The sequence below is a fragment of the Ranitomeya imitator genome, chromosome 1 (genome assembly GCF_032444005.1).
Source record: "Ranitomeya imitator isolate aRanImi1 chromosome 1, aRanImi1.pri, whole genome shotgun sequence".
NCBI classification, from domain to species: Eukaryota; Metazoa; Chordata; class Amphibia; order Anura; family Dendrobatidae; genus Ranitomeya; species Ranitomeya imitator.
Window position 1 is genome coordinate 910,832,770 of NC_091282.1, and position 127,429 is coordinate 910,960,198.

A 127,429-nucleotide genomic window follows, 5' to 3' on the forward strand; every position below is an offset into this window, starting at 1 on the left:
CAAAGTATTTATCAAGTAGCTCCACAAGCCGATGAATGATCTCCAACGTCAGCAGCTCATGATCTTGATCTTCTATGGCACAGCAGAAGTACAGGCTGGCATAACTCTTGTAAACAAGCTTTAAATCCTTCCAGTCCACAAAGCTGCTGGTCTTAGGACTCTGGGTAAGAATTATGTGCATCAACTCCTGCGTTATCTTGCGTTTCACTTTCTCGGTCAGGGTTATATACCACTTCTGCAGTCTCAACTTCCCTTGCCGACTGAACAGAAGGAGGAATCAAATCATTTCTGTTCCGGCAAAAAAGGAAGACAAAGGTGACCTAAAAGAATTGGAGCACTCACCCAATCCTTCTTGATGTATTTCTTTTATTCCATTGTATAGGATAACATCAAAAGCATCTTAACGTGCGATGTGCAGGTGGCAGGTGAGTTTTGCAGGTGAAAAAGCCTGACCGACTACAGCTGTTTTGCACCTTCTTATCGCTTTTACGGGTCCAGTAGAAGCGCTAAGAATGGACTCGTAGAAGAGCTAAGAAGGCTCAAAATTACTGTGAATTGAAGCACCCACTCGATCCTTGCTACAGCTTATTTTGTTCTTGTGAACCATTTATACATAATCTATATGAATGCACCACCCTGAAGCGATCCAAAGGAGGTATATAAGGTGTTGGTTAGAAAAATACTGCTAAGCTGTAGCAATTGGTGACTAGTTCTTGTGTCCAAACTCATCATTGTTCTCCCAACCACACCTCAGTGTTCTCCCCACCACCCCATCATAGTTCTCCCCCACCACCCTTATCATTGTTCTTCCCCATCACATCTCAGTGTCCTCTCCCCCACCAGCCCTCAGTGTCCTTTTTCCAGTGTTTTCATAAAAAAAAAACACACACACCACCACTCACTTCTCTGAGCGTTCCACCGCAGCATCGTCGTTGCTTGCAACTTTCTCTCACGGTGGTCCAACCAGTTATTAGGCGTACAGTTATCATACTGTACGGAGGCATCATTTCCACCTCTGTACAGTATGACATTGATTCCAAAATGTACAGTTGTGTGAAACAGTGTTTGCCCCTTTCTGATTTCCTATTCTGTTGCATGTTTGCCCACATAAATGTTTCAGATCAACAAACAGATTTAAATGTTAGACAAAGATAACACAGATAAACACAAAATGCAGTTTTTAAATGAAGGTCCTTATTATTAAGGGAAAAATAAATCCAAACCTACAAGGCCCTGTGCGAAAAAGTGATTGCCCCCCTAAACCTAATAACTGGTTGGGCAACCCTTAGCAGCAACAACTGCAATTTGTGATAACTGGCAATGAGTCTTTTACAATGCTCTGGAGGAATTTTGGGCCATTCATCTTTGCAGAATTGTTGTAATTCAGCCACATTGCAGGGTTTCCGAGCATGAACCACCTTTTTAAGGTCATGCCACAGCATCTCAATCGGTTTAAGGTCTGCACTTTGTCTAGGCCACTCCAAAGTCTTAATTTTGCTTTTCTTAAGTCATTCAGAGGTGGACTTGCTGGTATGTTTTGGATCATTGTCCTGCTGTGTAACCCAAGTGAACATCAGCTTGAAGTCACGAACAGATGGCTGGACATTCTCCTTCAATATTGTTGTTATATAGCAGAATTCATGGTTCCATTTCCCACAGCAAGTCTTCCAATTCATGAAGCAGCAAAACAGCCAAAGACCATCACAGTACCACCACCATATTTTACTGTTGGTATAATGTTCCTTTTCTGAAATGCTGTGTTACTTTTATGCCAAGATGTAATGGGACATACACCATCCAAAAAGTTCAACTTTTGTCTCATCAGTCCACACTTTTTCACACAGGCGCTGTAGGTTTGGATTTCTTTTTCCCTTAATAAGAAAGACCTTTGTTTAAAAACTGCATTTTGTGTTTACTTGTGTTATCTTTGTCTAATATGTAAATTAGTCTGGTGATCTGAAACATTTAAGTGTGACAAACATGCAAAAGAATAGGAAATCAGGAAGGGGCAAACACTTTTTCACACAATTGTATTACACCCAATAGTTAATTGGAAATGGATTTATAAATATGGTTTGCTGGCAGTACTCTTAGCTATGTGCACACGTTCAGGATTTCTTGCAGAAAATTCCTGAGAAAAACTGGACATTTTCTGCAAGAAATCCGCAAGAGAACCGCATGCGTTTTTGCTGCGATTTTGACGCATTTTGCCACGGTTTTGCCGCGTTTTTCCCCAGACACTTCCCAATGCATTTTGTAGTGGGAAATCCGTAAAAAAACCCGCAAAATTAATGAACATGCTGCGGTTCTTACCGCATTGCATTTTTTTCACGGAAAAAAACGCATCATGTGCACAAAACATGCGGAATTCATTCTAAATGATGGGATGCTTATTGTATGCGTTTTTTTTACGGTTTTATAGCGTTTTTATCGGGAAAAACCGTGAAAAAACCGCAACGTGTGCACACAGCCTAAGACACACACTTAAAGGGAACCTGTCAGCAGGATTGAGCACAGTAATCAACAGACAGTGTCAGGTCGGCGCCGTTATACTGAATAAATAATAGCTTGGTTTATGAAATCCATCTTGTGGTTGTTTCTTAATCTTTATTTTCAGTTTTTAGTTACTGAGATTCTCGTGCCCTAAGGCGGGGCTGGTGCATGTGGTGCTCTGATTAGGTATTCATAATGCAGACTGCTGACAGGTCACTGATCCCTCACTGACCTGTCCCCTAATTTACATAATGAATATACTAAAGTGTGTATTTAAAAAAAAAAACATGTCACTTCATCAAAATGGCGGAGCCTGCGCACTATCAATTGTCAGTTAGTACCTATTATATTGCTGTGCTGAAAAGAAAAAAAAATATATCAATGTAATTCTATATATATTATGTTATACCCATGTACAACAGCAAATGCACTCCATGTCTGTTCACCACTAATACCCTTGGTATGTATTAAGAGGCCTCTGCAGGCGAAGCCTACGCTCCATTCCAATGGGACATTTCAGAGAACTGATCTCTGGAATGACGAGGGCTCCAGTAGTCGGACCCCCATTAATCAGCACAATACCACATACTCTGTAGATACTTTTCACTGTCATGAATATCTATTAATATCTATTAAAGAGGAACTGTCACTTGCCATGAAAATGTATTATTTTATGTATTGTTTATCCACTGTTCTTAAAGGGAACCTTTCACCTGACTTTGGCGGGACCGGTTGTTTTCAGGTGTTTGATTCACCCTTTCCTTACCCACTGGCTGCATGCTGGCCGAAATATTGGATTGAAGTTCATTCTCTGTCCTCCGTAGTACACGCCTGCGCAAGGCAAGATTGACAGGTTCCCTTTAAATTCTTTGTTCCCACACCTAACTCTCCATTCCTGGGATATGCCCCCCTCTTCCTTGTATGTATATCTGTCTTGTTAGCCAAAAAGGGGTCATCCTCACAAATATGCCCACACAGAAGAGTTGAGTACCATACCCCCTTGGGTATCAAGCTTAGATTTAAATACAGGGAACAGGGGGCTGTACCTTAGGGAAAGGAGAGGCACATGAACAAAACAAACAGCAGATTTGGGGGAACAGCAGCATTTAAACCAGATAAAAAATGACATAATTATAGTAAATGACAGGTCCTCTTTAAAAGTGATCAGTCACCAAATTTCCACGTATCAACTGCATTAGGTCGGTTTCACACGTCAGTGGCTCCGGTACGTGAGGTGACAGTTTCCTCACGTACCGGAGACACTGACTCACGTAGACACATTGAAATCAATGTGTCTCTGCACATGTCAGCGTGTTTTCACGGACAATGTGTCCGTGTGCAAAACACGGAGACATGTCAGTGTTCGTGGGAGCACACGGATTACACGGACTCATTAAAGTCAATGGGTCCGTGTAAAACACGTACCGCACACGGACGCTATCCGTGTGCAGTCCGTGTGCCGTGCAGGAGACAGCGCTACAGTAAGCGCTGTCCCCCCCACGTGGTGCTGAAGCCGCCATTCATATCTTCTCTCCAGCAGCGTTTGCTGGAAAGAAGATATGAAAAATCCTTTTTTTTTTTTTCGTGCTTAAAATAAAGATCTCTGTCCCACCCCCTCCCACCCCTTGTGCGCCTGCCCGCTGTTAATAAAATACTCACCCGGCTCCCTCGCAGCGTCCTGTCCTCGCCGCACCTTCTCCTGTATGAGCGGTCACGTGGGGCCGCCGATTACAGTCATGAATATGCGGCTCCACCTCCCATAGGGGTGAAGCCGCATATTCATTAGTGTAATGGGCGGCCCCACGTGACCGCTCATACAGGAGAAGGTGCGGCGAGGACAGGATGCTGCGAGGGTAGCCGGGTGAGTATTTTATTAACAGCGGGCGGGCATACAGGGGGTGGGAGGGGGTGGGGACAGGGATCTTTATTTTAAACACGGGAAAAGAAAAAAAAAGGATTTTTCATATCTTCTTTCCAGCAAACGCTGCTGGAGAGAAGATATGAATGGCGGCTTCAGCACCAGATGCAGGGGACAGCATCCCCTCCCCCACCACTGATTGGCAGCGTTCTGTGTTCACTATGCATAGGCAGTAAGCTGCCATTCAGTGTCGGGGGTGGGGTTGGACTACATGACAGTACATCTACTAGTTCTCTAGTGATAATCTCCTGATGATAAAGCAGTGATTTTATCATCAAAACTACAGAAAGCAGCCCAGTAAGTGACACATCGCTGGAATCAGGATCTCTGTCTCTACATCATGCTGCTCTCAGATTAGTTGGCAAAAATCTGGTGACAGATTCTCCTTAATGGCATTTTTGTTATACCATATCGGATGGTATAATCGAACTATATAGAAAGAATGTACATAGAAATATTCCACGATGTGCACTAAGAGCTGGCATGGCTAATATGATGGCAAACCATCACAAACCGATGGTGGTACAGAATGGTCCATGATTGTTTCTGGACTGACTAAAAACTTTAAAGATGGCGGCGATCCACATATAACTCTGCATTGACATTTTAGAACATCACTGTATCGTAGAGCAGCTGAAGGAAGCTCTGGCATCTGCAGCAATGGGAGCCTGCTGTCAGACACTGACAAACTTCCCTTAGTTAGATTAACGCCATCACTGGTTTCCTGAGCACTGCACACACTATGCTAATGTGGCACCCCTAGGGGTATTTGCCACAAAAACAGTTACTGACACTGGATACAAATACTAAAATAGCAAGACTGCACTACCATCTCCGGCCAGAAGGGGGAGCTCCAGAGACTCCCCTTAATCCATTCTGATCTGAGAGAAGAAATGGCAGTTGGGCTAAGGAGCTGAAAGTGAGAGGTCATACAGCTGAATTTCTAACAGCCCTATGACGGTTTCCAGGCCCAAATCACCGGCCTGAGGAGAAGAGGGACAGAGAAAAGGGACATTGTGAGAACCGGGTAGCATTAATCACTACCCAGAACAGGCGCAAAGACGGATACCGGATCCGTGGCTGTATTCATTATATATAATACAGCAACCGGAAAAACGTGAGGTGATATCAGCTTCACTAGGGCCAGACGCAGCAACAGACACAGAGTTCAGCGGTACTCCCGGAGGGGGTAAGCCGATAAAAGGACTCGGGTTGCCCGTCGAACCAGGACCCGGAGGGGACAGATTGGGCCGGCAGCCAGTTCACATACAGCAGCAGGGCCACACAGAAATTGCGCACAATAAGAGGTGAAGACCCCGGCAGGGTCAAAGTAACTCAGAGTTCCCATACAGACTCCGGTGACAGGACTGGTTGTAAATCCTTTTATGTTAAAGTAAACTGGTTAAACGTTTCAGTGCCTCAGTCTTTCATTTGGACAATAGCCATCTATCCAGGATCGGGATCATCGCCGCTGGGAGAACCTGCTGCTGATCAAGTAAGTGCCTGTCCCCTCACGATACCCCTTACACTGTGCATTGCCTGAGGCCACAGCACCGGGTCAAGCCACCCGTGACATCCCCCTCAAGAGACAGACCCCATTGGTCCGGTGCTGGGTATCCCGGTCTCCTGGGCGTCACAATTGGCGTCACGAACAGGATCTAGCCAGCCCGTATACCGGGTATTGTGTGCCGTGATTGGAGCCTGTGAAACTGTGAAAACTTGGATGAAAAATCTTGAAAATTGACTTTATTAAAGAAAAATCCATTCCCCATTGAAAACTATTGAAAGTGACTTTTCCCCATTGGTTATAATGGAGTAAAGATGGCCGCCATCCCCTGAGGTAATCACCTCCTAACCGTTAGGCACGAGACTGTTAATTGAGCTACGCCATCACCTGAGCCCCAGTCTAACTGAAAAACTTCAGAATCCACCATTACAGAGCGCGCGGCCGGCAGGAGCAGCAGGGGGCGTGTCATTGTGGGCGGCACCAAGCTGAGCGCTCTGACATCAGAGCAAGGGGAAAATCGATCCTGCTGCACAGCGGAACGAATCTACACTATCCCGACGGAAGCGGAGGACCGGAAGGGTCCGGATTAACTAAGGGGGCACAGTATGTCGCAGCACGGAGACGCCGCAGCACCCGGCAACGCTAATGCAGCTGAAAGACAGAGTGTCGATAGAGAATCCGGTAGCACAGCGGTGCAAGGAGTGGCGCCCATCATGCCGGTGCTGATGCCATATACCCCGGGTGGCCCATGGCTTCCAATGTATGAAGGTGAGCCTAATACCCTTGACGATTTCAGAGAAAAGATGCTGGCCCATTTTGACATGTTCCCCGTGGGTGAAGTTCAGCGTGTTAGTCTCCTGATGATGCAGTTAAGTGGCCATGCTAAGCGAGAAGTCACAGCATGGGCAGCTGATCTAAAAGGCACTGTTGAACGCATATTTGCTGGATTAAAAGCTACATTTGAAACCACTGCTGGCAGCAAAGCTAAAGTACGATTCTTTAATTGCAAACAAAAAGTTAATGAGGGCGTGAGAGACTTTGCCTTAAACCTGCAGGAAGCCCTTAAATCACTTACACTGGCTGAACCCATTTTTAACACCGGAGCGGACAAACTGCTAAGAGATCAATTTATTGAGGGACTCTACACCCCTTCTCACCGGGGGCATGTGAGCATGCTTGTTTTTAAGAACCCTGAATTGACATTTGCCCAATTAAAGGAGAGCGTTATACGTCTCCAGCTGGCAGAGGCACCTCGGGATCAGGAGCCTGCGCAACTCATGGCAGAGGCTCCTCAACAACATGGAGTGCCAGTGACATCAGCTATGTCCGGGGCCATTGCTAAGCCCCTGGGGCCCAGTACTAATGAGGCTTTTCAACAAAAGCTTGACTCTTTAACTGATGTTGTTGCTTCAATGGCTAAAACCATGCAGGAGATGAGAGGACCCAAGATGGAGTTGTCAAACTGTAGAGAAGGTGTTCCATGGATGAGACCCCGGAGATACCCGACATGGAGAGGACGACCCCGCGACCGCTACCAACCGGATGGACAGCCCATTTGCCGCCGTTGCCAGCAGCCAGGCCACTTTGCACGAGATTGTGATTTAAACGGGAATCCCCTGGGAATGCGGGCCGCTTCGCAGGAATGAACTTTCAAGGCCCAACACCCTGGCACGACAGGTACATCGGAGGACGACCCATTATCCCTATCGTGCTGGACGGAATGCCCCTCAACGCTTTGCTGGACACAGGTTCCCAGATTTCATCTATACCGTATATCCTTTATAAGAGGTACTGGGCTGATGCAGATATTGATAAAGGGCCCTCTGATGTTGAACTAGATATATGGGCCAGTAATGGTAAGTTGGTACCGAAACTAGGATTCAGGGAGATGACCATAAAGATTGGTAAAGTAGAATTGAAGAAACATGGTATAATTGTTGTTGATGTTGACCGGCGGAACTGTGAACCAACTGTATTGATAGGAATGAATGTGTTAGAGAACTGCTTTTCCGAAGTCATTTCTGTCTTACAGCAAATTGCTGAAACTGCCCAATCCTGCCAGCAGAGAGTTCTCCGGAGAGAAATAAAAGTATTGATGTTAAGGCAACAGGTAGAAGTTGCAGGTGGAGAAATCGGCAGCGTGAGGGTAAGTGATCCAACGTCTATTGTAATCCCACCAAAAACAGAAATGCTGGTATGGTGTAGAGCAGCCATTGGTACTAAGGGACGAGATTATCAAGCCTTAATAGAACCAGTGTACACCGACAGCAGGCCCACTATACTCACAGCACGAGGGATAGTCGAGGTACACCGGGGACGAGTGCCGGTACGACTTTTGAACTGTGGAGAGGAAGAGGTCACTTTGCCAAGGTATGCTACAATGGCAAAGCTATATACTGTTGACAACAATGCCATCACAACCATTGAGCCCTTAGAACCAACCTGTCAGGTGGAAGGCAATGGCTCAGACGGAGAATTGGAGGATTGGTGCCAACAGCTACACGTGGGCATAAATTCAACACCTACCCATCAAAAACAAGGGGTGTATAGGCTAGTGACGGAATATGAACAAGTCTTCAGTAAACACCCATTGGACTTCGGACGGATAGAAGGGGTAGAACACACAATCCCCACCGGTGACCATCCCCCAATAAAAGAAAGATATAGACCCATACCGCCCGCTCACTATCAGTGTGCAAAAGATATGCTGAGGGAGATGAAACAGGCCGGGGTAATAAGAGACAGCTGTAGCCCCTGGGCGGCCCCTCTAGTGATTGTCAAAAAAAAGGACGGAACCATGAGAATGTGCGTAGACTACCGGAAGATTAATAACATCACCCATAAAGACGCCTACCCCTTGCCTAGGATAGAAGAGTCCTTAACTGCTTTGAAATCTGCTAATTATTTTTCCACCTTAGACTTAACAAGCGGGTATTGGCAAGTCCCTGTGGCTGAGAGAGATAAGGAAAAGACGGCATTCACCACACCAATGGGTCTATGTGAATTTAATCGCATGCCGTTCGGACTCTGCAACGCATCCGGTACCTTCCAGCGGCTGATGGAATGCTGCCTCGGACACAAGAACTTCGAGACCGTCCTCCTGTACCTAGATGATGTGATCGTCTACTCAAAGACTTACGAACAACACTTAATAGACCTGGCAGAAGTGTTCGAAGCCTTATCCAGGTATGGCATGAAAGTCAAGCCATCCAAATGTCACCTTCTCAAGCCAAAGGTACAGTACCTGGGGCACATCGTGAGTTCGGAGGGAGTAGCACCAGATCCCGAGAAAATAAGCGCCATAAGGGATTGGCCAAGACCTACCAGCGCAAAAGAAGTGAGACAATTCCTGGGATTGGTGGGTTACTATCGCAGATTTATAAAAGGATTTACCAAGTTGGCAGCACCCTTGCAAGACACCTTGGTAGGGCAGAGGAAGAAACCTTCAAACCGAAACCCTCCTTTTCAGTGGAACGACGAAAGGGAAGACTCCTTTGAACAACTAAAGAAGGCACTAACCGGAGAAGAGGTTCTGGCATACCCAGATTACCATCAACCTTTCATCCTCTACACCGATGCCAGTAATGTGGGACTAGGAGCGGTGCTGTCACAAAAGCAAGAAGGTCGGGAGAAAGTCATCGCCTTTGCAAGTAGAAAGCTCCGGCCTACTGAAAGAAATCCAGAAAATTATAGCTCCTTCAAATTGGAACTACTGGCAGTAGTTTGGGCTGTGACTGAACGTTTCAAACACTATCTGGCCACTGCAGAATTTATTGTCTATACTGACAACAATCCGTTGACCCACCTGGACACAGCCAAATTAGGTGCGTTAGAACAGCGATGGATAGACCGGTTATCTAATTACAACTTCAAGATCAAGTATCGAGCAGGTCGCAAAAATGGAAATGCCGATGCCCTATCCCGGATGCCACACTTGAGAGATGTAGAAGAAGAAACGGGGGAGCTTGAAGAAATTGAACTACCAGCCTTCCATCATCCCAAGTCAAAACATCATCAGTCAAGTACCTATCAGAAACAACAAGAGGTGAATTTTAATCCGTTAGCACACCATAGATGGGCTGACACCCAAGACAGCAATCCGGCTGTGAAGTTGGTGAAGGAACTGTTAGCTGAGCAAAGTGCATATCCCGATGAGGATGCCCCAGAAGAGACGCATCAACTCTGGAAAGAGAGAGGCAAAATGTTCCTGTATCAAGGGAAGCTCTGTAGAAGGTACACCAATCCGAAAACACATGAATTGGTTTGGCAGATTATCGTGCCTAAACAAGATGTCAAGATGGTCCTCGAAGCTTACCATAATGGTGCTGGTCACTTTGGTTGGAAAAAGTTAGAAGTACTTCTAAGAGAAAGATTTTATTGGGTCGGGATGAGAAAATCAATCGAACAGTGGTGCAGAAATTGTGGCCCGTGCAACCTCAGAAGAAACGATCAAAAGAACCAAAGAGCACCACTGCAGCCCATAATCACCAAACAACCACTTGAACTTGTAGCCATAGACCACGTGAAGTTGACACCAAGCCGGTCCGGCTATGTCTATGCCTTGACCATCGTGGACCATTATTCACGCTTCTTGGTAGTAGTACCCGTAAAAGATCTGACAGCAAAAACAGCAGCCAAAGCGTTCCAAACATACTTTTGTAGACCCCATGGATATCCGGAACAGGTTCTCACCGACCAAGGTACAGCCTTTGAATCAGAGATCTTCAGAGAATTCTGTAATATGTATGGTTGCAAAAAGATCCGGACGACGGCCTATCATCCACAAACAAACGGCTTATGCGAGAAGATGAACCATATTGTAATAGAACTACTAAAGACTTTACCTGAGACAGAAAGGAATCAATGGCCAGAGAAATTGCCTGACTTGGTGGATCTGTATAATCATGTCCCGGTGAGCTCCACCAATTGCACCCCAGCTTACCTTATGCGTGCAAGACCCGGCCAATTACCAATCGATCTAGAAATGGGAATTCTGAAACCAGACGCAGAAGTCCAAGACTCCAATTGGGATATCATACGGCAAAAGCAGTATCGCCAAGTGCAAGAGTGTGGAAAGAAGCCTTCAGCAAACTAGAGAAAGACAAGAGCGAACTTTCAACCAGAATGCTCTAGCGACCCCATTAAGACCGGGTGACCAAGTGCTCAAGAGAAATCGTCGAACCAATAAACTAGACAATCAGTGGGAAACCGTACCCTACACAATTTTACCAACAAGAATGGATAATCCTAAAATGTGTCTCATTAGCAAAAACGGGGGCTTAACATCTGTACTAGTGTCAAGAGACAATCTTAAATTATGTCCAGAAGCATTGAAAGAGCCAGAAGTTGTCCAGCCAGAACCAGAAGTTATTCAACCCATACAGGTTCAACTAGTAAAGGAAAAAGAAGAGGAAATGTATCACACCTGTATAGGAGACTTTCCCAGAACCCTACTAACATACCATGGTGCAGTAGTGGTTCCCATGGTGGCCTTTTACCCAACACCAGAAGTCCCAAGACAGGAAGAGGCTGACCCCGTACTACAGGAGATTCCAGGCCAGGAAGAACAGATTCCTGATCAGAGTGATCCCATTCACGGTGGACTTGCCAACTCCATAGTCGTGGAATTATCTTTAGCAGAGTGGGCAGATACTACATCCGCAGTAGACAGTAGTACACCACATGAAGAGATACCGTTATTACGTAGATCACAGCGTAGTACCCAGGGCCAATTACCGGCCAGGTATGCAGATTACCAACTATAAAGCTCATAATGTGAATTGTATATATGTTATGCCATATATAGTTAAACAGAAAATGTAGTATAGTCATTGTTATCATTCTGCAACGTTTAAGCCCAGTACCTACAGAGACTTGTCTGTATGAACTTATTGCATATTCTTGAACTTTTTATCAGCCCGGAGGCACTAAATCAAAGCTCCGGAAAGACTGCTTTTTGAACTTTGCTTTTTGCTCTTTTTGAACTTTCTTTAGACTTTATATTGGTAACTCCGTTGGAAAAATGGAACTAAATTCTTGGACACAAAGTGCAGTGCCTTTCCTAGTACCTTCAAGGATAGAACTGTATTAATGGACGCTATTTGGAGTGACTTTTTACAGAACTCTATTTTTGTTTCCTTGAGTGGTTTTTGTAACTTTTCATTTTTAAGACTCTGTACATATTAATTGTTATTTCAAAATGTTATCGTCCCACAGTCCCGGAGTACTGTTCTTAACTAAGGGGGAATGTGGCACCCCTAGGGGTATTTGCCACAAAAACAGTTACTGACACTGGATACAAATACTAAAATAGCAAGACTGCACTACCACCTCCGGCCAGAAGGGGGAGCTCCAGAGACTCCCCTTAATCCATTCTGGTCTGAGAGAAGAAATGGCAGTTGGGCTAAGGAGCTGATAATGAGAGGTCATACAGCTGAATTTCTAACAGCCCTATGACGGTTTCCAGGCCCAAATCACCCGCCTGAGGAGAAGAGGGACAGAGAAAAGGGACATTGTGAGAACCGGGTAACATTAATCACTACCCAGAACAGGCGCAAAGACGGATACCGGATCCGTGGCTGTATTCATTATATATAATACAGCAACCGGAAAAACGTGAGGTGATATCAGCTTCACTAGGGCCGGACGCAGCAACAGACACAGAGTTCAGCGGTACTCCCGGAGGGGGTAAGCCGATAAAAGGACTCGGGTTGCCCGTCGAACCAGGACCCGGAGGGGACAGATTGGGCCGGCAGCCAGTTCACATACAGCAGCAGGGCCACACAGAAATTGCGCACAATAAGAGGCGAAGACCCCGGCAGGGTCAAAGTAACTCAGAGTTCCCATACAGACTCCGGTGACAGGACTGGTTGTAAATCCTTTTATGTTAAAGTAAACTGGTTAAACGTTTCAGTGCCTCAGTCTTTCATTTGGACAATAGCCATCTATCCAGGATCGGGATCGTCACCGCTGGGAGAACCTGCTGCTGATCAAGTAAGTGCCTGTCCCCTCACGATACCCCTTACACTGTGCATTGCCTGAGGCCACAGCACCGGGTCAAGCCACCTGTGACATCCCCCTCAAGAGACATACCCTATTGGTCCGGTGCTGGGTATCCCGGTCTCCTGGGCGTCACACTGAACAAACCCTGTGTAAACAGTATAGAAAGGGTTAACAGCAGTTCATGATCTGGTCCAACAAATCATGCGATCATCCCATACTAGGAAGGTGCAGCCAGAGGCGGAATTTCCCCTGGAACTGGTGCTAGTATGCAGTTACAGGGGAAATCAGCAATAATAACAACGTATTGGAATGCGGAAATGTCCTGGAAAAGGTTTTCATTATATAAGAGGAAATGTGAGAAATAAATAAATAAAAAAAAGAGAGAAAAAAAGCAAAATATAAAAAAGGTAGCTGCCGCCAGTGTAATTCACTAGTCCAAGCCCCCTCGAAATAGTTGCTACAAAAATAGAAAAATTTGAAAAATGAACTCTTCTTTCCTATTCACTTCCCAAGGATACTAGCAAAAGGGGCAAAAACTGACAAAGGATTTGAACATTCGAAAGAAAAAAAATAGAACTCCTTATATATTTAACTCTATTTTATACCCAAAATTCTGCGCTTCTTTAAAATGTAACTTTACAGCTCTCGGAATTCAGTTTCCTTACATAAACTTACCCTCCCAGTTGACAGAGATGCATTGAACCAAAAAAAACAAATCCAGGGGAAGCTTAACAGCATAGTGGGCTTCATGAATAACAGTGTGCCGCAAGCGCCCTCTGCTGGGAGCAGAAATAATTACAAAAGGTGGACAAAAACCTCCAAAAGGATATTTGAAGATAAATGACTTGGTGAGGGGTCTTATTTTGTCTTCTCAATGACGCCTGCTATCCACACTATACACCGCTTGACAGTTTTCTATGTACATGCGCAAGACCAGTCTCACATTAGATAATACCATGTGTGAAAATGTATGCTGGAGCCCTCAACCCACCACTAACAAAGCCTTATAGTATACAAAGAACTCCTGCATTGTAGGAAAAACCTGCCGACAGAGTCTTTTTAATCTATTGAACGGAGAACAGCATGATGTAGTGGCAGAGACCTTGATTCCAATGATTTATCAATTACTAGGCTGTGGAATAATTTCTACATTTCTGGGTTTTTTTTAAGTCAAGATGGGGTGCAGAGTGCACTTTAATGAAAAAAAATGAAGTATTTTGAATTTACCAAATGGCTGCAATGAAACAAAGAGTGAAAAATTTAAAGGGGTCTGAATACTTTCCGTACCCACTGTACATCTGTCATTATCACCGAGTAGTATACATTTGTGGTTATTGTTACCTTCTCGAGGAGGAAGATTAAATAATAAATGGAAGATCACGGCATCTCCGCTACGAGACAAAAAAAAAAATAAAAAAACAATACTTTGGAGGCAATCATTCTGTCCACACATGAGGACATAGAAAGAGGTGTTATTATTAAGTCTGGGTTATTTCCTTGGCACCTTGTAACAATTTCAAGTATTTTACAGCTCTGAAGGATCTCCATTTGCTCTCCTGTAAATTGATTTTTAACAAATGACACTCGAGACCAGGGATAAATCAGGATCCCCATGGAGTTGCAGAACAGGAGGCAATCCGTGTTCTGGAGGAATTGGAGAATGAATCTAATCTGGAATTTACAGGTATTTCTCCCCAGATCCTTGGATGGTTTTGCTACATAGATGATGCTCTTTTTATTTGGCAGGGTTCCGTTAATGATTTACAGACCTTCATGGCCATGTTGAAAGACAGTGACTCCAACATTAGATTGATGTACACCTATCACCATCAAGAGATTTCATTTCTTGCTGTGAAGTTGAAGGTGCAAACTAATGGCTCAATTCATACTGACATACACAGGAAAGAGACATCGGTTAAACCACTGCTTCACGACTCATCGGCACATGTAGGTTTGATATCAGAGCTGTTCCTCTTGGGCAGTTTCTTCATCTTAGGAGGATCTGCACATCAGATGAATCCTTTGAAAAACAATCTGTGGACCTCGGGAGAGATTTTTGGGGTATAGCAAGAGGAGTATTAGGAAAGGAGCAAAAAATACCTCGACGGGTTTGCTACTTACGTTTAACCCCTTTCAGATCCCCTGCTTTGATGCGGGCTCCGCGGTGAGCCCGCATCAAAGCCGGGATATGTCAGCTGTTTTGAACAGCTGACATGTGCCCGTAATAGGCGCGGGCAGAATCGCGATCTGCCCGCGCCTATTAACTAGTTAAATGCCGCTGTCAAACGCAGACAGCGGTATTTAATTACCACATCCGGCCGGGCGGCCGGAAATGACGTCATCGCCGACCCCCGTCACATGATCGGAGGTCGGCGATGCTTCTCCATTGTAACCATAGAGGTCCTTAAGACCTCTATGGTTACTGATCGCCGGTAGCTGTGAGCGCCACCCTGTGGTCGGCGCTCACAGCACACCTGATTTTCTGCTACATAGCAGCGAACAGCAGATCGCTGCTATGTAGCAGAGCCGATCGTGCTGTTCCTGCTTCTAGCCTCCCATGGAAGCTATTGAAGCATGGCAAAAGTAAAAAAAAAAAGTGAAAAAAATAAAAAAAAAATCTAAAAGTTTAAATCACCCCCCTTTCGCACAAATAAAAATAAATCAATAAAAAAAAATCAAATCTACACATATTTGGTATCGCCGCGGTCAGAATCGCCCGATCTATCAATTAAAAAAAAGCATTAACCTGATTGCTAAACGGCGTAGCGAGAAAAAATTCGAAACGCCAGAATTACGTTTTTTTGGTTGCCGCAACATTGCATTAAAATGCAATAACGGGCGATCAAAAGAACGTATCTGCACCGAAATGCTATCATTAAAAACGTCATCTCGGCACGCAAAATATAAGCCCTCAACCGACCCCAGATCATGAAAAATGGAGACGCTACGCCTACGAGTATCGGAAAATGGCGCATTTTGTTTTTTTTTTTTTTTAGCAAAGTTTGGAATTTTTTTTCACCACTTAGGTAAAAAATAACCTATACATGTTTGGTGTCTATGAACTCATAATGACCTGGAGAATCATAATGGCAGGTCAGTTTTAGCATCTATTGAACCTAACAAAAAAGCCAAACAAATAACAAGTGTGGGATTGCACTTTTTTTGCAATTTGACCGCACTTGGAATTTATTTTTTTCCCATTTTCTAGTACACGACATGCTAAAACCAATGATGTCGTTCAAAAGTACAACTCGTCCCGCAAAAAATAAGCCATCACATGGCCAAATTGACGGAAAAATAAAAAAAGTTATGGCTCTGGGAAGGAGGGGAGTGAAAAATGAACACGGAAAAACGAAAAATCCCAAGGTAATGAAGGGGTTAATAAGAAAAAATATGATGGCGATACACTTTATTTCGACATACAACCACCAGTGGGACACAATGTGAAAGATCCTTACAAGACATTGGTTGGTGCTCAGGACTGAGCCCACACTACTAAATTGTCTCTCTAAATCACCATTAATAATGGCTAGGAAGAGTAAAAATATTAAGGACCTTCTTGTTAACAGCCACTACATGGCGAAATCGCCAAATCTTTTTCTGGTTGGTAGACAAAAACAGGGTTATTACACTTGTGTTGACTGCCTAGCCTGCAAAAATCTGGAACGAGCCATAACATTTACATCATCGAATGGCAGTGGAAATTTTAAAATCAATGACTAGATCACATGTAATACAACTCATGTGGTATATTATGCAAAATGCAGTTGCAATTTCATCTATATTGGCCTCACATCTCGCAAACTACGCGTTAGAACGCGTGAACAAGACATTTCAGGGCATTCCATAATTGCAATCGAATGAACTGAAGGTCTGGGATATTAACAGGGTAAAGACTGGCATAAGAGGTGGTGACAGTAAAAACTTAGCTAAAAAAAAAATGTAGGTGGATATCAGTCTTGGCCACAATGATACCATATGGTCTGAATGAACAGTTGTGCTTTGTATCGTATCTGTAATAAATTAAAGTATATTTCTCTGGATTTGGCTTTTAATTTGTGTGTTTTGTATCATTGCTATTTTTTAGTGCTGTTTTTTTAATTTGCCTTCATTCCTCACCTCCCATTAATGAGAAGCCATTTTCCAAACATGAGTGATCATATGTGAACAGGACTTCTTCATATACATGGATTTCCCATGCTCTTTAAATAGGACCGCCAGGATATTTTTTTGTGATGTGGTGCCTTTTTGTTTAATAGATCATAGGAAACCATATATATCTCATGATATTTACATATCAGTATTTATTTATCACTTAGTAGTATACATTTGTGGTTATTATTACCTTGTTGACACAACTCTGATTTGTCACGACTCAGCTGTCGGGTGACCCGGGACTAAGGGCTCCTTCCCTGTCCCTAACACTAGGGGTTCCCTAGCTCGCCCTATTCTCCGGGATACTTCTGAAGGTGAAGATTCCGGGGCCTCCATCCTTGCCTTATCTCCTGAATCAAACCTCTGTCTGTTCACTTCCCCCACCCAGGTAAGAGAGGAGCTGCTGTGAACCGCAGTACACCAACCCGACTAACAAGGCAACATGAACAAAGGTTACTGACAATACCAGGCATACAAATATTCTCTCACATATAACAGAGGAATGCAGCGGGGAGTGGAGGATGGGGAAAACCCAAAGCATGAGGAGGGAAGGGAGATATCACACTTACAAACCCACGCAACAGTCACAGATAACTCCTCCAAGCTCCTCATATAATCACTAAAACACCTCTCCTCCAAGCCATGCAGCATAAGCCAGGACTGATGATGTATTTCAATCAGGACGAAGATAATAAAGGGGATAGGCGTGGCTATCCGAGCTCATCTGAGAGCTCAGACTCCCAGAGCTCCCAACATGGCTGCTTAACCCATGTTTTGCCAAAAAATATTAACACCATTTAAAAAGAAGTTGAAGTGCTTCTTTTCAGCACAGGAGTAGGCGCAATCAGACTATGGTCTTCTGGCTCCTCTCAGTGTTTTTGAAAAATACGACTTAATTTAGCAGGAGACTCACCCTGTGACACCACAGCCCCCAATCCCACCTCAGACGTGTCATGCTGGAAGATAAAATGCTGAGAAACGTCAGGCTGTATGAGGATTGGCGCAGATGAGAAACACCTCTTCAAAGTATTGAATGCCTCCCTGGCCGGGCTGGACCACTTGGAAAAGTCCATCCCCTTCCTAGTCATATCCAGAGGTTTGGCTACTACCGAAAAGTTTTTGGTGAACTTATGGTAGTAGTTGGAGGAACCTAAAGACCTTTGAAACGCCTTCAAATCCTCAGGACGATCCCAATACAATACTGCCCAGACTTTGACCGGATCCATGTGAAAACTGGTGAATGACAACACATATCCTAGGAAAGGGATCTCCTCAACAAAGAACATACATGTCTCCAGTTTGACAATTGTCTCTGAGTATATTTAAAGGGAACCTTTCACCCCCAGGGCGTTTTAAGTAAAAGAGCCACCTTCAGCAGCACTAAGGCTGCGTTCTGTGAAGGTGGCTCTTAAGCTTAGTATCCCTAGGAATACTGAAATAATCACTTTTATAAATTGCCCACCATACCTCTATTGTGTCCCGGAGGTATGTCTTCTCCCCCCGGTGTCAACCGCCTCCGAGACGCCAGTAATCTCCCTTTTACGTCTGTGCGCCGCCTCCTGTGTTCCTGTTACATGCCCGGCGCCTGCGCTCTGCCAACATTTCTCAGGCATGCGCCGTGTGCGCTGCCCGTAAACTTACATCAAGTGAGTATAATCTAACCTCTTTTTCTCATCTTTCAGGATACATTGGGGGGCTTATCTACAGCATTACAGAATGTTGTAGCTAAGCTCCTGATGCCGGTGGGCTTAGCTCATCTTCGATTTTGGGGGTGACAGGTTCCCTTTAAACGAAAAAAAAATGTTCACCCCCCCCCCCCCCATATTCAAAATAAAAAAAAAAAAAAATACACATTTTTGGTATCGCTGAGTTCAGAATTGCCCGGTCTATCAATATATAAAAATAATTAATCCAATTGGTAAACGGTGTAACGAGAAAAAAAGCCAGAATTACATTTTTTTGGTCGCCAACAACATTTCATTAAAATCCAATAATGGCTGATCAAAAGATCTTATCTACCCTAAAATGGTATCAATGAAAACGCCAGCTCGGCACGCAAAAATTAAGCCCCCACCCAACTCCAAATCACGAAAAATGGAGACGCATTTTTTTTCACCAATTAAAATTAAAAAAAAAACTACACGTTTGGTATCTACGAACTTGTTCTAACCTGGAGAATCATAATGGCATGTCAGTTTTTGTATTTGGTGGACATGGTAAAAAAAAAACCCAAAACAATTGTGTAATTGCACTTTTTTTGTAATTTCACCGCACTTGAAATTTTTTTTCCCATTTTCCGGTACATAACATGGTAAAATCAATGGTGTTGTTGAAAAGTACAGCTCATCCCACAAAAAAGCGAGCACTCATATGCCCATATTGACACAAAAATAAAAAAGATATGGCTCTGAGAAGGGGAGCAAAACACAGAAACTCAAAAAGGGAAATGGCCTGGGGGTGAAGGGGTTAATGTGTGTATTGATCCTGGGATTTCCATAATTTCACAACTTTTCTTTCTTGGTGTTGAAATTTCAATGTTGAGAAATGTAAAAACTACTTAGAAAAATATTTTTGGACTTTAACAACTTCAATAATTTACTATTTTACCAAGACCATGTAAGAGAGAGTATACTCCTGAGAATATGAAGGTAGGAAAAAAAAAACCTGTTTCAAATACTGATGGCTTTTGTTAGAAATAAAAGATATAATGGAGTAAAGATGGCCATGCGTCTAAACCGCTGATTTCAGTAGGACTGGCAGACCAAATAATTGTATGCTGATGTCCAGACTCTCCTGATGGCAAAAGTGAGGGAAAACAAGCTGTGGTCATGGTGGAAAAAACATACATGAGTTAAGAACAGAGATATTTGACAAAGGCTTATGTCCAGGGCTGCCACTAGAAATTTCGGGGCCCCATACTGGCAAAATTTTCGGGGCCCCCTTGAGACTCCGCCCAGGCTCCACCCCAGCCCCGCCTCCACGCTCCACCCCTCGAACTGTCCACAGTCCCACTGCTCTCTCTTGGAAAAACTCCACTTCTCACCTATCACACATTAACAGTTCCCATCACCAGATCACACATATAGCCAGCAGCTTTTGTTTTGGCCAAAAGATTTTTTAAGCCGCCACCATAACACGGTAGACACTTTTGGCCGGGCCCTACTCTACTGTAACCTATTAAATATTTGGTAAAATATGCAATACAATTTAGGTATATTTTTATTTATTTTTCAATGTTTAAAATGACCAATAATATAACATACCACCACAAAGTGACCGAATACTACAATTCTGATCAGTAATTAAAAAAAAAAAGCACCATACTATCACCATAAGTGCCATTATACACAGGAGATCTGTACATAGTATGCAGTGTCTGGGTACAGATAATACAGTGATCACTAGTGAAATTATACACAGGAGCTCTGTATATAGTATACAGTGTATAGTGTCAGTGTATAGGTAACACACTGACTCACCAGTGACGTCTCTAGGTGAAGTCCTTCATCTTTCATCCAGCACAGACCGCCATCACTTCATCCAGCCAGGACTTGTCTATGCAGGACATAACACAGTTATCTCGAGCTCTGCTTGTAGAATACATTACTTAATTTTTCACAACTTCTACATTACACCACATGAAGAAAAAGAGGTAACATAGTATCGCTCTATACAGTAACAGGACCGCCCCCTCATTTAAAACAGTATACTCAAAAAATAAAATAAATACATCACTGCAGTAATAATATCCCTAAATTAGCCCCTATGGTATAATATTCCCCATCCTGGCCACCGTGTGTCTCATTCCTGGCGTCAGCCATATGTTCTCCCATCCTGCCCTCATGAGTATCCATTCTGTTATGACCTGGTGGTAAGGACAATAATGGACCTGGTGGTTAAGAGCACACGGAATGACCTGATAGTTACAAATAATATAGGACGAGCTCTGAGACGTGGGAACTCTGCTGACCGCAATCCCTAATCCTATCACACACACTAGAAATAGCCGTGGATTGCTCCTAACGCTCCCTATGCAACTCGTCACAGCCTAAGGAACTAGCTAGCCCTGAAGATAGAAAAATAAAGCCTACCTTGCCTCAGAGAAATTCCCCAAAGGAAAAGGCAGCCCCCCACATATAATGACTGTGAGTAAAGATGAAAATACAAACACAGAGCTGAAATAGATTTAGCAAAGTGAGGCCCGACTTACTGAACAGACTGAGGATAGGAAAGGTAACTTTGCGGTCAGCACAAAAAACTACAAAAAGACCACGCAGAGGGCGCAAAAGACCCTCCGCACCGACTCACGGTGCGGAGGCGCTCCCTCTGCGTCCCAGAGCTTACAGCAAGCAAGACAAAAATCAAAATAGCAAGCTGGACAGAAAAATAGCAAACAAAGAAAAACAAGCAGGAACTTAGCTTCTGCTGGGAAGACAGGTCACAAGAACGATCCAGGAGAGAACTAGACCAATACTGGAACATTGACAGGTGGCATGGAGCAATGATCTAAGTGGAGTCAAATAGAGCAGCCAGCTAACGAATTAACCTCGTCACCTGTGGAAGGAAACTCAGAAGCCGCAGCCCCACTCACAACCAACAGAGAAAGCCCATGGACAGAACCAGCCGAAGTACCATTCATGACCACAGGAGGGAGCTTGACAACAGAATTCACAACACCATTCTGCCCCATATGATCTCCCCATCCTGCCCCATATGATCGCCCCATGTGATCTCTCCATCCGGCCCCATCTGTCTCCATCATATCCATCCTGCCCCATGATCCTGCACGATCTGTCTCCAATTCTGCCCCCAGTGTCTCCAATCATGCCCCATGTCTCCATTCTGCCCCCTATGTCTACAACTATGCCCCTGTGTCTGCAATTCTGCCACTTGTCTCCAATTATGCCCCCTGTGTCTCCATTCTGCCCCATCTGTCTCCAATCCTCCCCATCTGTCTCCAGTCATGCCCCCATGTCTTTCATCCTGCCCCGTGTCTCCAATCATGCCCCGTATCTCCATTCTGCCCCATGTCTCACAGTCTGCCCCTGTGTCCAGCATTCTGCCCCTGTCACTGTGTCCAGCATTCTGCCCCACTGTGTCCAGCATTTCTGCCCCTGTGTGTCCAGCATTTCTGCCCCACTGTGTCCAGCATTCTGGCCCACTGTGTCCAGCATTTCTGCCCCTGTGTGTCCAGCATTTCTGCCCCATTGTGTCCAGCATTCTGGCCCACTGTGTCCATCATTCTGCCCCACTGTGATCAGCATTCTGCCCCTGTGTGTCCAGCATTCTGCCCCACTGTGTCCAGCATTTCTGCCCCACTGTGTCCAGCATTCTGGCCCACTGTGTCCAGCATTCTGGCCCACTGTGTCCAGCATTTCTGCCCCACTGTGTCCAGCATTTCTGCCCGTGTGTCCAGCATTTCTGCCCCACTGTGTCCAGCATTTCTGCCCCCCTGGGTCCAGCTTTCTGCCCCGCCTGTGTCCAGCTTTCTGCCCCCCCCCCCGTGCCCAGCTTTCTGCCCCCCCCTGAGCCCCCCGTGTCCAGCTTTACTGCCCTGGGCCCCCCGTGTCCAGCTTTACTGCCCTGGGCCCCCCCCGTGTCCAGCTTTCTGCCACCCCCCCGTGTCCAGCTTTCTGCCCCCCCCCCGTGTCCAGCTTTCTGCCTTCCCCCGTGTCCAGCTTTCTGCCCCCCGTGTCCAGCTTTCTGCCCCCCCGTGTCCAGCTTTCTGCCCCCCCATGTCCAGCTTTACTGCCCTGGGCCTCCCCTGTGTCCAGCTTTACTGCCCTGGGCCCCCCCCCGTGTCCAGCTTTACTGCCCTGGGCCCCCCCTGTGTCCAGCTTTACTGCCCTGGGCCCCCCCTGTGTCCAGCTTTACTGCCCTGGGCCCCCCCTGTGTCCAGCTTTACTGCCCTGGGCCCCCCCTGTGTCCAGCTTTACTGCCCGGGCGGGCCCGCACGTCAATAGCGTTAAAAAGCTGTAGCGCCGGCCGCCGCTAAGGGCCTGGTTCAGCCTGCGGCTGCCGGTAGGGGCCCGGTGAGCAGGTAAGAGGGGGCCCGATGCGGGCCCCCTCTGCTCACCGGGCCCCATACGCCAGTCACGGCTGTAAAGCCCTGATGGCGGCCCTGCTTATGTCCACCCAATGAGACAAGTGTGCATGTGTTGGCCATGGAGGGCGAATATCACTTTTTGCAGCTACCTCTACTTTTCTTGTACAAAATTTATGCCCACTGAGTCAAAATAATATTTGTGACACCAGTCACTGATGTTAGTGAAGGTTTTACTCACGATCAGTTATCTAATTCATCACAAAGCTGATTAATAGTTTTGAGGTCAGGGCTTCCAATGATAGTGACATATCAATGCTGCAGTATGATCTCTACTATTACTGTTTGCATATTGGAGATTGCTAAATATTAATCCCAAAGCCATACAATGTGTTTTGGTAAAATCAATATTTAAGACATATCCACATACTTTTGGCCATTAACTGACTGGCCATCACATGACTGCAACATGAAAAGAAAAAAAATGCAGTAGTTGTCTAAAATTGTAGCTAAACATAAGATTGTTGCATACATTAGAAAAGATAGATGGTGTGAAGAATATGGGAGAAATAATTTCATATCAATCTTTTTTATCCTATCTAGCGTGGGATTATAAAACTCCCTTCAGCATGCAGCTGTGTGAGAACTAGCTCAGCAGGGGAGGGGAGGGGGCGGGGGCGGGGTGAGGTGTCAAGCCTCAAAGGCTACGAGTGACAGATCTCACAGCTTTAGTCAGCTCAGAGCTGCTTGCAATATAAGCTGTACATTGTGCATATTTCTGAAGACCCCAGAGCATCATCAAGGGGTTCAACCACCACAGGGAGGGGAGATGCGTAGAATGGTTAATAGGTGCCTGATAGCCAAGATGTGTTTAGTCTCAACACGTAGCAGGGGCCCAGCCTGATCCGACGGCACCAAAACCGCCTCTCTTGGACCGACTATTAAGGAATTATGACCCATCTTAGGTTTTGGAGTTTTTAGCTGCTAGACACAAGGGGAAGATGTTTAGGTTCAGCCCAGAGGGCAGTAGGGGAGCGGCCCAAAGGGGATAAAGGCTAGTGTAAGACCATGTGGGCAATCTCTTTGGTAAGTTTGCTTTTCACTTCGAAAGTGTGGGCCGCGTCAAGTAACATGCTAAGGGATAAAGGAGACAGCTGGCAGCCCATGCCCACCACCAGGACCATATAACAGGTGATGTCCTTCCTGGGCACCGCCGGGTACTATAGGACGTTCGTCCCCCACCATAGTAGCCTGGACCCCACAAGAAGCTGCCCTCTGCAGTCGATTGGACAAATGACTGTGAGACGGCCTTTCGGGTGCTGAAGACCGCCCTTTCCAGCTTCCCGGTACTACAAGCAGCTGACTTTACATCCCCGTTTATAGTACAGATCGATGCCAGTGACTTTGGCCTCAGTGCTGTGCTCAGCCAGGTTAACTCTACGGGCAAAGAACATCCCGTTTTGTACCAGAGCCGGAAGCTCCTGCTGAGGGAGGTGGCCTATTCCATGATGGAGAAAGTTTTAGTTACAGTCATGGTCAAAAGTATTGACACCCCTGCAATTCTGTCAGATAATACTCATTTTCTTCCTGAAAATGATTGCAAACACAAATTATTTGGTCTAGCATATATCTGAGTCGTGACTGGTTTTCCACTCTGAAGCTGAGTGGATATGAGACTAGCAGAAAAACCTTTCTCTTTTAACAGTGTCCTTTCAAGTTCAACGCCGTCAAGTGGAGGCCAGTTATCTGAGGATGGAATATCAGCCCTTGGGAAAGGAAGTTCAGATTTCCAGTAGGACCCACGGACCAGACACTGACATCCTTCTCAGACACTAGAACCAAGGCCTCTTGGGCCAGAAAAGGGCAATTAACATGATCGCATTGTATTCCCTGATTTTTCTTGCAACCAGGGGAATATGTGAACTTGGAGGGAAGGAGGGGATTCCCAGGGAATCAGGAGGGTATCTACCGCTAAGGGATCTTCCCTTGGGTTCAGGGAACAGAACTCCCTCATCTTTCAATTTAGTTTTGTAGCAAAAAGATCTACTACCAGGAGGCCTCACAAACAATCTGTGTGAAAATATCTCGATCCAACACCCATTCCCCTTGTCTCAGAGGATTGCGGCTTAGGAAGTCTGCTTTGGTATTTTCCTTCCCACTTATATGTAGAGCTGTCAGGAGAGAAGATGCTTGTCCACTATTAGAAACAGATAATCTGTCACTCTCATAAATGTTTTTGACCGAGTACCCCCCTTGGGGTTTATGTAAGCCGAAGCTACACAATTGTCCGAGAGGATCTTGACATTCTGACGCATGGGATACAAGGAACTCAGTTACAGCCCGCTATACAGCCAGTAACACCTTTACATTGGAAGAAAGGGTTTTCTCACTTTCAGTCCAGATTCGCTGGACCACCTCCCTACCTTGATGGACTGGCATCGGTAGTGACTGAGTGATATTAATTACCCAGGACAGGTTTAATAACTATCGATCACTGAAGGGGCTGTACTGACCAAGGAGACGTCATCTATCCCTCTAAGTGACCCCTAAGAGAAAACACATTATATAACACATCCCACTGCTGAACCCTGGAATGGAATTGTGTCCCTAAAACCGCTAGGAAGCATGATGTTGAAGTACCCAGCTAGAGCTGCAATGCCCCAAGAGACATGATGGGGACTCATAGCTTCTTTCACCTGGTACTGGATCTTCTCTATCTTAGGAACTGAGAAGTGACATTCCTGAATCTCCGAATACAGTATGATCACAAGAAACTGCCAAGTTTTTAAGGGCACTAATATGAATTTTTCTACATTTAACTAACAGCCCAGATTCCTTAGGGTGGTCACTACTTCCACTCGGTGTTTATTACATTGGTGGACCGACTTCTTTACGTCTCCCACTTTTTTGAGGATCTTGTCCAGAGCGGGGCCAAAGAGATACTCTCACACATGGGATGGAACATAGTCTCGTTCTGGTCTGGATATCTCCAGGCCAAAACTTCAGCCACAAATCCCTATGGGTAGCATTAGAAAGGGCAACCAACCTTGTCGCCAACCTTACAGAATCCGCTGAGGCATCATAAGAATGTTGAACAAGACATCTTTTCTTGTCACCCTTTCAGCTGGGATTCCAGCTGCTCCAGACAGATTATCAATGATCTGGCCGTGCATGTTGCTGCTACTGCGGTCTGACTGACTTCTCCCAAGTACCCTTGAGAAAGCGGTGTGCTTTTCTATCCAGGAGGTGACTCAGTGCCCCCATATACTGTAGTAAATGGGCAGAGAGGCTCTCCTGGAAGCTTTAGTTACCACATCCAATCTTGGGGCTTTGCCCCAAAAAGACAAAGAAGGTTCTTCAAAGGGGTATTTTCTTTTAAAAGGGGGGAGACAGGGCCGGCTCCAGGTTTTTGAGGGCCCCGGGCGAGTCTCAGTGGGCCCCCCCTTTAACAAATACCATGATTCATGATCGCATATAAACACAGCCATGTAGTATATAGCACAGCCACGTAGCATATAACACAGCCACGTAGAATATAGCACAGCCCACGTATCGTATAACAGCCCATATAGTATATAGCACAGCCACATAGTATATAGCACAGCCCAAGTAGCATATAACAGCCCAAGTAGTATATAGAACAGCCATTTAGTATATAGAGACACTTGCCACATATAGTGCTGCACAAACGTTATGGCCCCATAGATGCTCCATACAGACACTTGCCCCATATAGTGCTGCACAAACGTTATTGCCCCATAAGATGCTCCATACAGACACCCCATATAGTGCTGCACAAACATTATGGCCCCATACAGACACTTGCCCTATATAGTGCTGCACAAACGTTATGGCCCCATATAGACACTTGCCCCATATAATGCTGCACAAACGTTATGGCCCCATATAGACACTTGACCCATATAGTGCTGCACAAACGTTATGGCCCCATATAGACACTTGCCCCATATAATGCTGCACAAACGTTATGGCCCCATACAGACACTTGCCCCATATAGTGCTGCACAAACGTTATGGCCCCATATAGACACTTGCCCCATATAGTGCTGCACAAACGTTATGGCCCCATATAGACACTTGCCCCATATAATGCTGCACAAATGTTATGGCCCCATATAGACACTTGACCCATATAGTGCTGCACAAACGTTATGGCCCCATAAGATGCTCCATACAGTCACTTGCCCTATTTGCTGTTGCTGCGATAAAAAAAAAAAATCACATACTCACCTCTCCGTCGCTCAGGCCCCGGCACTTTCAATATTCACCTGTCCTCGTTCCAGCCGCCGCTCCATCTTCTTCAGTCTCTTCTGCACTGACGCCAGGCAGAGGGCGCGCACTAACCACGTCACCGCGCCCTCTGACCTCAGCGTCACTGCAGAAGACGCTGAAGACTGAGGCAGAGTGGCGGCTGGAACGAGGAGCAGGTGAGTATCGCGCAGCGCTCCCCTCCCTGTTATACTCACCTGCTCCTGGAGTGGTGGAGTCCCTGCTTCCCGGCACGGCAGCTTCTTCCTGTATTGAGCGGTCACTGTTACCGCTCATTACAGTAATGAATATGCGGCTCCACCGTTATGGGAGGTGGAGCCGCATATTCATTACTGTAATGAGCATTACCATGTGACCGCTCAGTACAGGAAGAAGCTGGGGAGCCAGGGACCTGCAGGGACCGCGCCAGCCGCCAGGAGTAGGTAGGTGAGTATAATTAGACAGCCCCCAGCCGCTCCCCCTCCCGGTGGTCCTAGGCACTGGCAGCTGCCTGCCTGCCCCTAACGCCAGCCCTGAATGGGCCCCCCTGTCTCACCAGGGCCCCGGCACTTGCCCGGGTACGCCGGGTGCTGACGCCGGCCCTGGGGGGAGACTTTCCTTTCTGGTCTCTTCCACTCTTTCTGCACCAGGCCCTGGATTTTCTCATTTAACGGAAATACCTCCATGTCCTCTGATCTAGGGCACGTGATCTCATATCCTGCACTGACCTCTCAGGCCTAGCATTCACAATGCCCATGGAAGATTGGACCTCTTTCACCAGTCCATTGACTTCATTTAATGGTAAACAATGACACCCTGAGCCACTATCCAAGGATGAGGCTGACAATGAGAAACCAGGTGAGTTAAGGTACCGTCACATTAAGCGACGCTGCAGCGATCCAAACAACGATCCTGATCGCTGCAGCGTCGCTGTTTGGTCGCTGGAGAGCTGTCACACAGACAGCTCTCCGGCGACCAACGATGCCGGTCCCCTGGTAACCAGAGTAAACATCGGGTTACTAAGCGCAGGGCCGTGCTTAGTAACCCGATGTTTACCCTGGTTACCAGCGTAAACGTAAAAAAAAAAAAAAAACACTACATACTTACCTTCCGCTGTCTGTCCTCCGGCGCTGTGCTTCTCTGCACTGACTGTGAGCGCCGGCCAGCCGTAAAGCAGAGCGGTGACGTCACCGCTGTGCTCACAGAGCAAGAAGAAATTAATGGGCCGACTAAATAGAGCTGCTGGCCCAAGCACTGCAATCCCCAGGAATCTGCCCAGGGGCCAGATAAAAAGTCAGAGCGTCTGAGGTTCACCACTCCTGATCTAAACTGTTAAAGATGTGATTAAACATAGATATTGTTGCTGATAGAAGCAGGTTCCAAATGTATAACACAGCATGCACCCATGTACCAGGTGTAAAGCATACTTATACCGTACATCCTAAGTTGGGAGGGGATTAATTTCTAATAAGTACTAAGCAAATGGGTGAAAAACATTATGCTGCAACGGCCCTCAATTCTCACCATGAAGGGACCATGTGATAGTTAAGAGTATAGAGGAGTGAATTTCTACGGGTCCCTGCTTATTCAGCAAGCTATAGCGCTACCGAATAAGCTGCGTCCGGCTTCCTGGATCGCTCTGGCTCATCAGCTGTTCGGTTCTGCAGCTGCATGTGTCAAAGGCACAACACATGCATGGAGAGCTCAACTTACAATAATCAGTGGGCTGACATCCGTGAGTTGCTTGTCCAAAATTGGAGCATTCTCACGAGTGATAAAAGAACAATCCCCTTTGTCTCTCACTCCCCCTGTTTGGTGGCTAGGAGAGCCAAGAATCTGAAAGACAATCTCTGCCATAGCCATTATCAACGGCCAGTGACCAGATTAAATCGTGGCAACATGATCTTTGGCTCTTATCCATGCGGCAACTGTAATATATGTCAACATATGATTGCTCAAGATGGATACTCTATTTCCACTTTGTCGTTCCAGATTCGGCCTAAGGAATTCTTTAACTGCAGATCGCGTAACCTAGTATACGCCATTTTTTGTGACTGCCCTAAAATCTATGTCAGCCAGACGACACAGGAAATAAGGAGAAGGATGCACCAACATCTATCAAACATCTCTATGGCCCGTAAAGATCGTGACAAGAATAAGACTCTAACATCAGTAGCCACCCATTTCTTGGATCAACATCAAGGAAAATTTTCCAGATTTAAAGTGATGGGTCTAGAATCCGTGAAAATGAACATCAGGGGTGGCGATATTCATAGTTGTCTGCTCAGATGTGAAACGAAGTGGACATACAACCTTCAAAGCCTTTCACCCAAAGGCCTCAATGAGGAACTACTCTTTGCAGGATATTACAAACAATTATAGATCATCTTACGTTTATGGGTTATTGATACGAGAACTGTGTGGACTTGTCTCTTGGAGAGCATACTTTTTAGTATATGTATATATAAGAATATAAAAAACTGTTTCTTCATGGATACCTTGTATGACCAGCCAAACCTCTTTATTCCCAATTGGAACAATTTGGTTTCCTCTTGCGGCCCTAGTGGTGTGTACATTTGACATATGACGGTATTTTAGTCTGTGAGAATTCAATAATGTACAATATTAAATGGGTACTCAGTTGACTCAGGCCCATTTCTGATAGAGTTCTTCCTTTTGGATATTCTGCCTCTGGCGATAACACTGGTTTTAGATGTGACTATAGTCGCATATATCTATCATTATTATGTATTATTCAAGTCATCTACACTGGTGGTTCTCTTGATGGCTCTATAATAATTAGTATTCGGAATAAGAAATATAATTGTTTCAGACTTGTACATATACTTTTTTTTTTTTTCTGGGGGCCAGTATGGAATGTTTCCAACTGTGTTCATGGGTATAACCCAACAGGTATTGTCATATCTATTCTTGGAGATGCCATAATTGAACCGTACATATATTTGTACGCATTAATTGCTCCTCTGTGACATTGTTGCATTTGTGTAATAACCTCTTTGGGATGGTGTGCTAACATGTTTGCGGTTCCTTCAATTGGATATACATGTTAAATAGGTGCTTAGATTACTGTGGTTGCGTTCAAGCATTCCTTGATGATGTCTGCGATATGGGGGCAATGTGCTTTATTTGTAGCATTTTTTTTATTTTGATTTGTATAATCATTTGACTTGTGCAAGTATTCGACTAATATAGGGGAAGACATACTCTCATAATCATATAATTGGTCGGGGGTTGCGCTTAAGTTTGCTATCACTTCAATTAATTTCTTTGTTATACCTACCTGTCCAGATCCTAACTCTATCTTACACATGGCAGTCTTTTGGGTACATACTGCCTGTTAAAGCATTTGTTATTCCCTGTTGCCATAGCGCCTGTGTAGTATGCTACTTTATCGGCGCTTGCGCATCTATCCTAACATTACCTTCCATTGTGCTTTTGTGGGCGTGATCATTTTATGCCATTCTATTAGGCCATCATTATTTCCGGCCGAGTGTCACTTGCGCATGCGCCGTTCAAGTTTAATCGTCCATCTTGCTACACCCGGTTAGATGCTTGTACACCCTAGCGTACTTCCGGTGCGGCGATTACTCCTCGCTTACGTTCTCACAGCTGCTTGGGATTTCACATCTCGGGTATAGTATATGAGCTTGATCATTGAGTCTAAGTCTTCACTCCATTATTTACCCCTGAAGAAGCCACTGCAGTGGCGACACGCGTTGGGTCCATGACCCCCCTAGGACCTTTGATTTGGTTTGCACTTCTCTGGGCATGATCGATGAGACTCATTGATGCAATTAATTTTGCTAAAACGCAGGTTTGGTTGGTGCATGTTGTCAATCCATACTGTCACATGTTGCGTATATCCTTTTTATTATGGGCATGCGGCTTCATTATTGGAGCCACATGGTCAGATGTCCGGTATTAATCCATGATATTGTTTTCCTCATGTGCAGTGTGGTTGAACATATGTGCTCTCCCCATTCTGCCTGATTAGTTTATAAATGCCAACCACTTCTCTTGAATAACAGATTTATCTGTGCTGGGAATATACATTTACCGTATATTTTTCAATTCAGGCAGTGGGGTTTTTCATGTTCTTTCACTAGTGCAAACACATTAGTTGCAGTCTGCTGTGCTTATAAATTGGCCTACACAATTGTTGGGTATTTGTCATTTTTATATACTGTTTGGCTGGTCATACATCCTATTGTGCGACAGACTTTTCTGTGCCAGGTATATCAAGTAGTATTTAGGCAGTGGTGCCCTGTCTTTTCATGCAAGTTTGCACTATTTTCTGATTGATGTCTTGATATCCTATTAACATTTGTCTATACTTATTGTAAAAGTTCAGTTCCTAATTTGTTCAGTTCCTAGGGGGAGTCACTTGTTCATGGGGTTGTTTTTTCACTGTTCTTATGTAAATTTTGCTGTGTGTGTTGTTTCCTAGACTCTAAAAAATTATTTAAATAATTGTATATTGTGTATTCAGGGTGCTCCCCACCATTTGGTATGTTTTTCTCTTTTTTTTTTTTGCATTTGTGACTGTGACACAGCCGCGACACATGCAGCTGCGGCACCGAACAGCTGATCAGCCGGAGCAATGCAGGAAGCCGGGTTCCCAATGCAGGTTAATCGGTAAGCGCTATAGCTTGCCGAATAAACAGGGACCCAAAAAGATCTGTGGTTTCTTTACAATGTACCCATGATCAGCAACAAACCCAGCTATCAGCTGTAGCATGAATTACTTGAAAGTCTCCATTGAGAGTAATGTTATGGCATATCTGATACACAAAAAGTGAGTACTCGTTTAATGACACTAGGAATATACAGGAGGGCATCATAAAAACTAAACAGGTTGAAGGAAGAAAATATCATGGTTAATATTGCTCTTTTTTTGCTACTTTTTTGTCTTTATTTTGTGTTCCTTTAAATATTTTATGTCTCCTTAGTAGAAACTCCATTGACAAAAAATCAGAAGGTAGAGAACGAGACATTAAGAGTACAGAGCAGCAGAGGACCATGTTACCTGAATAAATATTTATTATAAAATAAAGCTTTACACTAAACATAATTGCAGTAAGAAACACCATAAATTAGCCATTTCATCCTGCTATAAGGGTGACTGCATCTGTACTTTACCCCTAACATAACATATCCGGAGTTGAATTTAGGCCATGTTCACACAGGACAGATTTAATTTAGTTTTTTCTATTTTTTCCCTCATAAAAATCAAGATTGTATTTAAATAAGACTTTCAATTATATTTATTTACACTTCAAACAGAAGCTATCATCAGCAAATTACCTATTGGTTAAATCAGGATTTTGTTTTACATGTATTTTAAAACATTCTTGAAAATTTTTATTTCCACATTTTGTATTAAAAAATAAATTCGAAATCTTGCAATTTTCACAATTACCAATGGGGCTTTTTAAACTCATGCTTCCTGTCCTTTCAGTCAGGGTATGTGCACACGTCAGGATTTCTGGCAGAAATGTTCCTGACAAAAATCTGACATTTCTGCCAGAAATCCGCATGCGTTTTGTTCTCTTTTTTTTTTTTTTGCGGTTTTGATGCGTTTTTTCCAAATGCATAGAATAGCGGGAAAAACTCAGAAAATCCGCAAAATTAATTAACATGCTGCTTTTTTTTTTACCGCAATGCTTTTTTTGCGGGAAAAAAACGCATCATGTGCACAAAAATTGCAGAATGCATTCTAAATGATAGGATGCATATGTAGGCGTTTTCTAATGCGTTTTTATCGCGAAAAAACCTGAACGTGTGCACATACCCTAAAGGTACCTTCACACAACGATATCGTTAAGGATAACGTTGCAACGTTACGCTTTTTGTGACGTAGCAACGATCCCGCTAACGATCTCGTTATGTGTGACAGCGACCAACAATCAGGCCCCTGCTGGGAGATCGTTGGTCGCTGGGGAATGATCAGGACCTTTTTTATTGGTCGCTGATCACCCTCTGCCATCGCTGGATCGGCGTGTGTGACGACGATCCAGCGATGTGTTCACTTGTAACAAGGGTAAATATCGGGTTACTAAGCGCAGGGCCGCGCTTAGTAACCCGATATTTACCCTGGTTACCATTGTAAAAGTAAAAAACAAAACAGTACATACTCACATTCCGATGTCTGTCACATCCCCCAGCGTCCACAGGGTTAAAACTGCTTTCTGCAGGAGCGCTGCTAATGCACGCGCTCCGGCCGAGAGCTTCCCTGCACTGACTGTCAGTGCCGGCCGTAAAGCAGTGCACAGCGGTGACGTCACCGCTGTTACTGCTGGCGCTGACAGTCAGTGCAGGGAAGCTCTCGGCCGGAGCGCTTGCATTAGCAGCGCTCCTGCCGAAAGCAGTTTTAACCCTGTGGACGCCGGGGGAAGTGACAGACATCAGAATGTGAGTATGTACTGTTTTTTTTTTTTTTACTTTTACAATGGTAACCAGGGTAAATATTGGGTTACTAAGTGTGGCCCTGCACTTAGTAACCCGATGTTTACCCTGGTTACCTGGGGACTTCGGCATCGTTGAAGACAGTTTCAACGATGCCGAAGTCTTTCCCCTGATCGTTGGTCGCTAGAGAGAGCTGTCCATGTGACAGCTCCCCAGCGACCGCACAACGACTTACCAACGATCACGGCCAGGTCGTATCGCTGGTCGTGATCGTTGGTAAATCGTTTAGTGTAACGGTACCTTAAGAGTGCTCAGCGGGTTCCTTATCAAAGGAAGGATTACAGGTTACACAATACACAGCTGATAACACAGAATCCATCAATCAGAAGAGGTGAAGTCACAGCTGACTGCTCCCACTTTATTCACAATGACATTTGCACAGGCTCATTATATACTCTAATAATGCAAAAGATAGGATTGGGATCTGACTATTGTGTCCATGTTCATGTGTTGTTTCCTGAAACAATAAGAAAAAAATTGCAACATTTCTATTTTTCATACACACTTTGCAATATGTTTAAAAAAACACGCCAAAAATATATTGAACACAAAAGTCTGATTTAGACAATAGATCATATTCTGATAAAAGCTTCTCTTTAACCCTGCTGTTGTCAAAAACGACCGACCTTGAACTTCAATATTCTTTAAAATATTCAAGATGCGGCTCTGAAACCCGTGGCCGACCGACCCATCCTCATTTAAGTCAATCAACCACAAGTTTCAGAACCGCATCTTGAACACCCCAAAAAATACCAAAGTTCAAAATAGGTCTCCCCAGACCGAAGACAACATCAGGGTTAAAATCCACTCCCAATGCCGCACCACATACACGTTAGATCGTCAGGACGATCTTATATGTACCGGGGCCTCCTGACTCTCCCCAACTTGTCTGGAGACATAGCGTGCAGTAAAGTGGAACTTAAATTACCCTATCCTTTTGTTTAGTGGGGAGATAAACAGCTCCTAGACAATTATGGCAGCAGCCTTCTCAAAGAAAAAATAAGAGTTTGGCTGAGTATTCCCATAAAAGGGGCACGTATTTTAGGGACAGATAGCTGTTGACCAAACTACCATTTGGCTGACAACTATATAATGCATATGGTCAGCTCTAGCTTTGGTAAGGAAAACGTGACCTGTATGAAAAAAGCCTAATCGTGTGCATAGTGAATTAAGACGCACTTTTAAACCAGATAAAACTGTGCAGCCCTTCCTCTCTTTATGATAGGAAGCTGTAGTACGATCATGCTAATTGTAGTTCTGTTGCATTTGTTAAAGTCTTGCTCCATATTTTGCCTTTCTGCTTTTGAATACTGTATATCCTGTAAACAATATTTTGCTAAGCTGACATTTTTCTATCTCAACTATGGTAAAGAACAAAAAAAGCCCAAGAATCAAGTGAGTACCGTATTTTTCGGACTACAAGACGCACTTTTCCCCCCCAAAAAAGGGGGGAAAATGGGGGGTACGTCTAATAGTTGCAATGCAGGCTTACCGTGGTGGCAGAGGTGCGGTGGCAGAGGTGTGGCGGCAGAGGAGGCGCAGTAAGCGGGGTCCCTTTCTTCGGTGAGGTGATGCAGCAGCCCGGTAAGCAGCAGAGCCGGGTGAATCCTGTTGTTATCGGTGGTGGTGGCCATTTTCCTGAGGCCGCACGTGCGCAGATGGAGCGCTCTGCTTCCCGGGGCTTCAGGAAAATGGCCGCCGCGATCTCCATCTGCGCACGCGCGGCCTCCCGCGGCCATTTTCCTAAAGCCCCGGGAAGCAGAGCGCTTCATCTGCACACGCGCGGCCTCAGGAATATGGCCGCCCCCACCGATAACAACAGGATTCACCCGGCTCTGCTGCTTACCGGGCTGCTGCATCACCTCACCGGAGAAAGGGACCCCGCTTACTGCGCCTCCTCTGCCGCCACACCTCTGCTGCCGCACCTCTGCCACCGCAGGATTCAACCGGCTCTGCTGCTTACCGGGCTGCTGCATCACCATACCGGGGAAAGGGACCCCTCTCACACCATACCTCTCACTGCGCCTCCTCATCCCAGCACCTCCTCATCCCAGCACCTCCCCACCTCTGCCGACACCATGCCTCCTGTGACCCTGCTCTGCCACCGCCAGCCCTCAGGTAAGATACTGTAAATTCGGACAATAAGACGGACCCCCATCTTATAAAAAATCTTTTTTTCTGCAATTTTCACCCCAAATTTGGGGTGCGCCTTATGGTCCGGTGCGTCTTATAGTCCGAAAAATACGGTACATCTGTATCCAAAATTTGACAATTTTTAAAATTTGACATTTTTGACAATAATGTAGGAGGTTCCAATTTTATCGTCATCATTATAATAAATATGCTGTATCTTTCATTCATTCTATTTGAGCTATTTTTACTTTCTTGGTCTGATGAAAACACAAACATGCAGGCCTCCACTGACTACTCAGTTCTTGTCTGTGCTAGAGGCTTCCCTTCTTGTGTGGTGTTGTACGATTTACAACCATCGCATTTCATCCCTAAAATATGGAAGGGTACAGTTGATCTTCCACTGCAGTCATTGCAGAGAATCTGAGAGAAAATAAAATTACAATTTACAACATTAATAACAAATAGAAGTTAAGAATAGGAAAGAAGGCTAGGAAATTTCATATCGATCTATCTGGATTGTAATGAAGGAGTCAGAACCCTAAATTAGGCTTATAAAAATGGAGCAGCAGATATAAAACATTTTGTGGTTCTCCATTTAATTTCTCTCTCCTCTGATGTGATCGCCCATCAGAGGAGAGAGAAATAGGGTCCACCGATTATCCCCCCCGGTACCTCTGGTGTCCAGGCATCCCCCATGAAGTCCCCCGAGCGTCTTTTTCCGGGAGAAAATGGGGGGCGCATGTGGAGTGCGCCCGCCGTGATCTGCAGACCAGCACCCGGCAACAATAGGAAATTTTTCCTATTGTTTCATTTTGATCACTGTGATAGGGTCTATCACAGTGATAAAAAAAAAAAAACAGTAAATAAAACCCTCCTTTATCACTCCCTTAGTTAGGGAAAAACAATAAAATAAAAAATATATATATATTTATTTCCATTTTTCAATTAGGGTTAGAGTTGGGTTAAAGTGATTTGGGCTAAAGTTAGGGCTAGGGTTGGGATTACGGTTAGGGATATGTTGGGTTTAGGGCTGGAGTTAGAATTGGGGGTTTCCACTGTTTAGGTACATCAAGGGGTCTCCAAACGCGACTTGGCGCCACAATTGATTTCAGCCAATTTTGCGTAAAAAAAAAAAAATCAAACGGTGCTCCCTCCCTTCTGAGCCCTGTCATGTACCCAGTGGTTTAACCCCACACATGGGGTATCAGTATACTCAGGACAAATTGGACAACAACTTTGGGGGTCTAATTTCTCCTGTTACCCTTAGTAAAATAAAAATTTGGGGGCGAAAAGATCATTTTTGTGGAAAAAATGATTTTTTATTTTCACGGCCCTATGCTATAAACTTCTGTGAAGCACTTGGGGGTTTAAATTGCTCACCATACATCTACATAAGTTCCTTGGGGGAGTCTAGTTTCCAAAATGGGGTCACTTGTGGGGGGGTTTCCGCTGTTTAGGCACATCAGGGGATTTCCAAAAGCGACATGGCGTTCAATCTCAATTCCAGCCAATTCTGCGTTGAAAAAGTCAAACGGAGCTCCTTCCCTTCCAAGCTCCGCCGTGCGCCCAAACAGTGGTTTACCCCCACGTATGGTGTACCGGCGTATTCAGAAGAAATTAAATAACTTTTGTGGTTCAATTTCTCTTTTTACACTTGTGAAAAGAAAAAAAAAGGTTCTGAAGTAAAATGTTGTGAAAAAAAGTTAAATGTTAATTTCGTCCTTCCACATTGCTTCAGTTCCTGTGAAGCACAAAGGATTAATAAACTTCTTGAATGTTGCCCCTTCTATGAATAGAATAAATGGCGCTATAAAAATGTGTAATAATAATAATGTGGTTTTGAGCACATTGATGGGTGCAGTTTTAGACTGGTGTCAATTTTGAGTATTTTCTGTCATATACACCCCTCAAAGTGACTTCATATGTGATGTAGCCCCTAACAAAAAATGGTTTTGTAAATTTTGTTGTAAAAATGAGAAATCGCTGGTCAAATCTTAACTGTTATAACGTCCTAATAAAAAAGAATTTTGTTTCCAAAATTGTGCTTATGTAGACATGTGGGAAATTTAATTTATTAAGTATTTTGTGTGACATATCTCTCTGATTTAAAGGCATAAAAATTCAAAGTTTGAAAATAGAAAAATTTTCGCTTTTTTCATAAATAAACACAAGTCATATCGAAGAAATTTTACCGCTTACATGAAGTACAATATATCACGAAAAAAAAAAAAAAACTCAGAATCAGTGGGATCTGTTGAAGCATCCCAGAGTTATAACCTCAAAGTGACAGTGGTCAGAATTGTAAAAATTGGCTTGGTCATTAAGCAGCAACTTGGCTCTGTCACTAAGGGGTTAAGGTTTTTGGATTTATTTATCAGTAGTACAGCATATCCACTTCTCCATTATTTAGCCTGATTTCTACATAGATCCTATTACAGTGATCAAAACAAAATAGTAAATCAACCTTCCCCCCCCCCCTGTCATTCCCTTAGTTACAAATAATAAAATAAATTAAAAATGTATATTTTTCTATTCTTTGCAGTTAGGGGGTTAGAGTTGGGGTTAGAGCTAGGGCGAGGGTTAGGGTTGGGGCTAGGGTTGTGGTGTTAGGGTTAGGGTCGTGTTGGGGTTAGGGTTATGATTACGGTTAGGGTTGGGATTAGGGGAGTGTTTGAGTTAGAATTGGGGGGCTACACTGTTTAGGTTTGAAGGGTTCAACTAAGATCAAAACTAAAGGGCTTCATTTGGTGCTTGCGACTCCATCTTGTTGTTAAAGAGATAAATTCTGTTAATTTGGTAAAAGTTCATAGTTGTTGTGGGGCCACATTGTTCCAGCCTGGACAAGATATGAGACTGAGGGTGTACTGTTCTGCGAGACCTTGACGCACGAGCTGTTATGTTTTTTCCTATGCCACGTAGACACGGCCATATATGTAGTTTCCGTTTTTTCTGTATTCTTATAGGTAAAGTGTTGCAAGTGTTTTTAAACTATTGGTTGAAGTATAACTTGCTAAGATTATGAAAAGTGTAACACAAACTAATTATCAGTTGTCGGCAACACCCTGTGGATCAATTTGGAAATCACCGAGTCAACCACGAAGGGTCACTTCAGATTCTCCCCCAACAGCTTGGTGCCCAACGTGGGGGCCCCAAACAGGTACGCTTCTGCCCCCCGCAGGACAACAAGACAAAGAACCCTCAGACCGGAGACAGGCACTGGAAATTGGGACTAATCATCCCCCACGACAACCACGGTAAGTTGGCAGTTATAAGGTTCAGACTGACCGTTTGGTGTGGTTTTCCTGTGTTTGTTGCTGCAAAGAGGATTTGAGGTTATCCCTGATGGTGGGGTGATTCTTGGGTGGAGTCATATAGAGGTGTAGTTCCGTTGGGGGCACAGTGTTCAAACCGTACCTCATAAGGGACGGACACCCCGGATTGACCAGTGATTGTAATTCTCTTTCTAGTCAAAATATCCTGAAATCCTGATCACTGTTAGAATCAGGCGCGGTGATCGAAGATTGGGTAGGATAAGTAACTCAGGAATATATAGATATATTTACAGGGGTTGGACAAAATTATACTAACACCTAACCTTTTGGCATCATAATCTTCGAACTTGTGATAAACATGCAAACCGTGACATATGGTAATGTTTTGTAGTTGATTATTTGTGTTATGTGATATGTGTATGTAAATTAACTGTTTGTTTTGCATAATTGTAAGAACATTGATGAGCACCTGATACCAATGGCAGACCTCTTGGATTTTCAAAGAGGCCAAATTGTTGGTGCTCGTATGGCAGGCGCTAGTTTAACAGAAAGTGCCCGAATGCTTGGCGTGTCAAGAGGTACTGTCTCCAAAGTAATGACTGCGTTTGAAAGAGAAGGAAAAACGTCCCCAGCAAAGCACAGATCTGGCCGAAAGTCAAAGTTGACAGAGACCCCGTCGGACTCTAAAGCAAATTGTGAGAGAGGATCGCAAGACCACGGCTCTGAAAATCACTGCTGAGCTCAGTGAACACCTACAGAACCCAGTTTCCACGAAAATTGTTCATCGGGAGCTGCACAAATCTGGATTCCACGGAAGAGCTGCAATTAAAAAAAACGCTGTTCTCAATGACAAATGTTTCCAAGCGTTTAGAGTGGTGTAGAAACCTCAAGAATTTGTCCCTCAAGGAGTGGAAACATGTAATATAATCAGACGAATCATTGTTTACCCTATTTCCGACCTCCGGCTGAGTGTACGTTTGGAGACAGCCGAAAGAAGCATTCCATCCAGACTGCCTTCTCCCAACCGTAAAACATGATGGAGGTTCTGTGATGATCTGGGGTGCTATTTCGTGGAGATCTGCCAGGCCAATGATATCCCTTCATGGAAGAATTAACAGCCGAGATTATTTAGGCATTTTGGGCGACCAAGTGCATCCAATGGTTCAAGCACTGTTCCCGAAGGGGAACGTCATCTTTCAGGATGATAATGCACCAAATCAGACAACTAGAATCGTTAAAGCATGGCACGAGGAACATTCAAATGAAGTTGAGCATCGCATCTGACCTCCACAATCCCCAGACCTCAACATTATTGAGCATTTATGGTCGATTTCAGAGATTCAAGTTAGATGTCGATTTCCGCCGCCATCGTCGCTCAAAGAACTGGGGCGTGTTTTAACTGCTGAATGGGCAAAAATTCCTTTGGAAACAATTCCCACCTTGTATGAATCCATACCTCGGAGAATCGAGGCTGTAATCGCCTCAAAAGGTGGACCTACACCATATTCTACCCTCTCCTAGTGTTTCATCACCCATCCCCTGCAGACTGTGAGCCCTCATGGGCAGGGTCCTCCCTCCTTATGTACCTGTGTGCCTTGTTATCTGCTCATGTTTAATGTATTTGTCTATATTTGCCTCGTGTTCACATGTAAAGCGCCATGGAATAAATGGCGCTATAAAAATGTATAATAATAATATTAAACTAACTTTTGTTGATGTTTCCAGGTGTTTCCATTATTTTGTCCAACCCCTGTACATACATATATATTTATATACTAGATGGTGGCCAGATTCTAACGCATCGGGTATTCTAGAATATGCATGTCCACGTAGTATATTGCCCAGCCACGTAGGATATTGCCCAGCCACGTAGGATATTGCCCAGCCACGTAGGATATTGCCCAGCCTCGTAGTATATTGCACAGCGACGGAGTATACAGCACAGAGCCACATAGTATACAGACTTAAAATAAAAAATAAACCTATACTCACCCTCCGAAAGCCCGTAGAAGTCCTGGCCCTGTGTGCGGTGCACGCACCAGCTTCCGGTCCCAGGGTTGATATCGGCGCAGGACCTGTGAGGACGTCGCGGTCACATGACCATGACGTCATGGCAGATCCTTCTCGCATACGATCCTTGCCACCGGAACCTGCCTTTCCCGCTCCTCACGATGCTCCGGTGACCGCTCCATGCAACTGGCAGGTTCCAGTGGCAATGATGGTATGCAACAAGGACCTGCCATGACGTCACGGTCATGTGACCGCGACGTCATCACACCGTGGGACCGGAAGCTGCCGCGCGGTGACAGAACTACAACGGGCCCTCGGATCGGAAGGTGAGTATGTTTATTTTTTATTTTTTAACCTGTGACATACGTGGCTGGGCTATATACTACGTGGCTGGGCCATATACTACGTGGACATGCATATTCTAGAACACCCGATGCGTTAAAATCGGGCCACCATCGTGTGTGTGTGTGTGTGTGTGTGTATGTGTGTGTGTGTGTATTTATATATATACATTTAAAGATTTTTCTGAATTTTCATGACTATGAAAATTGTAAATTCACATTGAAGGCATCGAAACTATGAATTAACACATGTGGAATTATATACTTAACAAAAAACAACTGAAAATATGTCATACTAGATAGTGGCCCGATTCTAACGCATCGGGTATTCTAGAATATGTATGTATGTATAAAACTTGGCACTCAATTTTTGAGAAGAAAAGCTTCTTAGTTTATTGATGCATCCAGACAAACAAAACCGCTAAACGTTTTCGGTCCACACCGGACCTTCGTCAGAGCGTTTCTTAGACATTGACTGGATGTCGCTCTCCTCTGCTCTGAACTACTAGTGCTCAGGATCCAGCGCCGTTACTCCCTCCAGGCTTTGTGCCTCTCCTCTGGCGCTTCACCTTCCTTTGTGATCCTGCAGCAGACTGCAGCTCCTATATCCCGTGCTCTGGCTGACGCTCATTCAGGCTCATTAGCTTCCTCATCCAGTCAATGTCTAAGAAACGCTCTGACGAAGGTCCGGTGTGGACCGAAAACGTTTAGCGGTTTTGTTTGTCTGGATGCATCAATAAACTAAGAAGCTTTTCTTCTCAAAAATTGAGTGCCAAGTTTCATTCATCTTTAATATACGGGGTGGACACCCTACTTGAGCACCGCCAACCCTCATATCTACTGAGTGCCGTGTTTCCTTACCGTATGTATGTATGTACATAGCAGCCACATAGTATATAGCACAGGCTACGTAGTATATAGGAGTACTACGTGGCCTGTGGTATATACCATGTGGCTGCTATATACATACATATTGCAGAATATCCGATGCGTTAATATAGGCCATGCAGTAAATAACACAGCCCACGGAGTATATAACACAGGCCACATAGTATATAGCAGCCATGCAGTATATAGCAGCCACGAAGTATATAGCAGCCACGAAGTATATAACACAGCCCACATAGTATGCAACACAGGCCACATAGTATATAGCAGCCACGAGGTATATAGCAGCCACGAAGTATATAGCAGCCACGAAGTATATAACACAGCCCACATAGTATGCAACACTGGCCACGTAATATATAGCACAGCCCACATAGTATCTAACAGTGGCCACGCAGTATAGAACACAGCCACGTAGTATATAACACTGCCCACGTAGTATATAGCAGCCATGTAGTATATAACGCAGCCCACGCAGTATAGAACACAGCCCACATAGTATTTAACACTGGCCACGTAGTATATAGCAGCCACGCGGTATCTAACACAGCCCACGTAGTATTTAGCAGTGTGGGCACCATATCCCTGTTAAAAAAAATAATTAAAATAAAAAATAGTTATATACTCACCCGGTGGGATCCAGCAAACCTCTCGCGATGCGCGCACGGCTGCCGCCATCTTGCAGTCCCAGGATGCATTGCGAAATTACCCAGATCACTTAGCGGTCTCGCGAGACCGCGAAGTCTTCTGGGTAATTTCGCAATGTATCTCTGGGACCAGAAGCTGGCGGCAGGCGCGAGCGCATCGTCGTACTATGGAAGGTGAGAATAGCAGGTTTTTTTTTGTTTTTTTTTTTAATTATTTTTAACATTAGATCTTTTTACTAATGATGCTGCACAGGCAGCATCAATAGTAAAAACTTGGTCACACAGGGTTAATAGCGGCGGTAACGGAGTGAGTAACCCACGGCATAACGCGGTCCGTTACCGCCGGCATTAACCCTGTGTGAACGGTGACTGGAGGGGAGTATGGAGCGGGCGCCGGGCACAGACTGCGGGGAGTATGGAGCGGGCGCCGGGCACAGACTGCGGGGAGTATGGAGCGGGCGCCGGGCACAGACTGCGGGGAGTATGGAGCGGGCGCCGGGCACAGACTGCGGGGAGTATGGAGCGGGCGCCGGGCACAGACTGCGGGGAGTATGGAGCGGGCGCCGGGCACAGACTGCGGGGAGTATGGAGCGGGCGCCGGGCACAGACTGCGGGGAGTATGGAGCGGGCGCCGGGCACAGACTGCGGGGAGTATGGAGCGGGCGCCGGGCACAGACTGCGGGGAGTATGGAGCGGGCGCCGGGCACAGACTGCGGGGAGTATGGAGCGGGCGCCGGGCACAGACTGCGGGGAGTATGGAGCGGGCGCCGGGCACAGACTGCGGGGAGTATGGAGCGGGCGCCGGGCACAGACTGCGGGGAGTATGGAGCGGGCGCCGGGCACAGACTGCGGGGAGTATGGAGCGGGCGCCGGGCACAGACTGCGGGGAGTATGGAGCGGGCGCCGGGCACAGACTGCGGGGAGTATGGAGCGGGCGCCGGGCACAGACTGCGGGGAGTATGGAGCGGGCGCCGGGCACAGACTGCGGGGAGTATGGAGCGGGCGCCGGGCACAGACTGCGGGGAGTATGGAGCGGGCGCCGGGCACAGACTGCGGGGAGTATGGAGCGGGCGCCGGGCACAGACTGCGGGGAGTATGGAGCGGGCGCCGGGCACAGACTGCGGGGAGTATGGAGCGGGCGCCGGGCACAGACTGCGGGGAGTATGGAGCGGGCGCCGGGCACAGACTGCGGGGAGTATGGAGCGGGCGCCGGGCACAGACTGCGGGGAGTATGGAGCGGGCGCCGGGCACAGACTGCGGGGAGTATGGAGCGGGCGCCGGGCACAGACTGCGGGGAGTATGGAGCGGGCGCCGGGCACAGACTGCGGGGAGTATGGAGCGGGCGCCGGGCACAGACTGCGGGGAGTATGGAGCGGGCGCCGGGCACAGACTGCGGGGAGTATGGAGCGGGCGCCGGGCACAGACTGCGGGGAGTATGGAGCGGGCGCCGGGCACAGACTGCGGGGAGTATGGAGCGGGCGCCGGGCACAGACTGCGGGGAGTATGGAGCGGGCGCCGGGCACAGACTGCGGGGAGTATGGAGCGGGCGCCGGGCACAGACTGCGGGGAGTATGGAGCGGGCGCCGGGCACAGACTGCGGGGAGTATGGAGCGGGCGCCGGGCACAGACTGCGGGGAGTATGGAGCGGGCGCCGGGCACAGACTGCGGGGAGTATGGAGAGGGCGCCGGGCACAGACTGCGGGGAGTATGGAGCGGGCGCCGGGCACAGACTGCGGGGAGTATGGAGCGGGCGCCGGGCACAGACTGCGGGGAGTATGGAGCGGGCGCCGGGCACAGACTGCGGGGAGTATGGAGCGGGCGCCGGGCACAGACTGCGGGGAGTATGGAGCGGGCGCCGGGCACAGACTGCGGGGAGTATGGAGCGGGCGCCGGGCACAGACTGCGGGGAGTATGGAGCGGGCGCCGGGCACAGACTGCGGGGAGTATGGAGCGGGCATTTTTCCGCCTGACTGTACCCGTCGCTGATTGGTCGTGGCTGTTCAGCCGCGACCATTCGGCGACTTTGATTTCCATGACAGACAGAGGCCGCGACCAATGAATATCCGTGACAGAAGGACAGGCAGACAAAGACGGAAGTGACCTTTAGACAATTATATAGTAGATTCTAGGTTCTTCAAAGTAGCCACCTTTTGCTTTGATTACTGCTTTGCACACTCTTGGCATTCTCTTGATGAGTTTCAAGAGGTAGTCACCGGGAATGGTTTTCACTTCACAAGTGTGCCCTGACAGGTTTAATAAGTGGGATTTCTTGCCTTGTAAATGGGGTTGGGACCATCAGTTGTGTTGTGCAGAAGTCTGGTGGATACACAGCTGATAGCTTTTTTCTTGCCAGTCTATTCAGTAGGACTAAGTAAAGAAAAACGAGTGCCCATCATTACTTTAAGAAATGAAGGTCAGTCAGTCCGAAAAATTGGGAAAACTTTGAAAGTGTCCTCAAGTCCAGTTGCAAAAGCCATCAAGCGTTACAAAGAAACTGGCACACACACGAGGACCGCCCCAGGAAAGGAAGACCAAGAGTCACCTCTGCTTCTGAGGATAAGTTTATTCGAGTCACCAGCCTCAGAAATCACAGGATAACAGCAGCTTATTTTAGAAACCAGGTCAATGCCACACAGAGTTCTAGCAGCAGACACCTCTCTACAACAACTTTTAAGAGGAGACTTTGCGCAGCAGGCCTTCATGCTGCTAGGAAACCACTGCTAAGGACAGGCAGCAAGCAGAAGAGACTTGTTTGGGCTAGAGAACACAAGGAATGGACATTAGACCTGTGGAAATCTGATCTTTGGTCTGATGAGGCCAAATTTGAGTTCTTTGGTTCCAACCACCGTGTCTTTGTGCAACGCAGAAAAGGTGAAGAGATGGACTCTACATGCCTGGTTCCCACCGTGAAGCATGGAGGAGGAGGTGTGATGGTGTGGGGGTGCTTTGCTGGTGACGCTGTTGGGGATTTATTAAAAATTGAAGGCATACTGAACCAGCATGGCTTACCACAGCATCTTGCAGCGGCATGCTATTCCATCCGGTTTGCGTTTAGTTGGACCATCATTTATCTTTCAACAGGACAATGACCCCAAAGAGACCTCCAGGCTGTGTAAGGGCCATCTGACCAAGAAGGAGAGTAATTGGGTGCTACGCCAGATGACCTGGCCTCCACAGTAACCAGACCTGATCCCAATCGAGATGGTTTGGGTGAACTGGACCGCAGAGTGAAGGCATAAGGGCAAACAAGTGCAAAAGCATCTCTGGGAACTCCAAGATTGTTGGAAGACCATTTCCAGTGACTACCTCTTGAAGCTCATCAAGAGAATGCCAAGAGTGTGCAAAGCAGTCATCAAAGCAAAAAGGTGGCTGCTTTGAAGAACCTAGAATTTAAGACAATTTCAGATGTTTCACAGTCTTTTTATTAAGTATTTAATTCCACATGTGCTAATTCATAGTTTTGATGCCTTCAGTGTGAATGTACAATATATATATATATATATATATATATATATATATATATATATATATATATATATATATAAAATCTATCTATCTATCTATCTATATATATATCTATATCTATATCCATCCATCCAGAGATGTCCGGAGGGATTGTGAAAGGTTAAACTAAGATCAAAACTAAAGGGCTTCATTTGGTGCTTGTGACTCCATCTTGTTGTGTACAAGATAAATTCTGTTACTTAATTAGGTAAAAGTTCATAGTTATTGTGGGGCCACATTGTTCCAGCCTGGACAAGATATGAGACTGAGGGTGTATTGTTCTGCGAGACCTTGACGCATGAGCGGTTATGTTTTTTTCCTATGCCACGTAGACACGGCCATATATGTAGTTTCCGGTTTTTCTGTATTCTTATAGGTCAAGTGTTGCAAGTGTGTTTTTATACTATTGGTTGAAGTATAACTTGCTAAGATTATAAAAAGTGCGACACAAACCGGATTAGGGATTTGCTTTTGATCCTCCCAAACAGAGACATGTCTCTGTCTGGTCATTCTCAGTTGCTGTCAACACCCTGTGGATCAATTTGGAAATCACTGAGTCAACCGGGAAGGGTCACTTCAGATCCTCCCCCAACATAGGCACATCAGTAGGGGTCTCCAAATGCGACATGGAGCCCGCAATTGATTCCAGCCAATTTTGAAATCAAAAAGTCAAATGGTGCTCCCTTCCTTCTGAGCCCTGCATGCTCCCAAACAGTGGCTTTTCCACACATACAGGGTATCGGCATACTCAGGAGAAATTGCACAACAAATTTTGTGGTCCATTTCTTCCCGATACCCTTGTGAAAATGTTTGGGTCGAACGTAAATTTTTTGTGAGAAAAGTCAAGTGTTCATTTTTTCCTTCCACATTGCTTTAGTTCTCGTGAAGCACCTGAAGGGTTAATAAACTTCTTGAATGTGGTTTTGAGCACCTTGAGGAGTGCAGTTTTTACAATAGTGTCACTTTTGGGTATTTTCTGTAATATTGACCCCCCAAACGCACTTCAAGTGCGAGGTGGTCCCTAAAAAATGGTTTTGTCAATTTTGTTGGAAAAATTAAAAATGGCTGGTGAACTTTTAACCCTTATAACGTCCTAACAAAAAAAAAAATTATGTTTCCAAAATTGTGCTGATGTAAAGTAGACATGTGGGAAATGTTATTTAACTATTTTGTGTGACACGACTCCTTGATTTAAGGGCACAAAAATCATCATTTTAAAAATTGCAAAATTTTAGCTAACTTTCTATTTTTTTCAAAAATAAACGCAAGTCATATCGAATAAATTTTACTAACATGAAGTACAATAGGTCACCAAAAAATAATCTTAGAATCCGTGGGATCCATTCACTCGTTCCACAGCTATAACCTCAAAGTGACAGAGGTCAGAATTGTAAAAATTGTCCTGGTTACTAAAGGCCCCTTTCACACATCAGTTTTTTGCCGTCAGTCACAATCTGTTAGCTCGACGGAAACGTCGCAGATTGTGGAAAACTGATGCGACGGATTAGTTTTTTCGACGGATCCGACTAGAGGATGAGGCTAATTGGATCCAAAATAAATCGGAGCATGCTGAGTTAAAAAAACAAAACGGAATCTGTAGCCGGATCTGCCACTGTCCATTTTTTCGACGTACACAAAAAATCGTGCCCATTGTCTCCGCCTGCCGGACAAACAATTTTCGACGGATCTGGCGAACAACGGATGAAACGTGAGGCCATCCGTTGTTAATAATAGTAATCTTTATTTATATAGCGGCAACATATTCCACAGCGCTTTACAGTTTAACAAACACAACAGTCATAAGTAACAACGTTAACAATACAATAATTAAAGCGAAATAAGACGACTAATACAAGTCTGAGAATAAAACGATCCGGCGGCATCAGTCGCCGGATTTGTTTTTTCCAAAATTCGACAGATTGCGACTGAGAGCAAAAAACTGATGTGTGAAAGGGATCTAAGGGGTTAAACTACATGCAGAAGACCGTATTTCTGGTCAGGGTGAGGTCCATGTGCACAACGGACAAATAAAATCATAGTATGCACATGTCTTGTCCGTTTCGCATCATTAATGTGGTGTAAACAGGAGATTTGCTGCCAAGAACAATATTATATGTGCACAAAACGATTGTGTTAACAATCGTTCTGTGCGCATGGAAGTGTGATTTGCCTGTCTAAACAGACTATTAAACGCCCACCCATCTCAGCCTGCATGTAGCCACACAATGTACGACTAGTCTAAACGATCATTAGTGCTTGGAAGATTCTTAAATGTAATTGAATTTAACTAGCATGTATTAAGTGAATCTGTTCATTCACTCACATCAACATTCATATTCTGATATTCAGGAGGCATTGGTGTTTGGGCAACTTCTTCATCAAGTTGGTTCCAGGTCCTAGACATATCAAGGGCAGAACGCATGCATAGTGGACATCTGTATCCCCTGTAATGAAAGGGGGTGAAGCTTTATTAGTTTTACAGCCAAAAATATTTTTGATAGAAAAATATTACACGGTTCTCTTCATTTTTATAAATGGCATAATTTCCTTTTGCAAAAATTCTTATCTAATAGTATGTGAGGGGAACATAAAAACACTAATCTTCTATACTAGCAGCATTATAAAAAATAATCCTACAAAAACTGCTCATAACCAGATATGGGTGAACCTGGACAGAAATGTTTGGCGCTTGTACCGGACAATCATTGTTCGGGCCTGAACGCTGAACACAGACTTTCTGCTGAAATCTGATGCAGTGTTCAGGGGAAGTCCGTGGTGGCAAGGAGAGACAGAGATAAATAGAGATAAAGAGAGACAGAGACACAAAAAGAGAGACAAAAAGAGACAAAAAAATAAAAAGAGACAAAAAAAGAGAAAGACAAAAAGAGAGAAAGATAAAAAAAGAGACAAAAAGAGAGACAGACAAACAAAGAGACAAACAGAGAAAAGCAAATGAATCGATTATTCAGTGGGGATAGTGTGGAGGTTTGGGTACTGTTCTGGTAACAGAGTCAAACTTTTTTTAAAAGTTTGGATCAGGTACCAGAACCCGAACTTCAAGCAGTCCGCCTATCCCTACTCATAACCGTTAGATTCCTCTTCGTAGATCCGGATTTCTGCAGCACACTAGTATACCTAGCGACCATCCATTGTCAGAGATGGATCAGTCATGATGGATTTTCCAGCCAATCGTCTCCTGCATTAGAGAGGTCATTTAGCTCCTTCTCCTCCCTCCATAGTCATAGCATGCCTGTTTAGTGTATTATTTGGGGCGATGTAATGTGTATAGCTGTTTTCACCCCACCTTTGCAATGGCCACCTTCAGCACACAACAGCACTGCATATAAAGGAGAATTATTATAATGCAGAACATAAAGCAATGCAAATGTAGGACATTGCTGTGAATGATTGCACTCAGTGACATACGGTATGTCGATTAGAAAGAGTGCACATTACTATGCATAAAGGATCTGAAAACAGTACTCCTAATGCAGCATCCTGATGTGTTCTGTTCTTAAGAAATTCAATTCTGCAGACCAGTCAAGCCAAACGAAGGTCAGTCCCATATGAAAAGCAAGGTCAACAGAAATTAGTATCAAATCAGATTAGAAAAACGGTTTCATCGCTTTGGTATGCAGAAAAGGCCAGATTTAAAACCCAGACGTAAATGGCAGGCAGATACTGTTCAGCGTACAATGCTATGATTCAGTTTCAGACATTCTGCCAGGATGCACAAATGGCATTTAAGGCAATGAGCGCTGTAATATACTTACTGTTTTAGCATGTCTTCATAACATGTACTGGAGGGACACAACAAAACAATAGCAAATTAGATTCTGCAGGACCTAATCATAATCACCCAAATGCACAGAATCCAGGAAGATTACATTAGGATAAACCTACTTCTGGAATGAGATACACATAACAAAAAGTCAAAACAATCGCTTTTCCCTTTCTTTCAACCACAAGTGCAAATCAGGTTTATTAGGAAAAATGTACAACAGTTCTGCTGTTTGCAAGAAACCAAACAAGAACAATTTGCAATAATTCAACACAAATAATACAACAGGGTTTTTTTTTTAATCAAAATTTAACACAAATGCCACTTTTACTGACCAGAGTAATTATTCAACCCCTTCCTAAGTGTTTTTAACACTTAAGAGAACTTTTGGCTTTCATGACCAGCTGCAAACATGATGCCTAGTCAAGCACCAGTTTCTGGCAGCATTCCTGAGGAATATTAGCCCATTCCTCATGGGTATTTGACCTCCAGTTCACTAAAATTCTTGTGTTTGTGTACTTCAACCCCCTTCTTCATATCCTAATGATTTTCTATGGGTTTCCAGTAAAGAGAAGGCCACACCAAAATCTTCCAGGAATTCTTCTGAAACTAAGATTTGGTGGACTGAGGTATGTTTGGGATAATTGTCTTGTTGGAAGGTCCAATGATGCTCAAGCTTCAGCTTCCTCACAAAAGACATTGTTTTTTTCTGGGATTTCCTGATACTTGATTGAATTCATCTTGCCCCCACATGCTGCAAGCTTTCAGTGCCAGTGGAAGAAAAAAAGCCTACAGCATCACGGAGCCACCACCATATTTCACTATAGGCAGGGTGCCCTTCTCAGTGTATGCTTCAGTCTTCTTCCTCCAGACATACTGCTGATCCATGGACCTAAAAAGTGCCAGCTTTCTTTTACTGGTTCACAAAACAGAATCAGGAAACATCTGTGGCTCATATAGACATGATTTTGAGCATACAGTCATGGCCAAAAGTATTGAAACCCCTGCAATTCTGTCAGATAATACTCATTTTCCTAATGAAAATGATTGCAAACACAAATTATTTGGTATTATCTTCATTTAATTTGTCTTAAATGAAAAAAAGACAAAAAGAATTGTCCTAAAGCCAAATTGGATATAATTCCACACCAAACATAAAAATGGGGGGTGGACAAAAGTATTGACACTATTCAAAAAATCATGTGATGCTTCTCTAATTTGTGTAATTAACAGCACCTGTAACTTACCTGTGGCACCTAACAGGTGTTGGCAATAACTAAATCACACTTGCAGCCAGTTGACATGACTCAACCTCTGTCCTGTGTCTTTGTGTGTACCACATTGAGCATGGAGAAAAGAAAGAAGACCAAAGAACTGTATGAGGACTTGAGAAACCAAATTGTGAGGAAGCATGAGCAATCTCAAGGCTACAAGTCCATCTCCAAAGACCTGAATGTTCCTGTGTCTACCGTGCGCAGTGTCATCAAGAAGTTTAAAGCCCATGGCACTGTGGCTATCCTCCCTAGATGTGGACGGAAAAGAAAAATTGACAAGAGATTTCAACGCAAGATTGTGCGGATGTTGGATAAAGAACCTCGACTAACATCCAAACAAGTTCAAGCTGCCCTACAGTCCGAGGGTACAACAGTGTCAACCCGTATTATCCGTCGGCGTCTGAATGAAAAGGGACTGTATGGTAGGAGACCCAGGAATACCCCACTTCTTACCCCGAGACATAAAAAGCCAGGCTGGAGTTTGCCAAAACTTACCTAAAAAAGCCTAAAACGTTTTGGAAGAATGTTCTCTGGTCAGATGAGACAAAAGTAGAGCTTTTTGGGCAAAGGCATCAACATAGAGTTTACAGGAGAAAAAAAAGAGGCATTCAAAGAAAAGAACACGGTCCCTACAGTCAAACATGCCGGAGGTTCCCTGATGTTTTGGGGTTGCTTTGCTGCCTCTGGCACTGGACTGCTTGACCGTGTGCATGGCATTATGAAGTCTGAAGACTACCAACAAATTTTGCAGCCTAATGTAAGGCCCAGTGTGAGAATGCTGGGTCTCCCTCAGAGGTCATGGGTCTTCCAGCAGGACAATAACCCAAAACACACTTCAACAAGCACTAGAAAATGGTTAGAGAGAAAGCACTGGAGACTTCTAAGGTGGACAGCAATGAGTCCAGACCTGAATCCCATAGAACACCTGTGGAGAGATCTAAAAATGGCAGTTTGGAGAAGGCACCCTTCAAATATCAGGGACCTGGAGCAGTTTGCCAAAGAAGAATGGTCTAAAATTGCAGCAGAGCATTGCAAGAAACTCATTGATGGTTACCAGAAGCGGTTTTGGCTAAAGGTTGTGCAACCAAGTATTAGGCTGAGGGTGCCAATACTTTTGTCTGGCCCATTTTTAGAGTTTTGTGTGAAATGATCAATGTTTTGCTTTTTGCTTCATTCTCTTTTGTGTTTTTTCATTTAAAACAAATTAAATGAAGATAATACCAAAGAATTTGTGTTTGCAATCATTTTCAGAAAGAAACTGAGTATTATCTGACAGAATTGCAGGGGTGTCAATACTTTTGACCATGACTGTATTGCAACTGATCTCTGGGTAAGTAAAACGGAGTTTGGGCAAGGAGACCTTTAGTGTTTAGTATGCTCCTAAATGCTGTACGTTTTCTTTAGTCTTTCAAGGGTTTTTTTTTTGCCCACCTGCCTCCCTAGTAATCTAGTGACAGCCGGTGATATCTTAAATGTTCGGGTTGTATAGCCAGTGTTCCTTTTAACTTGAGAACTACATTTCCAACTGTATCTCTAGGAATAAATGCTGAAGGGGCTCTACTAAGTATTAAAGATTCTTGTCATGAAGGAGATAAATAATTATGAGACTCAGCAGTTCTTAAAAGTGGCAATTTGTGCTGAATTTGTAGTGACCACGTGTTACATTAGTTGAGTTGAGCTATTTAAATTGTTCTTTTTTCATTTGTTTACTACAAATCAACAAAAAGTTTGTAAATTTTACCAATAAACATAATTTGCAATGGGAGTTGAATAATTGTAATTGCAACTGTATACATCTCATTTATGCACTTCATACACATATAAATGTGACAATTGCAAAGGAATTGTATAAGCATGTATATGAGATAGTTCGGGAAATTAGGCTGCCGTCACACTAGCAGTATTTGGTCAGTATTTTACATCAGTATTTGTAGCCAAAACCAGGAGTGGAACAATTAGAGGAAAAGTATAATAGAAACATATGCACCACTTCTGTATTTATCACCCACTCCTGGTTTTGGCTGAGAAATACTGATGTAAAATACTGATCAAATACTGATAGTGTGATGGCAACCTTAGATTGTTATCTCTACTAAGGAATATATTGGTGCTAAAAATAATAAGATAATAAAAGAAACCACAACAATATTATCTATGGGTTGTGTTTGCATTGCTGCTCAGCCTATTTAACCTTTCTGCACACAGCACTGTAATAAGGTACCATTAGGGTTAAGTTCCTACACAATGCTGTACTATTACGCTATAGACATCACGGGCGAGGGTAAGCGTAATTAGCAGTGACTAGAGAATATTCACTCTGGAGAGGATTGAAAAAGCAGTAACAAATGAACAGACTGTCTATTTTTAATGCATCATCCCTTGATTTCTATGATAAATATTGATGCACTCTGGCAATTGTTCAATCCCATAGAAACAATGACTTGACAGCTGATATGTCAAACTCAAATAGCCTGAATCATGTACATTCTCACCTGTGCAAGAGATGCCCGCAAGGGAGAACACGAGCGCCAACTCTGGAGGTATGTATATCCTGTAGAGAAAGGCATCACACAGAGGGTAATATTTTATGTGCAGCACTCACAGATACAAGACAGTCTACTCTGGCACATTCTGATGCTACGTGTACTCCACAACAGAGTCCAGGCATGTAAGAATATATCATCCGTTGCATTTTCAATATTCCATAATTTATTGCAAAATAAATAGTATGGAGGCTTGTTCAGATGTCACAGCATTGATGCTGCACGGAAAACCTTGGCAATTTACAGTATAAGCCACGTAGATGTGGTCTTTAAACACCATTCACAGATAATGGAAAAAGATCAGCATGAACGTTAGGGCATGAAATGGCTTTTAAAATGTGCAGAATGGACATTATATTGAGGAAATATGTTTTACAGGCTTTGCCACTCATCTGGATTGTCAGGTTAAGTTTCTTAAGGAAAATCAATCACTAGGTTTTTCCTAACCAACCCACCATACCTTTAATTGGCAGCTTAAGGCTAGTTTCACACTAGCTTTTGAGTAGCTGCGGACTTCCTCTGTGAAGCCCCGCCCTCGGCCACACCTCCACCGCTAGCTCTGCCTACTTCTGCATGCAGCCTGTGTACCTATCTTTAACATTAGGTACACAGGTTGTGCGGCTGTATGCGGATGCTTCCGCATGCGTCGTTTTGTCGATGCGGAGAAAAAAAGAAATTGCAACCAGCTGCATCCTACGCTGGTCGCCGTATCGTCAAAATGACGCATGCAGAAGCATCCGCATACAGCTGCACGACCTGCGTACCTAATGTTAAAGATAGGTACGCAGGCCGCATGCACAAGTAGGCAGAGCTAGCGGCGGAGGTGCGGCCGAGGGCAGGGCTTCACAGAGGAAGTAAGCAGCCCTCCGCAGCTCCTCAAAACGCTAATGTGATACCAACCTTACATATACACTGTACATAGGTCAAGGTTATACAGATCTCATGAATATTCCAGGCTACATAGCAGCAAGTTTACTAGGCCTCTACTGCTAATCTCCTGATTTTATCAAAAGTACAGCAAGCAGTCCAGTAAAGGTACCGTTACACTAAACGACTTACCAACGATCACGACCAGCGATACGACCTGGCCGTGATCGTTGGTAAGTCGTTGTGTGGTCGCTGGGGAGCTGTCACACAGACAGCTCTCTCCAGCGACCAACGATCCAGGGAAAGACTTCGGCATCGTTGAAACTGTCTTCAGCGATGCCGAAGTCCCCGGGTAACCATCGGGTTACTAAGTGCAGGGCCACTTACCATAGTCCCAAATAAAGACAGACAGACAGACGGAAGTACCCCTTAGACAATTATGTATATGGACTAGAAGGTGGCACGATTCTCGGGTATTCTAGAATATGCATGTCCACATAGTATATTGCCCAACCCACGTAGTACATTGCCCAGCCACGTAGTATATTGCCCAGCCACGTAGTATATTGCCCAGCCACGTAGTATATTGCCCAGCCACGTAGTATATTGCCCAGCCACGTAGTATATTGCCCAGCCACGTAGTATATTGCCCAGCCACGTAGTATATTGGCCAGTTACGTAGTATATTGCCCAGTCACGTAGTATATTGCGCAGCCAAGTAGTATATTGCCCAGTTACGTATTATATTTCCCAGCCACGTAGTATATTGCCCAGTTACGTAGTATGCAGTGACGCTGCTACCATGAGGCGATTTGAGCTCTTTGGCTCAGGCGGCAGAAGAGAGGGGGCGGCAGATTCTGTAGTATTATACTTACCTACTCCCGGCGTGGTCCCTGCTTCTTCCAGCGCTGCAGATTCTTCCTGCACTGAGAGGTCACATGGTACCGCTCATTACAGAAATGAATATGCGGCTCCACCTCCCATAGGGGTGAAGCCGCATATTAATTTCTGTAATGAGCTGTAACTGTGACCGCTCAATACAGGAAGAAGATGCAGCAGTGGAAGAAGGAGGGACGCAGCGCCAGCAGTAGGTGAGTATACGGGGAGGGGGAGCGCTGCGCGATATTTACCTTTCCTCGCTCCAGTGTGGCTCCGTCTTCAGCGTCCTCTGGCAGTGACGCTCAGGTCAGAGGGCGCGGTGACGTAGTCAGTGCGCGCCCTCTGCTGAAAGTCAGTGCTGAAGACGGAGCCGCACGAGGAGCAGGTAAATATTTCCAGTGTCGGGGTCCTGAGCGAAGAGAGGTAAGTATGTGATTTATTTTTTAGCGCAGCAAAAGCAAATGGGGCAAGTGACTATACAGAGCATCTTATGGGGCCATAACACTTGTGCAGCATTATATGGGGCAAGTGACTATACGGAGCATCTTATGGGGTCATAACACTTGTGCAGCACTATAAGGGGCAAGTGGCTGTGCGAAGCATCTTATGGGGCCATAACACTTGTGCAGCACTATAAGGGGCAAGTGGCTGTGCGGAGCATCTTATGGGGCCATAACACTTTTGCAGCACTATAAGGGGCAAGTGGCTGTGCGGAGCATCTTATGGGGCCATAACACTTGTGCAGCACTATAAGGGGCAAGTGGCTGTGCGGAGCATCTTATGGGGCCATAACACTTTTGCAGCACTATAAGGGGCAAGTGGCTGTGCGGAGCATCTTATGGGGCCATAACACTTGTGCAGCACTATAAGGGGCAAGTGACTGTATGGAGCATCTTATGGGGCCATAACACTTGTGCAGCACTATATTGGGCAAATATCTCTATGGAGCATCTTAAGGGGCCCTTATTACCCTTTATGCAGGATTATATGGGGCATAGTTTAATATGGAGCATCAAATGGGGCCCATCAAACTTTATGAAGCATTATATGAGGCTCCTGATTCAATATGGATATTCAAAAACACTTAACCTACTGATGTCTCAATTAATTTTACTTTTATTGGTATCTATTTTTACTTTTGGGGGGTCGGCTTATACTACTCGGGTCGGCTTATACTACTCGGGTCGGCTTATACTCGAGTATATACGGTAACTGGATTTGCGCTGCTAGGTTTTTTTTTTTTTTATATAACTCCGGGGTCAAGTGCCTGCCCCCCTCCTCCCTCCCTCCTTCCCATCCCCCCTCCAGCAGGGACTGTGTGTGTGTATGGAGGGGGGGGGGGGGGGGTCGTGCCATTTTTCCTTTCGCCTCAGGCAGCAGAGAGGCTAGGTTCACCCCTGGATGCAAGTTCTTTACAAAACAAATTGACTGCACTCCAGACCAACAATAACCTAGAAAAGCAGTTGCAAGAAGCAACATCAACACCACCTACCTTCACACGCCGCAACAAAGAGACACAATTCCAGTCATCACATTAGGGTCGAGTTAATTGTTTATCAAATATAAAAGAGCAATTTTCAAGTTGATAATTTTATATAATGATATAAAACTCCAAATGGCCCTTGTCGGGGAAAAAAGGTTCCCCATCCCCGCTGTAGGACCTGGAAGGCAGTTATCCAAAGTGCAGATAGACAAACGAACATCTAAGGTATAAAGTGGCATATGTAAAGTTTTCTTTTAAAAGGAATGCACCATCAGAAAATTATCTGCTGATTAAGTCGGCTTTTTGGGTTGCATGTGTTTTTCTTTTAAAATGTTGGCAATTTTCTTCTCATATCATGATCTGTATTAAAAAAATATAATTTTGCAATTTTCATCACAGAAGACTTTTCCGAAGTCTGAATATCATCGCAGGTAAGATTAAAATAACAGGTAACACATCTATGGACAGCTGATAACACATGAGCCACCATCACAGTAGGTGAGGTCACAGTTTCCTCTCACTTCACAATTACATTGCCAATTAGATGCTTCAACAACAAAGATAGGGTCTGAGTCCTTTTATTTTTGCTGATGTACAGTATATGTGGATTTTCTGAAACAGGAGGCATGAGACTAAAATTTCCTCAGTGGCCACTGTGAAATTTGCAAGATTTCAATTTTTAATAAAGTGATATTGAAATAAAGAATAGAAATTTTATTTTTAAAATATAAGTAACTAGAAAACCTGATTTTAAAAAGAGCTAAATTGCTGATGACACATTCTTTTTAAGCAATCTGCAGTTTGCACAATGCAATCCTTGCATCCTATATCACCAGTTATTAGTCCCATGTCACTAAACCTAAATAGTGTATTTGTTCTACAAAAAGTTTGCAAGATAATTAAACAATGAGTGAGATTTTATAGCTCCGTAATGATTTCAGCGAAAACAAGGGAGTTTTCTAGCAGAATTAACTATAGCAATTGTTACCATCCACCTCTCGTGTCTCCCCTTTTCCTCATAGTTTGTAAGCTTACGAGCAGGGCCCTCACTCCTCCTGGTATCTGTTTTGAACTGTATTTCTGTTATGCTGTAATGTCTATTGTATGTACAAGTCCCCTCTATAATTTGTAAAGCGCTGCGGAATATGTTGGCGCTATATAAATAAAAATTATTATTATTATTATTATTATATTATTCCTTCGATTTCCTGTATGTATTAACACCCTCTTTGATCTCACAATCTGTCAAACAACTAACAAACTTATACAGATCTTCTGATGCAGTCTGACAGTACTATAGTATATGTCTCAAGATGCTGTATACAGCTGCTAACTGGCGGAGAAGATCATGTCATATACTATGTATCCTACCCCCCAGGAAGTTGTTGAGAGGGGTTCCTTGACCGTACTCACTTCCACATCTGGTGGTGAGTATCGCCAATGCTGCTGCTAGAGCATGTGCACAATCAGCACGTATTGCACAACTGTCCTTTCAATTACAAGGGGTCACCCGTTTTGATGTGGTGATGCATCAAAATCAGTGCTCCTCCACTTCCTGGTACACCACTGCCCTGGATAAAGCAAGGGAGGCAAAACTCTTGCTTGGGTCAGAATAGAGGTGTGCAGCATGGAAACGTGTGTGTTATATGATATTACAAACTATTTTTACCCTTGTCAGTGTAGTAACAGCCTTTGTGTATATTACTAAACATATATATGTACTTTACTATGTGATAGTTGGGAAGAGAGAGTAATAAAGCGGTTGACATTGGAAGAGCTCCAGTTATCAAACTACAAGGATCAGCAAGCTGATTGATTACAGCATGCAATTTACTGCTTTCTGTATTTAAGTAGCAAAACAAAGTTTTAAAGATGCACTATTACAGCACTTTTTTTTTTTGCTTTAACCCCTTAGTGACAGGGCCATTGTTTTTTTATCTGACCAGTGTCACTTTATGGCTATGTGCACACGTTGAGGAATGGGGTGCATTATTTTCTGCACAAAATCCGCATCTCCTGGCAGAAACCGCAGGTGCAGATTTGCCGTGGTTTTTGCCACTGCAGATTTCTATAATGGAAGGGTGCAGAAACGCTGCAGATCCGCGCACAAGGAGTGACATGCACAACTTTTAAATCCGCAGCGTTTCCGCACGGATTTTGTCCGCACCATCTGCACAGCTTTTTTTTCCCATTGATTTACATTGTACTGCAAATCACAGTGCGGATCTGCAGCGGATCCGCACTAAATCCGGATCGTGTGCACACAGCCTATGTGGTAATAACTCTGGTATGCTTCAACAAATCTCTCAGAATCAGTGGGATCCATTGAAGCGTTCCAGAGTTATGATATCATAAATTGATACTGTTCAGAATTGTAAAAATTTGCCTGGTCAGGAAGGTGAAAACAGGCTTGGGTCGAAGGGGTTAATGGAGAAGCAGTGACTACTAGTGATGCAAACAGGCTTTAGAGAGGAATATATACACCAATAAGACTATTTATTGAAGAGCGAGCACATATCTCCAGGGCATCCAGCTCACATAGCATACCCACTCATTCATTCACTTATAAATCCAGACAGTAAAGTAACTGTTATAAACAGGATAATACTTATGTCTACATACAGTGGAGCAGGAATTAGCATTGGTTTATGATGTAAACTCAAGAGCCTCATACTTATTGGATCCATTTGCCTTTCCAGACGATTTCTAATACACTGGCTTATCTTTGCGTCTCTCAATTGTGTGCCCCAAAGCAGTGCTAGAAAAAGACGTAAAAATGTGCAATAGCAATTCCCAAAAAATACTCATTGAGAAACAGATAAAACCGTGCTGGGTTTACTATAGTGTACTACATTACTAACTTTACCATTACTCACCTCTAAACATATAGGGCAGTCTTGCCTTGACACATTTTCTATGCACTAAGGCAAAAGAGAAAAAGAAATTAAACAAAATATTGTAAGTAACACAATATGACTATACGCTGGGAGTCAGTGCAGGTATAAAACAGACCGGGCTACCACTTTGTATTAATCACAATGCAGTCAGCAGGAATGAAAGGAACACTTTTCATGGAAATAAATGAGAAGCAGGTAAAATACACACAATTATCTCTAAGATTTTATACAGGATTCACCAAACTGAAAAAAAAAAAAAAAAAAAAAAGAGGTCCACGTCCTTTAGATCATTTTCACTAGGCGCACATGCCAGGCCTAATAGGTGGGCAATGCTTATCTAGAGCACTTTGCTTGCCTGGAAAGCATAACTCGCAGCAAATTTCTCTAAAACAGACACCAAAAAGAATGACAACTAATGTAACTTAGCAGGGTGGTGAGGGACATAAATTGGTTACTTGCTGTAACTAGTAAAGAACAGGGGGCTATAGTGAAGCTTTCCTGTATAATTTCCTACATACTCAACTCAGTATAGGAATACCAAATTATTAGTGAATTTTTAAGAAAAAAAGTATATAAATATGTTGGTTTTGCTCAGCTGCTGGATAGCGCCCCCCTGTGTGCTGGCACTCTTTAATGTAACATAGTAACATAGTTTTTAAGGATGAAGGAAGACTAAGTCCATCTAGTTCAACCCATAGCCTCACCTAAAATGCCCTAACATGTTGATCCAGAGGAAGGCAAAAAAAAAAACAATGTGGCAAAGAGTAAGGGTATGTGCACACGATGCGGATTTTGGTGCGGATCCGCAGCAGTTTCCCATGAGTTTACAGTTCAATGTAAACCTGTGGGAAACCAAAAACGCTGTGCACATGCTGCGGAAAAAAAACGCGCGGAAATGCAGCGGTTTACATTCCGCAGCATGTCACTTATTTCTGCGGATAAGCGGTTTTACAACTGCCCCTTTGGAAAACCGCAGTTGTAAAACCGCAGAAAAACCGCGGTAAATCCGTAATAAATCTGCAGCAAAAACGCAGTGGCCAAGAATACGTGTGCACATAGCCTAAGGCTTCTTTCACACTTCCGTCGGCTGGCGGCCGTCAGAATGCGTCATTGCGACGTATTGACAGATGTAAAAAAAATAGTGGAAAACTGATGTAACGCATCCAGTTTTTTTTTACGGAAGCGTTAGATGTGTTGAATTAGGCACTGCCTGAATTTGGGTCCTCCCTCCTTATGTACTCGTGTGCCTTGTTATCTGCTCATGTTTAATGTATTTGTCTATATTTGCCCCGTATTCACATGTAAAGCGCCATGGAATAAATGGCGCTATAAAAATGTATAATAATAATAATAATAATAATAATTTGAATGGAGGGAGAGGGAGAGAGAGAGAGAAAGAAAACATTCCCCTGACTAGACAATCCTTCCAGGCATGCTCAGAAGAGAAAAACGGGATATGTCGCTGGATTCCTGCTTTTCACAGCCAGCGACGGATCCATAGGCTTCCATTACAGCCGCCGACGGGCAGCGCCATCGCTGAGCGACTATCCGACGTGCAGAAAAAACGTTCCTCTGAACATTTTCTCCACCCGACGGACAGTTATTTTCCGACGGATCCAGTGCACGAAGGATGAAACGGATGGCCATCCGTCACAATCCATCACTAATACAAGTCTAAGGGAAAAAACAGGATCCTGCGGAAAAATTTGCAGGATCCTGTTTTTTCAAAAAAATCAACGGATTATGACAGGAGCTAAAACACGGAAGTGTGAAAGAGGCCTAAGCTCCACATTGGGGGAAAAAATTTCCTTCCCGACTCCACATACGGCAGACTAGCTCCCTGGATCAACGCCCTACCAAGGAATCTAGTATATATAACCTGTAAATTATACTTTTCAAGAAAGGCATCAAAGTCACTTAAATTTTAGTAATAAATCACTCATTACAACATCATACAGCTAAGAGTTCCATAGTCTCACTTTTCACAGTAAAAAATCCACGTCTGTTATTATGGTTAAAGGCGGGAGATGATTAGGGCATGCACGAGCATTTTGGTAGAGTGTGGGTTGAGGAAAGGACGGATTCTGGAAATATTTTTGAGCTGAAGGTGACAGGAGGTGGCGAGAGCTTGGATGTGCGGTTTGAAGGACAGGGCAGAGTAAAGGGTTACTCCGAGGCAGCGGATTTTGGGGACAGGGGAAAGTGTGATTTTATTTATTTTGATAGATAGATCAGGTAGGGAAGATATGATTTTTTATTTTTATGGCTCTGCATTATAAACTTCTGTGAAGCACTTGGTGGGTCAAAGTGCTCACCACACATCTAGATAAATTCCTTAGGGGTCTACTTTCCAAAATGGTGTCACTTGTGGGGGGTTTCAATGTTTAGGCACATCAGGGGTTCTCCAAATGCAACATGGTGTCCCATCTCAATTCCAGTCAATTTTGCATTGAAAAGTCAAACGGCGCTCCTTCGCTTCCAAGCTCTGCCATGCGCCCAAACAGTAGTTTACTCCCACATATGGGGTATTGGCGTACTCAGGACAAATTGTACAACAACTTTTGGGGTCCATTTTATCCTGTTACCCTTGGTAAAATAAAACAAATTGGAGCGGAAGTAAATTTTTTGTGAAAAAAAGTTAAATGTTCATTTTTATTTAAACATTCCAAAATTCCTATGAAACACCTGAAGGGTTAATAAACTTCTTGAATGTGGTTTTGAGCACCTTGAGGGGTGCAGTTTTTAGAATGGTGTCACACTTGGGTATTTTCTATCATATAGACCTCTCAAAATGACTTCAAATGAGATGTGGTCCCTAAAAAAAAAAATGGTGTTGTAAAAATGAGAAATTGCTGGTCAATTTTTAACCCTTATAACTCCCTAACAAAAAAAAATTTTGTTTCCAAAATTTATGAGGTTATAACTCTGGAACGCTTCAACGGATCCTGGTGATTCTGACATTGTTTTCTCGTGACATATTGTACTTCATGATAGTGGTAAAATTTCTTTGATATTACCTGCGTTTATTTGTGGAAAAAAAACAGAAATTTGGCGAAAATTTTGAAAATTTCGCAATAAGTAACATTTCCCACATGTCTACTTTACATCAGCACAATTTTGGAACCAAAATTTTTTTTTGTTAGGGAGTTATAAGGGTTAAAAGTTGACCAGCAATTTCTCATTTTTACAACACCATTTTATTTTAGGGACCACATCTCATTTGAAGTCATTTTGAGGGGTCTATATGATAGAAAATACCCAAGTGTGACACCATTCTAAAAACTGCACCCCTCAAGGTTCTCAAAACCACATTCAAGAAGTTTATTAACCCTTCAGGTGCTTCACAGGAATTTTTGGAATGTTTAACCCCTTCATGACCCAGCCTATTTTGACCTTAAAGACCTTGCCGTTTTTTGCAATTCTGACCAGTGTCCCTTCATGAGGTAATAACTCAGGAACGCTTCAATGGATCCTAGCGGTTCTGAGATTGTTTTTTCGTGACATATTGGGCTTCATGTTAGTGGTAAATTTAGGTCAATAAATTCTGTGTTTATTTGTGATAAAAACGGAAATTTGGCGAAAATTTTGAAAATTTCGCAATTTTCACATTTTGAATTTTTATTCTGTTAAACCAGAGAGTTATGTGACACAAAATAGTTAATAAATAACATTTCCCACACGTCTACTTTACATCAGCACAATTTTGGAAACAAAATTTTTTTTTGCTAGGAAGTTATAAGGGTTAAAATTTGACCAGCGATTTGTCATTTTTACAACGAAATTTACAAAACCATTTTTTTTAGGGACCACCTCACATTTGAAGTCAGTTTGAGGGGTCTATATGGCTGAAAATACCCAAAAGTGACACCATTCTAAAAACTGCACCCCTCAAGGTGCACAAAACCACATTCAAGAAGTTTATTAACCCTTCAGGTGCTTCACAGCAGCAGAAGCAACATGGAAGGAAAAAATGAACATTTAACTTTTTAGTCACAAAAATGATTTTTCAGCAACAATTTTTTTATTTTCCCAATGGTAAAAGGAGAAACTGAACCACGTACGTTGTTGTCCAATTTGTCCTGAGTACGCTGATACCTCATATGTGGGGGTAAACCACTGTTTGGGCGCACGGCAGGGCTTGGAAGGGAAGGAGCGCCATTTGACTTTTTGAATGAAAAATTGGCTGCACTCTTTAGCGGACACCATGTCACATTTGGAGAGCCCCCGTGTGCCTAAAAATTGGAGCTCCCCCACAAGTGACCCCATTTTGGAAACTAGACGCCCCAAGGAACTTATCTAGATGCATAGTGAGCCCTTTAAACCCCCAGGTGCTTCACAAATTGATCCGTAAAAATGAAAAAGTACTTTTTTTTCACAAAAAAATTCTTTTAGCCTCAATTTTTTCATTTTCACATGGACAACAGGATAAAATGGATCCTAAAATTTGTTTGGCAATTTCTCCTGAGTACACCGATACTTCACATGTGGGGGTAAACCACTGTTTGGGCACATGGTAAGGCTCGGAAGGGAAGGAGCGCCATTTGACTTTTTGAATGAAAAATTATCTCCATCGATAGCGGACACCATGTCGCGTTTGGAGAGACCCTGTGTGCTTAAACATTGGAGCTCCCCCACAAGTGACCCCATTTTGGAAACTGGACCCCCCAAGGAACTTATCTAGATGCCTAGTGAGCACTTTAAACCCTCAGGTGCTTCACAAATTGATCCGTAAAAATGAAAAAGTACTTTTTTTTCACAAAAAATTTATTTTCGCCTCAATTTTTTCATTTTCACATGGGCAATAGGATAAAATGGATCCTAAAATTTGTTGAGCAATTTCTCCCGAGTACGCCGATACCTCATATGTGGAGGTAAACCACTGTTTGGGCACACGGCAGGGCTCGGAAGGGAAGGCGCGCCTTTTAACTTTTTGAATGGAAAATTAGCTCCAATTGTTAGCGGACACCATGTCGCATTTGGAGAGCCCCTGTGTGCCTATGCAATGGAGCTCCCCCACAAGTGACCCCATTTTGGAAACTAGACCCCCCAAGGAACTTATCTAGATGCATACTGAGCACTTTAAACCCCCAGGTGCTTCACAGAAGTTTATAATGCAGAGCCATGAAAATAAAAAATAATTTTTCTTTTCTCAAAAATGATTTTTTAGCCTGGAATTTCCTATTTTGCCAATGGTAATAGGAGAAATTGGACCACAAATGTTGTTGTCCAGTTTGTCCTGAGTATGCAGATACCCCATATGTGGGGGTAAACCACTGTTTGGGCGCACGGCAGGGCTCAGAAGGGAAGGCACGCCATTTGGCTTTTTAAATGGAAAATTATCTCCAATCATTAGCGGACACCATGTCGCGTTTGGAGAGCCCCTGTGTGCCTAAACATTGGAGATCCCCCACAAATTACCCCATTTTGGAAACTAGACCCCGAAAGGAACTTATCTAGATGTGAGGTGAGCACTTTGAACCCCCAAGTGCTTCACAGAAGTTCATAACACAGAGCAGTGAAAATAATAAATACGTTTTCTTTCCTCAAAAATAATTTTTTAGCCCAGAATTTTTTATTTTCCCAAGGGTTACAGGAGAAATTGGACCACAAAAGTTGTTGTCCAGTTTCTCCTGAGTACGCTGATACCCCATGTTTGGGGGTAAACCACTGTTTGAGCACACGTGGGGGCTCAGAAGGGAAGTAGTGACTTTTGAAATGCAGACTTTGATGGAATGGTCTGCGGGCGTCACATTGCGTTTGCAGAGCCCCTGGTGTGCCTAAACAGTAGAAACCCCCCACAAGTGACCCCATTTTGGAAACTAGACCCCCAAAGGAACTTATCTAGATGTGTGGTGAGCACTTTCAACCCCCAAGTGCTTTACAGAAGTTTATAACGCAGAGCCGTGAAAATAATAAATACGTTTTCTTTCCTCAAAAATAATTTTTTAGCCCAGAATTTTTTATTTTCCCAAGGGTTACAGGAGAAATTGGACCGCAAAAGTTGTTGTCCAGTTTCTCCTGAGTACGCTGATGCCCCATGTGTGGGGGTAAACCACTGTTTGGGCACACGTGGGGGCTCAGAAGGGAAGTAGTGACTTTTGAAATGCAGACTTTGATGGAATGGTCTGCGGGCGTCACGTTGCGTTTGCAGAGCCCCTGGTGTGCCTAAACAGTAGAAACCCCCCACAAGTGACCCCATTTTGGAAACTAGACCCCCCCAAGGAACTTATCTAGATATGTGGTGAGCACTTTGAACCCCCAAGTGCTTCACAGACGTTTACAACGCAGAGCCGTGAAAATAAAAAATCATTTTTCTTTCCTCAAAAATGATGTTTTAGCAAGCAATTTTTTATTTTCTCAAGGGTAACAGGAGAAATTGGACCCCAGTAATTGTTGCGCAGTTTGTCCTGAGTATGCTGGTACCCCATATGTGGGGGTAAACCACTGTTTGGGCACACGTCGGGGTTCGGAAGTGAGGGAGCACCATTTGAATTTTTGAATACAAGATTGGCTGGAATCAATGGTGGCGCCATGTTGCGTTTGGAGACCCCCTGAAGTGCCTAAACAGTGGAAACCCCTCAATTCTACCTCCAACACACCCCTAACCCTTATCCCAACTGTAGCCGTAACCCTAATCACAACCCTAACCCCAACACACCCCTAACCACAACCCTAACCCCAACACACCCCTAACCCTAACCACAACCCTAATTCCAACCCAACTCTAAGGCTATGTGCCAACGTTGCGGATTCGTATGAGATTTTTCAGCATCATTTTTGAAAAATCCGCGGGTAAAAGGCACTGCGTTTTACCTGTGGATTTACCGTGGATTTCCAGTGTTTTTTGTGCGGATTTCACCTGTGGATTCCTATTGAGGAACAGGTGTAAAACGCTGCGGAATCCGCACAAAGAATTGGCATGCTGCGGAAAATACAACGCAGCGTTCCCGCGCGGTATTTTCTGCACCATGGGCACAGCGGATTTGGTTTTCCATATGTTTACATGGTACTGTAAACCCGATGGAACACTGCTGCGAATCCGCAGCGGCCAATCCGCACCGTGTGCACATAGCCTAATTCTAAAGGTATGTGCACATGCTGCGGAAAACGCTGCGGATCCGCAGCAGTTTCCCATGAGTGTACAGTTCAATGTGAACCTATGGGAACCAAAAATCGCTGTACACATGCTGCGGAAAAACTGCACGGAAACGCAGCGGTTTACATTCCGCAGCATGTCACTTCTTTCTGCGGATTCCGCAGCGGTTTTAGAACTGCTCCAATAGAAAATCGCAGTTGTAAAACCGCAGTGAAATGCGCAGAAAAACCGCGGTAAATCCACGATAAATCGGCAGCGGTTTAGCACTGTGGATTTTTCAAATCCGCTGCGGAAAAATCCGCATAGGACCAGAATACGTGTGCACATACCGAAACCCTAACCCTAGCCCTAACCCTACCCCTAGCCCTAACCCTACCCCTAACCCTACCCCTACCCCTAACCCTACCCCTAACCCTACCCCTAACCCTAACCCTAGTTCTTACCCCAACCTTAGTGAAAAAAAAAAAAATTCTTTATTTTTTTTATTGTCCCTATCTATGGGGGTGACAAAGGGGGGGGTCATTTACTATTTTTTTTATTTTGATCACTGAGATAGGATATATCTCAGTGATCAAAATTCACTCTGGAACGAATCTGCCGGCCGGCAGATTCGGCGGGCGCACTGCACATGCGCCCGCCATTTTGGAAGATGGCGGCGCCCAGGAAAGAAGACGGACGGACCTCGGGCGGCCAGGTAAGTATAAGGGGGGGGAGATCAGGGCACGGGGGGGGCGTCGGAGCACGGGGGGGTGGATCGGATCATGGGGGGGGGGGTGGATCGGAACACGGGAGGGAGGATTGGAGCACGGGGAAGGATTGGAGCACGGGGTGAGGGATCGCTGTGCGGGGGGGGTGGATCGGAGCACGGGGGGGGGGTCGCTGTGTGCGGGGGGGGATCGGAGTGCGGGGGGGTTTGATTGCAGCACAGGGGGTGTGATTGGTGCACGGGGAAGCGGACAGGAGGACGGGGGAGCGGAGCACAGGACGGAGGGGAGCGGACCACAGATCGGGGGGCTGGGGGGGCGATCGGAGGGGTGGGGTGGGTGCACATAAGTGTTTCCAGCCATGGCCGATGATATTGCAGCATCGGCCATGGCTGGATTGTAATATTTCACCAGTTTTTTAGGTGAAATATTACAAATCGCTCTGATTGGCAGTTTCACTTTCAACAGCCAATCAGAGCGATCGTAGCCACGAGGGGGTGAAGCCACCCCCCCTGGGCTAAACTACCACTCCCCCTGTCCCTGCAGATCGGGTGAAATGGGAGTTAACCCTTTCACCCGGCCTGCAGGGACGCGATCTTTCCATGACGCATATGCTGCGTCATGGGTCGGAATGGCACCGACTTTCATGACGCAGCGTATGCGTCAAAGGTCGGGAAGGGGTTAAATAAAAATTAACATTTAACTTTTTTTCACAACAAATTTACTTCAGCTCCAATTTGTTTTATTTTACCAAGGGTTACAGGAGAAAATGGACCCCAAACGTTGTTGTACAATTTGTCCTGAGAACGCTGATACCCCATATGTGGGGGTTAACCACAGTTTGGGCGCATGGCAGAGCTCGGAAGGGAAGGAGCGCCATTTGACTTTTCAATGCAAAATTGACTGGAATTGAGATGGGACGCCATGTTGCGTTTGGAGAGCCACTGATGTGCCTAAACATTGAAACCCCCCACAAGTGACACCATTTTGGAAAGTAGACCCCCTAAGGAACTTATCTAGAGGTGTGGTGAGCACTTTGACCCACCAAGTGCTTCACAGAAGTTTATAATGCAGAGCCGTAAAAATAAAACAAAATTTTTTTCCCACAAAAATAATTTTTTAGCCCCCAGGTTTGTATTTTTCCGAGGGTAAAAGGAGAAATTGGACCCCAAAAGTTGTTGTGCAATTTGTCCTGAGTGCGTTGATACCCCATATGTGGGGGGGGAACCAGCGTTTGGGCGCATGGGAGGGCTCGGAAGAGAAGGAGCGCCATTTGGAATGCAGACTTAGATGGAATGGTCTGCAGGCGTCACATTGCGTTTGCAGAGCCCCTAATATACCTAAACAGTAGAAACCCCCCACAAGTGACCCCATATTGGAAACTAGACCCCCCCACGGACTTATCTAGATGTGTTGTGAGAACTTTGAGCCCCCAAGTGTTTCACTACAGTTTATAACGCAGAGCCATGAAAATAAAAAATTTCTTTTATTCCCACAAAAATTATATTTTAGCCCCCAGTTTTGTATTTTCCCAAGGGTAACAGGAGAAATTGGACCCCAAAAGTTGTTGTCCAATTTGTCCTGAGTACGCTGATACCCCATATGTTGGGGTAAACCCCTGTTTGGGCACACGGGAGAGCTCGGAAGGGAAGGAGTACTGTTTTACTTTTTCAATGCAGAATTGGATGGAATTGAGATCTGTCGCCATGTCGCGTTTGGAGAGCCCCTGATGTGCCTAAACAGTGGAAACCCCCCCAATTATAACTGAAACCCTAATCCAAACACACCCCTAACCCTAATCCCAACGGTAACCCTAACCACACCTCTAACCCTGACACACCCCTAACCCTAATCCCAACCCTATTCCCAACCGTAAAGGTAATCCAAACCCTAACCCTAACTTTAGCCCCAACCCTAACTGTAGCCTTAACCCTAGCCCCAACCCTAACCCTAGCTTTAACGGGAGAATGGAAATAAATACATTTTTTTAATTTTTCCCTAACTAAGGGGGTGATGAAGGGGGGTTTGATTTACTTTCATAGCGGGTTTTTTAGCGGATTTTTATGATTGGCAGCCGTCACACACTAAAAGACGGTTTTTATTGCAAAAAATATTTTTTGCGTTACCACATTTTGAGAGCTATAATTTTTCCATATTTTGGTCCACAGAGTCATGTGAGGTCTTGTTTTTTGCAGGACGAGTTGAAGTTTTCATTGGTAACATTTTCGGGCACGTGATATTTTTTGATCGCTTTTTATTCCGATTTTTGTGAGGCAGAATGACCAAAAACCAGCTATTCATGAATTTCTTTTGGGGGAGGTGTTTATACCATTCCGCGTTTGGTAAAATGGATAAAGCAGTTTTATTACGATTACAGCGATACCTCATTTATATAATTTTTTTATGTTTTGGCGCTTTTATACGATAAAAACTATTTTATAGAAAAAATAATTATTTTTGCATCGCTTTATTCTGAGGACTATAACTTTTTTATTTTTTTGCTGATGATGCTGTATGGCGGCTCGTTTTTTGCGGGACAAGATGACGCTTTCAGCGGTACCATGGTTATTTATATTTGTCTTTTCAATCGCGCGTTATTCCACTTCTTGTTCGGTGGTATGATAATAAAGCGTTGTTTTTTGCCTCTTTTCTTACGGTGTTTCCTGAAGGGGTTAAAGGGAACCTGTCACCCCGTTTTTTCAGATTGAGATATAAATACTGTTAAATAGGGCCTGCGCTGTGCGTTACTATAGTGTATGTAGTGTACCCTGATTCCCCACCTATGCTGAGAAATACATTACCAAAGTCGCCGTTTTCGCCTGTCAATCAGGCTGGTCAGGTCAGGTGGGCGTGGTGACATCGCTCTTTTCTTCCCCAGCTTTCCGTTGGTGGCGTAGTGGTGTGCGCATGTCCAAGTTCCGAATTCCCTGCGCGCACGTGAAGAAACAGCGCGCGATCTGTGCTGTTATCCCTTTCATCGGTGGGGGCGGCCATCTTCCTGGGGCCGCGCGTGCGCAGATGGAGTGCTATGCTGCACGGGGCTTCAGGAAAATGGCCGCGGGATGCCGCGCGTGCGCAGAAGAGATCGCGGCGGCCATTTTCCCAAAGCCGAGATGCAGAAAGGGGTTAAAATATCATTCTATTGGAATCAGCCCCTCTCCATCCAAGGTCTCCACAGTGTTTCAAAGGTTTCCCCCCCTTTTCTTTTTTCATAAATATGCTTTTCCATATTAACAATAAGATCAGACTGTCTGTAAAATTCTCGCAGCGTCGGCAGTTCTTCACTTATCCAGTGTCTGTTGTATGTTGCGCGGAAATTAATCGCCAATCTGGCTATTGCCAGTTTGTGACAATTATGCACCCGGATCTCCTCCATATAGCCCAAAATACATACCACAGGGTCCCTTTCAATTTTATAACCAAATATTTTCTCAATTGCTTCCCCCACATCTAACAAATATGAGTTCAGCTTGGACATTGCCATAACATGCATAACATGATCCTGCCCCTTCAGCCTGAAACCTAGGTCTCAATACTATCCCTATACAGCCTATCTGGATTTCTATATACTCTACGGAGCACATATATTTGCAAGAGTCTACCTTATCACTTAATGATAATTGTGGGGTTATACTCCATGATTTCTTCCCATTTATCCTCCTCTATCCTTCCCAACTCTTCCTCCCTTTTCTCTTTTGCTTTAATCGGGTACCTGTTTAAAAAGGTATACAACAAATCTTTGTAAATATCTGAAACCACCCCTTTTATTCCCCCCTTCGCGCAAACATGTGCACACGTTGTGGATCTGGCTGCGGATCTACAGCTGATTTGACGCTGTGGATTCGCAGCAGTTTCCGTGAGTTTACAGTACCATGTAAACCTATGGAAAACCAAATCTGCAGTGCACATGCTGTGGAAAATTCCGCACGGAAATGCTGCGGTTTATTTTCCACAGCATGTCAATTCTTTGTGCAGATTCCACAGCATTTTACACCTGCTCCATAACTGGAATCCGCAGGTGTAAAGACGCAGGTGAAATCTGCACAAAAAAGCAAAGTAAACCCGCAGGTAAGATGCAGGGCGTTTTACCTGTGGATTTTTCAGCATCTGCACGGAAAAATCCACGCACAAATCCGCAACGTGTGCACATACCCTGAATCTCCATATTAACTGTTTTACTCTGTGTTATATAGGCATGCCTCAGCAGTCTATATTGAAACCTACAGACCTCGGGTAACCCATAGTTCTCTTGCAGCATCTCAAATTATGTCAGTCCTTGCACATCTTGTATTTGGGCCATATATTATATCTTTCAATTTTTGAATTCCCCATTTTAATAAACTCCGGTAATACTTTGTTATGCCATATTGGCAGAAGTTCCACTCCCCTAGTCTTCTTAATTGCCTCCCATACCTTTTGCAGTAGTGTCATAGTGGGATAAGCCGTTCCAAACTTCCTAAAACTACCTGCTTCCAAACCCTGAACTAATGGATCCCTTCCCAACAGCTGAACCAGAATCCTTTGAACCAAAACCATACCATTTACTTCCCTCCAATCTGTCATCTGCTAACCCTGCGATGCCAAAAAATAGATCCAACGTTTCGAACGAGCCAGTCCCCCTCTGTCCTTAGGCCTCTACAGTAATTCCAACCTAATTCTTGGCTGTTTTTCCCCCAAAATCAGATTCCTAAATATAGAATTGATGGTGCGAAACCATCTTTGGGGGTATTGTGCAACACGTACAGTAATTGTGGCATGAGAATCATTATAATCAGGTTTATTCTTCCCACCACTGAAAGATGTAATCTACACCACGCCCCTATTTTACCTCTAAAACTACCCAGCAATGGAGATAAATTCAGGTCAATATAACTCGAGAGGGGAAGTGACACCTGGATACCCAAATACTTAAAACGGTCGAACCACTGCCAACTTACTACCCTCCCCCTCCATCAGGAAATCATCATGACTTTCATCCACCACCAGAATATTAGATTTCTCCCAGTTAATTTCAAGGTCTGATACAATCCCAAAAGTCCTAAGAATGTTCATCGCTTCCAGCAAAGACTCCCCGGAGTCCTCCAAAAAAAGTAGCACGTCATCTGCATACAGGGCTATTTTCTCTTCTACTAGGCCATACCTAAATCCCCTGACCGAGGCCGCATTTCTAATTGTCTGCAACAGGGGCTCCACTACCAACGCAAAAAGTAGCGGAGACAGTGGACACCCCTGCCTGGTCCCCCTATAAAGATCAAAACTTCCAGACAACTGTCCATTAACTCTAACCCTAGCAGTCGGGATGTATACAGTAGTCGCACCCATGATATAAAAGTCATCCCAAATCCAAAACCTCTTAATCCCTCCCAATATCAACACCATTTGACACTATCAAACGCTTTAGCACATCCAGCGATACCACAACTCTGCTACCCTCATTATCTGACGGCAGCTGCAAGTTCAGAAAGAGTCTGCACAAATTTATCACTGTAGACTTATTTGGCATAAAACCAGACTGATCAGGATGGACCACATTCGCCCAGTGGTTAGCCATTACCTTGGCCAATATCTTAAAACATCTGCCGTCAGAAACGAAATGGGCACATAGGATTCTGCCAACTCCGGGTCTTTACCTTCCTTCAGAATAACCACAACTACTGCCTCTCTCATGGACTCCAGCAGCACCCTTTCCTTTAACACCTCTTCAAAGACTACCTTTAATTTAGCCACGATACATCCATCAAGTTTTTATATATCTCAACCGGGAGTACATCAGCTCCAGGGGCCCTATTATTTGTCATTAACATGATAGTAATTTTAATCTCTTCTTCTGTTGTAGGTTCTTCCAACCTCCTCCTATCACAGTCCTTAATATTGGGAAGTCCCGCCGCTCCAAGGAATCTTTCTATGTCCCCTGATGAGGCCCTCAGTCCAGATGTATACAATTAAGACTACTGGAGGACAGGAGAAGGAGCACTGATCCAATATCATAGAGATACAATCAAATTATTAAAAATACTTTATTGATCAAATAACAAACTTACATACACTATAAATATAAACAAATGAGAGACATAGCACGGACACCAAATATTGCACAGCAACACTGAATCATGAACAGATATAATGGACCATATGATATCTACACTCTGATTGAAAATAAGCCATAGATCAGGCATAAGAAAACGTCACCCATAAATACTCATCAGAGTATATGTATCCATATATCAGCCAAATATCCACGCTGACACAAGTAGCCTCACTAACAGCCTAATACCCGCAGTGAGCACATATGGCAAACTGTAAACAACAAACAGCCTACCCGCGCCCCATATAGACCAAATAGTCGCATAGGGACATACTTATGAATCAGAACATACCTGTGGACATGATACAGTGATGCACACGCAAAAAAGTCACCTCGACGCGCGTTTCACTGTCAAACACAGCTTCGTCAGGAGGTGCAGTAGCTTAAAATAGATCCCCTCTTATAGTGCTCATTCAATTGCCTTAATTGGCCGCATGCCGATCGGCGCACATCCACCAACAAAAAAATTATGAGGTCATGACGATGCAGCATTTGTCTGTGGTTGGTGGCGTGTGAGCGCGCTTCCACGCATGCGCTGCGTTGCTATGGTGAGACGGCGCTCTCGCAGGGCAGCCTGTAATCCGGGCGCTGGACGGGTCACATGACCTGGTCACGTTTCCGGATGCTGGGCGCCTTGAGTGATGTACTCTCCATGGCGCCGCATCATGGTGGATGTGCGCCGATCGGCATGCGGCCAATTAAGGCAATTGAATGAGCACTATAAGAGGGGATCTATTTTAAGCTACTGCACCTCCTGACGAAGCTGTGTTTGACAGTGAAACGCGCGTCGAGGTGACTTTTTTGCGTGTGCATCACTGTATCATGTCCACAGGTATGTTCTGATTCATAAGTATGTCCCTATGCGACTATTTGGTCTATATGGGGCGCGGGTAGGCTGTTTGTTGTTTACAGTTTGCCATATGTGCTCACTGCGGGTATTAGGCTGTTAGTGAGGCTACTTGTGTCAGCGTGGATATTTGGCTGATATATGGATACATATACTCTGATGAGTATTTATGGGTGACGTTTTCTTATGCCTGATCTATGGCTTATTTTCAATCAGAGTGTAGATATCATATGGTCCATTATATCTGTTCATGATTCAGTGCTGCTGTGCAATATTTGGTGTCCGTGCTATGTCTCTCATTTGTTTATATTTATAGTGTATGTAAGTTTGTTATTTGATCAATAAAGTATTTTTAATAATTTGATTGTATCTCTATGATATTGGATCAGTGCTCCTTCTCCTGTCCTCCAGTAGTCTTACGTTAGTTTGGAAGGGATCCTTAGCAATATAGTGAGGAACCTAATTGGTGTGATCAGATGTATACAATTGTTTATAAAACCTTCTAAACTCCCCCAGAATACCCTCTGTGTCCACCATTTCAGTCCCCTCAACGTCCTTAGTTTATATACATATGATGAGTCCTTCTGTGCTGCCGTCACCACCGAGAGCAAATAACCCACTCTTTCCCCTTCCTCATAGAACTGTATTTTCTGGAATGCTCGTCTTCTCTCCGCTTTCTTGATATATATATCTTATTGACCACTTCCTTGGCTCCCCTAAATCTACTTTGGTATTCCACTGATGGGTTTGTCGCCATGTCCCTTTCTGCCTTTTCTAGTGTCTCTATGACTTCCATATCTTCTAGCCTAGTTTTGGATTTACATTTATAAATCTCCCTAAAAAGAAGGCTCCTCAAAAAAGCTTTCATGGCATTCCAGACTATCCGCTTATCAGAACTATCGTCATTAAACCGCCAGTATTCTTTAACCTCCCTCTTAATAACGTCCATATTAATATGTTCAAGCCATAGCGGGTGCATGCCTCCCCATCCAATCATCCCTCCTGTCCGTCTAATTAACAACTCTATAGGTTTGTGATCTGAAATCACTCTCAGGAGGTATTCTACCCCACAGATCATGTGTGTCATTAGATCATTACCCAATGCCAAATCAATTCTGGAGAGAGACCCATAAGTCGCAGAGTAGCAAACTTCGTTTTGATTCCTCACTCTCCAGAGATCTACCATCCCCAACTCTTTCATATAGTTCCCAAATGATGCCCGTTTTCTAGTGCCCTTGCCTATTCCCTGCTTGTGCTATAATCCTGTAGAATGTAAGCCCACAAGGGCAGGGTCTTCTTCCCTCTGTATCAGTCTGTTATTGTTAGTTTTGTTTACTGTAAGTGATATTTGTATTTTGAATTTAACCCCTTCTCATGTACAGCACCATGGAATTAATGGTGCTATATAAATAAATAATAATAATAATCCCACCCTTCATCTAACACATTATTGAAGTCTCCGATAATTAACAATGGCAATCCTATGCCCCGTTTATAGTATTCAAATATCTCTCGAACCTTTTTCCCCAGAATACGGGGGTGGAATATACACAGCTACAATACACAATGGCTGTCCATAAATCTTGCAAATTATCAAAACATACTGAACATCCCTATCTACATGGCTCTCGATTTCTTCAAAGACTGTGGATGCTCCTATCAATAACGAGACGCACCTAGCATACGAAGAATATGTAGAATGGTATGTCCTCCCAATCCACCTCCTCAGCACTTCCACCTTTTCCCCAAGTAGATTTGTCTCTTGAAGACAAATGACATCCGGACTCCTTTTCTAACATATTCCATAATCGCCGTTCTCTGCGTTCCCTCTGACAGCCCTCTTATATTCCAACTAAGGACTTTAATTTTTGCCCCCCATCATATATAAAACCACACGTTTACAAATTCCTGACCCCTTAAAATAGAATCCGGTTCCTTGTATTTAATAAATCCCACTTTCCAACAATAAACCCTAACCCTCCCTCCCCAATATTTATTAACACAATAAACCATAAGCATTCCGTTGGTATATTTCTCCTCTCTTACGAGAGAGTGGGTAGTCCAATGTCTAGCTAACCTTTCAGCGCTGTCTTTAAACTGATATCTAACTACAACACCTCCCCAACTCCTCCGCATATACCGTATGTTTTGGACTACAAGACGCACTTTTCCCCCCAAAAAAGGGGGGGAAAATGGGGGGTGCGTCTTATAGTTGGGATGCAGGCTTACCGGCAGTGGTTTGGCGGCAGCGGCAGAGGTGCGGGGATGATGAGGTGCAGTGAGCAGTATGGCGTGAGCGGGGCCCCTCCACAGGTGAGGTGACGCAGCGGCCCGGTAAGCAGCAGAGCCGGGCGAATCATGGCTTTATCGGTGGCCATCTTCCTGAGGCTGCGCGTGCGCAGATGGAGTGCTCTGCTTCCCGAGGCTTCAGGAAAATGGCCGCGGGAGGCCGCGCGTGCGCAGATGGAGATCGCGCGTGCGCAGATGGAGATCGCGGTGGCCATTTTCCTGAAGCAGAGATCTAAATCTGCGAACGCGGCTTTAGGAAAATGGCTGCCGCCACCGATAAAGCCATGATTCACCCGGCTCTGCTGCTTACATTGGATACTGGGCCACTGCGTCACCTCACCTTTGAAAGAGATCCTGCTCATACCGCTTATTGCGCCTCATCATCCCCGCACCTCTTCCGCCGCCACAGCACTGCTGCAACCCCCCCATGGACACCAGGCCGTGGCGTCGCCCACCTAAACAGGAAGGGACTCTGCTCAGGTGCACGCCATATCGCCCACCGCAACACCGCACCTCTGCCGACACCATGCCTCCTGTGACCCTGCTCTGCCACCGCCAGCCCTCAGGTAAGATGCTGTAAATTCGGACAATAAGACGGACCCCCATCTTATAAAAAATTCTTTTTTTCTGCAATTTTCACCCCAAATTTTGGGTGCGTCTTATGGTCCAGTGCATCTTATAGTCCAAAAAATACGGTACATAACATCATTATTACAATAAGTCCCTCTGTAGTCTGCATCATCTATTAAAACAGGATCCAGAGGCTTCTATAACTCAACAACATTTCTATTTTCACCATCTTCTTCTCACTTCCCTCATTCCTTATCAGCTATGAGCTTCTTTTTATTTAAGTCCTAGCCACTGCTCCCAGGGCTACAACCCTAAGCTTTGCCAGGTACAGATTAGAGTAGATCAAATTCAGGTCTCTCAGTCTCTTCTTTACCGATCCATAACTCATCCTCTGCTTTTGCACCTCAGCCGAATAATCAGAGTAAATAGAGATCTTTTGGCCATTAATGTACATATCTTCAGCCGCTCTTGCTTTCCTCAATATAATGTCTCTATAATTAAGGATCCTAGCAAGGATAGTACAGGCGAGAGGGGTCTCATAGGAACGCGATGTACTCTTTCCACCGCAAATAACTTAGACAGGATATCAGCACCGATCTTATTGGGTCATTCCATGTCAAGTGGACCAGTGGTCCCCACTCGACCTTCTCCGATTTTGCTGAAAATTTATAAGGATGTACATGTATGTTTGAAAAGAGGTTCTGTAAATTTTTAGGGCCAGATCTCAAATACATTGGGCACTGTTGACCTTTCACTGGAGGTTCCACCAAGCCTGCGGCTTCAGCTAAGAGGATTTTGCAAACTTTGGCACATAGCCATTAGCGTTCTATACCGGCTATGATACTGAAATTTGGCATACTAGCTCAACTTTTGCTGCTAAACACGATAAAATTATTACCGGCTATGACAAAACAATATTTCGGCCGCAATTTTGTGTCAAAGTAGCTTGAAAAACGCGTTGCATAAAATTTATGCCAAACTTTGCCCACATATAACTCAAGACCAAAAACCAATAGTAACTGGTGCTTTGCCCTGTACACCAAACATCTACATGACTTTGCATTGCTGCAATATCAGTCAAAGCATATGTATTTGTGGAAGTATTCACACCCACATATGATGAAAAGCTTAAAAAAAAACAAATTTTACCTATTTTTGAGTCAAATTTCTCAAAAAGAGTACCCCTAAAATATATTAATTCTGATATCATTAGAAAGAGCACATTTTTCTCTACAAGGATCATTGTTTTGTTTTTAGGAGTCTCAGTTTAAGAAATGAAAAATGCCACTGAACATGGTGTTATTTATGCGCGTAATGCATTGATTTTGTGTTTGATTTTCAGATTCTTATCACATGTTAGAGTTGTATTGTTGCTAGCAATGTCTATTATAATCAAAAACCCATAAGCCTATTTATTTATGAAAAGTTATTGACTATTGTTACATTTTAATGCATATATTTATTTTTTAGCGATGGAGAATTAAATTGATGAAGAATCGGCCCAGTGCTCTATCGGCCTTGCGAACAATTCGAAGTGCCACCTTAAGGGTACCGTCACACACTGCCATTTCGATCGCTACGACGGTATGATTCGTGACGTTCCAGCGATATCGTTACGATATCGCTGTGTCTGACACGCAGCAGCGATCAGGGATCCTGCTGAGAATCGTACGTCGTAGCAGATCGTTTAGAACTTTCTTTTGTCGCTGGATCTCCCGCTGGCATCGCTAGATCGGTGTGTGTGACACCGATCTAGCGATGCGATCTAGCGATGAGTTCGCTTGTAACCAGGGTAAACATCGGGTTACTAAGCGCAGGACCGCGCTTCGTAACCCGATGTTTACCCTGGTTACAAGCGTAAAACTAAAAAAAACAAACAAACAGCACATACTTACATTCTGGTGTCCGTCAGGTCCCTTGCCGTCTGCTTCCCTCAGTGACTGCCGGCCGTAAAGTGAAAGCAGAGCACAGCGGTGACGTGCTTTCACTTTCACTTTACGGCTGTCAGTCAGTGAATGCGGGAAGCAGACGGCAAGGGACCTGACGGACACCGGAATGTAAGTATGTGCTGTTTGTTTTTTTTTTACGCTGGTAACCAGGGTAAACATCGGGTTACTAAGCGCGGTCCTGCGCTTAGTAACCCGATGTTTACCCTGGTTACCCGGGTACCTCGGCATCGTTGGTCGCTGGAGAGCTGTCTGTGTGACAGCTCCCCAGCGACCACACTACGATTTACCTACGATCACGGCCAGGTCATATCGCTGGTCGTGATCGTAGGTAAATCGTATAGTGTGACGGTACCCTAAGACATTCACCCATAGCAAGGATGAGTTAAAATTGAAGGTCGAGTGGGGACGATTTTTAAAACTGGTCCACTTGATGTGGAATGACCCTATTATGAAGCCATTCCTCATAATAGGGTCTCACATTATTCCTCCTTGAGCGATTTTCCAGATCATCATTTTTGTTAGCCAGAGCAGCACCTTTCTACAGACACTGAGTGTGAGACTTCTGCATTTTAGAAAGTTGGTCCTCCAGCACTCTTACTCTCTCTACTGTACTGACTCTAGTATCAACTTTATTCATGTCTGCCTTTACATTAGTCACTTCTTTAACACCATTTACTCTTTGTGTGAGGGTTGTTATTGCAGTTTTGCAGGATCTGATCAAATCATACATGTCCCGCAATGTGGGCTCCCCTACTATAGGCTCCTTCACTGTCTCTTGCTCCACACCTTTTTCCCGCCATTCTTCCTCCCCTTCTGTCCCCCCTGTACCTTATCCTCCAAGTCTTCTCCTTGCTCTTTCACTTTCTCTCTGGTCTTTCCCTCTTCTGCCACCTCTTTCTCGGCTCCGTTCACCCAGGCATATTTCTCCAGCCTGGCAGCAACTTCCATCCTCTTTGCATAAGAAGCATTTGCAGCGTCTGCCCTTTCCACCGCCTCCGCGCTCTCAGCGCTATCTTGGGTCCGGCTCGCAGCTCCTGCCTTGGTGTCCTACTGCCACTTCTGCACCATCTCAGCAGCACCGCATGTCGGGACCGACCTCCGATATCCTCCCCCACCAGCACAAAGCGTTACCGGTAGTGATGAGTGAGTGTACTCGTTGCTCGGGTTTTCCCAAGCACGTGGGTGACCTCCGAGTATTTATGACTGCTCGGGGATTTAGTTTTCATCACGGCAGCTGAATTTTTTACAGCTACTAGCCAGGCAGAGTACATGTGGGGGTTACCTGGTTGCTAGGGAATCCCCACATGTATTCAAGCAGGCTAGTAGCTGTAAATCATTCAGCTGCCGCAATGAAAACTAAATCACCGAGCAGTCAAATACTCGGAGGTTACCCGGGAAAACCCGAGCAACAAGTACACTTGCTCATCACTAGTTACCGGCTTTCAGGAGGGACTTAAAGCAGGATTAATGGAGGGTTACAGCGGAGGAGCTCCAGAAGCTGTCCGCTCACATCAGGTGCTAGGCCACGCCCCCCTGAAATCATCTTTAAGGACCTTCCACCTACCTCTAACTTTGTCATTTGTGCCAATGTGCACCATTACCGCTGGGTCCTCACCGGCCCCTCCCAGCAATCCGTCAACCCGATCAGCGACTTGTCGGACTCGAGCGCCAAGTAGGCAGCACACTGTTCAATGATCCCTGACTTTGTGACAGATTGCACTGTTCCCCTAATAATTGAGTGCCCCACTACCAGCACCTGTCTGGCCTGCCCTGCTTTCCTATTTCCCTCCTTACTGGAGCAGACACTCCCCCGGCTATCAGAGGACATGCCTTGATGCAGCAGTGCTACCCCTGTACTGACACCCCCCTGAGCTGCCAACTTAGCAAACTTATTAGGGTGTGCCAGATCAGGACTAGCCTTCCTGGCCCTCTTCCCTCTATCCACCTTCTGTCACCCAGCTAGCTGCCTCACTGTCCTGCAGCTCCATACTACCATCCTCCCCCACATCTATCCCATTGAGTGTCTGCTCAGTGAGCAGCGCACTCCTTTCCATATTGTCAATGGCTCTCAGTGTTGCCAGCTGCACATTTAGCTCCAGTACCTGGGCTTCCATATGCACAACATGCTCACATCTCGCACAGCAGTATGCACCCTCGACCGGCTGTTCAAGGATTGCATACATGTGGCAAGATGTACACTGGATGGCATTGTCAATTATGGAGCTCATTTCCTAATGGGGATTGCACCAGAAAGAAAAGTTACGTAAAAAGAAATGTAGAGTACTAATAAAATGCAAACAGCAATTCAGTAATTCCTCCCTTGTAAACTCCCTTAATCTAAAGTCACCGAATCACAAGTCTCGCACTTACTTCCGTTCACAGGCAGCTCATTCACACTCGCTAAGGAAGAAGATTTAAATAAATTTTTTTCGCTTTAGCACCAACTCAACCAACAGCTCAACGCACTTCCAAAGGACTGAACCTCCCAACCAGCTGCCACTTATAAACCCTTAATTATGAACCTCCACCCTTAATTAACCCCTTGTCAATATAGCTACACCTCAGGATTTAAGAGCAATGTACAGTAGTTAACCCATAACCCCTTTCTGCCAGCTGACGGAATAGTACGTCAGCTGGCAGATCCCCTGCTTTGAGGTGGGCTCCGGCGGTGAGCCCACTTCAAAGCCGCGACATATCAGCTGTTTTGTACAGCTGACATGTGCGCACAATGAGCGCAAGCGGAATCGCAATCCGCTCGCGCCCATTAACTAGTTAAATGCCGCCGTCAAGCGCCGACAGCGGCATTTAACTAGCGCTCCCGGCCGCGCGGCCGGATACGCTTGCACCGCTGACCCCCATCACATGATCGGGGGTCAGCGGTGCATTGCCATAACAACCAGAGGTCTCCTTGAGACCTCTATGGTTGTTGATGGCCGTTTGCTTTGATCGCCCCCCGGTGGTCTTTCTGCTACATAGAGGTGATCTGTACTTCACCTCTATGTAGCAGAGCCGATCGTGTAGTGCATGCTTCTAGCCTTCTATGGAGGCTATTGAAGCATGCCAAAATAAATAAAAAAAAGTGTTTAACCCCTTCATGACCATGGGATTTTTCATTTTTCAGTGTTCGTTTTTCACTCCCCTCCTTCCCAGAGCCATAACTTTTTTATTTTTCCGTCAATTTGGCCATGTGAGGGCTTATTTTTTGTGGGACGAGTTGTACTTTTGAACGACATCATTGGTTTTAGCATGTCGTGTACTAGAAAACGGGAAAAAAATTCCAAGTGCGGTGAAATTGCAAAAGAAGTGCAGTCCCACACTTGTTTTTTGTTTGGCTTTTTTGCTGGGTTCACTAAATGCTAAAACTGACCTGATATTATGATTCTCCAGGTCAGTACGAGTTCGTAGACACCTAACATGTCTAGGTTATTTTTTATCTAAGTGGTGAAAAAAAATTCCAAACTTTGCTTAAAAAAAAAAATAAATAAATTGCGCCATTTTCCGATACTCGTAGCGTCTCCATTTTTCGTGATCTGGGGTCGGTTGAGGGCTTATTTTTTGCGTGCCGAGATGACGTTTTTAATGATAGCATTTCGGTGCAGATACGTTCTTTTGATCGCCTGTTATTGCATTTTAATGCAATGTCGCGGCGACCAAAAAAACGTAATTCTGGTGTTTCGAATTTTTTTCCCGCTACGCTGTTTAGCGATCAGGTTAATGCTTTTTTTAATTGATAGATCGGGCGATTCTGAGCGCGGCGATACCAAATATGTGTAGATTTGATTTTTTTTTATTGATTTATTTTGATTGGGGCGAAAGGGGGGTGATTTAAACTTTTATAATTTTTTTATTTTTTTAACATTTTTTTCAACTTTTTTTTTTTTTTACTTTTGCCATGCTTCAATAGCCTCCATGGGAGGCTAGAAGCAGGCACAACGCGATCGCCTCTGCTACATAGCAGCGATCTGCTGATCGCTACTATGTAGCAGAAATGGAGGTGTGCTGTGAGCGCCGACCACAGGGTGGCGCTCACAGCCACCGGCGATCAGTAACCATAGAGGTCTCAAGGACCTCTATGGTTACAATGGAGACGCATCGCCGACCCCCGATCATGTGACCGGGTCGGCGATGACGTCATTTCCGGCCACCCGGCCGGAAGCGGTAGTTAAATGCCGCTGTCTGCGTTTGACAGCGGCATTTAACTAGTTAATAGGTGCGGGCAGATCGCGATTCTGCCCGCGCCTATTACGGGCACATGTCAGCTGTTCAAAACAGCTGACATGTCCCGGCTTTGGTGCGGGCTCACCGCGGAGCCCTGCATCAAAGCAGGGGATCTGACCTTGGACGTACTATCCCGTCCAAGGTCAGATAGGGGTTAAAGATATAAAAAAAAAATCAAAAATATATAAAAGTTCAAATCACCCCCCTTTCGCCCCAATCAAAATAAAACAATAAAAAAAAAAATCAAAAATACACATTTGGTATCGCCACGTTCAGAATCGCCCGATCTATCAATAAAAAAGGATGAACCTGATCGCTAAATGGCGTAGCGAAAAAAAAAATCAAAACAAGCGATCAAAAGAACGTACCTGCACCAAAAGGGTATAATTAAAAACGTCAGCTCGGCACGCAAAAAATAAGCCCTCACCTGACCACAGATCACGAAAATTGGAGACGCTACGGGTATCAGAAAATCGCGCATTTTTTTTTTTTTTTTTTTTTAGCAAACTTTGGAATTTTTTTCACCACTTAGATAAAAAATAACCTAGACATGTTAGGTGTCTATGAACTCATAACTCATAATGACCTGGAGAATCATAATGGCAGGTCAGTTTTAGCATTTGGTGAACCTAGCAAAAAAGCCAAACAAAAAACAAGTGTGATATTGCACTTTTTTTGCAATTTCATCACACTTGGAATTTTTTTCCCGTTTTCTGTTACACGGCATGGTAAAACCAATGATGTCGTTCAAAAGTACAACTCATCCCACAAAAAATAAGGCCTCGCATGGCCATATTGACGGAAAAATAAAAAAGTTATGGCTCTGGGAAGGAGGGGAGCGAAAAACGAAAAAAGCTCCGGGGGGTGAAGGGGTTAAACACACAGTAAAATAAGAGACTTAAAACCTGTTTAAAGAAAAATAGGTTAAGAAAGCCCAATAAAATTAAACAGGTAGAAAAGCACTCAGCAACTCACAACTCATAGCAGTTCACACAGGTATTTGCTGCAGGATTCCCAAATACCTCCTCACCGAATCACAAGTCACACACTTGCTTCCGTTCGCACTTATGCTCCGGTTACACACAGCTCGATGTGATACAGTCTCGCAGATGTGTCCTGTCCCACAAGGAGTGCTACCAAGGTCCATATACTAACAGTATATAGGCAACGCAGGATGGTATTTATCAGTGCTATTTTACACGGTATAGAATAGAAAATCAGTTATGGTCTTGTAAGAAGGGGAAAGAAATGCAAACTAGCTGTATAGGCAAGGGGTTAAAAAAATAAGAAAAGACTTTTACATAAAAACAAGACAGTATATAAAAAAAATTATGAAAATATAGAACATTTTACAAATGTAATTTAATAGGCTATACTGCTCGCAAGTCCCTGGCGTTACCCTTATTTGTGTTGCGTCCAGTTTCATAGAGATCCATAACTCTGCAGCATTACATTGTCACAAGAGCCAAACATATTTATTACAGATTAAAGAGCGAGAAGTAGATATTGATTTCTTACCTTGTGGTTTCCTCTGAAGCTTAAGGGCAGACATAAATTACACTTTGTACAATGTTCAAACAGTTCCTTTGGGCCAATCCTAAAGAAAAAAAATATGTATGTATGTAATGAAATATAAAAACATCCAAAAATATACTGTAGGTCTCAAAGTCAGACAGGAGAATCTCAGCATGCTACAGAAGCACAATGAACATTCCCCGATTAAAAGTTGAGCCAATTAATGATTTGGACCTAAAAAGAAAATTTCTGAAGTCATTGTTTTGCTTTTTTCCCTGCCAATGTGGCTGGTAAACGGACTAGTTTTTTTCGGGGTAAGTTGTATTATTGATTAACTCTATTTTAGGGTACATAAGTTATTGATTACATATTTACTCTGGAGAAATGTTAACTTGCAATGTTCTGTACTTGTTTGGTAAAATAATTTCTCTATTTTATGGGTATATAGCCACACAGACATAGCCATATGTTGAATTATTTTTTGGTACTAATTTTATTTGATCTTTACTGTACAATAAAAAAGCAGACTATTTTAAAGGTTCTTATGACTGTAGGTGGGGATTTTTTTTTATATATTGAACTTTAATTAAAACTTTTTTTTTCCCTCTTCAGGATTGCAGCAGCATCTTTTGATTGCTTTTTAATGCCTTATGTTATGCTTTTAATACCGTATATACTCGAGTATAAGCCGACCCAAATATAAGCTGAGACACCCAATTTTACCACAAAAAAAACTGGGAAAACGTATTGACTCGAGTTTAAGCAGGGTATGCATTGTCCCCTAATCCCCATCCTGGTAAGCATGGCTATCCATCCCTATTATTCTGGTATGCATGCCCTCCCATCCCTATCCTAGTATGCATGGCCCCTTCATTCCCATCCTTGTATACATGGCTCCTCATCCCTATCCTGGTATGCATGGCCCCATCATTCCTATCCTGGTGTGCATGGTCTCCTCATTCCTATCCTGGTGTGCATGGTCCCCTCATCCCTATCCTGGTATGCATAACCCCCTCATCCCTATCCTGGTATGCATGGTCTCCTCATCCCTATCCTGGTACGCATGGTCTCCTCATCCCTATCCTGGTATGCATGGCACCTATGAGAAGGGGGGGGGGGGGGGGGGAAACTTACTCCCACACATCTTGTTTGATGCCAGAAGCCGATTTACGCTTGTAACAGCGCATAGCAGAGACGTCATGCGCTGCTTACAATCCGCGGACAGCTGCCGAAATACTCACTGCTCTCCACGCCAGGACTATGTGCGTGGAGAGCAGTGAGTATTCATTGCTCTTTAGTAGCGGGCACAGCAGCGCAGCTGCTGGCTTCCTGCAGCGGCTGGGATTTCACATGTGCCCGCTACTAAAGGAAATGAATATTCACTGCCCTCCACTACTGTGCCCACTATTAAAGAGAAATGAATATTCACTGCCATTCTCTTTAGCAGTGGGCACGAGCTTTGACCGCATGAGCCGACTCCTGCTTCCTGTGACCCGCTGCTGCCGAGCCCCTTCATCTTTTGGGACCCTCAGTTGAGTATAAACAGAGGGGGGCTTTTTCAGCACAAAAAACGTGTTGAGAAAACTTGACTTATACTCGAGTATATATGGTAAATGGGAATCTGTCACCAGGTTCTTGACAGCTTATCTGAGAGAACCATAATGTAGAAACAGAGACCATGATTAAAATGATGTGCCACTTACTTGGTATCTTGATGTAGTTTTGATAAAAATCACTATTATTAGCAGGAGATTATCGTTAGAGGAAGGGTAAACCTACTGCCATGTAGTCCTCCATAGAGTCAGGAATATTTGCTGCACATTCTTATTTCACATTCACTACATGGAGTAAGTGACATAGCTCATCAAGAACGATCTTACTTTTCTAATTGAAGGTATTTACTAATACTATTATCAAACCTGCTGCATATGGTTATAGAATCTTTTGAGATAGGAATACTCCTTTAACAAAATCTTTTACCCGTTAGGCTACTTTCACACTAGCGTCGGAATCTCCCCGTCGCAATGCGTCGGGGAGAGATTCCGACGCTAGCGTTAAACGCATTGCACAATGGAGGCAGCGGATGCATTTCTCCGGCGCATCCGCTGCCCCATTGTACGGTGCGGGGAGGTGGGGGCGGAGTTCCGGCCGCGCATGCGCGGTCGGAAAAAGCGGTCTGTCAGGAGCAAAAAACGTTACATGTAGCGTTTTTTGCTCCTGACGGTCCGCAGAAGCACGACACATACATCGCACGACGGATGCGACGTGTGGCAATCCGTCACAAATGCGTCGTCAATACAAGTCTATGGGGAAAAAACGCATCCTGCAAGAACTTTTGCAGGATGCGTTTTTTCTGCAAAACGACGCATTGTGACGGATTGCAGAAAACGCTAGTGTGAAAGTAGCCTTACTGGTGATGTCATATCAGCCATGACAATGTGACCCAGCAGCTGTCACATAGCAGTTATGGTAGCACTGCCACCCTTTCTTCTTTATTCTTTATATTTTTTTATATAGCGCTAACATATTCCGCAGCGCTTTACAGTTTGCACACATTATCATCACTGTCCCCGATGGGGCTCACAATCTAGATTTCCTATCAGTATGTCTTTGGAATGTGGGAGGAAACCAGAGTACCCGGAGGAAACCCACGCAAACACGGAGAGAACATACAAACTCTTTGCAGATGTTGTCCAGGGTGGGATTAGAACCCAGGACTCCAGCGCTGCAAGGCTGCTGTGCTAACCACTGCGCCACCGTGTTGCACCCTAATCCTCAGCACTCAATTATGAATTTACATACAGGTTGAGAAAACAAATAGTCAAAACACTCAGACTATTCAATGTCAGAACCACAACTTCATGAGGAGCATGCCCATATAACAGTAATAACAGAATTAAATATAGTCAAAATTAATCATGGGCCATAAAGGATAGACTACGGGATAATCGCTAACCAAAGATATACTTAAACCATAGAAAATAAACGATCCAATACCCAAGCATAGTATAATAAAAAATAATACTTTATTAGATACATATAAAAATGTCAGGTAGTCTTTTCCAAAGGCACTGCAATTTATCTTCTTCAGGATGGGGAAATTTTCTATTTTTACACTTTCGTTTTTCCTCCCTCTCTTCCAAGAGTCATAATCTTTTACATTTTCTGTCGACTTAGCCATATAGGGGTTCTTGGGGGACATGTATATTTAAATATCACAATTCACTTTACCGCACAATACACTACAAAACTGGAAAAGTGAAGTAAAAGGGGGAATAAAATATAATTCTGCCAAAGTTCATGTAGTTTATTTCTTTTGCATTAATAGTTTGGTAAAAATGGTCAGGAAATTGTCCAGATTAGTATAATTGAGGCGAAATAAAAATCATAGTTTTATTTATTGCGAATTGTTGTGTGTCGCCATGCTTCGAAACCTGTTACATGGTTACTTTCTGTTGATAAGGCTGTAAGGTTTTTATTTTTATTTTTTTGCGTAGCTATCTAACAATCTTATTGGTATTTTAGGGTATATGACATAGTGACATTTCTTATTGCATGTTTTGTTGAAGTTGCAATTGACCTAAAAAGTGCAATTTTAGCATATTAATTTTTATTCTCTTTACAGTTTTTAACGTATGGATTAAATTTATATTTTGATAGATCAGATTTTTATACTTTTATGGACTTAGTGTTACCAAATTTGTTTTTTGAATTCTCTTATAAAAGGAGTAAAATGGGAATATTCTATAATTTTTGTATTAGAACTGCAGTATATACCAAAATCACAGTCTCTTGTGAAGCCTAGTATGCGACTTCATGGTATGGGGGCGATAAGCGTATAAACCACCAGTCCATCCAATGTCAGTTTGGCGCTAGATAGAACCTGTGTGCCGATTGATGCTGCCGTAACTATGAGTAGAATTATTGGCACACTGCCTCATTACAATGCGCAGTTCTCTGAATAAAAGTATTTTTTATATAAAACACACTATTAACTGTACTAGTACAGCGCATGTCGTGTCTCCCCCTTTGATGTGGGCTCCGGCGCTAAGCCCACATCAAAGTCGCGACATGTCAGCTGTTTTGTACAGCTGACATGTGCGCGCAATAGTGGCAAGTGAAATCGCGATCCACCCGCCACTATTAGTTAAATGCCGCTGTCAAACGCTGACAGCGGCATTTAACTACCGCTTCCAGCCATAGGGCCGGAAATGCGCTCATCGCCGACTCCCGTCATGTGATCGGGGGTCAGCAATGCGTCTGCATAGTAACCAGAGGTCTCCTTGAGACCTCTATGGTTGTTGATGCCGGCTTGCTGTGAGTGCCACCCTGTGGTCGACGCTCATAGCAAGCCTGTAATTCAGCTGCATAAGAGCAATCTGATGATCACTACTATGTAGCAGAGCCAGAAGACACAAAAGAGCACAGTGAGGTCAAAAATACTCTGTTGTAAAAAAAAAAAAAAAAAAAGCGCATGTCCACATGAAAATTCCCTCTCTGAACCCTTCTTATACAGGTACTATACAGATTATCAGGTTTTTAAACACATCAGATAGGGATTATATACATTAGTTAGGACTGCTCTATATGGGTATACCTTGACGATTCGTGGAGCAGCTTAGTATACATTTTTTTTTGCAAAAAAAGTATCAACTAAATACCCTGTATTTTCCATCTTTTGACTAGCACTTGCTTATTACCGATTTTATTTTTTTACAACAGAGTATTTTTGGCCTCACTGTGCTCTTTTGAGTCTTCAAGTTTCTAAGTGGTGTGTGAACAGGTTCCTACAGACTTTTTCATTGTGCAAGTAGCCCATGTGTTTCTGGTTATGTAGCAGGGCCAATCCAGTTGTGCCAGCTTTTAGCCTCCCATGGAGGCTATTGAAGCATGGCAAAAGTTAAAGAAACGTTTAAAAAAAATGCAAAAAAAGGGGTTTAAAACGAACAGTGCACCGATGAAAAACTTTCTGATGTGTGGCTTCCTGGCAGGTGTGTGGACCTGTCATCATTTCAAGCTGACCTCCCCTAAGTGATGGAGAAATATCATGAAAAGCTAATCATCAAATAGTCCACAAACCCTCATAATAGGACATCTCCCTGGTCCTGGTTTGTCCATATTACATCATACCTGCATATACCGCAGCCATCACAATGATACTGTTTCTTGTCCTTATCATAGAGATGACATACACCACAGTAATAGTCCCCAAAAATACTGTTACAGTGTTCACAAGTCTGCTGAGCCTGAAAAGAAGCAGAAGAGTCAGTATCAATATCTTAAGCAAAACTGGGATACTTTACTTACATAGTCCTAGAAGAATAAACCATTTACTAAAGATATCAAGCAGAGTTAATGTAAATCGATTTGCATGATCTATTTCATCAGCCATGACAGTGATCTGTGACTGCAGAACAGGAGTGAGTGCATTGCCTCTTTCGGTCTTTCGTAACACTATCATTGAGGTGTGAGGAGCAGGTGATATCACGCCAGACTAGCTACTCAAAAGAAGAGCTGCAGATGCAGGGAGGTGAAAGACGATGAAAGACGATTCTTCCACTCCCATACAGCGGCCACAGATCACCCCATCTTTTGCAGGGAGAGGAGCATCCTGTTCTCTCTCTCAAGGAATACCCACCTTTGTGGGATCCATTTTTTCTGCTTTTTCTCTATTAAGCACTTTGAGGCACTTTTCTGTTCCATGAAATAGAGCACAATGTGGACCTCATGATGAGGCAAGATAAATACACAATTAGTACATAAACTCTTTATGGGTCAACATAAACGCATATATTTCAATTCTGCAACAGTAGAAAACAATCAAGTATTAATAAGTCTGCAAGCTTGCTGAGAACTTAAATATGCAAGTGCATACATTCATGCAACAAGCGGCATCCAAAACGCTCCAGAGTGCAGCATCCACTACGCTCTAGAATGCAGCACCCCAGCAGCAAGCGGCATCCACCACGCTCCAGAGTGCAGCACCCCAGCAGCATCCACTATGCTCCAGAGTGCAGCACCCTTGCAGCAAGCGGCATCCACCACGCTCCAGAGTGCAGCACCCCAGCAGCAAGCGGCATCCACCACCTTCAGAGTGCAGCACCCCAGCAGCATCCACTATACCCCAGAGTGCAGCACCCTTGCAGCAAGCGGCATCCACCACCACGAGGATTTCATCTGTGTAGCGTCTATATATACAGAATCCCCATGAGACACGCACATTAGGTGTGGCTTTTGTCAAGGTACTTCTCCTGGAACAGTATTTGCCGAATACAAAACTCATTGCAAAATTCGAACGCATGCGCAGAAAAAATGCAAACGCATGCAAAAAGGCATACAAATGCAGCTTTTTTTGGTGTCATGAGTAAACTGATGCTGATAAAAAAAAGGCAGCGTAAGCATGCATTTGAATGCGTTTTGGCATGAGTTTGCGCATGCAGATGATACGCTGCGGACAGATACGCAAGTGTTAACTTAACCTAAGAAACTGCATATGCTTGTCAAAAATATGCATATATGGTCATATGCAAATTGCCTCTTCTGAGAAAAAGAGGACTTAAACTCTATAGCACCACCTGTTGGAAGTAGCGATCCTACAAGTCACAATCAACCCTTTAACGAGTCGTGCAATATGACTTAGGATAAAAGCCAAATCAATATCTCAATTCGCAGACACGGTGTTTCGGGCTGTTGGCCCTCGTCAGTGCGAAGCATAAGAACTGATTTGGCTAGGTGAGAGGCTCTGGACTGGGGTCTAAGGGGTATCGTTTCTCCTTATGGAGAGTGACATACCATCTCTGGCTTGTCAAGGTAAGGAGGCTTATTCGCCATGCAATGCTCCTCTGGGAAATATAATATGCAAATTGCCCCTTCTGAGGCAATATGGTCATAGTAAGACGTACCAACTGTTTGTTCCAATATGTAAGGTGAGTATTAGGGACCAAATAGTTATAATAAGAGAGTATCACCTGTATTTATAACCAAGAACAAAAATGTGCATAGTGCCAAAATACAAATAAGGCATAGTCTATTCAATATGCATATGACAAAACAAAATAGAGCGTGTTGGTGACTACAGCACATATTTACCTTGGAATAATCCAGTAGCCCACTACACCTGACATGCGTTTCTCCACTGCTATGCCACCCCTGGACAAAGCATTTCTTGGGGAGAGAGCTATTTAAAGGGAGGGTGCCGTGATTTTAGTTTTTGTATTAATAATTATTGATTATATAATCAATTATTTTTAATACAAAAGTAAATGTAGTACTTTAATACTTTTTTATTTATTCATTTTTACTTTTGCCACTGGAGGCCGCCATTTTCATTAGTGTGGGTGTAAGTGTCTGGACACGACACTTGCACACCTCACTTACGGCAGCCATGGGCATAGGAGCCAACAGTCGGGCTCCGACCGCTTCTCCTGCCTCTCAGCTGTGACTTGGGCACGCCCACTGGGCTGCTACGTCACAGCTGTGAGGAGATCGCGGCCATTTTGTTTTTTTCCTCTGTCATCGCACACACAGCTCAGTGCGTGCGATCATAGCAGGAGCTGCCAGGGAGAAGCTGCTGCTGGGAGCGAGGTCCGGGGTGAGTATCTGCATCCAGGAGCTGTGATTGCAGCCTGTACTTAGTATTACAGCACAGGCTGCAATCACTGCTCACTGCCGACCTGTTCAGAGCAGAGCAGGGAGATCGTCACACTGCTCTGCCCTGAACATGACTCAGCACTTCCTGGGAGAGGACTGAAGGTAAGTACAGAGTTTTTATTTTCTTATGCATCTGCTACCTGTCCCTATATACCACTGCTACTAGCCCCTATATACCACTGCTACCTGCTCCTATATACCGCTGCTACCTGCCCCTATATACCGCTGCTACCTGCCCCTATATACCGCTGCTACCTGCCCCTATATACCGCTGCTACCTGCCCCTATACACCGCTGCTACCTGCCCCTATATACCGCTGCTACCTGCCCCTATATACCGCTGCTACCTGCCCCTATATACCGCTGCTACCTGCCCCTATATACCGCTGCTACCTGCCCCTATATACCGCTGCTACCTGCCCCTATATACCACTGCTACCTGCCCCTATATACCACCGCTACCAGCCCCTGTATACCACCGCTACCTGCCTCTGTATACCACCGCTACCTGCCTCTGTATACCACCGCTACCTGCCTCTGCATACCACCGCTACCTGCCTCTGCATACCACCGCTACCTGCCTCTGCATACCACCGCTACCTGCCTCTGCATACCACCGCTACCTGCCTCTGCATACCACCGCTACCTGCCTCTGCATACCACCGCTACCTGCCTCTGCATACCACCGCTGCCTGCCTCTGTATAGCACCGCAACCTGCCTCTGTATAGCACCACTACCTGCCTCTGTATAGCACCGCTACCTGCCTCTGTATACCATCTACCACTGCTGCCTGTCTCTATATATCATCTACCACTGCTGCCTGCCTCTATATACCATCTACCACTGCTGCCTGCCTCTATATACCATCTACCACTGCTGCCTGCCTCTATATACCATCTACCACTGCTACCTCTGTCCTGTGTAGCTAATCTAGTCTTGTGTAGCTAATCCTGTCCTGTGTACAGTATCACACAAGATAGGATTAGATACACGGCGCAGCACAGTATCACACAGGACAGGATTAGATACACGGCTCAGCAGTCAGTATCTAATCCTCTCCTATGCACTCCTCTCCCCCCTGCGTGTCTTTCCCCATTGTGGTTTATTATTTTTGTTGTGGGAGATGAGGGAGTCGAGGATTATGCGTTCGGTATGGTATAAAAAAGATTAATAAAGGACTTTATTCTGGCCGATTCTTTATTTACAATACATGCGAGATCTATGTGGCGGCATTATGGGTCATCTACATGGCGGTATTATGTGAGAAGCATATGGTGGTATGTGAGAACACTGGCGGTATTATGTGTGATCTATATGGTGGTATGTGAGAACACTGGCGATATTATGTGTGATCTATATGGCGGTATGTGAGAACACTGGCGGTATTATGTGTGATCTATATGGTGGTATTATGTGAGAACTGTATGACAGTATTGTGTGATCTATTTGATAGTATTTTGTGTGATCTATATGGCGGTATTATGTGAGAACACTATGGCAGTATTATCTTCAGAAAGCGGACCCATTCTATAGTGATTCTGGCTGAGCACCTGCACGCGGGTCTGGGGTAATAGAAGGGGCAGCATGACCTCCAGTTAGGTGCAGTCAGGGGAAGGCTGGTGAGGCAGCTGAAGAGAGGGGTCTCATTTTTATCGTTACTATATGGGTACATTTCCTTCCCAGCGTCACCCCGTACTTCGCCTGTCACCTCGCTTTCACACATTGCCAGGACAGGATGGGGAAGACCGGATCTGAGGAGGGGAATGGGGTCTGCATGCAAAGTCTGGATCAAACCAGGCCATCAATCCGCAGAAATGTTTCCTGGATTTCTGTGAAGCAGACGGTCCATCCATGTGTATAAAAGACAGCGCTCTATGTACAATCCCTGGCTGCTCCGCGCACCAAACAGGGGGCCCCCCCATAGACCTGCACACTGCTCTCCTGAAATACTCTGTGCTGCTGTCACCCTGCTTCCTCCACCACATATCTCCCAGAATCCTTGCTGCCTGCCATCCTCGGTGACTGTCTACTTCTCAGTATAAGGCTGCCTTCACACTATCATTATTTGGTCAGTATTTTACATCAGTATTTATAAGCCAAAACCAGGAGTGGGTGATAAATGCAGAAGTGGTGCATATGTTTCTATTATACTTTTCCTCTATTTGTTCCTCCCCTGGTTTTGGCCACAAATACTGAGGTAAAATACTGACCAAATACTGATAGTGTGACGGCAGCCATACTCTGCAGTCACCAACAAAATGGCTGCTCACTGGGTTCCTGAATATCATCCTCTCTAATCCCTTAGCAAACACCCAGGAGGGGAGGAGAGGAGTGACATCACACACGTCAGCAGACTCCGCCCATAATTACTGCAGTGCTGTAATGTGAGCTATTTGTACACTAGGTTTTTCTGAAATTTCAGCAGCTGCTCCCCCTAGTGTTGAAAAGTGGAAATTCCAAAACTTTTCAAATAATTTTTCATATTTTACTAAATTATAAACAAATGATAATATTTTTTAAGAAAATGTAATCATTAATTCTTTACATTTTTACAATTTCTGAAAAAAAATTTTTTTTTGATGGCACCTTCCCTTTAAAGTAGAACAAGCCAATAGTAAAGAAAAACAGGTAAAACCCCATGTGTGTGATTATCTGTATAATGTTAACTCCGTTGTCCCAGCTACCAGTCAGGTGACCAGTTTGAATGAGGGATTCCTAGGCTGACGACATAGTGGGGTCCAATCACGTGATTGCCTTGCGCAGGCGTGTACTACGGAGGACATAGAATGAACTTCAATCCAATATTGCGGCCAGCATGCAGCCAGCGGGTAAGGAAAGGGTGAATCAAACACCCGAAAACTCCGCCCATATGACCCAAAACCGGTCCCGCCAAATTCAGGTGACAGGTTCCCTTTAATGTATTCATAGATGTTTTTAACACACTATATACAAATAATTTTTATTTTGCATACAAAGTCTTTGATCAAAGCTCTTCCTTCTTCGTGTATTTATATTGCTACGCTTTAGGAATTTTTACTTCTTTGGATAAATATTTAGGTGTATATGTTAATTGCAGTAAATGTCAAGTGAAAGAACCTGGTAACCTTAAGGTCTTGACTAGGGCTCCTATTGGCCGGTGGGTCCAGCAACTGCTTAAAATATTACATAACATCAAACCCCATATTTTTGACATTTTCCATTGAAGTAAGGCCCCCTAAGGCCAAGATCTGGACTGTAAGAAACCCTTCTAGTGTCAATGATAATTTAATAGGTCAAAATATCTACCCAACTCTATGCTATCAAGTCTAGATTGAGCATCCCAGATGCCAAAGGGGCTCCAGAAGAAATATTTAGTACTTTATTATAATACGACAACAGCTGACATGTGCCCGCAATGGGTGCGAGCGGAATCGCGATTCGCCCGTGCCCATTAGTTAATTACCGCTGTCAAACTCTGACAGCGGCATTTAACAAGTGCTGCCAGTCGCACGGCCGGAATTAGGCGCACCGCTGACCCCAGTCATGTGATCGGGGTCATCGATGCGTTGCCATCACAACCGGAGTTCTCCTGAAGACATCTATGGTTGTTGATGACGGATATCTATGAGCGCCACCCTGTGGTCGGCATCATAGCAATGCTGTAATTCAGCTACATAGAGGTGATCTGAGCATCACCTCTATGTAGCAGAGGCGATCGTATAGTCGATGCTTCTAGCCTCTCAAGGAGGCTATTGAAGCATGCCAAAATTAAAACAAAAAAAGGTGTTTAAAAATATTTTTTTTAAAAAGATAAAAAAAAAAAAAAATAGAAAAGCCCTTTTGCCCCAATCAAAAAAAAAAAAATCAAACCTGCACATTTGGTATCGCCGTGTTCTGAATTGCCCGATCAATAAAAAAAATAAAAAAAAAAAATTAACCTGATCGCTAAACGGCGCAGTGAGAAAAAAAAAGTCGAAACTCCAAAATTACGTTTTTTTGGGTTGCCGCAACATTGCATTAACCCCTTTCTGCCATCTGACGTACTATTGCGTCCATGTGGGGTGGGCCCTACTTCCCAAGGACGCAATAGTACGTCATGCCCTTTAATGCGACACTGCGACTTAAGTCGCAGTGATCGCATTAAAATTCCGACGCCATCTTACCTGCAGGAAGATGGTGTCGGCATCCTAGGGCCTGTCGCCGCCCCCCCGGCCTCCCGATCGCTGTGATTGGCTGCTCAATTCTGAGCAGCCAATCGCAGCCTTTCTCATTGTTTCAGCCAATCAATTTGGCTGAAACAGTGAGGTCCCAGCCTAGGATCGAGTACCGATGTACTCGATCCTAGACCAGTGCCTGGCAATGCCAGGCATGTGCCCAAACCCCCCCGGGATTGGCGCGATCGCGATAGATCGATCGCGCCAATCGCAGGGCACAGCGGCGGTGTTACCGCTCTGTGCCCTGCCCCTATCTGCGCACTCTGCAGCCCCGGGCCATGGCTCCGGATCTCCTGCCATGGCTCCGGAGCATTCAACTCTGATTGGCGCGATCGACGATCACATCGATCGCGCCAATCGCAGGACACAGCGACGGTGTTACCGCCGCTGCTGTGTCCTGCCTACCTGCGCGCTCTGCAGCCCCGTGTTCCCAGTCTGATTGGCGCGATCGATGTGATCGTCGATCGCGCCAATCACAGGGCACAGCAGCGGTGTGACCGCGCTGTGCCCTGCCGGTGCCCTGCCGGTGACCTGCCGGTCACCTGCCTGTCACCTGCCTGTCACCTGCCTGTCACCTGCCTGTCACCTGCCTGTCACCTGCCTGTCACCTGCCTATGATCGGAGCTGTGAGCTCCGATCATAGGCTGGTGCATAGCAACACCAGCGTCACCAGGGCCTTCTTTGATTGGTGGGATCGATGTGATCATCGATCCCACCAATCACAGGTCACAGCAGCGGTGTGACCGCTCTGTGACCTGTCTCACCTGCCCCTGACCTGTGTAACTGCTCTGAAGGAATCCTCACACTTGGTGAGGATTCCTTCAGAGCGGTCACGCTTTGAGATCCCCTCCTGTGCTGAGACTTGTGGTGCCACAGTAGCCTGTGACACCACAATTCTAGCTAAAGAAAGAAGAGAGAAGAAAGAAGAGAGACTACAAACCGTAAGTGTTGATACCCCGATCCCGGCCCGATCTCTATTCATCCCCCCTTCTCCCGTCCCCCCTTCTCCCATCCCCCCTTCTTCCATCCCCCCTTCTCCCATCCCCCCTTCTCCAATCCCCCCTCCTTGCGCCGTATCCGTGCCCAAATTTAGCAGCCGCCGAGCGTTGATTGGTGACGCAGTTCACCTATCAACACTCGTGCTCGCTTTTTTTTTCCCCATCCCCGTGCGCTCCCCCAGCCGCCGCGTCTAATCTGTGCCTTCCCTTTTCTTTTTTTTTTTCTTTCCCCATCTCCGTGCGCTCCTCCAGCCGCTGCGTCTAATCCGTGCCTTTTCTTTTTTTTTTCCCCCATCCCCTTGCGCTCCCCCAGCTGCCGCGTCTAATCTGTGCCTTCCCTTTTCTTTTTTTTTTCTTTCCCCATCTCCGTGCGCTCCTCCAGCCGCTGCGTCTAATCCGTGCCTTTTCTTTTTTTTTTCCCCCATCCCCTTGCGCTCCCCCAGCCGCCGCGTCTAATCTGTGCCTTCCCTTTTCTTTTTTTTTTTCTTTCCCCATCTCCGTGCGCTCCTCCAGCCTCTGCGTCTAATCCGTGCCTTTACTTTTTTTTTTCCCCCATCCCCTTGCGCTCCCCCAGCCGCCGCATCTAATCTGTGCCTTCCCTTTTCTTTTTTTCTCTTTCCCCATCTCCGTGCGCTCCTCCAGCCGCTGCGTCTAATCCGTGCCTTTTCTTTCTTTTTTTTCCCCCATCCCCTTGCGCTCCCCCAGCCGCCGCATCTAATCTGTGCCTTCCCTTTTCTTTTTTTTTCTTTCCCCATCTCCGTGCGCTCCTCCAGCCGCTGCGTCTAATCCGTGCCTTTTCTTTTTTTTTCCCCCATCCCCTTGCGCTCCCCCAGCCGCCGCATCTAATCTGTGCCTTCCCTTTTCTTTTTTTTTTCTTTCCCCATCTCCGTGCGCTCCTCCAGCCGCTGCGTCTAATCCGTGCCTTTTCTTTTTTTTTTCCCCCATCCCCTTGCGCTCCCCCAGCCGCCGCGTCTAATCTGTGCCTTCCCTTTTCTTTTTTTTTTCTTTCCCCATCTCCGTGCGCTCCTCCAGCCTCTGCGTCTAATCCGTGCCTTTTCTTTTTTTTTTCCCCCATCCCCTTGCGCTCCCCCAGCCGCCGCATCTAATCTGTGCCTTCCCTTTTCTTTTTTTCTCTTTCCCCATCTCCGTGCGCTCCTCCAGCCGCTGCGTCTAATCCGTGCCTTTTCTTTCTTTTTTTTCCCCCATCCCCTTGCGCTCCCCCAGCCGCCGCATCTAATCTGTGCCTTCCCTTTTCTTTTTTTTTCTTTCCCCATCTCCGTGCGCTCCTCCAGCCGCTGCGTCTAATCCGTGCCTTTTCTTTTTTTTTCCCCCATCCCCTTGCGCTCCCCCAGCCGCCGCATCTAATCTGTGCCTTCCCTTTTCTTTTTTTTTCTTTCCCCATCTCCGTGCGCTCCTCCAGCCGCTGCGTCTAATCCGTGCTTTTTCTTTTTTTTTTTCCCCCATCCCTTTGCGCTCCCCCAGCCGCCGCGTCTAATCTGTGCCTTCCCTTTTCACATCCCCGTTCGCACACCCAGCAGCCACCGAACTCTGATAAGTGAACCGTGTCACTTAGAGCTCTCGTGCCTGGCGTTTTTTCCACATCCCCGTTCGTACACCCAGCAGGCGCCGAAATTTGACGCGGTTCACTTATCAGAGCTAGGGCCTGCTGTTTTAGACTTTTCCTTTCACAGGTATTTTTTTCTCCCCTTTACTTTTTCTTTCCCTTTAGCTTTTTCTTTTAAGAATAGTTTGCACCAAACACTATCCCCCCACACGTACACATAGTTCCCAATAAATTACACCCAAGCACCATACTCATAAAAAAAATGTCCCGCTCGTCCCGTTCGTCCCAACAGCGCTATTCAGCGGAGGAGGCATATGCTTTCCTTGCCTCCGACACTGATAGCGAGGGAGAGGATCCCACTTTTCATTATTTTTCTGATTCTTCCTCATCCTCTTCCTCCTCCTCATCTTCCTCCTCCGGCCCTGCGGAACCGCCACGCAGACGCCGCAGGACAGAAGTGCCCATCATTCATGAAGATGAAGATGAGGCAGGGCCCACTCCTGAAGATGAACCAGCGCGCCCCTCTTCGGACCCCGTATGGACCTCGCCCCCCGAAAATTACGAGCCACTGATTCCTGATTTTGTGGCAGAATCAGGAATCAGTTTTGACACCACCGGCCTCACAGAAATAGACTTTTTCAAAGTCTTTTTCTCTGAGGATTTTGTTAACCTCATGGTGGAGCAAACTAATTTGTATGCTCGTCAATTTTTGGAGCAAAACACCAGTTCATCATATTCTAACTGGTCTCCTGTAGACGCAGTTGAAATGATGCAGTTTTGGGGCCTGATGCTTCATATGGGGCTCCTGAAGAAGCCAGAAGTTCGGCAATATTGGAGTGTTGATATTTTATTCAACACTCCAGTGTTCCGAATGGTCATGGTCCGAACGCGTTTTGAGGCCATCCATAAATTCCTGCATTATTCCGATAATGCACAGTGTCCCGCACGAGATGACCCCAACTTTGACCGTCTGTTCAAAGTTCGGCCTGTCATCGAACACTTCAACAAAAAGTTCGGTGAAGTGTACGTGCCCAAAAGGGACATCTGCGTGGATGAGTCCTTGGTTCATTTTAAGGGGCGGCTCAGATTCCGTCAATACCTGCCCAGCAAGAGGGCCAGGTACGGAATCAAACTCTACAAGCTGTGTGAGAGTACCTCAGGGTACACCTACAGCTTTAGAGTCTACGAGGGGAAGGACAGCAGGATTGAACCGCCTGAGTGTCCCCCTGTCCTGGGAGTGAGTGGGAAAATAGTGTGGGATTTGGTGCACCCACTGCTGGATAAAGGTTATCACCTCTATACTGATAACTTTTATACCAGCATCCCACTCTACAAATCCCTCTCTGCGCGAGGTACCGCAGCCTGCGGTACTGTCCGCAAAAATCAGAGAGGCCTCCCAAAGACGCTACTTGGGCAGATGCTCAGAAAAGGTGAGAGCAGAGCCCAATGTAGCGACCACCTGCTGGTGGTCAAGTACAAGGACAAGAGGGATGTCCTTCTCTTGACCACCATACACGGTGATGGCAGTGCCCTCAGCACTGTACGGGGTACCTCTACACAGGTCTGCAAACCGGACTGTGTACTGGGGTACAACAAAAGCATGGGGGGCGTTGATCTCTCCGATCAGCTCCTCCAACCGTACAGTGCTTTGAGGAAGGCCAAGGTGTGGTACAAAAAGCTGTCCGTGTACATCGTACAAATGGCAATGCTCAACGCTTTCCTGCTGTCACAATGTGCACGCCACAGCGATACGTCGTACCTTCAGTTCCAGGAGGTAGTGGTTAAGGCCCTGTTATTTGGCACGAGGGAAGGAGCGGGCCCCAGTACTTCCGGAACTGAAGGTGCTCGTATCGTACCAGGTCAGCATTTCCCGGGGGAGGTCCCGCAAACTGCAAAAAGAGGTAGGTCGCAAAAAAGGTGCCGAGTGTGTTACAAAAGGGGAATACGCAAGGACACCACTTATCAATGCGACACCTGCCCCGAAAAACCTGGCCTGTGTATGAAGGATTGCTTCAGATTGTACCACACCTCCATGCACTACTAATTTACTTTACAGGAAACAGTAGATTAGTTCCAAAAAGGGGGCACATCTATGTAAGTTCATTGGGGGTCTAGTTTACAAAATGTCACTTGTGGTTTTTTTTTTTACTGTTTGGGCACATCAGGGGCTGTGCAAACGGAACATGATGTCCGCGTACCATTCCATCAAAGTCTGCTTTTCAAAGCGTCATTACTTCCCTTCCGAGCCCCGAAGTGTACCCAAACAGTAGTTTTCTCCCACATGTGGGGTATCAGCATACTCAGGACAAATTGGACAACAACTTTTGGGGTCCAATTTCTCCTGTTACACTTGGGAAAATTAAAAATTGGGGACTAAATGATCATTTTTGTAGGAAAAAATAGGATATTTTATTTTCACGCCCGGGCGTTATAAATTTAAGTGAAACACTTGGGGGTTCAAAATTCTCACCACACACCTAGATAAGTTCCCAGTTAGGTCTAGTTTCCAAAATGGGGTCACTTGTGGGGGATTTCTACTGTTCAGGCACATCAGGGGCTCTGCAAACGGAACATGATGTCCGCGTACCATTCCATCAAAGTCTGCTTTTCAAAGCGTCACTACTTCCCTTCCGAACCCCGAAGTGTACCCAAACAGTAGTTTTCTCCCACATGTGGGGTATCCGCGTACTCAGGACAAATTGGACAACAACTTTTGGGGTCCAATTTCTCCTGTTACACTTGGGAAAATTAAAAATTGGGGACTAAATGATCATTTTTGTAGGAAAAAATAGGATATTTTATTTTCACGCCCGGGCGTTATAAATTTAAGTGAAACACTTGGGGGTTCAAAATTCTCACCACACACCTAGATAAGTTCCCAGTTAGGTCTAGTTTCCAAAATGGGGTCACTTGTGGGGGATTTCTACTGTTCAGGCACATCAGGGGCTCTGCAAACGGAACATGATGTCCGCGTACCATTCCATCAAAGTCTGCTTTTCAAAGCGTCACTACTTCCCTTCCGAACCCCGAAGTGTACCCAAACAGTAGTTTTCTCCCACATGTGGGGTATCCGCGTACTCAGGACAAATTGGACAACAACTTTTGGGGTCCAATTTCTCCTGTTACACTTGGGAAAATTAAAAATTGGGGACTAAATGATCATTTTTGTAGGAAAAAATAGGATATTTTATTTTCACGCCCGGGCGTTATAAATTTAAGTGAAACACTTGGGGGTTCAAAATTCTCACCACACACCTAGATAAGTTCCCAGTTAGGTCTAGTTTCCAAAATGGGGTCACTTGTGGGGGATTTCTACTGTTCAGGCACATCAGGGGCTCTGCAAACGGAACATGATGTCCGCGTACCATTCCATCAAAGTCTGCTTTTCAAAGCGTCACTACTTCCCTTCCGAACCCCGAAGTGTACCCAAACAGTAGTTTTCTCCCACATGTGGGGTATCCGCGTACTCAGGACAAATTGGACAACAACTTTTGGGGTCCAATTTCTCCTGTTACACTTGGGAAAATTAAAAATTGGGGACTAAATGATCATTTTTGTAGGAAAAAATAGGATATTTTATTTTCACGCCCGGGCGTTATAAATTTAAGTGAAACACTTGGGGGTTCAAAATTCTCACCACACACCTAGATAAGTTCCCAGTTAGGTCTAGTTTCCAAAATGGGGTCACTTGTGGGGGATTTCTACTGTTCAGGCACATCAGGGGCTCTGCAAACGGAACATGATGTCCGCGTACCATTCCATCAAAGTCTGCTTTTCAAAGCGTCACTACTTCCCTTCCGAACCCCGAAGTGTACCCAAACAGTAGTTTTCTCCCACATGTGGGGTATCAGCGTACTCAGGACAAATTGGACAACAATATTTGGGGTCCAACTTCTCCTGTTACACTTGGGAAAATTAAAAATTGGGGACTAAATGATCATTTTTGTGGGAAAAAAATAGGGTTGTTTTTTTTCACGCCCAGGCGTTATAAACTTTCGTGAAGCACTTGGGGGATAAAAGTGCTCACGACACATCTAGATAAGTTCCTTAGGGGGTCTAGTTTCCAAAATGGGGTCACTTGTGGGGGTTTTCCACTGTTTAGGCACATCAGGGGCTCGCCAAACGTGACATGGCGTCCGATCTCAATTCCAGCCAATTTTAGATTGAAAATGTCAAACGGTGCTCCTTTCCTTCTGAGCCCTGCCATGCGCCCAAACAGTGGTTCCCCCCCACATATGGGGTATTAGCATACTCAGGACAAATTGGACAACAACTTTTGGGGTCCAATTTCTCCTTTTACCACTGAGAAAATAAAAAATTGGGGACTAAACGATCATGTTTGTGGAAAAAATAGGATTTTTTATTTTCACGCCCAGGCATTATAAACTTTCGTGAAGCACTTGGGGGATAAAAGTGCTCACGACATATCTAGATAAGTTCCTTAGGGGGTCTAGTTTCCAAAATGGGGTCACTTGTGGGGGTTTTCCACTGTTTAGGCACATCAGGGGCTCGCCAAACGTGACATGGCATCCGATCTCAATTCCAGCCAATTTTAGATTGAAAATGTCAAACGGCGCTCCTTTCCTTCTGAGCCCTGCCATGCGCCCAAACAGTGGTTCCCCCCCACATATGGGGTATCAGCGTACTCAGGACAAATTGGACAACAACTTTTGGTGTCCAATTTCTCCTTTTACCCTTGAGAAAATAAAAAATTGGGGACTAAACGATCACGTTTGTGGAAAAAAATAGGATTTTTTATTTTCACGCCCAGGCATTATAAACTTTCGTGAAGCACTTGGGGGATAAAAGTGCTCACGACACATCTAGATAAGTTCCTTAGGGGGTCTAGTTTCCAAAATGGGGTCACTTGTGGGGGTTTTCCACTGTTTAGGCACATCAGGGGCTCGCCAAACGTGACATGGCGTCCGATCTCAATTCCAGCCAATTTTAGATTGAAAATGTCAAACGGTACTCCTTTCCTTCTGAGCCCTGCCATGCGCCCAAACAGTGGTTCCCCCCCACATATGGGGTATCAGCGTACTCAGGACAAATTGGACAACAACTTTTGGGGTCCAATTTCTCCTTTTACCCTTGAGAAAATAAAAAATTGGGGACGAAACGATCATGTTTGTGGAAAAAATTGGATTTTTTATTTTCACGCCCGAGCATTATAAACTTTCGTGAAGCACTTGGGGGATAAAAGTGCTCATGACACATCTAGATAAGTTCCTTAGGGGGTCTAGTTTCCAAAATGGGGTCACTTGTGGGGGTTTTCCACTGTTTAGGCACATCAGGGGCTCGCCAAACGTGACATGGCGTCCGATCTCAATTCCAGCCAATTTTAGATTGAAAATGTCAAACGGCGCTCCTTTCCTTCTGAGCCCTGCCATGCGCCCAAACAGTGGTTCCCCCCCACATATGGGGTATCAGCGTACTCAGGACAAATTGGACAACAACTTTTGGGGTCCAATTTCTCCTTTTACCCTTGAGAAAATAAAAAATTGGGGACTAAACGATCATGTTTGTGGAAAAAATAGGATTTTTTATTTTCATGCCCAGGCATTATAAACTTTCGTGAAGCACTTGGGGGATAAAAGTGCTCATGACACATCTAGATAAGTTCCTTAGGGGGTCTAGTTTCCAAAATGGGGTCACTTGTGGGGGGTTTCCACTGTTTAGGCACATCAGGGGCTCGCCAAACGCGACATGGCGTCCGATCTCAATTCCAGCCAATTTTAGATTGAAAATGTCAAACGGCGCTCCTTTTCTTCTGAGCCCTGCCGTGCGCCCAAAAAGTGGTTCCCCCTCACATGTGGGGTATCAGCGTACTCATGACAAATTGGACAACAACTTTTGAGGTCCATTTCATCTTTTTACCCTTGGGAAATTAAAAAAATTATTGCTGAAAGATCATTTTTGTGACTAAAAAGTAAAATGTTAATTTTTTCCTTCCATGTTGCTTCTGCTGCTGTGAAACACCTGAAGGGTTAATCAACTTCTTGAATTTGGTTTTGCGCACCTTGAGGGGTGCAGTTTTTAGAATGGTGTCACTTTTGGGTATTTTCTGCCATATAGACCCCTCAAAATGACTTCAAATGTGAGGTGGTCCCTAAAAAAAATGGTTTTCTAAATTTTGTTGTAAAAATGAGAAATTGCTGGTCAAATTTTAACCCTTATAACTTTGTAGAAAAAAAAAATGTTGTCTCCAAAATTGTGCTGATGTAAAGTAGACATGTGGGAAATGTTATTCATTAACTATATTGTGTCACATATCTCTCTGGCTTAACAGAATAAAAATTCAAAGTTGGAAAATTGCGAAATTTTCAAAATTTTCGCCAAATTTCCATTTTTTTCACAAATAAACGCAAGTTATATCGAAGAAATTTTACCACTATCATGAAGTACAATATGTTACAAGAAAACAATGTCAGAATCACCGGGATCCGTTGAAGCGTTCCAGAGTTATAACCTCATAAAGGGACAGTGGTCAGAATTGTAAAAATTGGCCCGGTCCATAACGTGCAAACCACCCTTGGGGGTAAAGGGGTTAAAATGCAATAACGGGCGATAAAAAGATCGCATCTGCACAAAAGTTGTATAATTACAAACATCAGTAGACACTCAAAAAATAAGCCCTCACCCAACCCCAGATCACAAAAAATGGAGACACTACCGGTATCTGAAAATTGCACTTTTTTTTTAAAGCAAACTTTGGAATTTTTTTTACCACTTAGATAAAAGAGAACCTAGACATATTTGGTGTCTATGAACTCTTAATGACCTGGAGAATAATAATTGCTGGTCAGTTTTAGCATTTACTGAACCTAGCAAAAAAGCCAAACAAAAACATGTTTGCGATTGCACTTTTTTTTTGCAATTTCACCGCACTTGGAATATTTTTCCCGTTTTCTGTTACACGACATGGTAAATCCAATGGTATCGTTCAAAATTACAACTGGTCCGGCAAAAAATAAGCCCTCACATGGCCATATTGATGGAAAAATAAAAAAAGTTATGGTTCTGGAAAGAAGGGGAGCGAAAAATGAAAAAAGCTCCGGGGGTTAAAGGGTTAAGCCAAAACGGACAACTGTAGTTTGAGATTTCCTTCTTAGAGAATTTCTGGTTACCACAACCTAGCTAAGAACTAAGAGCTGATACAACTAGAACAGCCAAAAAAGAAGTTTGACCTATTCAATATACACACACGTGGTCAAAATTGTGGGTACCCCTCGTTTAATGACAGAAAAACCCACAATGGTCACATAACACTAATCTGACAAAAGTAATAATATATAAAATATCTATGAAAATGAGCAAATAAAAGCCAGACATTGCTTTTCAACCATGATTCCACAGAATTAAAAATAAATAAATAAATAGAACTCATGAAATAGGCCTGGACAGAAATGATGGTACCCTTTTGCACAACCTTTTGAGGCCATCACTGCAATCAAACGATTCCTGTAACTGTCAATGAGACTTCTGTACCTCTTGACAGGTATTTTGGCCCACTCTTGAGCAAACTGCTCCTGTTGTGTTGTGTTTGAAGGTCACCTTTTCCAGACAGCATGTTTCATCTCTTTCCAAAGATGTGCAATAGGATTTAGGTCAGGGCTCATAGAAGGCCACTTCAGAATAGTCCAATGTTTTCCTCTTAGTCATTCTTGGGTGTTTTTAGCTGTGTGTTTTGGGTCATTATCCTGTTGCAACACCCATGACAAACGACTGCGACCAAGCTTTCTGACAATGGGCAGCACATTTCTCTCTAGAATCCTTTGATAGTCTTGAGATTTCATTGTATCCTGCACGGATTCTAGACACCCTGTGCCAGATGCAGCAAAGCAGCCCCAGAACATAACAGAGCCTCCTCCATGCTTCATAGTAGGGACAGTGTTCTTTTCTTGATATGCTTCATTTTTCCCGTCTGTGAACATAGAGCTGTTGTGCCTTGCCAAAAATTCAATTTTTGTCTCATCTGACCATAGGACATTCTCCCAGAAGCTTTGTGGCTTGTCAACATGTAGTTTGGCAAATTCCAGTCTGGCTTTTTTATGATTATGTCCTCCTTGGTCATTTTCCATGAAGTCCACTTTGACTCATACAACGACGGATGGTACGATCTGACACTGATGTTCCTTGAGCTTTAAGTTCACCTATAATCTGTTTAGAAGTTTTTCTGGGCACTTTTGTTATCATTCGTATTATCCGTCTCTTTGATTTGTCATCAATTTTTATCCTGTGGCCATGTCCAGGGAAGTTGGCTACAGTCCCATGGATCTTAAATTTCTGAATAATATGTGCAACTGTAGTCACAGGAACATCAAAAGCTGCTTGGAGATGGTCTTATAACTTTTACCTTTAACACGTTTGTCTATAATTTTCTTTCTAATCCCCGAGACAACTCTTTCCTTCGCTTCCTCTAGTTTTTTAAGAGGCACATCTGTCCTCCACTCATTACCTCTAGTAATGGCACCGATCTGAACTTATTATCAGTGTATAAAAGACACCTGTCCACAACCTCAAACAGTCACACTCCGAACTCCACTACGGTGAAGACCAAAGAGCTGTCGAGTGACACCAGAAACAAAATTGTAGCCCTGCACCAGGCTGGGAAGACTGAATCTGCAATAGGCAGGCAGCTTGGTGTGATGAAATCAACTGTGGGAGCAATAATAAGAAAATGGAAGACCACTGGTAATCTCCCTCAATATGAACCACTGTGACAAGTAGTACAACACTGTGGGGAGTGCTAGCTAATAGTTTATATCTCACTAGTTAGTGGCCCGATTCTAACGCATCAGGTATTCTAGAATATGCATTTATGTATGTATATAGCAGCCACATAGTATATAGGAGCCATATAGCAGACAAATACTACGTGGCCTGTGCTATATACTATGTGGCTGCTATATACATACATATTGTAGAATACCCGATGCGTTAATAAAGGCCATGCAATATATAACAGTGGCCACGCAGTATATAACACAGCCACGTATAACACAGCCCACACAGTATATAGCAGCCACGCAGTATATAACACAGGCGACGTAGTATATAACACAGCCCACGCAGTATATAGCAGCCACGTAGTGTATAACACTGCCCACGCAATATATAGCACAGCCCACGCAGTATATAGCAGCCACATAGTATATAACACTGCCCACGCAGTATATAACAGTGGCCACGTAATATATTGCACAGCCCATGGAGTATATCACACAGCCCACATAGTATATAACACTGCCTATGTAGTATAAAGCAGCCACGCGGTATCTAACACAGCCCACGTAGTATACAGCAGTGTGGGCACCATATCCCTGTTAAAAAAAAATAATTAAAATAAAAAATAGTTATATACTCACCCCCTGGGATTCACCGAAGCTCCGGTGATACGCGAGCGGCTGTCGCCATCTTCCATTCCCAGGATGCATTGCAAAATTACCCAGATGACTTAGCAGTCTTGCGAGACCGCTAAGTCTTCTGGGTAATTTCGAAATGCATCGCTGGGAATGAAAGATGGCGGCAGGCGCGAGCGGCTCGGCGGACTACGGAGGGTGAAAATAGCAGGTTTTTTGTTTTTTTATTATTTTTAACATTACATTTTTTTTTTTACTATTGATGCTGCATAGGCAGCATCAATAGTAAAAAGTTGGGGACACACAGGGTTAATAGCAGCGGTTACGGAGTGAAATACCCGCGGCGTAATGCGGTCCATTACCGCCGGCATTAACCCTGCGTGAGCGGTGACTGGAGGGGAGTATGCGGGCGCCGGGCACTGACTGTGGGGAGTAAGGAGAGGCCATTTTCTTCCGGACTGTGCCTGGCTCTGATTGGTCGTGGCAAAACAGCCACGACCAATCAGCGACTTGGATTTCCATGACAGAGGCCGCGACCAATGAATATCCGTGACAGAAAGACAGACAGAAGGAAAGACAGAAAGACGGAAGTGACCCTTAGACAATTATATAGTAGATTGCTTATATAGGGACAACTTAACTCCACAGCACTGTACAAGGATTTGCACCATTACATCAGTGCCTGTCCTCAATGGGTCACAAAATGTATATAAAAATTAGGACAAGAAAACAGCTTGGCACAATCAGAGAATAAGGATTAGAAGGAGCTAAAACACCTAACATACAGCTTAAGCCGTATGTATTGCGGTGCTCGGGGTCAAGACAGACAATGCTACATGCGACCTGCTCGCACCTTGCCTTCACCCTTTGTGGGGCACAAAATCTACTTTCCCCATTTTAGGCAGGGACAGACACTAAGGTCAATTTAATTGGGAGCCAATATAACTATTGGTATATTATTTGGAATGTCAGGAAACCGGTGTACCCAGTGGAAACTATGTCGCTCGAGGACAACATACAAACACCATGCACATCTTACAATTGAACGAATTCAAGCCCATGACACCAGTGCTGCCACCTTACAATGCCAACCACTGGTAACAGTATGTCATAGGGAAGGTGCACATATATGACCATGGCTCTGGAGCTGCATACGCCCCACACAGAGCAAGTGCCAGCACCTGCCTCTAACTTAATTGGCGCTAGCACCGATCACTGTTTAACCACTTAAAGAAGCTGTCCACTACTCGAACAACCCCTTGTCAATTGCTATATTCCTCAGTGTAAAATGACAGCCTAAACTCACCTGCAATGCTGCTCCAGCAGCGTCAGCACCTCGTCTGTTGTGATATTGTTGTACCATCAGAAGGGAGTGTGAGTGAAGCGGCTACTGATTGGCTGCAGTGCTCACATAGTATAACAACATCACGCGAGCCCCAGGAGGCCAGGCGCCCATGTCGAGTATAGGCTGCCATTTTACAAGGGAGAATATAGCAGCTGACAACCGGTTGTCAGAGCAGTGGAAAACCCTTATCAATTCTAGTGTCAACCTCTTATATTAGCATTCACGTGGAGTGATCACAATGGGGCGGCTATTCCAAAGCCTGATGTATGCCCACCCTCCGACAGTCTTCCCTGTTCCCCAGTTTTCAGTACGTTGTATGGTAAAATAAATGGTGTCGCTCAGAACAGAAAATATTACTAAAAACAAACAACCATGTATGGCTATGGTGACATAAAAATTTTTTAAAAAGTTGACTCTTGGAAGAAGAGTAAATAATTAAAGCAAAAAAGAATTAAAAAATGTACCAGGTAATAGAGGGGTTAATAAATCATTCCTATTCTCGAGGCACATATATAGCAACAGACCCACTTGCATGTAAGTGGTAGATTTGGTAATGAAGTTGAGCATAAAGATTCACCAGATCGTGGTCCAGTAGCCAAACTGGTAATCCATGACCCGAGCCAAAAATTACCTACTACCTGCCAACATCCCTGGTTAGTAGGCCCGGCTCAATGACATGTATATGCTGTAGTGCCTATTGATCAGAGGAGATGCTGAGGATGCTACTTGGATATGGTGGCCACAGACTAGAAATGTAGTAGCTGGACGAGGTCCTGCAAATCTATTTGCGCCCATTAGTGATAGCAGGTAAGGTTCTGTTCACACTTGCTTTTTCCAATGCGGTTTTCAGTACTTCGGATTGCAAGTATAACAGACTCCAGGCTATGGCACTAAAACTTCAGGAACCACAACTGTGTGTTATAAGTATATGGGGACCACTAGGTATTGATGGACAGTGCCTTGGTGAACAGAAGCCATGACACATTGTCACTTCTAGGGATCTGCTCTTGTAGATAGAGCGTGATGTGCCATTAATGGCGCAGTAACTTTACAGTACCTTCTGAATGCACTTGCACTTCAAACACTGGACCTGAGTGACCTTGAAGCGATCCATCTTGTGCGTTTCCTTGTTGTCATGGCAAAGGCGACAAGTGTAAAATTTACCACAGCAAGGAGCCTGAAAGACAAAAGGGTCATGACTAAGCATGTAACAGGGATTATGGAAATAGTGCCACTTTTGCCCATAGCTGAGATCTGGTACTGCAGCTCTGCAATGACAAGCGCGCTGCAGAGTAAAACGCAGTCATGTTTTTACAACATAAGGAAAAGTTTCACGATGAGCACTTGATTTTCTGCATCTGTCACTTGCATTTTTTTTTAACGCGCTTTTATTGCATTTCTGACCCTTTTTCTTATGTCATGATTTAAATAAAAACAATTCTTGGTATTTGGCTTTGATTATTGCTATAGCCATGTGTAGATTACATGCGTTTTATTATATTTCCACAGAGGACACAAACAAACCACACGTGCATTTTTTTACAGGGGATTTTTATCATTTCATTCAAGTCTATGGGAATAATCCGGCTATTTCCTGCAAGAGAAAATGACATGCAGTGGATATGAAACATGAACTGCAGGTGAGTTTGTGCAGCATAAAAGCAAGGGGTGATCGAATAGCTTTGGATAAGAGTTTATCGAATAGATGCCTCGGGAACCTGGATACCTGGAGTGCTCCCGATAATCGGGTGTTCGGTGCCGCAGCTGCATGTGTCGCGGCTGTGTGTCAGTCACAACAAACAGGTTCTCCATGCATGTGTTGTGACTGCCACGCTGCTGCGACACATGCAGCTGCGGCACCAAACACATTGTGAGCGCTCCAGGTATCTGGGTTACTGATGCAGCTATTCGGGAAGCGCTATCTATTCAGATAGGCTCTTATCCAAAGCTTTTTGATCATCCCTTATAAAAGCAAAGCACAGTGTGCATGAGATTTCTATAAACTCGGATGGAACTGTGGATGCCGCAGTGTTTTATGCACAAAAACGCAGCTTCAAAAACTCATTGTGGAAACTTAACCTTAGGCCGGGGTCACACTTGCAAGTGCAATGCGAGAAACTTGCGCGAGTCTCTTGCATCAATAACCGGCACTTGGGACCAGAGTGTGCGGCTGCGTGTATTTCTATTCAGCCGCACGCTCCGTTCCCGAGTGCCGGTGGCAATGTCGGGTGTTGATGCACGAGTTTCTTGCATTGCATTCGCAAGTGTCACCAGTGATCATAGAAATAAAAGATGAAATCCCATACAGGGACTAAAAATAACAAAAAAATATATTGTTTTAAAACTATTAAAAAAAAATATTAAACCAATAAATATGTAAATATATGTAAATAAATATATATAAATAAATATGTAAATTTAAATAATAGCATACAACACAAAAAAGTACACATATTTGATATCGCCACATCCGGAACGACTCAATCAATAAAACTATCAAATTAGTTAACCTCTTCAGTAAGCACCTTACAAGCATATGGCAAAAAAATGCATTTTCATCACACTTGAACAAAAAATTGGAATAAAATATGATCCAAAAGAAAAATGTAAATAAGAACGGTATTGCTTAAAATGTCGTTGTCCAGCAAAAAACCAAGCTGCCATATAGCTCAATCAGTGGAAAAATAAAGTTACAGCTCTCAGAATAAAGTGATGCAAAAACAATTTTTTCTATAAAATAGTTTTTAGCGTGTAAAAGCAACAAAAATACTATATAAGTGAGGTATCGCTGTAATCATACTGACTTGAAGAATAAAGCTGCCTGATCAACTTTATCACACGCAGAACAGCATATAAAAAATAAAAATTTCTGAATTGCTGGTTTTTGCTCATTCTGCCTCTCAAAAATATGTATAGTAAGCGATCAAAAAATGTTATGTGCACAAAAATTATAGTGATAATAATGTCAACTACTCCAGCAAAAAACAAGCCCTCACATGACTCTGTTGGCAGAAATCTAAAAAAATTATAGCTCTCAAAATATGGCAATGCAAACCTTTTTTTTTTTTTTTTTTGTAGAAAAAGCTTGCTTTAGTGGATGACAGCAGCCAAGCAAAAAAAATCATGATATGAATCTGGTATCACTGTAATCAAACCGACCGGAAGAATAAACTTGTCTAATCACTTATATGTAAAAAAATAATAAAACCAATTCTTCACCTGCTGTTGATTTTTTCATTCTGCCTCCCAAAGATCGCTCAGCGCACATTTATCCTGCGCTCTATGCTGGGCACTTACACTAGATTTCCGTGTAAATCTCTGGAATAAATGATTCACATGAAATCCCCGGTTGAAGATTCCATATAATGAGACAGATGGAGACACTGTTGATGCCGTCTGACCTGTGATTAGGCAGTGTCAGTCTTTTCAAGTGTGCACAAAAGTGTGGTCCGCAAGTTTTGTGCACCTCTGAAAAGAAGGAAACAAATAAACAGACACCAGATAGAGTCCAGAGTAAGGCCAAGGTCACACTTTCGAGTCCAATGCGAGAAACTTGCACATCAAGTACCAGCACTGCCGTCGGAACTCGGGATCGGAGCATGCAGCTGCATAGAAATACATGGGACCGAACTCCAGTCTCAAGTGCCGGGGGCGGTGTCAGGACTTGATGCGCGAATTTCTCACATTGAACTCGAAAGTGTGACCCCGGCCTAAGACTACGATCACACTACACTATCAGTATCTGGTCAGTATATCACATCAGAATTTGATGGCCAAAACCAGGTGAAGAACAAGCAGAGAAAAGGTATAATAGAAATGAGGGCACCAATTTTGCATTTTTGACCCACTCCTGGTTTTGGCTTACAAATACTGACGTGAAATGCTGATCAAATACTGAAAGTGTGACCGTAGCGTAACTCTGCTGTATCATCATAGTGAATGGATCCCTTGAAGATTTCATCTGAATCACATCACTCAGAGATTTAGATGGAAACCCCAAAGTGCTCAGCGTAGCGCGCCAGATTAATGTGATCCCAAACGTTATGCAAAATGTTCCCAATAAATGCTTCATCTCAATCCACAAAAATAGCAAGTCCTTACTCAGGTCCGCCATCTGTTAACGTAAACATAGGGGGTTTCCACGTTACTAGCAGCATAAGAACTCTAGAAAAGCGCTATGGCACCCCACCAAAAAAATAAAATCCAGCAAATTCTGCCCTCCCAAATCCTAATGCCTCCCTCCCTTCTAAGCCCCAGTGTGCGCAAACCACATATAGGGCTCATACTCACATGTGAGAAACTCGGATGAGTCTCGCACATCAATACCCGACACTCAGGAGTGGAGCGTTCAGCGCATGTATTGCTATGCGGCCGCACGCTCCGATCTGAGTGCTGGGTGCAGTGCCGGGTATTGATGTGCGAGACTCATCCGAGTTTGTCGCATGTGAGTATGAGCCCTTAGAGTCCACGCATTTGGAATTTCTGCAGCGACGAGATCCCGCTAAAGAGTGCGTGTCTCCAGAAGCATGAGCTTTGCACAGCGTTCTGGTCACTACAGTGTACTGGTCACTACAACAGCAGTTTGCAATTTACTCAATAACATCCACTGCTGCTTGTTTCTGGAAAACACCCATGGGGTCAAATAGTCACTACACCTGTAGATAAATTCCAAGAGGGGTACAATTTCCAAAATGGGGTTGCTTGACGGGGGGGATTCTGGTCTTTTAGCACTTAGGGGATATGCATATTGAGTCCCCAAACTATTCTAGGAAAATCTGCGCTCCAGGAGGAAAATAGCGCTCCATACCTCCTGAGTCTCCCTGTATGGCTAAGCAGTACCGTACAGCCACATATGGGGTATTTCTACGTTCAGCAGAAATTGTGGGACACAAATTTGGTGCCATTTTTACCCATATCCCAGTGTGAAAATGTAAAATCTGGGGCTAAAACAAAATTTGGGTGGCAAAAAATAATTTTTTTCTTCACTGTCCAATGGTATAAAATTGTGACCCACCAGTGGCGTCAATATGATCACTGCACCCCTACATGATTTCATTGAGAGGTTTAGTTTGCAAAATGGGGTCACTTATGGGGGAGTTTGCTGTTCTGGCACCTCAGGGGCTCTGCCAATGTGACATGGCACCCTCAAACCAGTGCAGCAAAATCTGACCTCCAATATGGCGCTCCTTCCCTTCTGAGCCTTGCACCGTGCCTCAAAAATAGTTTCCAACCACATCCGGGGTATCGATGGCCTCAGGAGAAATTGCACAACAAATGGTAAGGTCCATTTTCTTGTGAAAATAAAGAAATTGGAGCGAAAGAAATATTTCTGTAGCAAAAACGTGATTTCGTTATTTTCACGGCTCTACGTTATAAAATTCTGTTGTATCTAAAAAAGTTGGTTTTGTAAATTTTGTTGGAAAAGTGACAAATTGTTGATACATTTTTAACCCTTCTAACAAAAAAAATTCAAATTTCAAAGTGATGGAGATGTAAAATAGACACGTGGGAAGTGTTATTTATCAACTATTTTGTGCAATATAACTCTCTGGTTTAAAATTAAGCTTGAAGTTTGGGAAAAATGCCAATATTTTCACAAACAAAAGCAACTTTTACCACTATCGTGAAGTACAATGTGTCAGAAAAACAGTGTCAGTGGGATCTGAAGGAGCAGGCAGGCTGGCGGTGAAGGGGTTACCGTGCCGTCACACAGAGCCCTGCTGGCTCAGCCTGCCCAGAGCTGTGCCCTCCGGGGTGCGGGGGTCGCTCCCACCAGGGGGTCCCGTGTACCGCTGTCAGCACTGTGTCACCTGCAATGGCAGACGATGCTTTGCGTCTACGGGTGGTTCCCGCGTCCTGCCCAGTGCCCACCCTCCCAGTAATGGCCCTCACCCTCAGCTCGCAGCCTCTGGTGTAGTGCTCACAGCCGGCTGCCACTTCCATGTCCCCGGAGCCCTCAGCCATGTGTGACCGGAGGAAGCGGAAACACCGGGGAGGAGACTAGTGAGGGCTGAGAGAAGCCGTGGCGGCCGACCGTGCCCGCACTTCCACTGCACGGACACAGGCGGCGCTGCCGCTCCCTGAAAATGGCGGGAATGTGCTCTGAAGCCCTCTAGTAGTCTGATACCATTTCTCTTCTCCAAACCTGTTGTTTCCTGACAGCTCCGTGTATAATGCGTCTTCCTCTCCGTTTTTGCAGCCATGTTTTATCCTAACTATTGTTATTTGTGTCAGCTCAGGCACAGCAATTAACCCACTCAGGGCGGCCCACTTTTTGTTTTTCTTGCTCCCTCACCTCACAAGAGCCGTAACTTTTATTTTTCTCCCCATATGGCCGTGTGAGGGCTTGTTTTTTTGTGTGACAACTTGTGGAATCAAACACCGCCATTCTTTTTACTATATGATTTACTGGAGAAAGGTAAAAAATGAGGTACAAGGGTGAAAGGAAACTCCCACCATTTTTCTTTTATTGTGCTGTCTGGTATAAATGACTGCAGGCCAGTACCATTACAACCAAATAAATAAGGCAGCACACTGTAGCGCTAAAACATGCAAACATGAAAGTTGAACTGCATTACTGCACTAGAAATATGAAAAAATGAGAGCGTTTAGCGCATAAATCGGCCAACTTATGTGTACCTGGTAGCCACATTAGGGCATCTCTCGTATACCAGGTCCTAGACTTTCCTTTCCTCGCTGAGAATAAACGTCTTCATCTGAATGGAATCACAGCAGGTTCGTTACCCCTCCACAGAGAGAGAGAAATTTAGTCTAAGAAGAGGTTTCATAGGTACCCATTCAGATGAAGACGTTTATTCTCAGCAAGGAAAGGAAAGTCTAGGACCTGGTATACGAGAGATGCCCTAATGTGGCTACCAGGTACACATAAGTTGGCCAATTTATGCGCTAAACGCTCTCATTTTTTCATATTTCTAGTGCAGTAATGCAGTTCAATTTTCATGTTTGCATGTTTTAGCGCCGCAGTGTACTGCCTTGTTTATTTGACTGTGTACGAGTTGGTGACTCTAGGTTCAGCACCTGTTCACACTTGATCTATGTTTGGATGTGACAGTCAGTTTTTTTAAATTAGTACCATTACAACGACCCCAAGCTTATTTTCTTATTTTTTTGGTTACAAAAACTAATTAACTTGTGACGCCATTTTGTGAAACCTGCAGCTTATTTTTTCTGTTGCTAGAACTGCGGGTTTTTTTGTGTGGGGAGCAGATAGGGGCCATCTGTACTTCATACACTGCAATCAGGGCTGCCACTAGAAATTTCGGGGCCCCATACTGGCAAATTTTTCGGGGGCCCACTTGACACACCGACCAGGCTCCACCCCAGCCCCGCCTCCACACTCCACCCCTTGAACTGTCCACAGTCCCACCGCTGTCTCTCGGAAAAACTCCACTTCTCACCTATCACACATTAACAGGTCCCATCACCAGATCACACATATAGCCGACAGCTTTTATTTTGGCCAAAAGATTTTTTAAGCCGCCACCATAACACGGTAGACACTTTTGGCCGGGCCCTACTCTGCTGTAACCTATTAAATATTTGTTAAAATATTTAATACAATTTAGATATATAAATATATATATTTTTTTCAATTTTTAAAATGACCAATAATATGACATACAAGGAACAAATACCGCTACTCCATGTCAAGACCACATATTACCGCCACAGTGATTGAATAACATCACATACAAGGAACAAATACCACAACACCATGACCACACACCATATTATTACAACATAGTGACCAAATGGCACATACAAGGGACAAATAACACCGCACCATGACCAGACCACATATTACCACCAGTGACCGAATAATATCACATACAAGGAACAAATACCACCGCACCATGACCAGACCACATATTACCACCACAAAGTGACCGAATACTACAATACTGATCCGTAATTTAAAAAATACCATCACCATAAGTGCCATTATACACAGGAGATCTGTACTTAGTGTGCAGTGTCTGTGTACAGGTAATACAGTGATCACCGGTGATATTATACACAGGAGCTCTGTATATAATGTATAGGTAATACAGTGATCACTCGTGACATTATACACAGGAGCTCTGTATATAGTATTCAGTATATAGTGTCAGTGTATAGATAACACACTGACTCACCAGTGACGTCTCTAGGTGAAGTCCTTCATCTTTCAACTTTTATCCAGCACAGACCACCGTGACTTCTTCCAGCCAGGATTTGTTTTTGCAGGAAATAACACAGTTATCTCGAGCTCCGCTTGCAGAACACATTACTTAATTTTTCCCAACTTCTACATTACACCACATGAAGAAAAAAAGGCAACATAGTATCACTCTACACAGTAGCAGGACCGCCCCCCATTTAAAACAGTATACTCAAAAAATAAAATAAATACGTCACTGCAGTAATAATATCCCTTAATTAGCCCCTATAGTAATAATATCCCCATCCTGGCCCCGTGTGTCTCATTCCTGGCTCCAGCCATATGTTCTCGCATCCTGCCCTCATGAGTATCCATTATGTCCCATATGATCTCCCCATTCTGCCCTATATGATCTCCCCATCCTGCCCCATATGATCTCCCCATCCTGCCCCATATGATCTCCCCATCCTGCCCCATATGATCGCCCCATATGATCTCCCCATCCTGCCCCATATGATCTCCCCATCCTGACCCATATGATCGCCTCATATGATCTCCCCATCCTGCCCCATATGATCTCCCCATCCTGACTCATATGATCACCCCATATGACCTCCCCATCCTGCTCTATGTGATCTCCCCATCCTGCCCCATCTGTCTCCATCGTATCCATCCTGCCCCATGATCCTGCACAATCTGTCTCCAATCCTGCCCCCAGTGTCTCCAATCATGCCCCCATGTCTTTCATTCTGCCTAGTGTCTCCAATCATGCCCGTATCTCCATTCTGCCCCCAGTGTCTCCAGCATTTCTGCCCCCAGTGTCTCCAGCATTTCTGCCCCCAGTGTTGTGGATTTTGTTTTTGGGCTCCCTCTGGTGGTTACAGATGGTACTGGGTGACTTGTGTTCTCTGCGGTCTCTGGTGTCCACCTGTTCTATCAGGATATGGGAGTTTCCTATTTAACCTGGCTTTCTTGTCATTTCCTCGCCGGCGATCAATGTATTCAGTGTGTCTTGTTACCTCTGCTTCCCGCTTCTGTAATCTTCAGGACAAGCTAAGTTTTTGATTTTCCTGTTCCACGTTTTGCTTTATTTTTGTTTTAGTCCAGCTTGCAGTTATGTGATTCTTTGTTGCTGGTTGCTCTAGTGGGCTGATATTACTCCTCATGTTCCATGAGTTGGCACATGAGTTCAGGTAATTTCAGGATGGTTTTTTGTAGGGTTTTTCGCTGACCGCGCAGTTCACTTTTGTATCCTCTGCTATCTAGTTTTAGCGGGCCTCATTTTGCTGAATCTGTTTTCATTACTACGTATGTGCTTTCCTCTCATTTCACCGTCATTACATGTGGGGGGCTGCTATTTCTGTGGGGTGTTTCTCTGGAGGCAAGAGAGGTCTTTGTTTCTTCTAATAGGGGAAGCTAGTCCTTCGGCTGGCGCGAGATGTCTAGAATCATCGTAGGCACGTTCCCCGGCTACTGCTAGTGTTGTGAATTAGGTTCAGGATCGCGGTCAGCTCAGTTTCCATCACCCTAGAGCTTGTTCTGTTTTTTGTGTGCTTGTCCTTTTGTGATCCCCTGCCATTGGGATCATGACACCCCAGTGTCTCCAGCATTTCTGCCCCCCAGTGTCTCCAGCATTTCTGCCCCCAGTGTCTCCAGCATCTCTGCCCCCAATGTCCAGCATCTCTGCCCCCAATGTCCAGCATCTCTGCCTCCAGTATCCAGCATCTCTGCCCCCAGTGTGTCCAGCATCTCAGCCCCCAATGTCCAGCATCTCTGCCCCAATGTCCAGCATCTCTGCCCCCAGTGTCTCCAGCATCTCTGCCCCCAATGTCCAGCATCTCTGCCACCAATGTCCATCATCTCTGCCCCCAGTGTGTCCAGCATCTCTGCCCCCAGTGTGTCCTGCATCTCTGCCTCCAGTGTGTCCAGCATCTCTGCCCCCAGTGTGTCCAGCATCTCTGCCCCCAGTGTGTCCAGCATCTCTGCCCCCAGTGTGTCCAGCATCTCTGCCCCCAATGTCCAGCATCTCTGCCCCCAATGTCCAGCATCTCTGCCCCCAATGTCCAGCATCTCTGCCCCCAATGTCCAGCATCTCAGCCCCCAGTGTGTCCAGCATTTCTTCCCCATCTGTGTCCAGCATTTCTGCCCCCAGTGTGTCCAGCATTTCTGCCCCCAGTGTGTCCAGCATTTCTTCCCCAGTGTGTCCAGCAACTCTGCCCCAGTGTGTCAAGCATCTCTGCCACATCTGTGTCCTGCATTTCTGCCCCAGTGTGTCCGGCATCTCTGCCCCAGCATGTTCAGCATTCTGCCCCGGGGCCCCCTGGATCGCCGCTCTCAAAGAAAAAAAAACACACGAGTTCTTACTTGGCCGCGCTCCTGCGGCAGGCGAAGCTCACTCCCTCCACGCGCGCACTCGCCTCTGACAATGACGTCAGAAACCAGCGAAGTGCGCGCTGCGGCCCAAGTCAGCTGCTAGCCTCCGATTGGCTAGCGGCTGTTAACTATTGACGTGCGGGCCCGCGCCCGCACGTCAATAGCATGCTGCAGCGCCTGTAGGGGGGGCCCCTCTGCCCACCGGGCCCCATACGCCAGTCAGGGCAGTAATGCCCTGATGGTGGCCCTGACTGCGGAATGTAGTGCAACCATCTCCTTTAAAGGGAACCTGTCACCCCGAAAATCGCGGGTGAGGTAAGCCCACCGGCATCAGGGGCTTATCTACAGCATTCTGTAATGCTGTAGATAAGCCCCCGATGTTACCTGAAAGAGGAGAAAAAGACGTTAGATTATACTTACCCAGGGGCGGTCCCGCTGCTGGTCAGGTCAGATGGGTGTCTCAGGGCCGCTGCGGAACCTCCCATCTTCATTCCATGACGTCCTCTTCTGATCTTCAGCCACGGCTCCGGCGAAGGCGTACTTTGTCTGCCCTGTTGAGGGCACAACAAAGTACTGCAGTGCACAGGCGCCGGAAAGGTCAGAGAGGCCCGGCGCCTGCGCACTGCAGTACTTTGCTCTGCCCTCAACAGGGCAGACAAAGTACGCCTGCACCGGAGCCGTGGCTGAAGATCAGAAGAGGACGTCTGTTATGACCTGGTGGTTAGGAGCACCCAGAACGACCTGATGGTTAAACTCATACAGGACAAGCTCTGGGAAGTGGGAGCTCTGCTGACCGCAACCCCTAATCCTATCACACAACTAGAAATAGCCGTGGAGCGTACCTAACACGACCTAGACGCCTCTTCACAGCCTAAGAGCTATCTAGCCCTAAAGATAGAAAATAAAGCCTACCTTGCCTCAGAGAAATTCCCCAAAGGAAAAGGCAGCCCCCCACATATATTGACTGTGAGTTAAGATGAAAGTCACAAACACAGAAATGAAACAGGTTTCAGCAAAGGGAGGCCAGACTTACTACACAGACTGAGGATAGGAAAGGTATCTTTGCGGTCAGCACAAAAAGACCACGCAGAGTGTGCAAAAAGACCTCCGCACCGACTCACGGTGCGGAGGTGCCACTCTGCATCCCAGAGCTTCCAGCTAGCAAGGAAAAATCATGAAAGCCAGCTGGACAAGGAAACAATGAACAAATAATTAACAAGCAGGGACTTAGCTTCTGCTGGAGTAGACAGGTCACCAGAAAGATCCAAGAGCGAACTGAACCAGTACAAGAACATTGACAGCTGGCATGGAGTAACGATCAGAGTGGAGTTAAATAGAGCAGCCAGCCAAAGAATAACCTACGTCACCTGTGGAAGGAACCTCAGAAGCAGCAGCTCCACTCACAGCCACCAGAGGGAGTCCATGGACAGAACTCCCCGAAGTACCATTCATGACCACAGGAGGGAGTTCGATAACAGAATTCACAACAGACGTCATGGAAAGAAGATGGGAGGCGCCGCAGCGGACCAGAGACACCCATCTGACCTGACCAGCAGCGGGACCGCCCCTGGGTAAGTATAATCTAACGTCTTTTTCTCCTCTTTCAGGTAACATCGGGGGCTTATCTACAGCACTGCAGAATGCTGTAGATAAGTCCCTGATGCCGGTGGGCTTACCTCACCCGCGATTTTCAGGGTGACAGGTTCCCTTTAAAGCCGAACCATAGCGACCCATCGGCATACCTCCCAACAGTCCCGGATCCAGCGGGACAGTCCCGATTTTGAGACTCTGTCCCAGCCGGGATCTTACTTTTCCCGCACTAGACACTGAAACTTGCGCAGTGCTTGCTCTGGAGTTGCACATTTCCCTGTCTGGCTTGTGTCCCCTCCAGCTGTTCTAGATACTCCTCGGGGAACCCTGTACCTCTAAGGCACCATAGAAGCCATCCAAGGGGGAAGAGGAGAACAAGGAGGCAGGACAGACGGGGCAGACATGGACAAGTCCTCGCTGCTAGACCAGCTGGAGTGCTCTGTGTGCCTTGATCGGCTGGACACCACTGCCGCCGCTGCCTGCAGAGCATTGTCAGCTCCAGGAATGAGCTTCGCTGCCCGGAGTGCCGCATCCTGGTAGAGTGCGGGGCCAATATCCTGCTAGTCCAGTTTCTGGATGGGATGCGGCCGAGACCCAGAAATAGCCCCACGGGGAGCCCTATGTACCACTAAGTGGTATTCGCATCTGTCAGACGCGAATACAATTACTGTGTGCACTGCCTGGGACAGAAGCAGAGGAGCTGTAATCTCCCCTGCTTCCGGCCTGTGCCTTTTTGGAGAAAGTGCACACAGAGGACTTTGGATGGTGTGGTGCAGAGAAATTATCACATTGTCCAGCGTTCACTGCTGCACTTCACAGTAGAGCAGAGGACTGGGAGCCTGGATTATGTGAACATGAGCTTTATTTTATTATTTTAATTCTTATATTACTGTGCAGGGGGGCATAAAATGAGGGGCTGTACAGATGGGGGGGTAAAATAAGGGGAGGGCTATGCTAATGTGGGAATAAAATGAGATGTGCAGATGGAGGGAATAAACTGATGGGCTACTTTGGCCGTTTTTTTTGGCCGCGGGTCCTTTAATTCTTCAGAGGTGTGTGCTGTATTGTGACGCGCTCTTTCCATCACTGCTCAGTGGGGAGAATCCTGCGGAGCGGCTCCAGGTGAGGGACAAGTTGTAATCCGGGTGGGTAGTGGGATCACAGACACGGGGGATCACGAGCGGTGCAGACGTTTTGGCAGCAGATTGTGCAGAGGTAGTGCTGATGATGTGTCTCCTGCTGCATTGTCAGTGAGCCTGCACCAGTGAGACCCCGGCTCTGCGCACAGGAACTGCTCCTGACCGGAGCTGCTGCCCCTGCTCCATCCACTGCTGAGCACCCGGCGATGAGGAGACCACCCATGTACACACAGAGGTAGCAGATCTGAGCGTGTCGCGTCCTGCACGGCTGCAGTGTGCAAGCATAGGGTAATCACGGCATGCAAAAAGCAGAGGGCAAGTCACCCATGTGCTGTATACTTCTGGCCCCATGTATCACCCATGTGCTCTATACCTCAGACTCTGTTCCACCGATGTGCTGTATACCTCAGGCCTTGTGTTCTCCCCATGTGCTGTATACCTCAGACTCCGTGTTCTCCCCATGTGCTGTATACCTCAGGCCACGTGTAGCACCCATGTGCTGTATTCCTCAGATTCCGTGTACCACCCATGTGCTGTATACCTCAGATTCCGTGTATCACCCAAGTGCTGAATACCTCAGACTCCGTGTGCCACCCATATGCTGTGTACCTCAGACTCCATGTACCACCCATGTGCTGTATACCTCAGGTCTTGTGTACCACCCATGTGCTGTGTACCTCAGGGCCAGTGTACTCCCTATATGCTGTATACATCTGCAGGTTAGTAGCGTTCGGAACCTGCCTGGCTCCTGCATATAAAACCCCACTGCTGGGAGGAAATAAACTCTAATCCTCCCGGCAGTGTTCAGTCGTGACTTTGTAAATCTAGAGCAGCGGCTGTAACTGCGCCCCCCCACGGTTTCCAATGCAGAGCAGCTGTCGGTCAGTGTGGGAGGCTGCGGTTACAGTCACTGCTCTCCATACACAACGCCGGTGAACCCACACCGACGCCTGCTCCATGACGGAAACCACAACGCTGCTGGGAGAATTAAAGTTCCGCTGGGTTCAATCTGCAGGTGCCGGGCAGGGTTCAAACGCTATTAACCTGCAGATTAACCCTATATCTGCAGGTTAAGAGCGTTTTTACAGGTGATCGGTTCCCTTGAAATTATTTTGCTCAGTCATGCTTTTCATTTTCCAATTATGTTCATGTAGTGGTGAGACATCATATAAATGGCTACTGCAAATAAAAGTTTATGCAGAGTGTCGCAGTTTTCAAGATAAAATCAATGCTCTTTGACGGAGTTTGGAATCGCAACAATCCGCTTTTACTATGTCGTGATGTGACAGAGGCAATGTTATTCAGACGAGCTGTGTAGTGAGTGAGCTAATTGCAAAGAATCTGAGACTTCATGTAGAGGGAGAGTTTGTTAAAGAGTGCATGGTGGCTGCTGCAGAGTTGTTGGTACCAGACAAAGTAAAATTGTTTCAGAATGTTAGTTTGTCTCTGAGAACCGTCTCCGATCGTATTACTGATTTAGCACAAGAAATTGAAAAAACTCTCAAGGATTCAGCAGGAAATTTCCAATTTTTCTCTTTTTTTGTGATGAGACAACCGACATAACAAATACTGCCCAGCTGGCCATTTTCATTTGTGGAATCACTGCAGAGTTTGACACAGGAGAAGAGCTGCTGTCACTGGAAACCATGCGTGGCAGTACGAAAGGTGAAGACTTGTTTGAGAGACTTGTTTCATCAATGAAGAAACTTAAACTGTCATTTAAAAAGTTAAAGGGAACCTGTCACCCCCCAGGCGTTTGTAACTAAAAGAGCCATCTTGTGCAGCACTAATGCTGCATTCTGACAAGGTGGCTCTTTTAGTTCGGGTCCCTGGTACTGCTGCAATATTCGCTTTTGAAATTTGTCCCTCATACCTGTGAAATCGCCAGGGGGGCAGGTCTTTCCCCCCTAATCCAGACGCCTCACAGCTGTCACTCAGGGCCTCTGCGCGCTGGCCTCCTCTTCCTTCAGTAGCGTCCCCAGCACCTGCGCTGTTATTTTTTTTTCGGGCATGCGCAGTTGCGCTGCCCTTCAAACTTACAGCGCAGGCGCTGGGGACACTACTGAAGCAAGTTGAGGCGGCGCCTGGCGTGCAGTGGCCCTGAGTGACGGATGTGAGGCGTCTGGATTAGGGGGGGAAAGACCTGCTCCCCTGGAGATTTCACGGTATGAGGGACAAACTTCTAAAACGATTATTGCAGCAGTGCCAGGGACCCGAACTAAAAGAGCCACCTTGTCAGAATGCAGCATTAGTGCAGCACAAGGTGGCTCTTTTAGTTACAAACGCCTGGGGGGGTGACAGGTTCCCTTTAACTTGCCTTACTGCAGATGGAGCTCCAGCCATGGTTGGTTTGCAAAAAGGGTTAATTGTATTTGTCAAGAAAGAAATGAATCGTCTTAGTCTTGAGCCAAGTGATTTGATTATATGCCATTGCATAAATACACCAAGAAAGTCTCTGTCCACAGTCATTGCGGCTCAACAATGTTATGTCAACAGTTGTGTTATGCATAAACTTTATCAAAAGCAGAGCACTGAACAGTCGCCAGTTGAAGGAGTTTCTGAATGATCTTGAATCTGAGTATGGTGATCTTGTTTATCACTGTGAAGTGCGGTGGTTGAGTCGTGGTGACATGCTCATGAGGTTTTACGAATTGCGGGAAGAAGTCAAGCAATTCACGGAGATGAAGGGGAAACCTATCAGTGAACTCAATGATAGCAAGTAGCAGTGTGATCTAGCGTTCATGGTAGACATAACCAAGTACCACTCATAGCTGAACGGTAAGCTGCTAGGCCCCAATCAGCTTCTTAGCTCTCTGCTTTCAAAAGTGAAATAATTTGAAGCTAAACTAAGGGTACCGTCACACATAACGATATCGTTAACGATATCGTTGCTTTTTGTGACGTAGCAACAATATCGTTAACTAAATCGTTATGTGTGACAGCGACCAACGATCAGGCCCCTGCTGGGAGATCGTTGGTCGCTGGAGAAAGTCCAGCACTTTATTTTGTCGCTGGATCTCCCGCTGACATCGCTGAATCGGCGTGTGTGACGCCGATTCAGCGATGTCGTAACTGGTAACCAGGGTAAACATCGGGTTACTAAGCGCAGGGCCGCGCTTAGTAACCCGATGTTTACCCTGGTTACCGTTGTAAATGTAAAAAAACAAACACTACATACTTACATTCCCGGTGTCTGGTCATGTCCCTCGCCTTCAGCTTCCCGCACTGACTGGTGAGCGCCGGCCAGCCGTAAAGCAGAGCACAGCGGTGACGTCACTGCTGTACTTTACGGCCGGCGCTCAGTCAGTGCGGGAAGCTGACGGCGAGGGACCTGACCAGACACCGGGAATGTAAGTATGTAGTGTTTGTTTTTTTTACATTTACAACG

The 127,429-nt window shown here is 44.8% G+C and overlaps 1 protein-coding gene and 1 pseudogene across 1 annotated transcript; both read right to left on the reverse strand.

Moving 5' to 3' along the window:
• LOC138658220 (AP-1 complex subunit sigma-3 pseudogene) overlaps positions 1 to 286 on the reverse strand; it is a 563-nt pseudogene extending 277 nt beyond the window's left edge.
• Positions 287 to 36,151: 35,865 nt separating this feature from the next.
• On the reverse strand, positions 36,152 to 116,755 carry RCHY1 (ring finger and CHY zinc finger domain containing 1). The gene is made up of 9 exons (XM_069743502.1): positions 116,671 to 116,755; positions 111,836 to 111,955; positions 90,796 to 90,911; positions 85,669 to 85,747; positions 60,372 to 60,416; positions 54,216 to 54,274; positions 50,442 to 50,468; positions 48,992 to 49,112; positions 36,152 to 36,426 (listed from the first exon to the last, which is right to left on the reverse strand). The coding sequence occupies exons 1-9, from the start codon at positions 116,740 to 116,742 to the stop codon at positions 36,298 to 36,300; spliced, it is 768 nt and encodes a 255-aa protein (XP_069599603.1). The 5' UTR covers positions 116,743 to 116,755; the 3' UTR covers positions 36,152 to 36,297.
• Positions 116,756 to 127,429: the final 10,674 nt, after the last annotated feature.

What these genes read in the sequence shown, in the direction of transcription:
- RCHY1 (XM_069743502.1), bottom strand. Translation starts at nt 116,742, where the DNA reads ATGGCTGAGGGCTCCGGGGACATGGAAGTGGCAGCCGGCTGTGAGCAC. An exon ending in GCTTCAGAGGAAACCACAAG is followed by an intron (nt 60,417 to 85,668) that starts GTAAGAAATCAA and finishes CTTTTGCCTTAG; the next exon opens with TGCATAGAAAATGTGTCAAG. An exon ending in ATCAGAATATGAATGTTGAT is followed by an intron (nt 36,427 to 48,991) that starts GTGAGTGAATGA and finishes ATTTTCTCTCAG; the next exon opens with ATTCTCTGCAATGACTGCAG.